Below are 121,517 nucleotides of genomic sequence, written 5' to 3'. Positions count from 1 at the left end.
GCCAAAATGTGAGACTCCAACAGTAATGAAGACCGCTGTCACTATGCGAGTCAGGAGGGAGTGCAGGACAGAAAGACCAAGGCAGACTAGTTCAGATACAAGGAGTTTTCTTTTTTTTATTATGACAAAAACCAGGGAACACAAGGAGCACGAGAAGGACTAGGAAGGCACTTGCAAGTTTCACTTGTAAAAGCACAAGAAGATAGCCTACATGCACCGAATCAAGGAGACTAGATCAAGCACTAAGATACTCACAGACAACTACATACAACAAACAGACTGGCAGTGAAGGGCAAACAGAAACACATTGGCGACACAGGTGCTTATCTATGGACAATCAACACACGATTGGCTAGGGCTAAACAAGACACAGGTGAACAACATTTGCAAATGACAGGGTGAGACAAGACAGGTAGCAGCAAACAGGAAACACTCAGACATCACTACAAAACAAAAGGTACACAATTGTGTAAATTAAAACTAGAACTAAGAAGATATATTTCTAAAATATGTAAAAAAACACAACTGTATTGTAAAACACCAAGTATAACTAAGAAACAAGGAACACAACAAGAAAACACAACAGTTATTGTTAAAAAAAACATCTGTTGGAAAATTTTTCTCTGCACCCAGATTTACTCTTTCATTGAGAGCAAACAGAGGGATGTTTAATGTCATCAAAATACAAATCCGTCATTGTCATATCTTATAGTCATTAAATAGAGTTGCATCTTCCATATCAGTGTGGCTCAGGAGATATACCAGGGATTTATAAGCTGAAGGTTTAGGGTTTGAAACTCCTTCATATAAATTATCACTCTCAATCTAAAATCGAAGAGGTTGGTTAAGTATTGCATTTTTACGTGAGTTTTCCATGTTAGTGTGGCTCGAGGTATTATTCTGGGTTTTATAAATAAAAGGTTCAGGGATCAAACCTCATGAAGAACATTATCATCACTCTATCTAAATTCTAAAAGGTGGGTTAAATATTACATTCTCGGTTGCATCTTCAATGCCAGTGTGGCTCAAACGTTAAATCAGTGGTTTATAAACAGAAAGTTTAAGGGCCAAAACTCCAGAAGAAAAAAAATCACTCTCTGTCTAAATTCTCAAAGGTGGGTGAAGTAATATATTATCTATTGCATCTTCCATGCCAGCTAGCACGTGAGATAAATCAGTGATTTATAAACCAGTTGTTAAAGGTTCAAAACTCCTAAAGAACCTTTTCACTCTCCATCTAAATTGTGAAAGGTGAGTTAAGTATTACATGCCCGATTGCTTCTTCCATGCCAGCATGGCTCATATGATAAATCAGGGGTTTATAATCCGAAGGTTCTGGGTTCAAAGATCCCAAAGAGCATTTTCCACTTTCCATCTAAATTGTAAAAGGTGAGTCAACTATTACATTTCCAATTTCATCTCCTATACCAGCGTGGCTCAATAGATGAATCTGGGGTTAATAAACCAAAGGTTCTTGGTTCAAAACTCCCAAAGAGCATTTTTCACTTTCCATCTAAATTGTAAAAGGTGAGTCAACTATTACATTCCCAATTTCATCTCTTATACCAGTGTGGCTCAATAGATGAATCAGGGGTTAATAAACCAAAGGTTCTGGGTTCAAAACTCCCAAAGAGCATTTTTCACTTTCCATCTAAATTGTAAAAGGTGAGTTAACTATTACATTCCCAATTGCAACTTGTATGCCAGCGTGGCTCAATAGATGAATCAGGGGTTTACAAGCCAAAGATTCAGGGTTCAAAGCTAAACTAATACAAAAGACAACTCCAACAACTAATACAAAATATCTCAAACAACCAAAACAACAATCAATACAAAACTTCAAAGTGCCTCAATAAAAAAACATAAAATAGTGGTCAAAGAAATAACAAATAAGTCAGCTATAACACTAATAATGTCAATGACATACAACAACAATTGCTTTGCTTAGTATGTAAATTTATTAAGCTCCTCCCACTGGAGGTGGGCTTTACCCATGCTCCTCCCCCTCCTACCGGAGCTAAAAGAGGGCGTGAGGAGGGAGGCGGGCTGATTCCACACTCCTCGCCTTAAAAAGAGCAAAGATAGAGATTTACCAGGACCAAGATTCAAACCCCCAACCTTCCACCTGCGAGGCCTCTCCTTTTCTCTTGCGCCACCAGGCTTTTCACACTAATTAGAAACTTGAGGTAATATTTGAAGTTTAAGGGAGAGGTGACAGGTCAAAAGTTGAAAGTCTACAGCAAACACCTCTCCCCCTGACAGAATGACTGAATCTACTAGATTCACTGATGATCAGGGTTCATTATGACACAACTTTTTTGAGTTTTAGGTTATTGTTAAAAACCATCTGTTGAAAAAAAAAATGCAACAGGTGGTTGGAGTGCAAACAGAGGGATGTTTAATGTTAACAAAACACATATTCGTTATTGTCATATCTTAAAGTCATTTATCAATTTCAGAAGACCAAAACTAGCAGTTTTAGTCAAGAGTGTGAACCTGGCTCAGAGTTCAAACAAAATAAGAGCAATACACTTTAAACACAGAATTGATTATGAATATAAAGACAAAGGCTAATTAACTAATTGTTTATGAGTGAGTTAGTCTGCAGAATCTGTAGTGGATGTGTGTAAAGCAGTGGTTTTCAAAGTGGGGTCCAGGGGACCCTCATGGTTTCTTGAGGGGGTTCTAAATGTCCCCTTACATTTCTGTAACTCCCAAGAGTGTACAAAATGGAACCAAATGAACCCCTAATGGTCCATTTGTACACTCAGAGATATGGGGGTCATTGAAATTAAAATGTCTTAGAAGTAAGGAGTTGGATGATGGACGCAAACCAAAAGACAAACAAGCCAAAATGTGAGACTCCAACAGTAATGAAGACCGCTGTCACTATGCGAGTCAGGAGGGAGTGCAGGACAGAAAGACCAAGGCAGACTAGTTCAGATACAAGGAGTTTTCTTTTTTTTATTATGACAAAAACCAGGGAACACAAGGAGCACGAGAAGGACTAGGAAGGCACTTGCAAGTTTCACTTGTAAAAGCACAAGAAGATAGCCTACATGCACCGAATCAAGGAGACTAGATCAAACACTAAGATACTCACAGACAACTACATACAACAAACAGACTGGCAGTGAAGGGCAAACAGAAACACATTGGCGACACAGGTGCTTATCTATGGACAATCAACACACGATTGGCTAGGGCTAAACAAGACACAGGTGAACAACATTTGCAAATGACAGGGTGAGACAAGACAGGTAGCAGCAAACAGGAAACACTCAGACATCACTACAAAACAAAAGGTACACAATTGTGTAAATTAAAACTAGAACTAAGAAGATATATTTCTAAAATATGTAAAGAAACACAACTGTATTGTAAAACACCAAGTATAACTAAGAAACAAGGAACACAACAAGAAAACACAACAGTTATTGTTAAAAAAAACATCTGTTGGAACATTTTTCTCTGCACCCAGATTTACTCTTTCATTGAGAGCAAACAGAGGGATGTTTAATGTCATCAAAATACAAATCCGTCATTGTCATATCTTATAGTCATTAAATAGAGTTGCATCTTCCATATCAGTGTGGCTCAGGAGATATACCAGGGATTTATAAGCTGAAGGTTTAGGGTTTGAAACTCCTTCATATAAATTATCACTCTCAATCTAAAATCGAAGAGGTTGGTTAAGTATTGCATTTTTACGTGAGTTTTCCATGTTAGTGTGGCTCGAGGTATTATTCTGGGTTTTATAAATAAAAGGTTCAGGGATCAAACCTCATGAAGAACATTATCATCACTCTATCTAAATTCTAAAAGGTGGGTTAAATATTACATTCTCGGTTGCATCTTCAATGCCAGTGTGGCTCAAACGTTAAATCAGTGGTTTATAAACAGAAAGTTTAAGGGCCAAAACTCCAGAAGAAAAAAAATCACTCTCTGTCTAAATTCTCAAAGGTGGGTGAAGTAATATATTATCTATTGCATCTTCCATGCCAGCTAGCACGTGAGATAAATCAGTGATTTATAAACCAGTTGTTAAAGGTTCAAAACTCCTAAAGAACCTTTTCACTCTCCATCTAAATTGTGAAAGGTGAGTTAAGTATTACATGCCCGATTGCTTCTTCCATGCCAGCATGGCTCATATGATAAATCAGGGGTTTATAATCCGAAGGTTCTGGGTTCAAAGATCCCAAAGAGCATTTTCCACTTTCCATCTAAATTGTAAAAGGTGAGTCAACTATTACATTTCCAATTTCATCTCCTATACCAGCGTGGCTCAATAGATGAATCTGGGGTTAATAAACCAAAGGTTCTTGGTTCAAAACTCCCAAAGAGCATTTTTCACTTTCCATCTAAATTGTAAAAGGTGAGTCAACTATTACATTCCCAATTTCATCTCTTATACCAGTGTGGCTCAATAGATGAATCAGGGGTTAATAAACCAAAGGTTCTGGGTTCAAAACTCCCAAAGAGCATTTTTCACTTTCCATCTAAATTGTAAAAGGTGAGTTAACTATTACATTCCCAATTGCAACTTGTATGCCAGCGTGGCTCAATAGATGAATCAGGGGTTTACAAGCCAAAGGTTCAGGGTTCAAAGCTAAACTAATACAAAAGACAACTCCAACAACTAATATAAAATATCTCAAACAACCAAAACAACAATCAATACAAAACTTCAAAGTGCCTCAATAAAAAAACATAAAATAGTGGTCAAAGAAATAACAAATAAGTCAGCTATAACACTAATAATGTCAATGACATACAACAACAATTGCTTTGCTTAGTATGTAAATTTATTAAGCTCCTCCCACTGGAGGTGGGCTTTACCCATGCTCCTCCCCCTCCTACCGGAGCTAAAAGAGGGCGTGAGGAGGGAGGCGGGCTGATTCCACACTCCTCGCCTTAAAAAGGGCAAAGATAGAGATTTACCAGGACCAAGATTCAAACCCCCAACCTTCCACCTGCGAGGCCTCTCCTTTTCTCTTGCGCCACCAGGCTTTTCACACTAATTAGAAACTCGAGGTAATATTTGAAGTTTAAGGGAGAGGTGACAGGTCAAAAGTTGAAAGTCTACAGCAAACACCTCTCCCCCTGACAGAATGACTGAATCTACTAGATTCACTGATGATCAGGGTTCATTATGACACAACTTTTTTGAGTTTTAGGTTATTGTTAAAAACCATCTGTTGAAAAAAAAAATGCAACAGGTGGTTGGAGTGCAAACAGAGGGATGTTTAATGTTAACAAAACACATATTCGTTATTGTCATATCTTAAAGTCATTTATCAATTTCAGAAGACCAAAACTAGCAGTTTTAGTCAAGAGTGTGAACCTGGCTCAGAGTTCAAACAAAATAAGAGCAATACACTTTAAACACAGAATTGATTATGAATATAAAGACAAAGGCTAATTAACTAATTGTTTATGAGTGAGTTAGTCTGCAGAATCTGTAGTGGATGTGTGTAAAGCAGTGGTTTTCAAAGTGGGGTCCAGGGGACCCTCATGGTTTCTTGAGGGGGTTCTAAATGTCCCCTTACATTTCTGTAACTCCCAAGAGTGTACAAAATGGAACCAAATGAACCCCTAATGGTCCATTTGTACACTCAGAGATATGGGGGTCATTGAAATTAAAATGTCTTAGAAGTAAGGAGTTGGATGATGGACGCAAACCAAAAGACAAACAAGCCAAAATGTGAGACTCCAACAGTAATGAAGACCGCTGTCACTATGCGAGTCAGGAGGGAGTGCAGGACAGAAAGACCAAGGCAGACTAGTTCAGATACAAGGAGTTTTCTTTTTTTTATTATGACAAAAACCAGGGAACACAAGGAGCACGAGAAGGACTAGGAAGGCACTTGCAAGTTTCACTTGTAAAAGCACAAGAAGATAGCCTACATGCACCGAATCAAGGAGACTAGATCAAGCACTAAGATACTCACAGACAACTACATACAACAAACAGACTGGCAGTGAAGGGCAAACAGAAACACATTGGCGACACAGGTGCTTATCTATGGACAATCAACACACGATTGGCTAGGGCTAAACAAGACACAGGTGAACAACATTTGCAAATGACAGGGTGAGACAAGACAGGTAGCAGCAAACAGGAAACACTCAGACATCACTACAAAACAAAAGGTACACAATTGTGTAAATTAAAACTAGAACTAAGAAGATATATTTCTAAAATATGTAAAGAAACACAACTGTATTGTAAAACACCAAGTATAACTAAGAAACAAGGAACACAACAAGAAAACACAACAGTTATTGTTAAAAAAAACATCTGTTGGAACATTTTTCTCTGCACCCAGATTTACTCTTTCATTGAGAGCAAACAGAGGGATGTTTAATGTCATCAAAATACAAATCCGTCATTGTCATATCTTATAGTCATTAAATAGAGTTGCATCTTCCATATCAGTGTGGCTCAGGAGATATACCAGGGATTTATAAGCTGAAGGTTTAGGGTTTGAAACTCCTTCATATAAATTATCACTCTCAATCTAAAATCGAAGAGGTTGGTTAAGAATTGCATTTTTACGTGAGTTTTCCATGTTAGTGTGGCTCGAGGTATTATTCTGGGTTTTATAAATAAAAGGTTCAGGGATCAAACCTCATGAAGAACATTATCATCACTCTATCTAAATTCTAAAAGGTGGGTTAAATATTACATTCTCGGTTGCATCTTCAATGCCAGTGTGGCTCAAACGTTAAATCAGTGGTTTATAAACAGAAAGTTTAAGGGCCAAAACTCCAGAAGAAAAAAATTCACTCTCTGTCTAAATTCTCAAAGGTGGGTGAAGTAATATATTATCTATTGCATCTTCCATGCCAGCTAGCACGTGAGATAAATCAGTGATTTATAAACCAGTTGTTAAAGGTTCAAAACTCCTAAAGAACCTTTTCACTCTCCATCTAAATTGTGAAAGGTGAGTTAAGTATTACATGCCCGATTGCTTCTTCCATGCCAGCATGGCTCATATGATAAATCAGGGGTTTATAATCCGAAGGTTCTGGGTTCAAAGATCCCAAAGAGCATTTTCCACTTTCCATCTAAATTGTAAAAGGTGAGTCAACTATTACATTTCCAATTTCATCTCCTATACCAGCGTGGCTCAATAGATGAATCTGGGGTTAATAAACCAAAGGTTCTTGGTTCAAAACTCCCAAAGAGCATTTTTCACTTTCCATCTAAATTGTAAAAGGTGAGTCAACTATTACATTCCCAATTTCATCTCTTATACCAGTGTGGCTCAATAGATGAATCAGGAGTTAATAAACCAAAGGTTCTGGGTTCAAAACTCCCAAAGAGCATTTTTCACTTTCCATCTAAATTGTAAAAGGTGAGTTAACTATTACATTCCCAATTGCAACTTGTATGCCAGCGTGGCTCAATAGATGAATCAGGGGTTTACAAGCCAAAGGTTCAGGGTTCAAAGCTAAACTAATACAAAAGACAACTCCAACAACTAATATAAAATATCTCAAACAACCAAAACAACAATCAATACAAAACTTCAAAGTGCCTCAATAAAAAAACATAAAATAGTGGTCAAAGAAATAACAAATAAGTCAGCTATAACACTAATAATGTCAATGACATACAACAACAATTGCTTTGCTTAGTATGTAAATTTATTAAGCTCCTCCCACTGGAGGTGGGCTTTACCCATGCTCCTCCCCCTCCTACCGGAGCTAAAAGAGGGCGTGAGGAGGGAGGCGGGCTGATTCCACACTCCTCGCCTTAAAAAGGGCAAAGATAGAGATTTACCAGGACCAAGATTCAAACCCCCAACCTTCCACCTGCGAGGCCTCTCCTTTTCTCTTGCGCCACCAGGCTTTTCACACTAATTAGAAACTCGAGGTAATATTTGAAGTTTAAGGGAGAGGTGACAGGTCAAAAGTTGAAAGTCTACAGCAAACACCTCTCCCCCTGACAGAATGACTGAATCTACTAGATTCACTGATGATCAGGGTTCATTATGACACAACATTTTTGAGTTTTAGGTTATTGTTAAAAACCATCTGTTGAAAAAAAAAATGCAACAGGTGGTTGGAGTGCAAACAGAGGGATGTTTAATGTTAACAAAACACATATTCGTTATTGTCATATCTTAAAGTCATTTATCAATTTCAGAAGACCAAAACTAGCAGTTTTAGTCAAGAGTGTGAACCTGGCTCAGAGTTCAAACAAAATAAGAGCAATACACTTTAAACACAGAATTGATTATGAATATAAAGACAAAGGCTAATTAACTAATTGTTTATGAGTGAGTTAGTCTGCAGAATCTGTAGTGGATGTGTGTAAAGCAGTGGTTTTCAAAGTGGGGTCCAGGGGACCCTCATGGTTTCTTGAGGGGGTTCTAAATGTCCCCTTACATTTCTGTAACTCCCAAGAGTGTACAAAATGGAACCAAATGAACCCCTAATGGTCCATTTGTACACTCAGAGATATGGGGGTCATTGAAATTAAAATGTCTTAGAAGTAAGGAGTTGGATGATGGACGCAAACCAAAAGACAAACAAGCCAAAATGTGAGACTCCAACAGTAATGAAGACCGCTGTCACTATGCGAGTCAGGAGGGAGTGCAGGACAGAAAGACCAAGGCAGACTAGTTCAGATACAAGGAGTTTTCTTTTTTTTATTATGACAAAAACCAGGGAACACAAGGAGCACGAGAAGGACTAGGAAGGCACTTGCAAGTTTCACTTGTAAAAGCACAAGAAGATAGCCTACATGCACCGAATCAAGGAGACTAGATCAAACACTAAGATACTCACAGACAACTACATACAACAAACAGACTGGCAGTGAAGGGCAAACAGAAACACATTGGCGACACAGGTGCTTATCTATGGACAATCAACACACGATTGGCTAGGGCTAAACAAGACACAGGTGAACAACATTTGCAAATGACAGGGTGAGACAAGACAGGTAGCAGCAAACAGGAAACACTCAGACATCACTACAAAACAAAAGGTACACAATTGTGTAAATTAAAACTAGAACTAAGAAGATATATTTCTAAAATATGTAAAAAACAACTGTATTGTAAAACACCAAGTATAACTAAGAAACAAGGAACACAACAAGAAAACACAACAGTTATTGTTAAAAAAACATCTGTTGGAACATTTTTCTCTGCACCCAGATTTACTCTTTCATTGAGAGCAAACAGAGGGATGTTTAATGTCATCAAAATACAAATCCGTTATTGTCATATCTTATATCTCATTAAATAGAGTTGCATCTTCCATATCAGTGTGGCTCAGGAGATATACCAGGGATTTATAAGCTGAAGGTTTAGGGTTTGAAACTCCTTCATATAAATTATCACTCTCAATCTAAAATCGAAGAGGTTGGTTAAGTATTGCATTTTTACGTGAGTTTTCCATGTTAGTGTGGCTCGAGGTATTATTCTGGTTTTTATAAATAAAAGGTTCAGGGATCAAACCTCATGAAGAACATTATCATCACTATCATCTAAATTCTGAAAGGTGGGTTAAATATTACATTCTCGGTTGCATCTTCAATGCCAGTGTGGCTCAAACGTTAAATCAGTGGTTTATAAACAGAAAGTTTAAGGGCCAAAACTCCAGAAGAAAAAAATTCACTCTCTGTCTAAATTCTCAAAGGTGGGTGAAGTAATACATTACAAGTAGTACTTTGACATTTTCAAGGCCAAAATACAAAAAAGCAAGTCAAAATCACGAAGAGACACCTGTTGAGGGCCCAAAGGTGCGTTGGCGCAGTGGTAGGGTTCGGTTTATCTTGATCTTGATTGGTTGCCTCTGCTACAGACAGTCGCAGGTTCAAGTCCCATGCCATCAATGTACACGGAGGACCATTGGTGGGACTGCGTCCCTCCCCTGTTTCCTGATAGTGAGGGGTTATGTCTGAAAGAACTCTTCCCAGCTGAAGTTTTACAGAAGAAATTTAATACACATCTGTAAGGGGAAGAAGGTACAAACTTTGGCAGGTAAAAGTTGGAAGAATGTTCTAGTTGGATTTGAACCAGGGAACTTCTGGTTACAAGTCCTGTATCCAATCCACTGCACCACACTGTAGTTCTTAATTGCTCTGTTCACTATTGTAGTCTTCAGTGAAAGATTAGATAAAGGTAAAAGAGCCAAGAAAAAGTTGGATAAACATTCTGGCTGGATTTCAACTGGGAACCTTCTGGTTGCAAGCCCTTTGTCTAAACCACTACACCACAGTGCTTCTTCCATGGACTGTTCACTTGTGTGTTCTTCATTGTAGGACTGGTAGCCTGCCAAAGTTTGTACTTTTTCCCCAGTTTAAATAGTCCATGAGCCAGAGCCCCAAAATTGAGCAATGATTATCGAAAGAGTGGGCAAAACCATACCTATATTAAATTGTTTATAGGGTCAATATAAGTAAATAAATATATGATAACCTTTCCACAGGAGCAGCTTTTTCATATTTATCACACATTTTGTTATTTTCCCCATACATACATGACAGGTGAAAAAATGTCAACATTTTAAAAATAGTTATCATAATGAAACTTCCCCAGTTGATTACTTACATGAAGACAATGATTTATCGTATTACAAGTTTTCTGAGATTGTATATTTAAATATGCAAATTAGGCAGTTAGTCCATGAGCCAGAGCCCCAAAATTGAGCCAGATATTGAATATTCCCTCGTTAAAAACCTTTGACTCCAACAATGTTGACTCTGGCTTTGTCCAATGTTCCAATGTTGATTCTGGAAAGTTATGCAAATTTGGTCATATTTTCCTAATGCCTAATTTGCATATTTAAATATACAATTTCAGAAAACTTGTAATACGCTTATCTACAAGCTCACAACGCGACATGTTGTGAGCTTGTAGATCGGCTACTTTCACAGATGGTTTGTCTATTATGACGTGTCCAGAATAGGGACTATAGGGTTCATGTGGCTAAAACTTACCTTGTGCAGTCTTCACTCTTTGCTGTAAAAGAATATGGCCCCAATGTTGAATACAAAATACAGTTTAACACTTTCCAGCTCTAGAGATTGTTAGCCCTGTGCCGTTTTCTTCAAGAGGACCTAGAGCATATTTCGTTTTTGGCCTGATAATGCATGCAAGCACACTAATGAACAAAAACAGTGAACATAAACAATATTTGAATGTCTACATATACAGAGAGATACCGTGTGCTTGTTCTGGCTCTTGATGTGCAGTAGAGAGTACTTTCAAGATCTACTGCAGAAAACACAATGAAATAAATTCAATGTTATGTGGGTTTGGTTTGACATTTATACTTATAGCTGCTGTAAAGATTGACATTACCGTATCAAGCTATTTTGATTGACTGAATACATTTCTGGTGTCAAGCTTAGAAGGCTTGTCTAGTTGCAAATTGCAGACAGGTGCTCTTTATGGCGGTTTTGAAGGAGGATAAGGAGTCACCCACTTTTTGATGGGTGTTGGTAGGGCATTCCACATTTTGGTGGCATAACAGAACAAATTTAACCCCAAGTTGGTGCCGAATCTGGGTTGAACAAGTTCAGTGTAGCTCCTTCTGGTGTTGTAACCTGCGCGTGTCTCTCACGTTGTTGAAGCAGTTAGATAGGTACATGGGCTCACTGATCCCTTGAGTATCTTGAAGACCAGACTCATAATTAGCTACAATGAGGACATGTTGAATAAAAAAGGATACAAATTGAAAACTCACATTTAGGTGTTGGGTGATCACTGACAAGTCTCAGAAGTGTATGGTGTTGGCTGAGCTGCTTAAATCCCCTCATGCCGTGGTCGCCTGCCGCTGGCTGCACATCCTTGGTCTTCTCTGGTCATGTGTCTCGTTCACAGAATCAGTACCAACAGCCAAAAATGGCACCAAGCATGACACACAATAACAGCTAAATGTAAATAAACATTTGTTGTTGTTTATGATTCAATTGGTTCTTTTTTGTCAAGAAAGAAAGAGGTTTTTTGGTTAGACACACACACACACACACACACACACACACACACACACACACACACACACACACACACACACACACACACACACACACACACACACACACACACACACACACACACGTTTATTAAAACGGCTTAGGTGGTAGGGATCATAAGTCAATCAAGATAGCCTTAGTATACCTGGTGTGGAGAGGGGCTGTCAACAGCACAACAGTGACATGCTGGCGTGGCCGGCATGTTACCCAGAGACGAGAGGATTACTATTACAAATGTACAGTGGAAAAGATAGTCTTCAGCTACAAAGAGGACACCATTGAATAAAAAAGCATAAAAATTAAAAAGTCACATTCAGGTTGTTGGGATACAAGTCTCAGAAATGTCTGGTGTTGGCTGAGCTGCTTAAAAAGAAGATGGGAGGCCTCGAGTCCCGTTCCCGACGATCTTTACTGCATGTCTCTCCCCCTTTTCCTGTCCTTCTCTTGCATATAGCAACCTATAAATAAAGTCAGAAAAGCCCCCAAAAAGTATTTATAAAAAGATGGAACAAAAAGAAAAATGGAACACTTGGCAATATAACAAAAGTTTATTATTGAACAAAGTTTACATTTTGATTTTGTGATTTGTGTCAATATAAGTAGTCAGTGTAGTCGCTGGTGAAGTCTAGGGTGGTGAAGTCTGGTGTAATGAAAGACACAAGAATATACAAATATTATCAAGGACAAGAGATACAGTCACTTTGAACGTACCATATGCACAGCATACTTTCTCAGCCTGGTTCCCTCGTGCCCTGTGGTCACCGGTCACTGGCTGCATGTCCGTGGTCTTGTCTGGTCATGTGTCTCATTCGTAGTTCATAGGTCACAGAATCAGTTCCAGCACCCATCAACCAAAAATCTAAAGGCACCAAGCATGACACCCAATAACAGTTTTAACAGATAATACTAGTTGCTGTTTTCTGTACCTGAACCAGTCTTTTTTTGTGGCATTTTTCAATGATATAAAACATGACAACAGTATGGCTCTTGTGTTTAAAAATGTCAGGTTAGTTTACGCACACACACGCACGCACACACGCAAGCACGCACGCACGCAGGCACACGCACGCACGCACGCCTTGACAACAAGGGGGTCCTTGACAACAAGATGTTGTCTACGAATGCACCGAGAGACAGCTGTGGGTGAATGGATAAAGAGACTGATTAATGCGCCGAAGGTCATTCAAGTCGTTCAAGACCACATCACAGCTATTTGTCAGGTTGTACCTGAGCAAGACATTTCTAACTGCTCCTCTGATGGCAGGCATCAACTGGGTGAACCTGAAAGATGCCATTCCCCCATAGTATCTAATAAGGGACAGGTCGATTTTTAAAGAAGGGTACCCCTGGAGAAAATGTATGTGCCCTGATCTAAAATGCCATGACCCTCCATTTGACAAAAAAAAAATCAATGACCCTCCCCAAGTGATTAAAAAAAATGATTAACCCTCCCCGCCTATAGGAGTGTCACGATATATTGTCCCACGATATAGCCTATCGTGGTATTACTATATGACGATAGGTATTGTCAAGATGTCATACTGTATCGTAATATTTTTTTAATTTTTTTTATTTTCTTTAATTTTTTTTGCCGGTGAAAGTTATAGGAGTTCTTACTGTATGGTGCTTGCACAAATGTATTTATTTGTGTGTACAAAGCACTTTGTAATTGTTTTTTTAAAGTGCTTTATAATTGTTATTTTAAAACTAAAGATGATGGCCAATGTTGATGATACATGAGAAAAGAACATTAATAATGTATCATATCGATATCATATGCCCAACATCATGTATGTATCGTGAAATTAGTGTTATCTTGACACCCCTAACCCTCCCCATCAAATACAACAACGTGACATTTAAAACTGATAATGTACAATGTTTTGCTTTCCACATTGATTAGAACATTACTGTAGTCAGTCTTGCTAAATGCACAGTGTAGTGTCTGTAGTGGTAGCAGAATGGACAGTGTTCTAAAGTTTAAACTTACATGTGGGAAACCCATTGAATCCCATAATTATTAACTACAGTGACTACACTGTTACCTACATCATGGGTTTTCAACTAGTGGTCCGTGGAGGTATTACATGTGGTCCCTAACCATGCATTTAGTAATGTAGGAAAGTGAAGATTTGTATTATATTTTATCTTATCGATGGTGGATACTGTTAATGTGCATGACAACAGAAAGGAAATTCAACTCAAGGATGACAGTTTTACACACGCACACAGCGCAAAGTATTTAAGGGAGGTTTAAGTACATCAAGGTAAATACAGGCTTTTATTTGATGTATGATGACGCATCAATGTTGTCAGTTACTTCCACAGAAATGGGAGTCAGAATTTCAAGGGAAACTGAACCGGTTTACCTGGTTGAGTCATCATTAGTAGGAAATGTGCCCATATCCATCGCATATTTGCGATGGATATGTATGCACAAGTACAATTGCTTGTACTTGTGCAATTCGAAAATGGCCCCTGTCTAGGTCTTAACCCACCCCCTCCCTGATTTTTTTCTCTTGTACATAGTTTTCACTCTTCATACCAGTAACCTGTAAGCTGATTGTATGACGTTCTGTATAGTAGTGTGTATATCTGTCTGTCTCTACTGTATGTTAGGTGTTACTGGATTTGAATCCTTTGTATAATTTGAAATAGAGAGGGGTCATTGACCACTGTTCTGCTGTACTAAAAAGGTATATAAAAAACGGACTGTTTTATCAATTCAAAATTGCATGACCCTCCCTTGGATTCAAAGTAAAATTAGCTGACCCTCCCTTGTACTAAAATTATAAAGGCATGACCCTCCCCTATTTTCCTCCAGGGACCCCCTTCTGTAAATTTCGACTGGTCCCTAAGTATTATTATTAGGAGTGAAATGGTTCTGTTTTTTCACCCTAACTGCACAGGACAGCAGTTTTATGTCTGGTATGTTATTTTCAGTGATGGAGACAAACCGCACAGACATTCACTGTACTTTAGTACATTTTGTAAACTTATAGTAGCCTACCGTAATTTCCGGACTATAAGCCGCTACTTTCTTCCCATGCTTTGAACCCTGCGGCCTATACAACGGGCTAATCTATGGATTTTTACAGCTAACGGCCACTAGGGAACCCATAAATCTATGGATTTTACACCTGCGGTTTATAGTCCAGTACACATTTGTTTTTTCCCCTAAATTTGGCTGGTGCGGCTTATATTCAGGTGTATTGTCCGGTACAGTATTGTCTGACTTTAAAAAAAAAACGTAGTATAGTTTGACTTTTAAATTGTTTTTAAACAACTTAGTATAGTCAGACTTCAATTTTTTTGTTTTTTACAACTTACATTTTGTAAAGCTTGACTCTGACTTAGTATAGTCTGCCTTTTGTTTCCTTAAATTCTTTTGACAATATTTTAATCAGAGTGCCTTAGCTGAGTGGTTAGTGGGCCTGCTTGGTAAACCAGAGGCCCTGGATGTCCCAAGACTCGTGGTGTCAAATCCAAAATACTTGATAGTCACATGACGCCATGTACTCCATGTTTTGATTAGAATTATTTTGGGCCTACTGTTATTTATTGCTTTAAATTATGCAACATGTAGCCCTGTTCTTCTATGGTAGTCCAGAGCAATCATATGTTTATATAAATATTGATAGATTTGGAGGGAAGGGAAGGAATGTTTTAACATTCAGTTAAATAATTATATACACTATTCTACAATTTCTTAATTCAGTTTAAGTAATCACCTGGTAACCTCTTTGTTTTACAGGTGTTTAAAAGGGGTATATTATTAAATCACATTCAGACAGGACACATTAAAACATATGTATATACAGTATGTATATTTATGTATTTTTTTTACTATGCACTTCTTTACCACAATGAATTGAATAAAGCTCTAATAAACTCAGATACCTGAATGGCATGTTATCAAGTAATGTATGCCTTTTTCCTGATGTCCTCCAGCTTTCTGCAACTACCACCAGAGGCCACTGCTGAGACAACAGGGTTACCTAGCCTAGTGGTAATGTTTTATAAAAGCATCTTTGCCATTCACCTCTATTATTCTTTATTACTATGTATCATGTAACGTGCAACAATTAGATTATACTACATAACAATGTAGCTTTTAATTGATCTACTGTCAAATACAGAAAATGTTATACTTGTGCCGTTAATACTTTAGTCACTGAACAGGTTCTGGTGAATTTCCGTCATAGTCAATCCATACCAAGAGAGATGTGACAGGCTTGTAAATGACAATCTTTATTTTACATTTTAAAATGTATTCTGTACTGATTGTACTTGATCGTCATCATTTTGTAAATGAGGGAACAATGGGGAAAACAAACAAAACAAAAAAAGCATTCGCAAAATAAAACATTTACAGATACGTTCATACGTAGAGTATAATGTGATAAAAGACAGTAGCCTATCATATGAAATCGGGAAAGGAGAGGGGGGAGGGGTTGGTCAGTGCCAATAGACTCCTCCCCCCCCAAAAAAAAAACCTTGGCCAAAGGACTTTATAGGAGAATCCATTTTCAAAGATATGATAAAGCATTCACACAAATGACTGTAGGGTCATTAAACTTGTATTGTCACTATTGTCGCTATTATTGGAACAGTTTGGACAGTGGACATGAACAGAAAGACTTACAATTCAGTCTTCAAAATAATAAAAACAAGGGTGAAAATAGAGTTGCAGGGGCTCTACCATATCTTTCCCTTGGACTTCTGCTATAAATTCCTAAACAAAGGTTGATCGAACAAGCGTTTGTTGGATATGTGTGTTTGTGATAGAATGTACACAGATGGCATTACCAACAGGGTCAAAAATACATCAGCTTACAACGGATGAACCTCGCATCATCTTTACCACTCTGTTGAAAGTGCAGGGCAAACATCCTAGGTTTGTTGAACTGGAGAAAAAAAAAAGTACTCCATAGGAAAATAGGGTGCAAAAGGAATCAATCGTTCGCCTGTTTGCAATCAAGGAAAAACATCTTTTAAAGATAAAAGAAAGCCCTTTGGAACTGACAGGAGTTAACTGATGTTTTTTTCACTTTCTGATATAAACTGGAATGTTATGATTTCAGGTATGACACTTCAATTGTTGGCAGTCCATATGAATAATTTATTCCGTCCAAAATGCCTCCATATTTTATATAAAGATATCCTGTAATCTATTTTTTAGATTTTGATTTTTCTACAGTGCAACAACCAAACACACATGAGCCTATTATGCAAACAGCAGTGGTAAAAACACAACTGCGCTGTGATGTCCAAACAGGTTTCTTCCATCGTGCGTGTGTATGTACGCATGTGCTTGTGTGTGTGAGTGGTTTTTAGGCTGCGGGGACAATAAATGAATCACTGTAATGCAAACATGTAAACACACCCACATACACGCATTGACCCGAAAATATTGCCATAACCCAATATACTGTAGACTTTCCACATACAATAATGTTTTTCTTTTTTTATTATTGCTTCTTCTTCATGGCACAAATGATAGAAACAATACAATGTTACTCATACTAGTATTATTATGTTTTCTTTTGCCATGCAAGCCTACTACAGTACTGCATCTAGATTAGCTTATATTACACAGAAGGGGGAGGCTGATTACTATCTGTCTGGCTGTCAAATCGCCAGGTCTAGCAACTACAGCTGCTTGTACAAGTGAGATTAGTATGAGGATACAAAAAGGATTATATTATAATCATACAAAATAATGGTTATGATAGTAATTGCAATAGAAAAACAAAAAAAACAAAAACACATTCTCAGGGTGTCTCAGAAACGGTGAAAATAAAAGAGGGAAGCCAAACGTGTCGTTTGAAATAATTTAAATGTTTCTGACATTCATTCCTTCGGAGATTTTATATATATATATATACACATATATATACATACATACATATGTATATATATAGTAGTGCCTTTTTTAGAAATAAAAATGACAAACACACAAGGGCTGCATTCTCTGAATGCTGTGCAAATAACAGGTATATATACCCCACCCCGACCCACCCCCCCACTACCATGCTGACATTGCTCACCTACGCCACCACATACACACGTCTGTGTGCATTATGTATGCACGCACACACATTCACAGAGCCTCTGTTCGCAGGCTCGTTCAGAGCATTTTTCAAAGCCAGAAATGTCATAAGCCACCATACACAAGACAATGGGCTGCTAGGCTCTCAATCTCCATGAAGAGGAAGTGTGTATCAACAAACTATCAAAGTTGTGACACATACTAGCCAGTCCATACCCATCTCCAGGGTTGGCCTGCCTCACATGGGATCATTCTCCCAGACCCTTTCCTGAATGTAATCATCACTGGACAAACAGTAAAAAGCCTTTTTACTTTTAGTGTTACCCTTCCCCAGCCAGGGTAGGAAACTGATGCTTTTTTTTCGTCAACTGACCACAGACACCAGGGTATCCCAAAATTCACAAGCCACTTAAAAATATAATAAGACCTACAAATTAGAACTGGGTACCCGCCAAAGTGCTTGGCAGAGTAAATATACCCGCCACAGCCAAACAATACCAGCATTTGGCTCTAGCTAACAACGGGTGGAATAAACACCAGAATAAAGAAAAAGGAGAAGGCAATATGGAAAAAAAAACGAAACTCTTTCAGACGTTGGGGCAGAACAAATAATATGCGTCTCACCCTCAACAAGTTGAACTTTTTGAGGGCATGAAGTTATCTGCAGTTCTTAACTGTGTTGTACCTCCAATTTGACTGTGTGATCTGCCTCACTCATTCCTCTAACCATCTCCAACCAGGAAATAAAAGCTCACAGGGGTGAGGCGTCTTTACATGGACAGGATAGCCTAAGTTATACTTAGTTGCAACTACTAGCTCACAACACACTGCGACGCCCGTGTGACCTTGTAGGTCTGCTATTTTTGGTGCGTGACACCGAAGTGCAACCAAGTGTAAATTCAGGCATATCTCTCTCTCCACTGATTCCAAAGACTCTTACCAAACCTCCCACCTCCGACATTTCCCGAGCAGACGCTGACATCATTCTAGCCCTGCTATCACGCTGCTGATCATCATCATCCCCCCGGCACTGAATGGGAGTCAGTGTAGGGGCACTGATAGCGGTTTGCAGTATTGACAAGAGAGGGGTAATGGAAAACATTAGGACACCTAGCACTAGAAGATATCAATGTGTCTTTAGTCAAATGGTACTCTTATTGTGTGAGCTGTAATTTTCTGTTCAAACTACCTGCCTTCGTCGACTAATAACAAAGTACAACTCTGCATTGGGAGCATTTGGCAAGATGACTTTAGAAGCTACGATCAAGTACTGAATGATGGATCATCCACGGATGCACTTTAACCATAGCAGTCTTCACTGGCAACCATGTTAGCACCTCTATCTCCGTCCACGGCTGTTGCTAAAAAAACGCTTGAATCTACTCCAGCTAGATTCTAGAATACTGGGAAACACGCAGTGATGATGTCAGGTAAGTCCTTACAAATTGGCACTCATTTAACAATAAGCAGGATGTGGTACAAGTATGCCTTTACATCACATTCTGCATACTGGTAAATAGCTAGGTTTTGTAGCTTTCAAGATAGTGTCCTCTGGTTCAATGTATGGAAAACATATATATATATTGACCGTGGCCAACCATGCTTTAGTTTCAAAACCAGCCAAGTGCACTCAATCTACAGCTATGCGGAACCCACCTATCACCTGCTGACCCACCTATGTACCTACTGACCCCATAAGTCCTCTGCAGATTGACCACACAAACACACACACACACACACACACACACACACACACACACACAGTAAATGAACCAAGGAAGAGAACACAAGTAAAAATGTGTTTAAGGGGGAAAAGAAATCATACTCATGCTAGTGGTAGCAGTTGCACAAGTCTTTGCCCCAACCTGGTTCTATCTTAAATCTCGCACTGCACCAGATTCCAAAAGACTGTACCAGAATGGAACCACATTGAAGCAGCAGAAAGCAGAAAACAAAGCAATGGGACTGCATTTCCCATGACCGCATTCTCTTAGGATATTGTCATAGACAATAGGACTTCACAGAAAAACGCTCCAAATGAGTCCAGACTTATTTTGCAGACAGAATTGGACAGTGAAGAGATGACAGGACACTACTGCATGTGAACCTATGCTATTGTTTTTTTCTTCCTGAGAAAATAAAATCAGTAAAAGAAAAATACGGAAGAATGAGTTGTGAATTGAGTGCCTTCAAATCGGTTTCATGTCAGCATCACTCAAACATAAGACTGTCTTTATCGCAGAGTTACAGAAGTGCTTATCACCTATCCACTCAAATGTAATTTGAGTGAAACTCAAAAGTAATTTTTCATTCAAGAAATGTGGACATTACAGTGTCTCGCATACAAACGTGTGTGTATACAGATTTAACAAGAACACACACACACACACACACACACAAACTCTATCGCTGCGGCCTAGTCATAAAACAAATCAGACGGTCTAACATCCAGGATGTCCCATCCACACCAGTCTCAAAATCTGACAGATAAAAACAACCAATCGTATCGCTCTCGAGGCCCAAAGGCATTGCTTGGAAGGTGGCTCGTTTGACTGGTGCTGTCTCCCAAAAGGAAGGGCAAGCGAATGGAAGGACTTTCCCCCCCCCACTCGCGGCCTCCCCAAAACAAAGAACAATGAGTCTGAGTGAAAAGCGTTTAAAATGCCAGTTCTCAGTATGTCAAAAACAAACAAAAGAACACACATGAAAAAGAACGCAGAAAATAGTTAAAGTTTGTGAAACAGAAATTCTGGGTTCTGAGGTTTTGTTTCTCCTTTCTCTGGTGGAACGAAATGGGAGATGACAACCGACAACAATGATGACAAATATTCCTCTGTAACACGTGAGGGCCTGCGGCTTAGAGAGCAGGTGAGGAAGCGTTGGGATTGTGGGGGGAAAACGGGGGTCACGTAGGATGTGATGTCATATATGGTCAGCGGTGTGACTCGCGCAGCCCTCGCGACGGCTAATCTCGGACGACGAAGGCCATCGGAGGAGGGTGCATTCTCTCAGTGGTGATGATGCTCTCTGATTGGGAGTGCGGGACTAGATGGACTTGGAGGAATCCTGTTTGCTGATGAGGACTTCGAGCAGGCGGAGTTTGGCCTTGATTCTCTTGTACTCCCTGTACTCCTCCAGCATGGGCACACGGTCCTCCTTCTGAACATTCCTAGATCAGGAAGACAAGGAGGAGAGAGAGGTGGGAGTGTTATGGGGAGAGGAAGTGAGAGATTATATTCACATAATGAATGTGTGGAAAATAAGATGCTCTGCCCTTTGAGCAAGGCACTTCATCCCTGACTGATAGGTAACAGTCCTGTGACAAATGTTCTTAGCTAACTCAACGTGTGGGTAATTAAGGGTTTTCCGAAGTGTGTGTTTTGCGTGTGAGTGTGTGTCTATAGTTAGTTACAGTATGGTTTTCAGCAGTTACAGTACACGGCTGAATCAATGATGTTGCAGTGGTACAAACTGTGGTACAGTCTTCTCCACCTACCTGCCGTTGTGCTGGTAGAAATCTTCTTCAAACTCTTTGATGGTTTTCCTTACTTTCTTCTTCTCCGCTCGGGCCTTCCACAGCTGTTCTAGCAGCTCCGGCCTGGGAAAAGATGGAATACAGCAGAATTCAGTCTCATGCGCACACCTAGCCCTATGACAATTCTAACACAACATTCAGTCTAAAGGTGAGTCCACCGAAAAAAAATCAGCTCATTCAACTCATGTGTTTTTTTTTTATTGATTGAATACTTTATTAGCAAGTTTGGCCATTTCTACACTTTCGCTCATTATTGTAAATATATATATACATGATTGATCACGACCATGTGCATGTTCCTGTGTGCTTAAATGTGTATTTGTGCAAGTTAAGTCAACATTTGCGTTTTAAGATCATGCGCAAGTGCATGGATAATGGTTATGCATAAAGAATAATGCATATGTGAGGTGCATGTGTGTCTAAAGCATGTGCGTGTTTGTAGTGTGCATATCTCCTTACATGGACGAGGCGTTGGAACTAGACAGCCTCAGGTCCAAAGCCAGTTTCCCCGAGCCCTCCTCGGGTTTTGCTTTCATTGGACCCTCCGTCTGGCCCTTGTCCCCGATTGGACAATCGCTCTGTCCATCAGGCAGGTTCTGGCTGCTCGCTGGACTGGCATCGGTCAGGGGGGATACGGGGTCAAAGGCCATGACGACCTCTGAGCTGTCTCTGGGCACCTCTCCTTCTCCTTCCTCCTCCTTCTTCTCCTCCTCCACCCCCTGACCTCCTGCCTTCGCCTCCTCCTCCTCTTCTTCCTGGATCTCCTCGCAGAAGTGGGCGGTCTCTCCTTCGATGATTGGCTGGAGGATCTGGCCCCGCCTCTTACTTGTGGGAGACGCCTGGGAGAGAGAGAAGAGAGTGAGGCGAGGCAATTCTATTCTATGTGTGGAAATAAAAGTTCAAGCAGTGATCTGAAGGTGATGTAAAGGGAATTTCTACATTATTTTAATGACAACATATATTGAGGCGAACAAAAATACGATTTTTCAATGTGCAATTTTTGCCAAATGTTCACCACATAATGGGGGTGCTCGGGTTCATGTGGTTAGTGTACATTTGATATACTTCAGGTCTGTATATGGGTGTGTGTGTGTGTGTGTGTGTAATAAACATACTATAACAGGTGTGATGCTGACTCTGGTGAGCATCTGTTTGACCAGTCTGTAACGATCATACAGAGGTTTGACCACCAAACGATCCTCTCTGGTCGCCTGGGAGATGGAGAGAGAGAGAGAGAGAGAGAGAGACAGCGATGGAGAGAGAAACAGAGAGAGAGAGAGACAGCCATGTCGTACGTCAATTTAAGCTGGAGACAAAAACACACCCAAGACGTCTGATCAATACAGTCATGTTTATATGATGCATGATATGAGAGGACAATTAACAGATACAAACACAAGACTGTCAGTCAAGGTCTCTGAAGGCTATCAAGAGAAGGTCTACCCATTCATCTAATTAGGTTTAGGGTTAACAGGGGCTCGTCACTGGCAGGTGAGTCAGTGGGATACAACAGCAGAGATGTGTGTGGGGAGGAATCAATTGGCATAACAACTAAATTGGGGAGGGAAAGAAAAAAGGTGATAACTTACAGGTCTTCCATGCAGGCCTTCATAGTGCAGTAGGTTCTTCTGTAGGACCATCTTCTCACACGACAGCTGTTCCTTGGTCATTGTCTACATGGACAAGATAGATTCTTACAATGAAACACTGTTATACTGTAGTCACTCAGTCCACCCAGCTCTTTATACAAACATACATGTTAACCACTACAGTATATACTTTGACGTATGCAGCAAAAGTAGATATCTACAAGATCACAACATATCGCACTGTGATGCTATATGAGCTTGTAGAGTTGCTATCATATTCAGTCGACTGAATATGGGTCAATGGGTTGAGCAATTGATCTGAACTCGATCGTGGCTATTGACCATTAGCACATGAAGACCGTGAGGAAGCCCGTTTTTCACTTTCCTCAAATTTAAGCCGTTTATTAGTGTTTTAGTGTAAACACCGGAGATTCAGAGTTCGGGTTATGGGATTTGTTGTCACGATTACGCTTGGCTTACACACACAGAGAGAGAGAATGGCAGAACAGGAAGACGCAACACATTTATAAAGGAATATAATTTAGGGCCTGTGTCCACACACAGCGTATTAAGACTGGGATCTCTATAGCACTAGCACGCAGATTGACACGTGCAATGTTCGAATCCACGTTGTGTTATTAGCACACATAGCTTAGCTCAAACAGCGTCAACATGAACTTCTCATGGTTGTGGGTGCCAACGATTCTACGTCGGCTCGTAAATGACCGGGTTGTCATACACACCACACGCCAACAGGATGAAATCACTAGTTTTCTGTATTTTAAAAAGTAAAAAATAAGAATTTGCCAATAATTAATAGGCAATTGGTTTTTCGCCTATAATGAGATGGCCAAAATAATAATGGCAGGTTGATAGTCGTAACAATGTTTTATCTTTCAAATATGGCATGTCTACAATCACACGTCTACAATCATTGCTCGTGGAGCTCAGAACTGTATCGTGGTATGAAAAAAAGTCTGACCCCAGAACAGTGTAATGGCCCACGCAGGGTCACTCTGCTAACCTTGACATCATCGGGCCAGCCGTCCTCCTGTCTCTTCCCTCTGACCCTCCGCTGGATCAGCTCCAGGGTCTCCTCTTTGGTGGGCCGCTGACCTCGGGCCTCCCCCGGTGCATCGTGGGTGGCGTGGTCCAGCGTGGAGCCGAAGCTCTTGGGCAGGGTGTTGCTGCGAGGGCGAGTCAGCGGACCGAGCTCACTCTCTGCACGGTGTTTAGCATCTGGAGAGAGAGAGAGAGAGCGAAAAGGAGAAAAGGTAGAAGAGAAGTGAGGGAGTAAAAGATAGAGATTAAAGAGATCGGTGAAAAGAAAGAAAGAATAGTGCAAGACAGATGGCAGAAAGAGATGGAGGAGAGAGAGAGAATAATTTGAGCCCATCTTTGTCAGAAAGGGTCTCACTTCACAACTGGACGGCTGAGGCATGCAGGAGGTTGATGGACAGCTGCCATGGTGACAATAAGCCAATCACCATGCAGGGATAGAGGGAATCCCGCCCTCAGAGCACGCATGCACACACACGTACGTACACACACACACACACACACACACACACAGTGAATGAAACCACAGCTACCACACAGCCACACAACACCAAACCTCACCACCACAACGCTAACAAATCAACCAAACGAAACAAATCGAAACAAAAACAAGACATTCTCCCCACGGTGGTCGGTAAAACAATCAAAACTACTTCACGGGTCAGTGGAAGCCCTTGAAGTAGCGTGCGTGTCACAGAGTTACCACGTGGTAAGTTGTGGGTGTAGTAACATTGTAAAGTAAGGGTACATATATTTATGGATGTTTTCTACTTACTGAGGGTTGGGTACTTACTGAGGTGGTACGGTTTAGAGCACAGGCCAGAGTAGGGGTGAGGCTGGGGGACAAGCGTGTGATGGGGGGGTGTGTGGGGAGAGGAGAAGGAGGGGAAGGAGGGAGGGTGGTGGCGTCTGTGTGAATGGAGCAACGCCTGGTGCCTCAAGGTGCTTCGGGGTAATAGGTGGTGCTGGCGTCCTGGTTGGCCCAATCAGTCAATCAATCAACCGGCCGGTGGGCGGGAGTAGGAGGGAGGAAGCAGGAGAGCGGGTGTTGCCGTTATTGGTCTGTTTTATTGATTTGTTTGTTTGTTTTAAACAGAGAGAGAAGAGAAATAGAGAGAGAGAAGCGCTTCGGCTCACGGAGTTCTCCTTGCAAGGAGAGCTGCCGCCATCATAAGAAGGACAGACTAACTTGTACACCAGGAGTCTCTGTTGTGAAGGTGAAACCGCATACATTCGATCCCACCAAGTGTAGATCAAGGGTATTAAATTTGCTCACACGTAGCTAAATTACTAGTCTAGGGCGCATACCACATGGGCACAATGCTCTGATCAGCAAGTCCCTGGTTCGATTTCCGTCCGGCCAGACCATTTGCTGAATGTCATCCCCTACTTTCTCTCCGCATTTCCTGTCTCTCTCCACTGTTGCTGTCAATAAACGCGAGGGGAAAAAATGGCCAAAAGGTTTTTTAAGAAATAAATAATCATTTGGTTTCTGGGGTGGGGGGGGTCAGCATCTAATTTTAAAGGTAGCTTCAGATCTACCAGCAGCTAAACATGATGCTAAAATAAAGAATACCCACAATTTCCAAGGTATTGTGTGTTTCGTTTTCAAACTCAGCCCATTCAAATAGTTTATAATACAATAGGTACCATTATGGTTGAGCATGCTGAATGCACGCCTGTGGAAGCAGATGATGGATTCACAAGGAAGCACCGCGATGATGGGTCCACGAAATGGAGCGTGTGTTTGTGTTTGTGTGTGTGTGTGTGTGTGTGTGCGTGTGTGTGAGGCCAGCATGCATGCAGTGTTGTACCGTCACAAAAGTCAAGGGTTAGAAGTGAGGGGGTCAAGCTGCCCGATGAGGAACAGGATGCCACACAGACGATCAACCCAGGACACACACACACACACGCACACATACACACACACTCACACACGCACACACACAGTGCACATACCTTTGATCTGCCTGCGTATCTTGGTGAGGTCAGTCATCCACTTGAGAACTTTGGGGTTAGCTGCCTTGTCTCCATGAGAGGGCTGCGGAAAGACAGAGAGAGACAGAGAGACAGGGGCGAGGAGTGGAGAAGGGGTGAGGAGAAAATGAATGCCATGTTGGAAAAAGAGGCAACAGGTGAGTGTCGTGAACTGTCCAAGACAACAAAAAGTCTCAGACTTAGTTTGTCCAAATGTCAATAAAAAAAGACATTCTGTAAGATCTGAAGACGTATATTGTATAATGACAATATTCTTTGGTCAGCACATCACAGTCAATCTACATGTAAAAAGTTTTCTTTACCTTGTAGTTCCTCTCCTTCTCAAACTGATCTTCAAACTGTTTGATCTTCTTCTTCAGGTGCTGCAGTTTCTTGGTGAGCTGGTGGGACACAGAGTCCCCTCCTCTCATCGCCTCTTTGGAGCCAAATGATGCTCGTCGGGGCCTGGAAGACAAACACACACACACACACATGAATTCTATCTGAGGACATTCAGATGGGCACACTTATGAACAGCAGAGGAAGGGTTTTGCACCAACAGCTGAAATAAGAGCTCAGTCCTACATGTTTTCAACTACTACTACTACTACTACTACTACGTGTGTGTGTGTGTGTGTGTGTGTGTGTGTGTGTGTGTGTGTGTGTGTGTGTGTGTGTGTGTGTGTGTGTGTGTGTGTGTGTAAACCCCTTCTGTCTGCTGTTGATATAAGATTTAGGACTGCGTTTAATGTTACATAATATACCGTAGAATATCTATTAGTATTTAGAGCTGCATTACATTGTATATATAGGACAGTATTAAAGGTAGATATATAAGACTTAGAACAGAACTAAAGGTGATATATACAATATATAAGGTTTAGGACAGTGTTCAGACCCCACTGCTAATATTAGCAGTTTTAAAAAAAAGTGCAACTCCCGTATTTTGTTACAACAACTGCAATATGTAATCATTTACTACAACAAATTGTAAGTGTTGTTATCACATGATGCAGCGTCACACTGCTCACCTCTGTGTCTTGGTGGGCGAGATGAGGTCAGAGTCCTGATGCAGGAACCGCTGGGCGCCATGTGCCCCGAAGTCCAGGAAGCGCCGCGCCAGGAGGTGCTCCTCGTCTTCCTCGTCCAGGGGCAGGGGAGGCAGGGGCACCATGCGCCCGGCCAGGGGAGACAGCTGAGCTTCCCCGCTCTCGCTGTCGTCCTGCCAGGACGCCCTGTAGGCTGGCACTGGGTCTGTGAGGGAGAGAGACAGAGGGAATGACTGACGGGCCGCATTAAGTAGCTTAACGTATACAAATAAACATACACACACCGACAGAGGTTAGGAATAAAAGCCAATTGTCCAGGGAGGGGGATTTGAGTCGGAGCAGACAGTCAAAAACACATGCATGCTCCTGTTCTGACTCACTCTTCAAACTGCACTACTTTTTTTCACTCCACTACAGAGAGGCAGTAGAATACAAAGAGAGGATGAGGAATGGAAGAAAGGGGTGCGAAAAGACGAGAAAGATGGAAAGATTGGAGGAGAGGTTGTGGCCTGAGAGGAACTGCTTTAATGGATAGAGGGATGTTCAGATGGAAGGTTACAGATGACTGAATGGATAGAGGGGCCGATGGATATACAGTATAGATGAACCTGGATGGACAGATCAGTGGGATACAGCGAGGGAAAGAGAGACGGATGGATGTCATCCTACTTACCATGGCCTTCCCTCTGCAGGTGCATACATGAGAAATCTATTAGGTGGAGATGGGAGGGGGGTGATGCTGGTCGGATGGAGGGAGATACAGAGAAGAAAAGAGGAAGAGAGGGACAGGGGTAGAGAGAAACCAAGAAAGAAAAAGAAAGAAAGAAAGAAAGAAAGGACAGAGAGTGGAGAATATTTGCAGTGAGGTGTCAATCATCATTCATTCATGGACATTCACTCACTGTGTGCACAGGCTGTCTTCATCTAAAAACAAACCATCTGCTCCTCCACAAACACACACCAGAACTCTAGATATCTAACAAGGCTTTATCTCTAGATATTTATTTATAAAGCTAAAAGAACGCAATTGAATAGCATCATATCATTTTGTTTTCCTCAATCTCAAAGTCTGGAATTCAAAACACATTAGCCTAAATGACACAAAAATGCCATTTGGCTTCTTCTACCGAGGGCTGGGAATGACCAATATAAAGAGCACTTGTTCTACTGTATCTAGCATTTCTGTGTGTGTAGATAATGTAGTGTTAACCCATTCAATCCAGGAACGCATACTGAGTCATTTTAGATTTTTAGCTATAACCATTATTTTATACTTTGGACTATTCAAAAATAGCAGATGTACAAGCTCATAGCGCAACACCGAGTGCTACGAGCTTGTAGATCTACTATTTTTTTTCAAATCATGAAAACTTGTGCAAATCAGAGATTTGAGCTAAAAATGTATATATATACACACATTCAAAGATTTGCACAAATGCTAGCCTGTATAACTGCTATTTCTGAATAGGCAAATCAATCTTAAAATGACACAGATGCGTTGCCGGTCTAAATGGGTTAAAGGGACATGCCGCCACGTTGGAGGAGAATGAGGCGGAGTTATATCACCTATATATTCAAAGATTTGCCAAAAATGTCACGATTATTCAAAATAGCAGATCTACAAGCTCATAGCGAGCTTGTATATGCGTTTCCGGTCTGCGTTTCTGATCTTAAAGGGTTAATGTACAGACAAATCATCTCTTCTGGGGGTCCTGGGCACAAAACATTTTTCAGATGGGCGCGGCCAAATATATATATATCATTTTGGGGGTCCTTAGCCACAAAAAAGTTTGAGAACTGACTGATCTAGAAGGCATTTGCAGAATCGGCCTCAGGTCTTAATGGGTTAAACTTCTTATCTTACAATGTGAAGTGTCTCCGGCTCAGTTTGCTTCAACAATTGCTAATTGTTACAGACATTCCAAGACAGGATGGAGGAGTTGTATTATCTACCTTCCCACTGATTGTCAGGGAAGAGCTGAAGGTGAGGGGAGTAGCCGATGTTTGGTTGGCATGGTGGCAAATGGTTCCTATTGGCCTCGCTGGTGTTGGCATTCTGGTCACACAGACGAGACTCTGGGTCCTAGAATGGGAGAGAGTGAGAAGGAAGGATATAATGTGAAAATGCTGGATATTCCCGAAAATTTTAAAAGCACTTTTGTTATGATTTGTCATTCTCAAAAACGTTGGAAAAGGGTGTTTGAACAAATAAATCTGCCGGCATAAATGACCGGCAGAAAGATGCTAATGTCGCCGCTGGTCATCAAATTATTGGCTTAGGAATGCGACAAAAACAAAAAAAATCGGAATCCAAGTCTCCATGGAGTGTGTAATCGATAGAAAGAACGTCATTTTGGGGGTGAACTATCCCTTTAACCTTTTACAGTAGAGAGGCTTTCAGATCTGGTTTTGAATGCTAGAATGTTTTCAGTTTTTTTAAAAGTATATTAGTATAATATTTATAGGCCAATATTATACTCAAAGTACTGGCAATGCAGTACATCTAAGCAGCTTCCTCAACCCGTGAAGTTATCACTGTGCAGTTCCATTCTGCTACCTGTAGGGTCATCTTTTTCCATTTTCACATTTCCATGCAATCATATGTAAAAAGAAACTGATATTTTAGATATGGACTAGAATGTGTAAATAATATCAGAAGTTGTCCCTTTCTGCTGTCCTACATTAAAGAATACATCCATGAATATACATGAGTCTGCTTTAATTAATAACAACAACAATAATAATAATAAATAATTATACGTTTCTACTTACACAGCTCATGATATCAGACTGTCCCATGTTATCACAGGGTTGACTGTCCTTCCTACAAACACAGAAGACTTATGTCATCAGCATACAGTACATGCAAGATAATGAGTTCTGAAATGTGTCAAAGTTTTGGGGACCCGTTAAAAACCTTTCTACAATATAGGCATTTCCTGGGACACATTTAATACCAAGAACACATTTCTTGTATTGTGTGAATCCCCCGAGCAATGTCAGGCATCAATACAACAAAAACAATTAGTTGATCATTTTGTTTTCACAAACTGGCATGAAAAGGCATAATAGTGAATGTAATTGCTTATCCCGTTCAATCCGGGAACGCATCATCTGTCATTTTAAGATTTCTTTGGGCCGGTGCCACGCTATGAGCTTGTAGATCTGCTATTTAAAAAGAATCATGAGCATTTGTGCAAATATTTGATTTGATTTTTTTTGTAACTGAAATCTTTGCTTCTGGGGGTCCCTGGAACTAAACATTTTACAAACGCTTAAAAAAAAATACATATTCCAAGATTTGCACATATTTTCACGATAAAAAAAGAAAAAAGCAGATCTACAAGCTCGAGCTTGTGTATCTGTTATTTTTGAATAGCCAAATAAATCTTAAAATAACACAAACGATGCTTTCCCGGTCTTAAAGGGTTAAGCGAACAGCAGAGTGCGTCATGGCTTACCATACTGTCTGTGGCATACTAGCAAGGGCATGGTAGAGTCAGAGAGTGTGTGTGTGTGTGTGTGTGTGTGTGTGTGCACATATGGGTCAATGTTTCATATGATCCAACAGACTATGTTAAATTGATGAGCCAACATGACATTTTGTCAAGTGATCCATGCATACTGTATGGTTAGACCCAAGGCAAAATGTCTGCCTCATGTTTGTGCTCGTTTTTGTGAGAGATTCTAAGATTATGCGTGCGTCTGGCAACTCTGACGCTGACTGAAGACAGAACCTCCTCCTGTCACCTCTACAAGAGTAAAGCTGTCTGCATCACTCACTGCCCTTAACGACAGAAAAAAATATAAATCAATAAACATGGTGCCCCAGGCTGTTCCTTTGACCTTTAAGACTTGTGCACAAATAATACTAAATTGTCTGTATTTGTCTGTAGGAAAAAGAAGAAAAGGCATATGTACTGTATATGTTCTTTCTATATTTGCCCTATCACCTGTTCTGAATAAAAAATCTAAACAAAACAAAAAAAAGACCTGTGCACATGTAACCCAACCTGTGAATTGTGTCTTCTCTTGTTTCACCTGAAGTGAAACGACCACAGCCCCTGAAGCTAAAGATGATACTCTGGCCACCTATCCTTACAATCAAATAATACATCATATCCACTCACCTGGCAGTGTTGATGTTGTTCTCAGCGTCGATGAGGGCCTCTGTGTCCATATCCATCCCTGAGCTGTCCTCTAGGGCGGCGCTAGAGCCCTCCACAGCCTGCCAGAAAAGAAAAGTCATTGATTTATTGTAATGACAGACCAGATCAGTTTAGTGACACACACAGATATGAGATACAATAAGCATACAAAGGAGAAGTAAAACAAACAATCCCTCAGAGGATTGTATAAACTTCTCATCTAAAAGCAAACAAAAGACAAGACAGGGAAAGAAGAAAGAACTAGACGAGTTTAAGAACGGCGTCGCCTCCCTGTCCACTCCTCGCCTATACGTGTGTGTGAACAAATCACATTGCAGTGTTCAGTGACGAAGCCACAATATACAGACTGGCAGCTTGTCAGTGTGGTGAAGGTTTACGTCTTGTTTGGCCAAAAGTGCTTCACAAAAAGGATATTGGTGCAACTAATAGATTTGATGAAAATGTGTTAGTTCACTTTCCCATCACTTCATCAGGCAGTTCATGGCCAGAGGTGGCTTTGTTTCATGACATCATGCATGAAGTGACATAAGTTGTACTTTTGAGGGCACAGACCTACATACAGACAGACAGACAAAGAGAGGCCATCTGTTCTAGATGGCTTGGCCTTTGGCCACGTCGTAAAACACCCACACACCAGAAGTCACGCCAATAAATGTAATTTTCAAATTTCCCTGCTTGTTTGGAGTGAAAATGAGAAAGCTCTTTCTGTTGCTGCTTGGCAGAGGGTATTTTAACTATACGTACTTTCACATGTCCTAACAATTCTGTGACAGACCTCTATTAGTCTATTCCTGCTGACATGACAACAAAAAGGTAATCTATGGTGGCCCAGTAGAACAAGGGCATACTGTGTTTATCAAATAGCCGTGGAATGGGCCGACAGACTGACAATACAGACTGGGAAATATGCAGCTAAACTACACATTATGAGTGACTGTGTTAGAGATGCATCTGTCCTGGATGCATCTTCGACTGATTTAACATTGAACTTTTTGCCCTTAACTCTGTGGGTGAGTGAGGAAGTATCTGTATGTTATTCACTGACTTTGAGTGTTTGAATGAAAGACTACATGCTTTCAGCATGCCTCAGTTTCTTTCTGCCTGTGTTTGTATGCATGTGTGTATATCCTGTATGCATGCGTGTATATCCTGTATTCATGTGTGTATATCCTGACCTGTGTGTCTTGCTGGCTGTGCTCTGCATGCTGTTCAGTCTGTGTGACTGGGGTCTCCTCATCTGTGCAGCAGGGGCTGTCCTCAGGGTCTGTCTGCTGTTCATTATCTTCATGGCTACTTTGGGGCGGAGGATCATCGGGGGCCGTCCTAGGAGACACACAGATAAAACAAATCAATGAAAAGATTAAATGAAATACGGGACAAAAAAGTACAAACAAATGTAAGTATTCAAAAAAAGTATAAAAATGCATGTTTGTGTGTGTGGTTGGGGGGGGAAGTGTTCTTACTCCTGGTTTTCATAGCTGCTGAGGTCTTGGTCGATGGAGGTCTTCAGGTCCAACAAGTGCTGCTCCACTGCCGCCCTGAGGGTCCGCTCAATGATGCTGAAACAGGAACGAACACACACACACACACACACACACACACACACACACATTAACATACTGGCAACTAGAATAAAATGCATTAGGCACCAATGATCAGGACACTAAATGCCTACCTCACTCACTATAACACAACAGGGACACCAAGGATTTTAACATACTGTATGTAAAATGCTGTTACTTTCCACTTTCATGGCAGCACCATCTGTTTAAGTCCATTCATCTCGTGGTTTGGCTCTTAAAGCTCTTATCTCTGCTGAAGCTGCTGGTTTAAGTTGTACTTGTTATCTGTAGGTGTTTGCTGGCCACAGCAGCGAGAAGTTACGTTTTGATGGATTTGTCCGGGCCATGCAAACAAATACTACAGGAGCGCGCGCGCGCACACACACACACACACACACACACACACACACACACACACACACACACACACACACACACACACACACACACACACACACACACACACACACACACACACAGAGTGCTTGAGCCACTTGCCCATTTAGGACAGCAGCAGCTGTTTGGGCTCCTGCTGTTCAATGCGCAACAATTAATCATTATTATGCACTCAACACACTCATAGTGCATGCATTGCACGCACACACCGACTCTAAACCACCAAGCTGTGGAGAGTTTTTGAACACAGCCTAGTAGAAAGTGCAGACATTAATCACACACACACACACACACACACACACACACACACACACACACAGACACATTCATGCAGGGACCCGCGTGAACACATAATGCACCAAACGGTCTCCTACAGTCAGCTGGGAAATCAAGCCCTGCTTTTAATTTATTTATGAATAAACATCACTTATGTTCCATGCTTACCTCCAGGCTAATTAATTTCTAGCTGCAAACTAGCCAGCAGATCTACGTAGCTCCCACCACCACAAACTCATGTTGAACTGACATACCGTATGGTAGTTCAATCATTTTTTAAATGGCATTATTTTAGTGCAACACCTTGTGTATTAACCAATGGACAGTATTCTAAGTACACAATAATAATGTGTATACCGTATACCGTAATATAATATAGTACTGAATATAAATTCCTTAATACATAAAGCATACCACAAAAACATGAAACGGATCTGCTACTTTTGTGTGACGCTGCAGTATGATCAAGTAGGGTATTTATTTACGAAAAAGCACAAAAAGTTAGAATATGGAGAGGTTTCTGCCCGACAGCAACGATATACTAGTTATTTGAGAGGTTTTCATCAGTCATTTCTGTGTACTATTTGTACTATTATGACGTAAGAACAAAACGGCTGCCGCGTGAATATGGTCAGTTCAACTTAACACACAGGGATAAGGCCATTGTAAACAGACTGTTACCTTTAGTTTAACTACAACCATTGACTTCTATGAAGGGCTGTCAGGAGAGGGGAACCATGTGATGCTGAGCTCATGTCCTTGGGGTTATGAAAAAACAGCCAGCTGTGCAAAAACGTTGCATTTTAGCGACGTCATCAAATTACCAAGAGCATGCATGCTCGCTTCCCTTGTTCCCTGCTTCTGTGTGTTTCCTGATTCCTTTAACTCTCCCTCTCTCTCTCTCTCTCTCTCCTTCACTGTATGTCCTCAATGTGTCTCGTTTCCCTCCATGTCCCTGTTAGACGTATTTCGCATCCTTTGGTGTTGTGTAATAACTGAGTGTGTGCGTGGAACTTTTCCACTTAGTGTGTGTGTGTGTGTGTGTGTGTGTGTGTGTGTGTGTGTGTGTGTGTGTGTGTGTGTGTGTGTGTGTGTGTGTGTGTGTGTGTGTACTTACTTAGCAGAGCCAGCAGGCAGGATGGAGATGGGTGGAAGGTGGGAGCTAAAGGAACAGAAGAAAAGAGAGAAACAAGAAATGTGGTTAGAACATCACCAACTACTATCCACCAATTGCTGGCACACTATGACCTTGGGATCAGGTGTGTGTGTGAGTGAGAGAAATGAGGACAATTGTAATTGTATACGTGCATATGTACTGTAAGTGTGTGTGTGTGTGTGTATAAAGTATATCAGGTTGAGTCACGAGTTCTCTGGACTCCTAGGCACGTGCACGCACACACTTTGTGCACTGTGGACAGATGAGCTACAAAACCCTGTGTACTCCAATAATCACAAGTGTGTGTCTTGACATATGCTTTTTAACTTTAATGTGCAACAATGTGTATATACTATGAGCATACATACATGCCTGCATACGTGTGAGCGGCTGTGTGTGTCCAATCCACTTTATTTATAGAGCACATTTAAAACCACAGCATTGAACCAAAGTGCTGTACACTCAGTTAACACAGTAAGTACTAAGAGTAAAACAATAAACAACAAACAGGGGAAAGGGGGTCTGAATCATCGAAAGCCAACATTTGTAACTCAAATCTTTGCTTCTGGGGGGGTCCCTGGAATAACATATTTTGAGATGGGGTCCACGGCCAGTAATTGTTTTGTGTGGTCCTTGACATGAAACCTTTTGAGAACCACTGATATTATAGCAATATTAAAAAAAAAATCAAAAAACTGTTAGGATTTAGATGACATTTGTAGAATCCCCAGTTTGAATTTAAGATTAAAAATACATAAAAAAAAAAATATATATATATATATATATATATATACCGTATATATATATATATATATATATATACACCCCACTCCGACATGGGGTGGAAGATCGTTCCACGGTTTGGGCGCTACAGCGGAAAATGATCTGTCTCCCCTGGTCTTCAGCCTCGTTTGTGGGACCAAGAAATGGTTGGTAGACCTCAAGACCCTTGAAGGGTTATTGGGAGGTAGAAGCTCAGATATGTACATTGGTGCCATGCCATGCATGTGTATGTATGCATAGTGCATACAGGTATGCGTTTGAATTTGTGGTGTGCCGCTGGCCTCATAAACACACACTCCAGGGCCCTCCAGGGACCTAGCCTTATGAAACAGTCACTTTCTCAAACTCTCTCTCGCACACACACACACACACACACACACACACAGTATGTGAGCACACCAACACAAACAAATATACAAAGAATGTGTTTGTGAGTGTAAATGTGTGACTCTCCCTTGGACGGAAGTAGGTGGAACTGTTCAACTACTGTATGTAACTGCAGACACGGAGTCAAACTCATCCCCACAATTGGCAGCTAAAGTTATGCACTGTGTGTGTGTGTGTGTGTGTGTGTGTGTGTGTGTGTGTGTGTGTGTGTGTGTGTTTTTGAGTGGGCAGCAACAAGGGCAACAAAGGTGCTCTTTTTCCATGCACACCCACATGCACATAAGGAGAGACGCCATCATCAGGTAGGTCGATAAAGACTGCATTATTAATGCCCGATAGCAAACCACGCTGCCTCCCTCATACCTCTCTCCTTATGACTGTTTTCTCCTCTCTCATTCTGACTTGTAATATTCTGTCTCTCTCTCTAAATACCAGTAGTCCTTCTTTCATTGTGTGCAAAACAGTGCTTTGAAATGTAGTCTTTTTTGGGTGGGACGCACCTACTGTATAGTCCTGAGCCCAGCGTTTCCAGCTGATATTGTTTACATACGTTAATCTCATGCGATCTCAGATTCCCTTGTGCCACTGTGATCTTGAGACGTTTCTGTGCGTATGAGGGTGTGCGTGTTTTGTAGAGATCAAACACTGAGCCTTGGACTATCTAGAATAAAAAGACACACACACACACACCCCTACACGTTGAGAAATGCCCACGCCTGAGATATATGTTCATAAACTCACGTGGGCACCCTCCCTTTGCCTCTATAGGCTGACCATAAATCCAGAGAAAGTGAGAGTAAAGGTTAGTCAAGCATGAGAATAAAAAAAAGTAGAGGTCACTGAGGTCCCAGAGGGGCCCCCCCCCTCCTCCCTCCAATGTGCTCTCCGTGTCCTTCTCTCTCGTTTCCTTTGAGATTACATAACAGCTGGGTCATTTCAGACTCTATCGTTTAATTTATACTCCATCGGGAAAAAAATAACAGATTTTCAGGCTAACAATCGATGGGACGCTGTTTGGGGGTCTTTAAAAAAAAAACGACATCATTATATCACATAGTATACATTAGAGCATTGGTTCTCAAAGTGGGGTCCGGGGACCCCCGGGGGTCCTTGGGGGGGCTCCAGGGGGTTCCGGGGAAAAGCAGTTAATATAGCGTCACAATCACAAACCACTTTATCCATTTATACCTTGGCTATTCAAAAATAGCAGATCCTATGGTGACTAGTGTCCCTCAGTAGCACAGATAATATCTGTGGCAGGGCCTTCATAAGACATTTTGTGGACTGTTTTTATAGGTCCCTTTAGAGTTGGTGGCTACAATACCTTAACCTAGCTAAATGGAGCCTAACCAAAGAGAAAAGTAGGTAGCTGATATATTGCACTTTTACCTTAGCGCTAGGTATACTCTTGGTTGCTTGTTTTTGCAGGAAATGCACTTAAGACTTCTGGTGATTAGTAGTTTCGTTCCCTACCTATGTTGAATGCACTTATTGTAAGTCGCTTTGGATAAAAGCGTCTGCTAAATGACTGTAATGTAATGTAATGTAACCACACCCACATTCAGCCGGCTGGTCTGAGGATTTGCCCTGGCAAAAGGCCTTATTCATGAACCTCAAATCTACCACATGTAGCTATGTTATATTTACCATAAGGTTATTTTTTATGTGTAACCCATCATGTGGTTAAACAGCATCAACCATCTTCATCATAGAGGCAATAATATTGCCTCCGGCTACAAATACATCTTCCAAATATGCTGTTGTTGTACTCTCTTTCATGGAGAAGTCTGCATCTAAAGGAGTCATTCCTGGTGGAGGCCTAAAGCGGCACAAGGTGGCGGGTAGAGTATATAAGCCTTTGACATTACTCTAAGCAGGCCAGGTAACATCACACCGTTTTCCTACAGTAGCAGTGGCTAAGGGAGATAAGACCTTAATAACGACTTACTGAGTCACACCTTTAGCTAGCTGTTAACTGGCAGACACAGATTAAGTTCTCAGAGGTAGGTAGAGATTGTATTAATCTATAGGAATCTAGAGGACATTTGTGTTATATTATTGGTCTTATTATTATTGTCTGACACGTCATGGCAGACCAATAATTTACGAGGCAATGTACCAATTTTGTCAATAAGACAATATTGTTACAGCCAGTGTTGGGCTTGTAACTTTACAAAAGCAATACACAATACTTTTTTACTACGTTGATAACAATAAGTAACTCATCAGATCGATCAGAAGTTACAATACTTTTGTGTTAACCGTAAACGATCCTTGATAAACGGACAGGAACCCACAAATAATAGTATTAGAACAACATTACATTCATGATTATTTGACAGTATTCAGTCATCAGAATGAGCAGGTCCTATTGAGCCAAGGTGGGCAGTAGAGTTAATCTAGTGCTTGATGCCCTCATGAGTAATTCCCTCATGGCTAATTCTATCAGATCACAGTAAGCTAATCTGATGTGTGCTTAATGCTTACCAGATCCCTGAGATCACAACAGGAAGAGCTCTCTTGCACAGTTTATTGTGGGAAGCCCGAGTTATCAAATGTAATAATAAAAAAAGAAATCCTTCCCGTTACCGATTCTGATTCCCATAACTTGTGTATCGGTCGATACCGAGTACCGATCCGATAACAGTGTGTAATTTAAACAAATCTAGGACAGTGGTTCTTAAAGTGGGGGTCCAGGGACCATCTGGGTTCCTTGAGGGGTTTCCAAATGGACCCTTACAGGTCTGTAACTCTGAGAGTTATGGGGCTCCTTGAAATTAAGGTTTGAGAACCACTGATCTAGGAGTAAGTAAGAATCCCATTAATAATTGTTAATGTGCATCTACAAGTTCGTAAAATTATAATGTAAACAGTCGCGCAACTTCAATTGAAGCAATCTCCTAGGGTAGGGTACCCTCACAAAAACATGCAGTAATCCTGGTCACTATACTGCCTCCCCCTGGTCAGCCGGGGCGCCTGATGGAGGGGAAAGGAACTGGTTGGAATAACGTGTTCCTTCCACGCGCTACGTCCAACCAGGGAAACTCTCCCCTGTCAGGTGACAAGAAGGTCAGTTGGCTCTCATGCATTGAAAAAAAAATTTTAAAAAAAATGAAGCAATCAAAATATGACTGTAGATGAAATATCATCATGTGATAAATTACGTGGTTTCGGACTGGCATACCCACCGATACCAGCATTTTAGGCAGTATCGGTACCTTTTCCGATACTAGTATCGGTATCGGAACAACTCTAAAAGAACTGTAGAAAAAGTTATCCCGTACAAGCTCAGTCAAGTGTGAAGTTCAATTTCTTTCTTTGACATAGCATTCATTTGTGAATGCCTATTTCTAGTGCTTGTAATGTTGCATAATATCAACGTATATATACACAGGTCCCACACACCAGCATGGATGGTAGTAATATATCACATATATAGGTCAGACATATCACTGCCACATAGCTAAGGCAGAGTGAAACAGAATCCATAACAGAGACTGAGAGTGAAGTATCAGTGTGAGTGAGCTGACCCGTATTCACGGCAGTGGTGTAAAGTAACTAAGTACATTTACTCAAGTACTGTACTCCAGTACAATTTTGAGTTACTTTTACTGGAGTATTTTCAATTGTCTATACTTTTACTTCTACTCCACTACATCTCAGAAGCAAATGTTGTACTTTTACTCCACAAAAATTATTTGAAAACTTTAGTTACTAGTTACTTTGCAGATATAAATGATTAAAATGATTAAAACATACATTAACCACTTTAGCCCTATTCTATACCTAGCCTACTTGAAAATAGTCGATCTACAAGCTCACAACGCATTGTGAGCTTGCAGTATTGGTACTTTTAATTAAGTAAAACATTTGTGTACTTTTTCCACCACTAATTCACGGTATACGTTATCATCATGCTCCTAGTCAGCTGACTCACAAGCCAGTACCAAATAGCAATGACTGAGCATTTTCTCTCTGCACTGAGAAAAGGGCACAAGTACAAACGGCAGCTTTGATCTCAAATGAGGTCAGATGGTCATGAGGAACATAAAAATGGATCCCATGTACTCCAATATTAGCTGATGGTATTATTATTATAAAATTTGTGTAAATATTTGAATTTAAAGACAACAATTGTAAAATATTTCGATCCCAGCTCCAGCTGGCATCATATATCGTTGCTGTCGGGCAGACACCTCCCATCTCCATATCGCATTGGTTAAATGCAGAAGACAATATGTACTTGGCCAATGAAGGTTTGCCACTAGATAAAGGCCCAAGGCCTTCACTAACTGGCAATACTTACTAAATCTCACTCATAGAAGATAGCTGGCATTTAAACCTCCATCTAGACTAGATACACATACAAACACTCCCTTTCTGTAACACAGAGACGTACAGTATAAGGTCAGTGTGTGTGTGTGTGTGTGTGTGTGTGTGTGTGTGTGTGTGTGCGTCTGTGTCTGTGTCTGTGTGTGTGTGTGTGTGTGTGTACATGACAAGCCATGATTTGACACAGGTGCTGTAGTCAGCAATCCTTACTCTGGTACTATAGGCATTACACACACACACATTTTAACAATGTATTTGTCCATATAAAAGGAGAGCACACACACACACACACACACACACACACACACACACACACACACACACACACACACACACATATACACACACACACACACACACACACACACACACACAAATCAATGTTTCAGCAGGTAATCTATTTTACACATCGTCCCGCTCCCTGACACACATACACGATGTATATATATATAAATATCACTGGTTGAGTATGTACCACCCCCGGAGTTCCACTACCAAACACATACTGACACTCTCCTGAGTATCATCTTACATCTTGTAAACAGCCGTTCTGAACTCCTTTAAGACAGTAAACATTTATAAACACTATCCTTCAGGCTTAAAAGTGGCTATCACACTGTTGACGTGCATTTCAGTTAATTGTTGTTGGCTTTATCATTGTCTACACACAGACAACAATGGTTAGGATTCAACACGTAATGGCAGAAAACATTCCAATGTCTGTACGTTTTGGCCTTTCTCAGGGTTCCTATAATCCCCCATGATGCATTGATCCATGGGCACGCATTGACGTTCATTACATCAGCATGATTAACGTTTTCTGAAGTCAAGTTCGCTATGTCCGTAAGCACAATAAACAAGGACAATGTCACGGCCACTGTTAAAAAACAAAGTAAAGGACAAGGACAAGGTTGTAGTTGACATTCAGTCAACTTCAATGGAGATTCAGGCAACACACTAGTAGGGTGCAACAGTCAAACTAATCGATTATTTAAAAACAACCGATAATCAATAATCGATTCCTATTTTGGGCATGTCATTTTAGTTGAAGTGAAAACAAAATAAATCTAAAATCTAAGTGAAAACAGCCAAGACTACAAGCTCACGCAAAGTGTTGAGTGTTATGAAATAACGCTTAAAATGGTTCATCGATTTGTTGATATAAAAAATGGCCTTCTCGATTATTCGAATGATCAAAAAAGTAATTGATAGAATAATTGCTGTGAAATCCATTCAGGTCATCCATTCCCTAATGCCTCTGTCCAATCCATCTACCAACTCATCCACTTTTCCATTCATACATTAATAGATGCACATATTTTTTCTCATCCATACATTAATTCTTAACACAAAAACGGTCCAGGCCCTTTTTCATAATCTAAACGAGGTGTGCCAAAAACGGTTATAACCGGTTTTTTTTCTTCCTTCACAGCACCAGGAGATATCATTTTTCAAAGATTTAGACTTTAATCCACTTCCTGGTTAACTTATGACTTCAAAAGCCTGTATCTCGTCTCCTGTGTACTTTTTTTTTTACTATGTATTTTTGACTATTTTTGACTATTTTCAACTGGCTGCAACTATGGAACGGATTACCGAATGTTTTTAATTTTTTTCCCCCGATTGTACGAGACCTCTATGTGTGTAATGAGGGGATCACCGTGAGGACGGTGATCACTGAAAATATTTTGTGACTTGAAAAAGGTTCAAAAATGGTTAAAAATCCAGGCACTGACTGTACCCTGTTTCAAAAAAACCCTGGCACTCAATGTGTTAAGATTTCATTCACTAATTTTGTCACATCAATCAAATTTGTATTCCATTCATTCATCATCCTTCATTCATCCCCGGCAGCGTGGAGAGATTGCATAACTCTGCGAAATCCTGAGTGTTAACTTAATCCATTAAGAATGGACCCAGCAAGGCTCCATTTTGATACTCTTGAGAGTTTCATTCACACACACAGGCTTATATAGTGTACCTCTGGCCCCCCCAGCCCTCCCTGGTGCTGTTTACCTCTGCAGCAGAACGTCGCAATACATCCTCATCTTAGGCTTGATTCAGTCAGCTGTGCTGCTTGGCGGGGTGGATCACTCGGTCCTCCGTAGCTATGTCAGTGCCGTCAGCAGGGCTTAATGTTAACTTCTTTCCACTGGTTTCTCTGTAGGTTATTACAGTTCTGTAAGTCTTTCAAGTTGTTTTTGTTGTCCTGTAGGATGTGTGTGTGCCAGTTCTGCAGTTCTTTTCCCTACTCTCTCCGTCTTGTGGCCAGTGAGCTTTTATTTCAGTGGCGTAGGGGTCTTGTGGTCCGTACGCGTCCAGCAGGTAGGTAGCCTGTCTGTCTGTCTCTCTTCTTTCTGTTGCTAGGCCACAGTACGACATAGAGCCTATAGGCTGCAGTAATCAGAATCAGATCCAGCTGGTAGATTACAGATGTAGGTCTTCAGGTGATAGGCTTATCCACAGCAGTAGGTTATCCTAGTTGAGCGTTTAAGTCTGTACCAGAAGGTCTAGCAGCAGAGCCAGGGTATTGTTGGGGTATGTCTGTGTGTAAGAGTGCATATGTGTGTGTATGTATGTGTGTGGGGGGGTGGATGTGTGTGTGTGTGTGTGTGTGTGTGTGTGCGTGTGTGTGAGAGAGTGAGTGAGACAGCAATCTCACTCCTGCACTCTCTGTAAAAGTGCTGCAGTAAACATCCAGAGCTCTGCTCAAATATACCAGCCCCAGACAATTCCAGGCAACCACCCCCGGAGGGCCAATCGGATTGAAGGGGTTGAAGATGACAGCCAATCATATGCAGGGGCTGAGTTCTGAGAGCCAATCACGGGGCAGCAAGTGGGAGGGGGTTTGTGCTCAGCACTGACTATAACTCAGCAGTTATCCAGCCAGCCAGTCGGCCAGACAAACACACACGGCTGCAGATATACACTAAGGGGCACAAGCACAAAGGCATTCACAGGCAATACACGGACACGTGCACGCACACATAGACCTGTCTCTTTTATGTATGACCATAAGCCCTCTGGTATGACAGTCAGAACAGAACAGAATCTCACTCTTATTAGTGTGAAAGACCGACTGGAGCCCTCAGCCACGGAGGGAAGGAGAGAGGACAGAGGAAGCCAACGCAGCGAGAAAGTGAGAGAAGAGAAGATTAGGGAAACAAGAAATTAGGGCTAGAGGCAGAGATCGGGCCAAAAAGGGAAAGGCAAAACTGACAAAGAGATACGAAGACAGAAGAAGGGGAGAGAAACGGGGAGCAAATGGATATCATATTATGATGAATCTCACTGTCTGTTCCGTTTGATAACCTTGGTCTCCGTTTGTAGATCTGTGATGAGGTTTTTATGCACACTGATAAACATGGCCGTGCATCTAATGACTCACTAAATATAATAATGACTCAATGAGTCAAGCAGCGTGTTCTTCAGTGGATCAACATCACTACAACCCGAGTTAAAAAGTTACACAAGAGCTTATGAGATCATAGCGGAGGTTCTGTGGTATAATCTGGGTTCTTTGGGAGGGACATTAAATCTGCCATGCTACTGTTGGCTTAACAATAACATATTTGTTCGATAATGGACTGGACTGACCAGTACTGACCACTCGCCAGTATATCCTCTGGCGAGTGTTATAGGGGATGACTGTTGGTGCTTTCAGAAATTATTGACACAAAAGAACGATTTCAGGTAGTGGTGGAAAGCAGTACATTTACTCAAGTATTGTACTTTTGAGATATATTTTACTTTCTTTGTATTTAAAATGTTCTATACTTTTACTTCTACTCCACTACATCTCAGAGGAAAATATTGTACTTTTACTCAACTACAATTATATGAAAACTTTAGTTACTAGTTACTTTGTAAATTTTGATTATTATTACAACACGCACTAAACACTTCAGACCTATATATATTTCGGCCATTTGAAAACAGAAAATCATCCAAGATGATATCTAATCACAATGTGAGTGTCAACACAAGGAGAGACTGTGACGCTATTTCTGCACATACTGTATGCATACTTCCTTTTCTTCTGCTATGTTAATCACATCTGCTACAGAAGTAATCCGTCTTATTATTTGCATTTTATCATGGTTATCACTTTCCTTGTACATCATATACCACTTTTAGAAATAAAACAAGATAATAATAAGATAGCAAGTCAGAGAGAGAGAGAGAGAGAGGGGGGGGGGTAGCCCAGGGATCCATCTGAGAGATGTTTGTCTGTTATCTACAGTTCAAAAGTCTTCATCAAAGTGTTCAAGTTTGTCTATTCTTCCAATTTTAGTAGTTGGTCAGAAAACCTTTTATTTTTTATTTCTTTTACTATTTAGGATAGTGTCAGTCAACAACTGGTGATCTCTCCCTTTACAAACTAGATCATATTTCAAATAGAAACAAATTCCCAAACAATTATTGATTGCGCTTAACATTTTGATTACTATACTGTCACTATTTTCAGGCTTTTGCTAGGCCTACATAATGACAGCAACAGCTCCACAAACTCCTCAGTGACAGTCAAAGGTGCGTCAGTAAACAAATAAATAGTCTGGAACAAAGCCACCATTTATACTTTGCCAGATGAATAATTGCCATCAGACGCAAAACCAGGGCAAATTACACTCAGCTGCAAAACGTTATGGGAGTGTTATCATTAGCGCAATAGTTTTGGGAATCAGACCTTAAAACACGGCAGATAGCAGTTGCAAGTGATGTGCAATTCATGGTGCAATCAGCAGACGCAATACGTTCTTTAAGAATTTGGCCCTCAATCTTTTCCTTAACCGACTTGAGAACAAACATTTGGGTACGCCTTCCATATTCAAGGTAAAGTGCCAGTACTGTGGGTGACAACTGATAAGGCGTGTGTGTGTATGTGTGTTATCTAGACTGGCTGGTATATCATATTCTGTAACTGTACCAGGTATCAGAGCCTTGGCATAATCTGAAGCCAGGGGGATGAGAGATGGGAGAGGGAAGAAGAAACATTGAAAGAAGAGGTCTGTCTACTGCTAGTGAGGAGTTATTGACACTCGTAATCTGATGGGAGTCAACTAGCGCACTTGGTCAATCCCCACTCAGTGTACTAACTCCACTGCTGTGGCAAACTACTGAACTCACTAGTGATGCACAGGCCGACCCATAAACGGTGGGTTTATAAAACAAAATAGGATATAATAATACATGAGCGCTCCAATTCTACATCACGCCAAGCTTGAATCTGGATGTTTAATATAGGACACACATACACGTCACTCACAAACACACAAACATACACATCTGCCAGTTTGGTAGGTCTGTCACGATTATGAAGTTTTACTTGACGATTAATGGTCACACAAATAATTGCGATTAATGATTTAAATGTGTTTGTCGTTGAACATTATTGGGAACATTATGAATAAATTCATATTGTAATTATGTCATGTATCTCCTATCCAACAACTAGCGTTATTATTTTAGTATGCAATAAAAAATGACATAATGATTTTATAATGGGGGTGTTTGGGGGGGGGGGCCAACCCAAAAAATCTTGCTTAGGGCCACAAATATCCTAGGGCCGGCCCTGAGGGCAGACATGACAAATAACACATATTTAATGACTTTATACTTGAAGATCGGCTATTTCCACATTTAAAAAAAAAGAACATTTTTAACATGGAAATTATTATGACGATTATGAAACAAATTGTCACGATTATCTCTTATAACTGCGTTTAGGCGATTATGTAATAATTGTGGCAGGCCTACCAGTTTGGCGCCCAAACTGGCTGTGTATACTTATAGGCATCTGAGCTGCAGTAAACAAGCAGGTGGGCTCAATGTAGACGGAAGAATTTGAGGGTCAGGACACTGCTATCTATAAACTGTACATAAGCAGATGCACACAGGTGATAGATGTGTACCCTGTAGGTCAGGACACGGCTATCTATAGGCCTGGGTACAATTCCCAGTACATGAATGTTTGCCCATGAACACACATTACAAGGAGGGCTGACCCAATTACATCTAACCTTCAGAGCTTCGTTCGATGCCATGGGAAGGTATTTCAACCATGCACCTCCCTCTCCTTTCGTACAGGCTTGCGCCATATGGACGGAGAAGAGAGATGCGGTTGCACTACTTGAGTTTTGTACTCAATTTTTCAGGTATTTTTTTACTTTACTGGAGAATTTCCAATTTTCAGCAGCGTCGTAACGCAGCTCACTTTAACCCATTCAATCCGGGAACACATCTGTCATTTTAGATTACTTTGGCTTATTCAAAAATAGCAGATCTACAAGCTCATAGCGCGGCACCGAGTGCTGTGCTATGAGCTTTGCTTTAAAAATATATATAATCAAAGATTTGAGTTACAAATGTATATATATATATTATATATATATATATATATATATATATAATATATAATATATAATATATAATATATATATATATATATATATATATATATATATATATATATATATATATATATATATATATATTCAAAGATTTGAGTTACAAATTTTCGCTTTAAAAATATATATATTCAAAGATTTGAGTTACAAATATATATATATATATATATAAATATACAAATATATATATATATATATATATATATATATATATATTATTATTATTATTATGTTATTAATTTTTTTCAAAGATTTGCACACATTTTCACGATAAAAAAAAAATAGCAGATCTACAAGCTCGGTGCCGCACTATGAGCTTGTAGATCTGCCATTTTTGAATAGCCCAAAGAAAGAAGAAAATGACAGAGATGCGTCCCCGGATTTAACGAGTTATAAGCTTTGTCGTCTAATGCATAAAATGTATATATTTTGTGCTTTACAGTCTGAGGCTGCGACTCATGTTTTATTTAACTTCTGCACTTTCAAGCAGTTTAGAGCAGCAGACAAGCAAAGTGAGCTGGGACTCATTAATTCCTAGACTTATTAAGTTATTAGAATTAGAATTTTGGGCCAATAGCTTAAACACCCCTAAAAAGCTATGAAGGTCAGCCCTACACTACAGATATAACACATACATGCATGCATAGTCACTGTCGGGCAGAAACCTTGCATCTCCATGTCAACATTAGTTTTTTTGTTCATAAATGAAGGCCCCACACTTCATCATACAAGAGTGTTGCACTAAAGTAGTAGCGATGCGTTGTGAGCTTGTAGATCTGCTATTTTCACCATTAAAAAATAGATTTTTTTTTTATAATAACAAAAGGAACGGTTTAGGACATACAAGGTTTCCACCCGGCAACTATAACACTATATATATATAGCGCATGCATGCATGCATGCAAACTAGACATGCATAGGACGGGGAATGTACCGAGGTGTGAAAACAAGTGGGTGTGACCATGTCGAGGTCAAGTCTGACACATTAGACGTAGATCTGCTGTCATGGAATGTTTAGAGTGACCCATGGTTACCCACGGTTACAAGGAGCATGGCACCATGTTGTAGAAGTGAGTGACAAAAATGAGTTATAGTGACAAGGAAGTCTTTTTTTGCATGGTGGCAAAAACATGCAAATTACACTGTAAAATCATGGCGAAAGATCACCCAGGAAAGAGGAACTGCAGTATGTCCAGGGTGTTTTACTAAGTGTATTCAATGTGTCAAGCTGCTGAGTGGAAACATACATACAGTTTACATGCATTACTGTTATGTAATCTGACTTGACCCGCACCTCCTCCCACACTTGGGTCTGGATGTGCACATGTTTTTTTCTCTTACAGTATATTATTTGGTGTGTGTGTGTGTGCTTTAGTGAGTGACTGATGGATGGATCAGGTTGTGTCACAATAGGCCTATTATGTGTAAGACTTACTGTAGATTTTAAATAATCATATATAATTGTGTTTTTCTTAAACTAATGCCGTACTTCATCGTGGGTCTTGCAAAAGAAGCGAAAATAGCTGATCAAAAAGCTCACAACGCAGACATAATTAGTTAGATAATTAGATAGATAAATAGATACGATAGATGGATAGATAGTTAGTTGCCTTTATTGATCCCGCAGAGGAAATTCAGGCACCAGAGTCAGCACAGCGGTAAGAGTTACAGATACAGGGCATTGTCAGCTTGTAGATCTGCTATTTTTGCAAGATTTTGAAAGTGAAAAGTGGTTACGTCTGCCTGTGGGTTTTCTAAATATTGAACCAATGAAAAATGATTAACAAGAGCTTGTGACTGAGTAATAAGTCAATTGGATCCTTTGGAACACAGCTTTTTATATATTTCCTGAAAAGTAACAGTTTGGACATACAGTACATAAGGTTTCAGCCAGACAGCAACGATATTCTACACAGCTGGGGCTCTTAGCTTTTTGAATACAAGGGGAGCACCAACATAGTTGGACAAATGTGTCTGATAAGCGCACATAACTAGCAGTGAATTATTTCGTTTTTGTGATATCGATGGGATGATCAGTCAATGTAGTTTTTGTGTTCGGCCATCCAGCCGGTGGCCGGCACTTGTGGGACACCCTGAATGTCACAACAACCCTTTTCTCTCTCTCTCATTGGTAACAACTCCCCAAACATTCCATGTCCCTCTCGCTAACCCCCCTTCCTCCCATACACAACCCCATCTGACCCCCCCATCCCCAAAACAAACACACAAACACCTATTTATGTGCCCTCATGAGAAATAGTTTCCATGGAGAGAGACTACAGTCAATAGCCACAGACAGAGATGGATGGAGAATGGCAGAGAGAGCGAGACTAGAAAAAGTTGGGAATCCAGTGCCATGGTATTATATAAAGAACTGAGGTGAGCAATGACTGTCGAAATCTATGGTGGGTGTGTGTGTGTGTGTGTGTGTGTGTGTGTGTGTGTGTGTGTGTGTGTGTGTGTGTGTGTGTGTGCGCTCACGCCCGTGCATGCGGCGGCTGTCAGAGTCTATTAAAGGAGCACTGCAATGGCCGTCAAGGGCACACTCCCCTGTCTGTCAAACACTGGACAAACAACATGAGCAGTTACTGCTGAGTGACTGAATGAGGTTTCTCTCCCGCTCTCACAGAGCTGTCACAACCAGCTAAGCATAAAAAAACAAACAAACAAACAAACAGCTGAGATGTTCAAAGAACCACTTCACTTCCCCAACACATGCCTTTTGGTAGAGACAGACAAATTAAACACTAACTGGTTTTAAACACCCATACCAGCTGAGAGTGAATTAAAGAAAGTGCAGTTTTATAGGTTCATGTCCATTCAATACAGATGAGCGCGCGTGCGCACACGGCTCTGGGCAGGGATTGGCATCTCAGTGACGCAGAGTGGGTGGGAAATATTGCCAGGAAATATTGTGGTGAGTAATAATGCAACAAATACGACGTCTCTGTCTGGCACATAGTGAGCTAGGCTCACTGCTATATGAAATCTGTGGGGCTGCATGTAATACGGGGAGAGGGGTCACCATTAATAATCACAGTCTTTAATCAGGATTATTCCAGAACCCATCTCTCCACTGTTATTGTTAAAAAAATAGCAAGAATGGGTCAATCTATGTGTCATACATATGTAACGCATTGTGACCTTGTAGATTTTTTTTTTAGTTTTTTTTAACATCCTTGAAAGTATAAAATAGGGCTTAAGTGAACTGAAAGGTTTCAATATTGCCAATAAAATATGACTAATAGTGGACGAAAGATTATGCACAATAATCACACTGCATGTGTCAATCAGCATTCAAATTATACAATGGGCTTTAACACGATAACATTTTTAAATTGCAAATAAAAGAGGCTTCATTCACAAAACCATAGCAGCATTAGTAATACAGTATACGTCAGTTGTAGAGGTGAGGTGTAGGCATAAGGTGGTTTCTGATACGTAAACATGGATTGCCACCTGGGGTTTTCCCCACCCACCTGTGTGTTTGAGTGCATATTCCAATGTGACTTGTGATGTGGGCAGACGGTTAAGTTTTAAGGCACCGAGTAGTGCTCGAGTGGCGCAGGGGTAAAGTCCCTGCCCACCACCACGGCGGTTGTGGGTTCGAATCCACCGTGGTGCATCCGGCTTCGTCAAGCATCTACAACACGAACACAATTGGCCCGTGTTCGGAGGAGGGAAGCCGGGCAGGGAGGGTGATTATTGGTCATTGCACATAATCCTACGGGCTGGAGCGGCACCTGTCAGCAGGGAGTGTTGGGCGGGAGGAGTAAGACGAAGGTTCTACGTTCTCACTGGCCGGTGAGTCAGTAGGATACGACAGCAGTGACAACACAGAAAATGTGTGTGGGGAGGAATCACTTGGCATAACTGACTAAATTGGGGAGAAAAAGGGTCCTCCCAAACTAGACAGTGCGGTACGGACTACTTTTACTGTAGATACCACATTAATAATACTGAATGATACTACATACAATTACCCACATGGGACCTCGCATGACAATTAATTGCTACAACACTTCTCCACTTCTATATACAACAATAAAAGTGTGTGTGTGTGTGTATGTGTTTTATCTACGCCCCAACTGGGCAGCAGCTACCTAAAGCTCACACACAAATGTACACATTCCATAACAGAAGTTGTTAAACCCAGGCATGGTTTGGCAAATAAACATGTTCAGTGTTGTCTTATAAATAAGAAGCATGCATGAGGTTTGTGTGGATGTATGTTTGGGAGCTTTAGTGAGTGACTACAGTACATGGATCCAAGAGGTTTGGGCGTATGCGTGTGTATGCAGTGATGCACGTGTCAACCCACAACCTGTGTTATTATAGACAACTAAAACTAACGAAAACTAAAATTGAATTAAATATTTGGTTAATTGAAATAAAAATAAAAATGAGGCTTTACAAAAAATCTTAACTAACAGAAATATCAAAAATAGGCAATGTACAAGCATGCTTTTAGCTCAGCTGGCCATGTACTTGGAGAGCCACTAAATGAGTGAGTGAGTGAGAGTGTCTATGTGAGACCCCGACGTTTATGGGGGCCAAAAGTATCTTTCATGCAAGCAGTGTTCTGCCAACTGTGCCAAGGCAAGCCTACGTGACTCTTGTGTGTATGTACGTGTATGCGCCTGTGGATTATGGATTAGTGCATGTAATCATCTTAAGGCCAGTGGAACATGGCTGGCAGCATGACCCTGACCTAATAAACCCCACAGTGAAGCGCACGCGCGCACACACACACACACACACACACACACACAGTCACAGTCACAGTCACAGTCACACACACACACACACACGGCTGTGATCAGACTCCTGCTCTAAAACAGACCCAATATTGCGCTATAGAAAAACCACAGAGCAGTTCTAACTTCAAAGTGCTGCGTTAATAACTGTGTTTATCTTACAGGTAACTAGGTACTGAGTAACTAGAAATCAATGGCCATGTCAATGTGATTAATATGTATACTGTGCATGGTAAAAACAATACAGTTCTTCATTTCTAATAGTTCTGTTTCTTCAGCTATGAGTAATATATGTATTTACTTATTTATTCATGTATATATCAATGAATCGATTAACCACTTGAGGTCTATTTTATACTTTGTTGCATAACGGTGTCGTGCAAAAACTGTGCAAATAGCAGATCTAAATGCTCACAATGCGTGGCAGTGAGCTTCATCAGGTATGATGAAGACCCGAAGGGGTCGAAACGTTGTGTGCTGTGAGCCTTAAATAAAATTGTGGTCGCTGGAGCGTCAACAGTGTGCGGACTTCCTCTTCTTTCTAAATGTAATCTATGCCATGCCATTCTTTGAAACAAGACAACCCACTTGTTACTGTCATTCAATCCAAATTAAGCACATAAAACCATCACCCTTGAGGTCAAAGTGGCAATAATAAAGTCGTTTTCATGATGGCATGTTTGTAATGAAAAGCCAACGCAGCTGTGAAGCCTGAAAGGATCTGTTTGGAATTTTGGGGAGGGAGGTAGTGACCATGCGCACTAGCTACAACGATGGTACCCTCACTTTGTCCATAGATGTCGGGTGGAGGATTGGTGTAACATGCTAGAGCAGGGGTTTTCAAAAACTGCGACGAGTTGACATATTGCAGGGGAGGCGTATGGAGAAGTGAGGGTGAAAGAGACAGCCGGTTGGAATGATGGTAAATGGACTGCAGCGCCTTTTTCCAAAGTATGTTACAATGTATTTCACATTCACACACCATGAAATGTCATTCTGGATGTGGTGTGGTGGTCTGTAGCCATTTAAAGCAGATCATCGAGGTCAGGAGAGCAGAGAGGATCAGCATATTTTTCCTGGGAGATTGAACCATGACCCTAGGACCCTCAGTCTGGAAGAATATACTCTTTATCCTATGTATGAGTCTGGGTAAGTTGTCAGACTAGACAGTAGCCGTATGTCAACAGTTCGCAGCTCAGGTTTTCAGAATGTCTGCTTAACCCTAGCGTCCCTATTGTTGGCATGTTAAAGTAGGCATACATTTTGGCACAAATTGCCGGGCAAACATTCAGAACTAAAACGTCACAACGCATTGCAACGTTGTGTTGTTGTGAGGTTGTAGATTGGCTATTTTCAGTATCTGCCTGGCAGACAATGAAGTATAAAGGGATTAAGTGGTGAACTAGGAAGATATTAAAAGAAGCTGCAGCCTTTTTCTGGAATAAAAAGCTGTCCTAAGTGTGTGTAGTTAGGGTGGTAATGATACAAAACAAATTTCAAGTATTACACCAAAAATAAGTTTTTAATGCATATTTCTCTCCATTTGGTTACATTTGAACTCTCTCTGAATAAACCCTGAGGATTTTACTGTGTGCACGTGGGTGTCTGAGATGACCTGTCAAGTCAGTGGCCAAATTCTCAAACCAAGTCTGCCACTGGTTAACGATGCCAGAACATTATGTTGTCGGATTCTCTGGTGTTCTCAACTGTGCTTGACTTGCACATAATGAAACTGAGAAAACTAAAAAAACTTTTAAGGTGATGGGTAAGGGTGCAACAGTTAATTGAACTTAAAAGCTTTACAAATAATCAATTTAAATAAAATGATCAATTTAGAAAAAATATCGAAAATTGACGACTTACAAGCAAAAAATGCATTGTGTTGTGAGCTTGTAGATTGGCTATATCTGCGCGACACCGTTGTACGAGAAAGTATAAAATAGGGATATACAAAAGATATATCAATAGATTAATCAAAAAAATTGATTAAGTCAATTATAAACAATCCATTATATTTTGTGTTGATTTGTTGATATATAAAAATACACAATAAAAAAAGCACGCTTCTCGATTAAATGGATAAGTAAGCGAAAGAATCATTGCTAAGAAGATAGTCCATAGTTGCATCCCTAGTGGTGGGTTCTGGATCCGGAACATGAAATAGCAATTTACTAGGTGTTGAATAGATTTATTATAGTTGTTCCAATTAAACAGTCCCATCAACTCCAACAGTACCAAGAAGTTTGCCTGTACAGTATGTAACTCTACCTCTTTACCTGACCCTGAGCCAAAGAACTGTGGTGGAAGCACCCAGTAAAACACAGGCCTGTTTTATTTTTGTTGTTCCGTTACTTGACTGACAGTAACATGTGTTCACTCCTCAAGGTTAAGAAAATGTTTTTACAGCTATGCACGAAAGCAAAAGCTTGTCACACCTACATAATACTGTATGCATCTTAAGCTTGTAAGCTTGCATATAAAAATGTGGTAAACTATTCCCACACTTGCTGACAAATTAAATCAATGAAAATGTCCTCGCCTCAGATGCCCACCATAGCCCCAAAGACAGCAGTTGTAGCCCCTTTACACTTGTTCTCAACAGAATACAATGGTTGCATAACTAAATTAGTGGCTGCCCTTGACAGAGGGGACTTAACCTAGAGTAAATTGAGAGCAACGTAACGTACGTGTATGTGAATCAGAGTGTTATGAACATGAATGCCTGGCCTGACAGGGCCTTGTCTAACAGGATTTAACTAATAATTGACAGCATAAATTACTACAGCGGATGGTTTACATTGCTTTGATGCTAATCGGAACGGTGGATGAGCACTGAGACCCAGAGGTGTTTGATAGTGTGTGTGTGTGTGTGTGTGTGTGTGTGTGTGTGTGTGTGTGTGTGTGTGTGTGTGTGTGTGTGTGTGTGTGTGTGTGTGTGTGCGAGCGTGTGCGCTACCTGTCTGATGTGCTGCCGGTATCATGTGATTGGGAAGGGGCAGGGCCCTCCTCTCCGTCCTGAGGCAGCTCCTCGCACTCTGTCTCACCCTTCTCATCATCCAGCTCTGTGATCTACAGAGAGAGAGAGAAAGAAACACCCTGGAGGTTAGCATCAAAAGGCATTATAATATTCATTACACTTAAATACACTTGTGTCTCACTTTGGCTATGCAAGTTTAGAAATGTACAATTTCATGCACCAGTCAATTTATACCACTGATCTGTTGCTGGTTATTTAAAAAACAATGATTTACCACTACTTCCACTTGCATAAGGTTTAACATATACCGTAGTTAAATTGTCTAGGACAAAGAAACAAAGTCACAAGCTGCGCCTGCCCGTACTGTATGTGCACACCTGTATGCTAACCTACAGAATAAAAATTAAGCCCAAAGTTGTCTCCAGAAATGGTACAGCGCTTAAGAGCCCAATCTGTGGAGCTACATGTAGCATTGATTGCTTGCCTGAGATCGATTCCCGCCAGGACCATCTAATTTCCTGGTCTCCATTTTTATGGCCCATCTCAGCTGGCTTGTAGAAACTAAAAGAGAAAATGGAGTGACCACTTCACCTTTAATAGAAGCACTGAAAGGTGCTTTCCATTCAGAATGTCAGGGACTTCCAAAACTACGGTTATTAACTGTATGGTGTGTGTGTGTATAATTACAGTTTTTCACGGAAGTGCATTCCTGTTTTAATCCCTTTCCGGGGATTTATACAGTTTTAAAACAGGATTTAATAAGCTTTGTTGTTGAGGGGAAAATTCAGCACAAGCCAAACCGCTTATTGACACAGTTATTTAATAGTCTCAACATAAGTGTTGCCCAGTGGAGATGGTTTCATTTCCTGCTCGAGGACATTAGTTCCCTGAATTGGCAGCAAAATATCACAAGACCTCTGAAAACTAACTGGGCTCCATTGTTGCCAACCATAACAAAATCCAAATCCTTAAGATATTATCTGATAATAATTGAGAAAGAAATGGACACAGTGGTGATCATTTTGTTTTCACCCAACTCTCATGAACAACAAAAAGCGTTCATCTTGGACGTGAAGTAATTGAGTGGTACGGAGGTGATGGGAGAGGATAATGTTTCCAGTTGGGGGATTTCTGCTCCCCTGAATTCATGAGTTGAAGGTGTTGATACACCCAAGAATACTGATAGCTGGTAGAAGCTGTGCGTGTGCGCGTGTGCGTGTGTGGTAAGCGTTTTTGCATACGTGTTGGTCTAGGGATGTCTAAATATAGAAAAGCTAATGGCCAACACATTCACAACATAAGACAGGCAGACCTAGGATACATAGATAAGATAGACGTGAAATAAAATAGATAAGACCGTCAAGATACATAAGGTAGACATACGATAAAATAGACATGAGATAAGTTAGACTAGATAGTTAGATAGACAGACAGACAGACAGACAAAGAGGCAGACATTTAGACAGCTAGATAACAGACAAGATAGTTCAATAAGATAGATCAGGTAGACAGAAGACAGATAAGATAGACATACGATAGGTCAGAGAGAAAAGAGACAGAGGGGTGGTCGAGGATGACAGTGACCAGAAAGGACAAGACAGAAAGCAAAGGTGGCAGAAGGAGCGAGCGAGGAAAGGAGGCAAGAAGGAAAGAGAAGGAGGAGGGAGGACAGAAGGGTAAAGCAGGGAGTGGCTGGGCTGGGATGGGGAAGGGAGGGACGGAAAGGAAGGTGGGACACAGTGAGTGATAGAGTGGAAGGGAAGGAGGGATAGGAACAGTGAGAAACAAATGGAGATGAAAAGTGGTACGTCCTTTTGTTTTGTGTTAGCGTTTCACAACAGGGCTCACACACACACACCCCCCCACACACACACGTAATATTTTTGTATGGAAACCCTTTTACAGTCTGGGTATGGGACAAGTTCTTTTTCAGAGTGTGAACACCACCCACCATGCTCCTTTGTTTTATATATCGTCTCTGTCGGGTGGAAACCTCATACAGTATAGGTCCAAAACTGTTAAAAATATCAAAAATATCAGATCTACAAGTTCAAAACGTGGTGCGAAGCAACGCTTTTTGAGCTTGTAGATCTGCTATGTTTGATGGTATTGTGTGATGCTCTAGTATGATACTACTAGATAGTTTATGAAACAAATATGAAGATAAGAGGTTTCTGTCTGACAGCAACGGTATTTTAGTTTAGTCAACATTAGAGAGATGATTAGGAAATAAATGAAAAGAGAGTGAGAGAGAGAGACAGACAGAGAGGGAGAGAGAGAGAGTGGATGCGAGTGGGCTGAGGCAGAGAGAAACAGAGAGAGAACCCACAACACTAAAAATATAAGGGTCACCCAACAGATTTATCTCCATCTAACTCCTCTACTCTGGTCTAGTTCTGTCCTTCTTCCTTCTCTCAATGCCAACCCCAGCTGCTGCCCGCCACTGCCCCCGTTGCTACGGCAACATCTTCATTCCCATTGGCTGATGGAGAATTCTTCTCGCACCGTGGCGCATGCAGATCTGTGGATGACTCATACTTCTGTGTGTGTGTGTGTGTGTGTGTGTGTGTGTGTGTGTGTGTGTGTGTGTGTGTGTGTGTGTGTGTGTGTGTGTGTGTGTGTGTGTGTGTGTGTGTGTGTGGTACAGAGAGAGGGCAAATGAACAAGCAGAATGTTGAGCATTTATGTGTTCATGGAATACAACCAAAATGACTCTTTTAATGGTTTACAAAATTAACAGCCCACAAAGCAGGCACTTATAGGCCAAATATGTATATCCATCCATGTGTAGCTAACACACACACACATAGCTTACTTGAAGCTACTTATTCAACAACATTAATATGACCTTAAATTATTCAATGACCGCCTCGTTGTTGCCAAAACTGCTACTCGGGCGTAGTAAAAACTGGCTATAAATATCACTTTGAAATACATAATAGTCCCCTAGAGTGCATTTATTCTTCTTCTTATAAGTGATTCATATTGACACAATGAATATCACCTTGAGTACATAAACATCTGCTGGACCAGAGGGACTTTTTTCTTTGCAAATTGAGTGTCAGTCACATGGAGTGAATAGATAATCACATTCACAGAGCCTTTCAGATGATGTAAAGATAAGAGAGCTTATGAGCAGGTGAACGATGTAAATTCCTATTTAGGATATTATATTATAATATTATTATATTATTATCATATTAGGAATGCCTGATGCCATGACAGAAAGAGAGAGAGGGGGGGACTAAAGAGAGAAAATGTTAAGATTCACATTTGTAAACAAGCAGACCTGACCAGAAAAATCTAACACAATGAGAGTTTTATTAAGTGTGAGTGAGTGAGTGTGTGAGGCACGGATGCGGGTAGTATGAGCATGCAAGTATGTTTTATCCGTGTGCACACTTGTGTGCGAGCACAACCCTATTTTAATTAAGCAAATGAGTGTGGTGCAAATGAGTGTGCATTTGTTTGTGTTTGTGTGCATTTGTGCGCCCACAGTGCAGTCACATGAGAGGGCAGGGAATGTAGTGTAGGAACAGAAGGTCGTAGCCTTGGCGCCAGTACTGTGGTCCAGTTTCAGTGGTTCAGAGTTAAGGAAGATGAAAACAACATCCCCTGCTGATGCAAACCAGCTTGCCTATTGCCTACTGTCAGAGGTGGAAGTACTATAATGCCACAAGGTAGAAATACTTTGTTACAAGTAAAAGTCCTGTTTTTTAAATTAACTATAAACATTTTACCCAGCCTGCATTTCATCATGAGGACATGGGCAAGCTATTTGGATCTCAATCAGTCAGTCCTCCTCCACCGCCAACAAAAACAAAAACAAACAAAAAACTCCTCAGTGTTGCCTCATTCCAGCCCTCATGGGTGTGCCGTTTATTTCCTCAATAGCGATCAACCTGCTAGCCTTACGCTCCAGCAGGTTGTACACTGGGTGACTGGTCGGAAAAATGTTGTTCTACCTCTTTCGTCGCTCGCTCTGTGTGAGCCAGGCTCTCCGTTGGACACGTGACCAAGTTGCAAGACTTTAATCAACAGTTACACCTGGTTAAGTTCATCACAGGGTATAATACTGTCTCTGACCCAAAAGATGCAGGTGTGACACGTTATCTGGACACGTTATAAAGTGCATAACAGATTACAGTGTGACTGCAGCTCGTGACCTGACACTGAACTATAGCATTCATATGGTCCCTTTACCTCCCTGGATCCAGTCCAACTAGGCCGTCACACAGCCTTCAGCAAATGCCTGCACGTTCTCATTCTAAATTGATATACAATGCTGCTGCATAGTATTACACTGTGTTCCAGCAGTATGTAGTTCATTGCGTTCCAGCCTAGAATAGATATAGGACCTCAACACCTTGCTTTACAACAGTGATTATACAAAAATAACTATGATTTTAATGATCATAAGAGAATTATGTAAAAAGAATATATATGTAAAAGGAAAACTACAATGGTTTCTTTCTTTCTTGAAAAGTATGTTTTCATTGTGATTGTGATACAGATAAATAATAACGTAAATTGATCCAACACGGAACACAATTGATTGATTGATTATTAAAATAAAATGCATCTGGCCACCCATCTGATCACTTAACACGGCTCAGATGGATGGGCCGGCAAGCAACGCTTTTGAGATTTTCAAGTGGGGTCTGATCCAGAAAAGGTTGAGAACCACTGCTTTACAATGTGTTGTGATATTATGGAACTGTCCTAGTTCAAACCTAGCCGTGTAGGCCATGCCTGGTTTTGGATAACTGCTGTGGTAAAAGTAGCAGACGTACAGTAGTTTAATTCAAGGTTGTTTTTTTGTTACTATTAATGCACAGACCGAGTATAATAATTTTCCATTAACTCCAGCAACACATGATCTTGGCCAGCGCAGTCCAACTCAGCTCAAGCCAAATAGCCAAACCAAGATTAGCAGTCACCCTGGATACAGAGAGGCAGGGTATTATTTCAATGGCACAGACAGAGCAAGCTTTCCACATTGGTTGCCATACTGGTGGCACACTGCCAAGAGGCGTGGTTCAGCGGGTCCCTCAGCCCATTTAGACCTGAGGCCGACTCTAAAAACAGTGGTTGTAATGGGGCCGACTCACAGGTGTGAATGTGGTTGATGGTGGAAAAACAATACATTTTCGGTCAACTTTACCTGATTAAACATACTTTTACAATGTATTTTTTTAATGTATTTTGATGCATCCACTTCACAGAGTAAGTAAAAAGAAAAATAACATGCTCAAAACAAATCCACTGATGTTACTGCTCTTACAAGCGTAGCCTCAGCCACACACACGAACCTTGGCAGCAATACAGCTAACCCATTTTGTCAAACATAAACAAAACAAAAGCTCACTTCGTCATGTCAGTTAATACCAAAGCCTTTTGGAGTTTATAAAGCTTTCTTAACTACTCAACCCGTATATACTTAATTGACCAGAGTCCCCCAAAGGTCTATAACAGGCCCCTTTTTCCATTAACATCAAATCTCTTGGCTGACATTGCATCGCAACGTGATGCGTTGTGATCTTGTAGATCAACTATTTTCGCAGGACGCTTGTCCCAGAACAGGGACAAATAGGGTTCATCTGGATGTATCGACCTGTAGCAAAAGCATGGGAAATCACTGTCCAATCACAGTTATGCAACAATGACTCCATCTACCTCCTCTTTCCTAGCAAGTTGTGGTTCTTTGTGCTGCATAACTTATTTACAGATTGCCTCATGCGTGTTAATCTCCTTCTCAAGGGTCTGTTCTGACAGGGTGCTGATCCCAGTGGAAAAGCTGGAGGTGTCAGTTCCATGGTTACATCATCATCACCTCAAAGACCCCCCTCTCTTTCTCCTTCTCACATCGTTGCTGTCTGGCAGAAACCTTGTATATTCATATTTCAACTTTATATGTTTTGTTTTGTCAATAAATGCCCCCCCTTTCGTCATACTACAGTCTCACACAATAGTAGCAAAAATAGCCGATCTACAAGGCTAAATAATAACCACATTGGATGCATCGGAACACAGGTTCCTTTTTCCATTTCCTGAAAAGTAACAGGTTTTTTAGAACATACAAGGTTTCCACCCGACAGCGACGATATCGTTCTCCATCTCCCTCCCTCCTCCTGGTTTCCCTGCCCCCCCCCCTCTCTCCTTCCCCTCCATTACTCTCTCTGCCTCTCTCTTATGTAACACACATGGAGGCATTTTCTTTCCGAATGACTGCTCTCATTCACATTGTCTGCTTTCTTCTTCAACTCTCTCCCTCTCTGTTAACATTAAGTGAAAGACAGAAAAAGGAGTACCGAACCTGGATGGACTTTGTAATGGATTACTATATTATACTGGGCTCTATTTGAGCTCAACTGTCTTTTCCCCACTGAAATAACACACAGCAAAGCCGCCCTCCACAGGGGAGAATAAAATAAAAACTCAGTTAATTAAAATATAATGTCAATGTATGATTTACAATTACCATTCAAGCAGAAAGAAAGACAGGAAGAGAGGGACAGAGAGAGAAAAAGAGAGAGAAAAATAGAGAGAGAAAGAGAGAGAGAAGATGAATGCAATTTATGGAAGCGAGTGTCAATGACGGGGAACAGCCAAAATGAGCCAGGGCCCCATAGGCTTGTACTCCGCACAGTACATCACATAGGCTGGAGGGATGATTGATCTGCATCCAGCTAGTTACTGTAGTTGTTAGGCCAAATGAGGAAAGACTACATCCCAAAGTCTGGAAGTATGATTGCTCTGCTATTCTGCTATTGGCTAGTCTGTTGTTGAGCCAACTGGACGACCAATATTCTAACTCCATCACTCTTTGACTAAGTCAGTCAGTAAAAGACATGCTTGTCTCTAGTGCTGGCCTGGGACTAATGGGGAAGGACGGAAGACATCCATAATTTTTCACTATACTCTCTCTACATATACACATACAGTATAGTGTATATACAGTATGTACTGCATGTGTATTAAACATAAGTGTACATACATACACCATATTGTTAAAACATATTATATATTCTTGCTTTGTTATGGCCTTTGTGCATTAAGTTAAAAAGGGTGTATGCATGATTTAATTGACAGTTGGACATACAAACTGTACTTTATTATTTTTATCTTTTCAGGAATTCAGGGGACACTTAAAGTCACTTAATGTGTCTTTATAATTATATCACATATAAGCAAATAATATTGCGTGAACAGAGACGTTATGTTTCTAATGATTATAATAACTTAAGAGTTCTAAGGACATAATGCAACTTCAGCTTAGTGTACAATAGAGTCACTTGCACTTACAAATCGTGAGGGGGATTTCCATTAGGTAATTCCATAGTATTACTGTGTACGTACCATAGTGCCCCAAAAGGTTAATACACTGATTAATACACAGCGATAATAATGTATTTTATTTTATGAGTAGCCCACAGTATGGATTTCAAAGCCTATGGCAGACATGGATTTCAAAGGCTATGGCAGATGAGGCTTTCGTGTGATGCCCACAAAAACATGTCATCAACTAATGGTTTTCTAATGGTTGTGCTAGTGCTCATTAACTCTTTAACTGCCATCTACCCCCTTCCCTGCCATAGAAAATACATTGCAAAAATAGGTAAAATGTGAATTTTGTCTCCGTTTATTTTTTAACATTGAAGTGAATGGAGCAGAAAATCTTCGAATCGCGTTATCTCCTGCTTCCTTTGTGATAAACGAAAAATGTAAAAAGCAACAAAAAAAAAGTAAAACAATAAAAATAAAAAAAGAATAAAATAAATAAATAATCAAAATCTCGTTTTTCTCGTCGATGGCTGGCTGAGCCATGCAGAGAAAAACGAGAAATCTCGTCAATGGCAGGTAAAGAGTTAAAAGGCAAGGAGTGTCACTTTGCCAGCCTCCCACCATCTATATCAATGGTCTTCAATTGCCATTGTTGCTGCTCTTTACGGTATGCAGAGAAACCAGTCATTAACCCGTTCAATCCGGGAACGCATTTCTGTCATTTTAGATTTCTTTGGCTTTTCAAAAATAGCAGATCTACAAGCTCGCGCTGTGAGCTTGTAGATCAGCTATTTTCGAAAAATCATGAAAATGTGTGCAAATCTTGGAATACGTTTTTTAAGCAAACATTTGTAACTGTCAAATGTCTCAACAAATGTCTTCATTTTTCTTAAAAACTATTGTTGCTATATGATATATCAGCGGTGCTCAAACTTTTTCTTGTCAAGGACCACCCAAAATCATATGTTTTTGGCCGCCGATCCCCATCAAAATATGTTGTTCCAGGGACCCCCCAGAAGCAAAGATTTGAGTTAAAATGTTAAAAAAAACGTATTCAAAGATTTGCACAAATGTTCCAAGATTTTTCAAAAATAGCAGATCTACAAGCTCGTAGTGCTATGAGCTTGTAGATCTGCTACTTTTCAATAGCCAAAGTATACAAATAATGGTTATAGCTAAATATGCGTTCCCGGATTGAACGGGTTAAACTGTATAGACACAACACTAGGTGGGGAATCACATCACTCAGCACTAAGTGAATGCTTTTGTATTTGTTTAGTCTGGCACTTACATTCCTTAGACACAATGTAGATTTCTAGAACAATGCACAGACCTAAATGCATATGGAAACAACTGTAACCTGTAACGAAAGACGTGTGTCAGCAAAAGGGTTTGGGAAAATAATCATGTCACCACATGTTCATCATTTACCTGGCAACGCATTAGGCTATATCTTCATCTAAAAATCAGTGGTTCTCAACTTTTGCTGGATCTAGGGCCCACTTGAACATCATGAAAGCGTTCGCAGGCCCACCCATCTGGGCCACTTAACACGGCAGCCGTTAAGTGGTCAGATGGGTGCAATTTTAGAGTTCAGTTTATTTTAATGTTCAATCAAATCGATTGTGTTTCGGGCTTGGAGTATACTTTACGTTTCTTATTTATTGGTACCACTTCTTAATATTAATGTTATATTATTGTTAAAATCTTAAGTGTTTTGCCATTTATTTGGGGGCCCACTTGCAATACCCTCGCGGCCCACCAGGTTGAGAGCCACTGAAGTAAAGTCCCTGTGTGCCGTCATATAGAGCAGGGGTCTTCAGCGTTTTTCAGCCCAAGGACCCCCCTAGCTGAAAGAGAGATGAAGCAGGGACCCCCCACTACATACTGTATAAAATTGTATTTTCATAGATTTCATAAACCAACACCAAACCTCTTTGCCGAAAATAGCAGAGGCGTTGTGAGCTTGTAGATCTGCTGTTTTTGGTGTAAGTTCTCTTCAGAATAGGGATAATAGGGTTCAAGTGATTAATGTAAAAAAAAAGAAAAATCCAATCACACAAAGATTTGGCGAACCCCCTGTGGTAACTCTAAGGACCCCCTAGGGGTCCCGGACCCCCTGCTGAAGACCCCCGATATGGAGCCCTCTCCATCCAGCAGGAGCGAGTGTTACCGGGGGAACTGCATGTGTTTACTTAGTTGAGCCACCACATTCCACACATAGCGTGTGCGTACGTACCACACGCCGTAGCACAATGCAGGGATCACGCATGATGATTGTGCACATACTGGGACACGCTGAACTATGTGTCAGAGGCACCGTTACATAATTTCAGGTTATTTTCAGGCTCTCCGCTTTTTTTTCGGTGGGAAGGTCAACTTCAGAGAAATGGGCCCCAGGCGTAGCAAAGTCACACAGTTACCTCGCAAATGTCACGCAAAGCACTGTACGATTATATAAGGGCAGCACAGGAAATCCCAATGACCTGCTGGCACCAAGTAACACGAAATGTTAACCCTTGATAGGAAGGTCCTTTCAACCCACTTGAACCTGGCATTGCGAGCTTGTAGATTTTCCGATATTGCCGAATGATCGTCTCCAAACGTATATATATGTCGTGTAAAGCTGTTACTTTTCAAGTTTTCAGGATTCACACGCAATGTTTGACCGCAAATTATTAGCATCTTATCTCATCTCATCACTGTGAGTAATGCTAACACAGAGTGCAACTAGACACGGTCACATCCTCCAACCAGTATACAGGATGTGATGTAACATTCAATGTCCTTATACTATCAAAGTCTCTAATGTCCCCTGCTTGAATGTTGGACAAATGGTGTGTACGTGTGTGAATTGGTGTGTAGATCAATCACTGGAACGAAGGATGAACGGAGGAGAGAAAGATGGTTGATTCATCAAACGACTTTTGCCATTTTTGCATGACACCGTTCTACATAAGTATAAAATAGGGCTTAAGTGGTTAATCAATCTATTTAGTCGATTATATTGTACTGCATATTTGCGTCAATTTGTTGATGTATAGAACCCCCCCCAAAAAGATCTAAAAGTTGTACCTGTTCGTTGATGGAGCTGTAGTCGTTGGTGGTGGAGACGTCGTCCTCCTCGGAGTCAAACAGCTCCTCCTGGTTGTCCAGCAGCTCGGCCAGCACCCTGCTCACCGCCTCCTCCCGCAGGTCCTCGCCCTCCAGCGACAGACTGGTGGACACACACATACACACACACACACGGACACACACTTTAAACCAGGTGTTCTCAACCTGTGGGCTGGGGCCCACTGGTGGGCCGCAAGGGTATTGCAAGTGGCCCCCAAATAAATGGCAACTAATTAACCAACTATTTTAACGATAATATAACGGTGGTTAGGCCTGTCACAATTATTACATAATCGTCTGATCGCAATCATTTGAGATAATCGCAATTATTTTTGCATAATCATTATAATCGTTTCTATGTAGAAAAATGTTTTCAAACATTTTCAAACATTAAAAATAGCAGAAATAGCAGATCTACAAGCTTATGACGCTTGTAAGCTTGTATATCTGCTATTTCTGCAATTTTTACATGTATACATTTATTAAATATGTCAATAATGTCTTTGCATATTTAAGTAATTTGTCATATCTGCCCTGTGGATTTTTTTATTATGAAGCCTAAAAGACAAACAGAAATGTAATTTCTATTCATAATGTTCAACGCCAAACACACAATTAAATCATTAATCGCAATTATTTGAGTGACAATTAACACATTCCCCGGCATTGACGCAGATCCCCGTCATAAAAAAAAAAGAAAAAAAAAAGAAAAAAGTTTTTCACACAGAACCAGGAGATAACGCGATCCAAAGATTTACTGCTCCATTCACTTCCTGGTTAAAGTATTTGGGAAATATTCTGTATCTTGGCTCCTGTGTTTTTACTATGCATTTTTGGCGAAACATGCTATTTTCAACTGGGTATAACAAGCGAACATGGGAGGTCAGGATGAAATTTTTGTCTTGTTCATGGAAGCACAGTGAAACCCTCCGTGATAAGCAACCATCAGGGGATCGATCATACTGGAGATAAATATTCTGTGGTTCTTGAAAGATTAGTCAGAATGCTTAAAAATGCTGGCAGAAGCTACAGCCTGTTTTAGAAAAACCCCTGGCAGTGAATGTGTCAACTTAAATTTGTAATCGTGACAGCCCTAACAGTGGTACAAATAAATAAGAACTCCACCCCCCCCCCACGCCCCACCGCTCTGGTGGCAGCGTGAGAACGGGCGAAGGGGAGGACGGGGTGTGCCCCGTGCGCGTGCGTGTCAACTCACTGGAATATGTCTGGTCCGAAGACGGCGGCCAGCGCCCCGACGGTCCAGCTGTCGGGCTGCGAAGACGCCACACTGGCCAGGAAGCGACAGAGGAAGCGCAGCAGGCCGTAGTTCTGCTGGGGCAGCTGCTGCAGCACGTAGCGCATGCTCCTCTTCACCTCCTCCTCGCCGCTGTCTTCTGCAAGCGTACAAAGCATTAGGGATGGGACGATAGTCGTTATCGTTTATCGTGAAGAAGGAGAAAAAAAATTACACTCCACGATTATTGGCCCTTCCCACACCCACACTTTCTGACATGAATGGTAAAGCCAGCACACGCTTAGCACTAACACAAATGAAAATGATCATCGCCTCAAACTTCACTTTAGAATCATGCCATCAGGACAGAGATACAGAACTTTTGAGATGGGAAAACGTTCGTTTCGGTAGGAATTCTGTCCACTCAGCCATTGCAGGGCTAAACATTTCGCTGCTTGTACCTGTATCAGTGGTGACAAATAAACCTTCTTGTTTATTTTCCAATATTGGAAGTACCTTGCCGTGCATCATCGCTTATTTATGCTCAGCAATAAATTATAAACAGAGGGGCGTTGGCAGCAAAATTATCAATTCTGCACGTACAACTTTTTTTGGCTCCCACACAGCTCCTTTCTTGTTATGTAGACAGAGATTAAGAGACACACATAAGATCCATGAGACTATGACGTGATGTGAATTAGGGAACAGAGGAGGAGTTAAAGAGAGACAACACGTCAGGTGACAGATTACCAGATAGATTAGAGACGTGAGCTGTTTACCAAGACAGACAGACACACAAACAAACAGTCCAATCCTCCGTCACTCTTAATCAAGGTGTCAGACAACAGGGAAAACCATCATGCTGGAAAGGAGATCATTAGAGATGATCAACAATAGATGAGTGTGAGGGAGACGTGTAGAGGAGTAATCTACACTTTTCACATGTAGTAAATTAATACATACAATACTCTTGATAGTATATTAAACCATCACAAAATAATAGGTATTGAAAAATATGAAATCGAGCTTTTTCCCAAATGGAGACATGGCAAAGTGAATGGCACCGCAACACTATAAATGTACCTTTTGTTAATTTAAAGTCTGCTCTCCATTAAAAAGGAGGCAGTGGGAAAACAGGGAGAGACATCGCAAGGACCAGGTAACAACACGGTTTAACCCATTAAAGGGACACTTCACCCCAAAAAAACTTTGTTTCAATGGATTAGTCACCCCATGGAGACTTGAATTCATGGATATTTTTTTAGTTTTTTGTCTCATTTCAATTCACTCTCAATTCAACTCTCCATGGGGTGACTAATCCATTGAAACAAAGTTTTTTTGGGGTGAAGTGTCCCTTTAAGACCGGGAACGCATCTGTGTCATTTTAAGATTTTTTGGCTATTCAAAAAATAGCAGATCCACAAGCTCATAGCACTATGAGCTTGTATATCTGCTATTTTTTGAAAAATCGTGGAAAATCTGTGCAAATCTTTGAATATATATATATTTTTAAAGCAAATATTTTAAAAATATTTTGTTCCATGGACCTCCAGAAGCAAAGATTTGAGTTCAAAATCTTTGCTTGCAATATAATACTCAAAACACGATTTTTCAAAAATAGCAGATCTACAAGCGCGGCACTATGAGCTTGTAGATCTGTGAAGATCCGGTTCCGGAAACGGTTCCAAATGTGACGGAACCGATTCCGTCTCCTTAATGTTGGATCCGGTTCGTTCATGTTCCGGATCCCAACCCTACACAGGAGAGAGAGAGGACACTCAGTCACTCACCCTGGAGGAGCTGCAGTATGTGTCCCTGGATGGCCGTGGGGACGACGGGTTCAGGGAGCTCCTGCAGGAAGAGGCGGAGCAAACTGACGGCAGAGGCCAGGTCCGCCTCCTTCTGTAGCTCCACCTCCTCGCCGCTGTCATAGCGCTGCCGCAGCCAATCAACACGCTCCGCATTGCCGTTGACCAGGAAGAGGCCCTCCAGGTCCAGGCCGCCTGTCAGAACACACACACACACACAATCAATAAAAACTTCTGATCAATAAAGTTCACCAAGTTCAGACATGGGTTACGGTTAATAAGCAAACATCCGCGGTTTACACAACCCAGCATCCTGTCCTCCACTGCCAATTAATTGTTTAAGAGTGACTTGAGAATTACTGATTTTTAATAACTCTTCAGTATTGGCTTGATATTAAAATTACTATACCATTCATCTCTCAACAGAGATGCTGCGCCAGCTATTGTACTGTACTTGTGGTTATAAGGTTGCCCTACAAATCCTGAATGTAAACATCCACTTATTTTTACAGAGCACACTCAAAAAGAGCAGACTCTCAAATAATAGCTAAAACTCACAGCAACCTATTGTTGCTGTGAGGTATTAAGGAACAACTAAGAACATGGCAGTAGTGGCCTGATGGCGTAGTGAATAAGACTTTTACAAAACCCTGTCTCTCTATTGGCGTGGGATGGAATTCTACCAAGAGTCTTCCCCTACATGGTCTCCTTCTCTCCTCTTAATAAGGAATAAATCACTGTCCACGGTTTGCTTTTAAGGAGAAAAGAACATGCCTGTGTTGACGTGTTCTGTAGTTCAAGCTAATGTACCCACCCGGTACACACCGGCTGTGGGGCTGGAAACCAACATCAACCAAACACTGGCAAACCTTGGCTGTCTGTTAAGGATGCCAATTCCTAATTAGAGTGGCATGGTCCCAAACTGAGTATAATCAATCCTTATTTGTTTAAAGCAGACTTTAGCTGCAAAAAAAAAATCAAAATCTGAACTGGCACATAAATATTGAGACTTCAAAAGGCATCCCGGCAGCTCAGCCAGTAAGCATGCATGGCACAGACCGAATCACCACGTTGTGGATTCAAATCCGGCTCATGACCTGTGCAGGAAGTCATCTCTTTGTTCTACCGTGACTTTGTTATTTTATTCAAAACAAAGCTGAAATGCTTCAAAGCCGGCCAGTGGCGGCCACTTAACATCTCTGCGTGTGCCGTGTGCCTGGTGGCTCAGCCAGCCGGTGTAAGGACCACATTATGATCCCTGTGAGTGCGAAGACCCAAGTCCGAACATGACCGTCTTGTCTCCTGCATCTCTCCTCTCTCTACCCTTGGTTTCCTGTCTTTATACACTGACCTACGTGTATCTGAAATAAAAATAAAATACAAAATAAGAAAACTCAAAATAAACCTCTTATCTCCATACTTTTTTGTAAATTAATGTCCGACATCAAACAAAAATGTCACACAAAAGTAGTGAAAATAGGCCCGGATTGCTGGTGTAGCGGTCTGGGCACCCAGGCTTCAAAGTAGCCTGACAGCGCATCACAGGTTCAAGTCCCGATCCCGATCTTTGCTGCATGTCTCTTCCCATCTCTCTCTCCCTGTTTCATGTCAGTCTCTACTGAAAACTATAAATAAAGGCCAAAAAGCCCCCAAAAATGAATTTTTCTTTTTTTTTATGTAGTGAAAATAGCAGTTCTACAAGCTCAAGGCTGTAGATTGGCTATTTTCACTATTTCATAAATACAATTTAAAAAGAAGCATACAAGGTTTCCACCCAACACGATATACTGTATTATATACTACTATATGCATGTGTGTGTGTGTATTGCCATGGATGTTTTCTACAGCAGCCTAATCCGTGGGAAGCATTGGAAGCCAAGCATGCCTTTATTGATAATCATCATCATTCCTAACTTCGCTTACATCACTACCATGTGATGATAAGATACATAGATAACATACCGATTGAATCAGCCAACTAGTAAGGGTTCGACAACAACATGCCTTCATGTTAATGACATAACCATGTTCTCTATAATGTTTTTTTATTGTTATTGTACTCATTGTCAGTTGCTCAGGAAAAGGGCGTTGTTGTATAGAAGGTCATGCTTGTGCCATGTATTGTATTGTGTGTCATATAATAAAAAAGCAATTTCTCCCACAATAATGTAATCATTAGCCTTTACTTATATTGAGTAGGTTGAGAACAAATGCTCTTTTACAGTAATGACTTGTATTGTCCCTGTAATGTATTTTTGGTAGGGTTGAGATCCTTTAGGATTTTAACGTCTGATTCCTTAACGGTTCCCCTTAACACATTGAATGCCAATCGCGTAGATCTACGCGAACCTATTTAAAGCCGCAGCGTGCCAGTCGCGTAGATCTACGCGAACCGCCGATTCCCATTGATTTTGCCCCAGGTGCACTTTCCGATTTTTTTTGATCCATTTCCGTTTCCGGTCGGAAACAGAATTATTCGGGTTCCGTTTTTTTCGATCGTATCCGCTTCCTGTCTGGGATCCTGTTTAAAACTCGATTTTCTCGGTTGTTGTTTTTCTCCTCGCTGATCACTGTTTATGGTTGATCGGCTGTAGCTTCAAGATGGCGGCACGGATTTGGAAACTATTTTCGCTGGCCGTTTCTCACGGATCCGCCGTGTGTTTAGAACCAAATGAACGCGCACTTTTAACTTATTTAGCGAGGTCTGTGGCGACATGAAAAAAACTAAAAAACAACAATAAAACGCTGGCACTGGTGAGTACATTATGAGATTAAACTCTGGAATGGAATGTGTTAAAGATTACTATATTAAAAAAATATATATAAATGTTTGCCTAAAATGTGTGATAAACACAAATTCAACCATACAGTATTGCATACATAGTATTGCAGTGGTTCTCAAAGTGAGGTCCAGGGACCTCTGGGTTACTGGAGGGGAGCACCCGGAGGAAACACACATGAACAGGGGGAGAACATTGGATACACATAACCTTCTTGCTGTGAGAATGAGGCAAAAGTGCTAACCACTGAGCCACCAGGTTATCAAAATATAATAAAGACCGCAACAACTGCTGCTGTAATGTGACTGACTGCTGGTAGACAGTATGACCACTGCTACTGTTGGACAGCAATGCTCACAGTTGTGAACATGAAAGATGCTTTAATTATACACAGAGGCAGAGCACTCTCCAAGTGCCTTCAGTACCAGGGTGTGGGTGAGCTTGCACTAGACAATTTCCTATTGATCCTGGAATGTGATAAACATCTAGAATCTCAACAGTGGGAGTGCAATTACATAACACTCTACAGTAGACCCCCACCCTCTACCCTCAGAAGAGACGACGATTCAAAGCAGGGTTTCCTCTGTATACAGTTGACAGTGGTCAGTGGAGGGGTAAAACGTTGTTGTTGGGGAAACTGGATATACTGTAGCATTATTTAGCCTAACGGTAAAGCCTTGCTGAGCCCATAGGGCAGGAGCATATCTCCCGTTTCAACAGTGTGACAAGTACATCTACCAGCCATGATGTACAAGTACACCCCCTGGACATAATGCTAGTATGTCGCAGGGAATTACCCACAATCCAACCATTGAAGCCTCTTGAAGCAGCCTACCACAGTGCTCTAGGATGCATTACTGGCGATGGTTTTCACACCCATCATTGTATTTTATATGAAAACGTGGATTGGCCATCTCTTGCAGTTCGTAGAGAGCAACATTGTATTTTATTTATTTAGAAGGCGCTTTTAAAACCAAATGTTACTGGACTTTCTTTTTTTTTTTTTTTTTTTTTATCCCGCGATTTTTGTAACCCATTTTTTTCACCCGGTGCCAATTTCCTAAGTGATCCTGGGCGCTACACCTGCCCTACACCAGCGCTACACCAGTCCCCTTCAGCCTAGGGAGGCCAGGGCCGAGCTCATGCTTCCTTTAATGCATGAGAGCCAACTGACCTTCTTGTCACCTGACAGGGGGGAGTTTCCCTGGTAGGACGTAGCGCGTGGAAGGAACACGTTATTCCAACCAGTTCCCTTCCCCTCCATCAGGCGCCCCGGCTGTCATGGGGGAGGCGGTATAGCGACCAGGATTACTACATGTTTTTGTGAGGGTATTAACTACCCTAGGAGACACGGGGAGAACATGCAAACTCCACACAGAGTAGGCCCATGTTACTGGACTTTCAACACGTTCACAGACACACATTAGATATACCAGTCCACGTATGAACAGTGAACAAGGAAAGACTGCTTTCGTTTATTATGCTCCACACACTTCAGGACTCTCTGAAACTGGTTTGATTGGTCTCAATAGAGACATTTAGGGCGCTTCTTGAGGACACACTACGTAGTGACTGCACCTGTTTCATGTATCACTATGTTTATTTGCATTTATGGCGTTGTAATGCCCGGCCGGGGAATGCCTAACTGAGGACAGACATAATATCTATTAAAAAAATAATTATATAGTTTATATCTCTGAACACCAAATGCCAATGAACACCTGCCTAGTAGTATTAAGTACTACAGACCGATGCTGTTTTTAGCTCCAGTATGCAAGTGTACTGTCATGTACGGCTCTGAATTTACAGGCCTGGTATGTTATGCAACAGGCTAACGGATGGCTGACCACATTTCTAGACAAGCACATTAACAGTCATTAAGTGTGTGATGTTGACACACACTTGTAATTATAGCCCTATTTACTTTGACAAAAACACCCAATCTACAAGCTCACAATGCATCGCAGCATGATGCACTGAAAGCTTGTAGATCTGCCATCTTCAAAAGAAAAAAAAAAAAAAATGGAAATGTTTTGAAAGTTTTCCCAAAATAGAGATGCCAGGGTTAAAGTCATACTGTGTAATATTTTCAATTAAAGAAAAGTTTTCCACCACTGGCATGTTATCCACAATAACTATTTCACATACAGTAAATGTGTATTTTGAAAACCTCTCTAAAGACTATTTTTAGTAGTGAGTGTCTACCCCCGAAATATTTTTTGTATTTCAAAGTTAATACTATCGTTTCTGACAATGTTGTTGTTTTTGCTTTCTAAAATATCCCTAGCACTAGGATCCTGCAGCATTAGTTTTGGAGCAGTACTTCTGTTTCGAACTGAATTCAGTTCTACCAGACCATAGACAGACGCTGTAATGACATTGGAGCTACCAGAGGTGTCGTCAAAAACACTACTAAAATGAGTGTTCCACAGTATAACTTTAATGTGAATAGAAACAGCTAGAACAGTCATGTAAGTCATTACTTTACTGTAATACAGCATTTCAAAACAGGAAATGACAACACTTTATGCAAACACATGGATATTATGATATCCAAAATCCCAAGCGATATCAAGTCTCATATCATGATATCGATTCTATAAAATATAGATATATTGCCAGATTTGCCACGCCCCGAGAACAATCATCATTAATAACTCAGTAGAGGCCCTGGAGGGATAAAGTGATGGGTGTTACATGACCTTGTGTGGTGTGCCACAGTACACAAACTCAAACGTTGAAAGCCTAATTCATACTTTGTTGTCTGCATCATGTTTTTGGCTGCGACCATGCAGTTAGTACTGTAGAAGCCACTCTGTTGATCGGCCGGTGAAAGCCAAAAGCTGGTCACAGCTAAGCATGGATTACATGCTGGTTGAAAAAGGTATTTTCAGCAAGTGACACGGTCGTACAACAAAGTATAAATTAGCTACGCTATCTTAATGTCTAATTCTGAGTGCTGTGGCTTGACCTATTGTAGTCTTTACTACTGGTCAATACTTGTCATGTTGGTATATAATGTAGTGTGTGTTGGCTGCGTCCAAGTCAGACAGACTGTTTCACTGGCCAGCTGAGTTGCCCTGGAGTAAAAAACAAACAAACAAAAAAGAAACCTGACTCAGCAGGTTTTTCCACAAAGCTTCCCTCCTTTGGGTTCATCCGCAGAAATGTTTAATTGAAAATGCTGTAGTAGAAAGCATACTAAAGATATTAACACCGAGTCTGATGCAATTTTATATTGGTCAATCCGTTTTGAAACGAGTTTACAGCCACTCTTCATACAGCAATTTAAGAGTGTCCAAGAGGTCACAATAAACATGTGTCTGATTTAAATGTTCGTTTAGAGGGATTCAAAAGCCAGGGGCCCATGAAACGTGTTTGTAGAAATCCCCTTGGTATCATTTCAAACCAAATTTCCTCAATTCTAGAAAAGATGATTTTGGGGGAATTTAATCTAAAATGACACTAAGGTGTGGCTACTGACTAAGCACCATAGTGACAGAGACGGACTTACCATGGCTTTGCTGCAGCCTGTCCACCATGCCTATGTTCTAGTACAACTATTCAAAACCATTTTAATTTCAAGGACCCCCAGTTTATTAATTTTTTACAATCTACACTGTAAAATCGTTTATTTAACTCTGAGAGTGTAAATTTCTTTGTACTTTTTCAGAGTTTCAGACCTGTAAAGGTCCAATTTGACACCTGGTCGTCCCCGGAGTAGCTCTGGTCCATAGCGTTAGAAGGAGTTCTCCTTAACGCTATGTGACTTTTCGGGCATTGCCCGCATAGCCCCGGTAGCACAGCCTCTCGACTGTAGTAAAAAAAATTAAGATCTTGTCAATAGAAATATTCCATTGACCAGATCTGTAGGGGGCGCAGTGGAGTAACATTAATTTTTTCTCCATCCGGTGAAATATTCTCTTTTCTGGCCAAAAAGTGTATTTTAGACAGGAGGTGGGGGGCTCAGAGTGTTCCCACTACGTAAAGTAGGCTTTCAACATATTAAAACAGTCTTTGTTTTGGTGAGTAGCGAAAGTGTATTTTTTATTTTCAATACAGTCAAGAGGCTGCTCTACCAGGGGTTTGCGGGCAATGCCCGAAAAGTCACATAGCGTTAAGGAGAACTCCTTCTAACGCTATGGAACAGAGCTATCCCCAGACCTACAATAATGTTGAGAACCAGTGTCTTTTTTTTGGTCGTTCTTAAGGTACTGTTCAATAAAACTTCACGAGAACACATGACATCATGACATACTGGATTTGAACATCTGTGTCACCACTCATTGCCCTAAAGATGTTTTGGGAACGTGCTATGTTGTTTTTCAAACACTAAACCAGTAAAGACATCACGATATGTTCTACATGTGGTGGCTGAACAGAAGGATAAATGTTCTTGAAAAAATATGATACATTTGACCAATATGTTTTCGTCCAGAGTATCAGTTTATTGCTGATGGTGTGCAACTTGATCGAGTAGAAACGGTTAAACTATAATGCACTTGGACCTTTTTTCTTTAAATGCATTTTTTATGCATTTAAATGTTGAATAGCCTTTGTGTGAGAAGACAAGGTATAGTTCATTTCATAAACCTCTCTTTGTCATCTTTCTCCACTGTAATGAAACACATAAAAAAAAACTAAAGATGCCAGAACGGTTTCACAAATGTTTGCATGACACCGGTGTCTTTTCAAAAAATGTTTGACTTTTTTTAATCTCTGAATGAAAAAAAAAAAATATATATATATATATATATACGAAACATAAAAGGGCATATATGCTTGTGTTAAAAATGGGTGCTGCATGACCCATAGCTTGGGAACCACTGGTTTAAAGACAAAGAGTACCTGAAGCCCATAGGAGAAATCTGTCTTAAAGTAAAAGACTAAGACACATTCATTACTTGAATGGCACAGGATCAAGTCCTGAATTTAGCTGCATTTTCCCAGTCTGTCTCTTCTGATGTGCAATCTGAATGTCTGAAATATCACCACGGCTCACAATGTTTCGGTTGAATGAATACAATCTTACCAAATACAACACCATGTGGGCTGCGATCCATGTGATACAACCTGACATACACAGACCAGACCAAAAATGGAAATAGCCTAACATTAAACAACACAGGACCAAATACACAAAAACACAATGGAGAACTCACTCCCGAAAGTCTAACCCAGAGGCATCACCCTGAGGATGCACAGTAAAATCCTCACTGTGTTACGTTGTGAGCTTTTAGATCGGTACACTGTTTTGTGGTTAAGTGGTTAAGTGGTTAAAGTCCAGTTGAGTTTCCCCGCTGACCTGACATTTGGTTAAGTCATTCTGAACGCAAACAAAACATCTCTTTTGTATAAGCAGTCCCATTTCCACAAATATTTGAAGAAGTACAGCATTAGAACACTCATCAGTACAGGAATGTCATTCTTCCAAATCTATTCCTGTTCTACAATTTGAACCACTGACAGAGTGAAAAGGTTAATGGTGGATAACCTTAACAAACACTGTGGGTAATCTGTCGTTAACATGACCCGAAATTATAAAAGGTTTAAGGCCTGTTGCCTCAGAGAACTGCACTGTTTTTTTATTTGTGCACTGGATGTCTTCAGAAACTCTTGACCATTATTTACCAGGACACATTTCTTGACAATTTAGCCAGATTCAGCAAGGATGTTTCTTGAAACTTTGAGAATATGTCTGGAATGACACAGTTAAGTGGAAGCAGGTAGACTCAGGGCCCTACCCAGTGCAAGCGGCACTTGGTGCAGTGCAACGGTGAGTTTACAACCGACGAAGTTGTCATTTTTACAGCCAGCGCCCACGTTGTCGAAAATACCAAATGATCTTGTGCCTATTCAACACCCACGGGCATGTTGATCTTAAAATGAGCTGTGGTCTGGTGCAATCAGGACACACCGCTATCTTACTTTTTAACCGGTCACCGTCAAATTTGGGGCTCCTGATGCATGGATCGCACAGCCGTCCATCCTGATTTAAGTGCGACAGTGAGCATATGTGTATTAAGTTTATATGTGAAGAATGAAGATAACACTGATCTCTCTTGGATATGAGGAGATACTAGACCACCAGTAGGAAGACGTGAATTTTGACAAGCAACATGGCATCTGGTCCGTTTCAACCAAAATCTGAATTCAACACAGTAACACTGATGTTCAACATGGTAGATTACATTTCTGAGGGACTCCACATTGAGCTTCAAAAAATAATGAATGACCTGGGCCTATTAACAATATATTGCATTAGGTACTGTAAGTGGCAGTTTTCTTTGCACCGAGACGAGCGGTGAGGAGAGAGGGAGGGAGAGAGAAGGGATAAAACGTACCCATGACTAATTCAGAGGTTTAATAGATCCCCAACCTCAGCGGCCAGATAACGCACTAACTAGCGTTATCTGGCAAAATTGGCCTAGATCGTCTAAATAGGGCCCTCAGTGTCACTGGTTGTTTTTACAGAAATCCTTAGACAGGAATTTGTTTTAAGTACAGAAACATTTGTCTACATGTGTCAGCGCTGGATTGATACAATCAGAAACTCATCATTGGCCACGATATTTGTCCACTTTGTCATAGTAGTCCAATATCGGTCCACAGTTTATTATAAATGCGAGTCCCCCCCGCAAAAGAAAACGTTTTGCCATGATAAATGATTCTTAAACGATATTGTTCAAATGCCAACACAGCAGAGTCACTCTGTCATAATCTTAAAATAAACTAACCATGACTGAGTTAAGCGGCTAGCATAAGAACTTCTAGACTGTAATATCACTGTTTAAGACACTTCATTAGTGTGTGTGTGTGTGTGTGTGTGTGTGTGTGTGTGTGTGTGTGTGTGTGTGTGTGTGTGTGTGTGTGTGTGTGTGTGTGCATGAGACGTACCGTGCTCGTCAATGTAGTCGACGATGTGTTTGACCAGCACAGGGACCTCGTGCCCACTCAGGGTGTGCGCGTGGGTCACCTCCTCCAACGGAACGCCAAACACCCGTGTGCTGCCGGCTGAGCTCCTGCCCTCGTTGCCTGGCAATGGAGACACGCTCTTCCTCATGGCCTCCTCCTCCTCCTCCTCACCACAGCCCCACCAAGACCTCACGTCTACAGGGAGCGAAAGAGAGGGGGAGAGAGAGAGAGGGGCGAGGAATAAAGAGAGAAGGAAAAAAAAAAAAAGTTGACAAGATTAACATCATAAGCAAAAGAGACAGATGGCGAGTGTGACGGAGTGAAGAGAGAAAAACAATAGTGACGGTTAGTATTGTTGCGAGTGGAGAAAAGGACAGACTGTGCCCGAGTCTATAACTAACAACAACATCCCATTCCCCTTCGGTCATACTCACACTGCAAGTCACACAACCTCATCCCTGAGCTCAGAGTCACACTGAAGACAACACAGAGAGAAGCATGTAACTAATGGCACACTGGCAGAGAGAGAGAGAGAGAGATAAGAGCGAGTCCCCTCCTCTTATGTCCACAAACAAAAACAACCACAACCACACACACACACACTCTCATAACATCAAGGAAGGGCGGATCTAACAATTGACCGCCCCCTGCAGTCATGTGACACAGAGATTGTGGGAGGAGGAGAGGGGGAGAAGAGAGAGAAGCTGCTAAAAGCTTACAGGTGAGCAGCACCTGACCAGGCTAGGAGGCGGATGAAAGGCAGAACGAGGAATTGGCAACTAGCCCACTGGATCTCAACGTTGGGTCTGTTACTCTGAGAGCGTACAAATGGAACCCAAATTGCACTGTAAAATGTTCTGGGTTTTTTTTTTACTCTAAGAGTGTACAAATGGAATACAAATCTACACTTTTTTGTTGTTGTTTACTCTAAAGCTTGAAACACACCAGAGGCGCAAGCACAAGTGCACGGACACAGATTTTCTGCCGCTCCATGTTAACGAATGCAACCGTTCTCACTGGCCGTGCACGCTCGCTCTACCCGCAGACCTGAAGATTTTTATTTTATTTTTTCGTCTCTAGGCAGGGGAAAAAAAGTTTTTCCACGCGAACACTCAGTGAAATGCATTGACCAGAAGTCCCGCTGTGGCCAGGTTTGGCGAGAACAGTCGCGCACAAACCTCCGCAAACAAAGCTTTTTTCGGTGGGTACCCAGCGCAAGAGTGTACAAATGGACCATTTGTTACACCGTGTGAGTTACAGACCCATAAGGGTCTATTTGGACCCCTGGTGGTCCCCGTAACCGACGTGCAACTTCTGTCATGTGTAGTTGGTCATGATCAACAGGTGCACAGTCAGACCCCTAACCTCTGTGTTTGTTAACCACATGAATCTGGTGTCACTATTTTGACCATGTCATTAGACGAACAGTCTAAAAAATAGCATAGCTTATAAGTATTATAGAAAAAAACAGATTCATGTGTGTCATATATATACTACTGTATGTCAAAAAGCTCTCTAGTCTAGGCAAATTGACACATTCATGCAACATATCTGCATTGAACTGGCAGAACTGTGCTTACATTATGAGACTTTTCTACTGAGTTTTACCTGGCTCTCCTCTCCCCCACAGTAAAGATACAGAGTTATACATTTAACCACTTAAAACTCTTTAGCGTTGCTGTCGGGCAGAAACCTCTTATCTCCATATTATAACTTTGTGTTTTTTCGTAAATTAACACCCTATTTGATCATACTACGGCATCACACAAAAGTATCAAAAGTAGCAGATCCACAAGCTCGAAACGCGGCTCGAAGCGACGCGCTTTGAGCTTGTAGATCTGCTGCTTTTGCCATTTTTTTATTTGAATCCTGAAAAGTAATAGTTTTGGACATATGAGGTTTCCACCCGACAGACAGATATACTTCGTTCACCAGGGTCCTATACTTGGCCCCCCTCCCTTTTATCCCACTACAACAAATCTCGTTGGCGAAAATAGCAGATCTACAAGCTCACAATGCAGAATGCATCATGGCGGGTAGTGAGCTTGTAGACCTTCCAATTTCACTGAATATACTGTATGCCTATTATTATGACATGCCCAGAACAGGATGCTAGGATTTATAATATGGTCAACTCTGAGAGTGTTAAAAGTGACACCTGCGGATCCATTTTGACACTTTAAAAGTTAAAGGTGTAAAAGAGCTGCATCAGTCCGTAAATAACAACAAAAGACACATTCAGAGCTCCGCAGCTGAATCTGTCGGCAACTCCAATTACAACGTGTAGAGTTGTTGTTATTAGGAATGAAAACAAAGGAGCACCACCAGAAGAGGGCTGAAGCAGTGTTAATATGTTGACTAAGACTAGATTAAGACTTTCAGATGACTAAATTTAAAAGTTAAAATGCTGTAACACTCTGGTCTCACTCTCAATGGTCATCAGTCACACTTGATGGTATGCGGTATGACAGGACTGTAACTTCTCTGCTCTCGTCACGTGAAAAGTGTCACCTTCTTCACAGCGGCGCAAACCAGTTTAAACCGGTTGAGTTTGTCCAACTGCAGCCGGACAGAATACACTTTTAAAACATGGATGTCAGACAGTCATGTACTTACTTACTAAGTACTGATTTAGAAGGCATTTAGAAGGCCTCAGGTCTTAATGGGTTACGGTGATGAAAGAAAGTGCAGTGAGCTCATGGATCGGCTATTTTTGTGCAAAAACAGCATAAAACAGGGCTGTGGTTACGCTGTTCTGCATGAAGATGAGTGACCCAACAGGACTGATCTCTCCCTATTTGTGTGTGTGTGTGTGTGTGTGTGTGTGTGTGTGTGTGTGTGTGTGTGTGTGTGTGTGTGTGTGTGTGTGTGTGTGTGTGTGTGTGTGTGTGTGAGTGAGCAGTTGTTGGCAATCATGTACATTTGTGAGAATGAATAATGTTTTGTTTCATGACAACGTCCAGTGTTGAGTGCACCTGTCTGTTTCATAATGCACAGTGGCTCAACAGGATCTTCTGTTCTTTTACTAGTGCACTGAACTTGTGTCATTTTTAGAGCTGTACAAAATAATTCAAAGTTTAAAAGTTTCATTCATAATGTTGATGTTGCGAGTGGGTCCGCGGGACCGGCCGGTGAGCCGGGTCCCAACGCGTCTATTAATGTTTAACCCATTTAGACCTGAGGCTGATTCTAAAATTGCCTTCTAAATCCTGACCTAAGTTTTCTGAAAAACAAAAACCCCAAAAGGGGTTCCCGTCTTGAAAGGTATAGTTACAAATAGGGGTTCCCGCCCTAAATGGGTTAAAGTAATATTACTTCATCTCAGGCTGATGGTAGGATTGGCAGATTCTAGCCCACATCTACTCCACGACGTGTGACGCCTGTGGGAGTGTCACAGATGAGCTTAGTGGGTGTGTCACAAACTCGCAAATAAGATACATAGAAATTAAAATGACTACTGTATGGAAACAGTAGAAAATATTAATGACGTTTGTAGGTTGTAGGTGTGAAATGAAGAATGACTTGTTCTGTAAAAAGTCAACATTTTCAAGTGTTAGGCCTGTAGGGCTGCAACTATCGATTAGTAACACAATCGATTCGTAACACATTCGATTCGTAACACATTCGATTGGATGTGTTACCATGGTTATATATGTTACAGTATGATTGGAAAACCAGTCAAATTGAAAAAGGAGTGCTCGTTCTCTTCGAGTTCACCACCCGGGGGGCGGGGCCTGTGACCGCGTGCGAGGCGGTGTTGACGTCTCGGAGGTACCGAGACTAGGGGGGGGGGAGACGATGATTCTGTCCCTATCGGGGCATTAAGTCCGGCGGTGCTTCGCTCTGCGGTGCCTCTCGTGGCTCAAGTTGCCTTCAGACAGCACGCCTCCGTCGGTGAAAGCGAGTGCACCTTTTTCAATCGAACTGGTTTTCCAATCGTACTGTAGCATATACACTGTATAGCAGCGACAGTTAGTGTGTGTGTGTGTGTGTGTGTGTGTGTGTGTGTTTGCATGTGCACGTCATCATGGTCATACTCTTACTCACCGTGTAGCAGTGAAAGTGTGTCCTATCCTCTCCTCCCCTAGCCAGTGAACCAGTCAGTCATCTATGGCTGCTTCAGGTTGTGGCAGAAGATGAGCCTATAATTCCTCATTGACGGACTGCTAATCCCTCGAGCAGGATCCTTCACCAGGCTACACTGGAAAAAAATGTAGAGAAACAGAGAGAGGGGAGGGGGGGGGGACAGGAAGGTAAAAATTAGCCTCACACAATTTATTGACGTGACAAAACGACGACACAGCAACTCAATACAAAAGTTTACCAAATGAAGGAAACAGACAGACTAGGGTGCATTGGACAGTATGTACACATGACACCCCAACAACAGTGCAGCGAAGCAGCAGGTAACCATCGGGCATACAAATTAACAAGTCCTCTTGAAAAGGACTGTGTGTGTCCTTTAGAAGAATAGTACAAAGGGGAGCTGGAGCCAGGTTTATACTGTAGCCCGGCCTCTCTGGCCTCCTCGCTTCACTTCGTTTTAGTGCCAAGAACTACAAAAAAGGACAAGGGTAACTTTCTCCTCTCCATCCTAACCTCCCTCCATCTCCTCCAGTCTCTACTTTGCTCCTCCTCTACCTCCCTCCCTCTACTTCTCCCCTTTCTTCCTTCCCTCTTCCCCTTTCTTTACCTCCTTCACCCTCTGCTCAGCCACACTCTTCAGTCCATTACTGCTCTCTGGTACGTTTCACCTCCGTCTTCCACTCTACCCTCCTCGTCTCTCCTCAATTTCCCCCTCCTCCTCTACACTCAAATCCCTCCCTTCTTGCCCCCCTCGCCATGATACTTGAGCCATTCAGGCTGTCCTGGAGTCAGCTGGAGGTGAGGGCACGATACAATAATTAAACTGACAGAGTGAGCTGAGAAACTATGTGTGCGCACGTTGCATGTGGCCTCCCTGTGTGCGTGTGTTGTGTGTGCCCCCACACTGTCACTTCGAATCTGTATTCTGTATCCCGCCTTCGGTGCGTACGTGCATCAGTTTGAGACAGTGTGTTCTGCGGCTTGTCAGTGCAGTTATGTCATCCTTTCCAGACACGAGCCTAAGGCAACATATCTTTCTATAGAGATCGAAGGAGAAAGTCAATGATTCAAAGAAGTCAAAGAGAAGAGGTGGTCCAATTGACATACTTCAAACAAATGTAATCTGTGTAATCAAACCAAAAATAATATAGGATAAGGATAGTCTGTCTAATAAATGGTGAGGTGTATTGGATTCAACCTGGACTGGAGACAGTAGACACTAGTATGGGTCCACACACACACACACACACACACACACACACACACACACACTTACTTTAGCCCCCCAAGGCTACGGAAGCAGTGCAAATCTGATGTGTTTGTTGTGCTCTCCCGCCTGTGGACTCGGATCTCTGCTTCCTCAATGCCCAAGGATGGTTTATTATTTATCATCACCATGGAAATAGACCTTTTAAAAACATCACTATAACCTTGTTTCCTCTCTCTGCTTCAGTTTTACCCTCGCTTCTCTGCCACATTCTCCCTTTCCTTTTAATTGAATGGAAGTCGCGAAGATGTTCCATTCATGCATGTGTATACCACGAATGCAAATAGATGCAAACACCAATCTCCTAAGTCAATTTGGGTCAATTTGTTTCACTCCCAGAGTTAATTGAGGACTTATGTGCTCATATGCATGTGGATCTGCTTGTGTGTTTTTCATTGCCTGGACAGTGGCGTCTATTTGATGCTGCCCTTCCATTGCACCCTTAGTATCAGTAGTCTAGATGTTAATAATTAGTGTGCGACTCTATTCTGCTCTTCCGTTCTCCTTTTTGAGCCTCTTCTCTTCCTTCCTGCCGCTGGTTCATCATTCTTGCATGCATTACGTAAGTCACCTGACCTAGTTCGGCAGTGTCTGTCTGCATCACCTCCACCATGTCAAAGAGGAGAGACAGACTGGCCTCGAGCTTTTGAGGACAGAAAAAAAATCTTTCCATTTTCTATCCAACTTTCTCGCTCTCCTTTTATGTCTCTGTCTGCCCGCCTCTCTACTAGTTCATCCCTCTCGCTCGCTCTCTCTCGCTCTCACACTATTCTTTTTCTTCTAACAAAGGGTGCTTTCTAACTCCTAATCAGGAGTCAAGAGGCTGTTGTGTTGTCCAGCTAACTGCTAATTAAGCACTCACTACCAATGATACAATAAGGCAGATTGTCTACGTCCCAGACATCTTCAATGACCCGTCATTTTTGTTATAATCAGAGGCCTGAGGGAGAGCAGCATGAATGCCACCTTGCTGCTGGAGTGCCAACAAATGAAGTGACTAGAATAAAACAATTCAACCGTGGTCGTGATCAGTTGTGGAACTGTATCCTGTAATAATATTATCATTTTAGCATCCATAGTCTTACAAATGCAGCCAGTCAGGCTTTTACAGAGGCAATTTAATTTTTTAATTTTAAATAAAATAAATAAATATCTGCAGCCTTTTATGATTCATACTTGCTTACTGCAGACAATACTTAACTGAAGCAAATCTAAACTACTAATGCTGAAAGATAAGGTAAACTCCACACACACACACACACACACACACACACACACACACACACACACACACACACACACACACACACACACACACACACACACACACACACACACACACACCCCTTTTAAGGACTAATGCATTAATCCTCGTCTGTGAACTCAAGGGGAAGCTCAGTATATTATCTGTATATGGCCTTTTAGGGACAGGATTAATTCTTCAGTGAAGTAAGGATATTATGTCCAAATCCACCAGACAACTTTCTCATTGCTCAGGACAACTAGGCAGATAGAATGTGGTATATCTTTAGTTGTATTGTGAATCACTAATAGAAGCATCTGTTAAGGCTTGCAGACCTCTTAGGGATCCCACCAAGGAGTCTTTCAGAATAACACTAAAGGGAATATTCCCACTGTATTTTGGATCTTCAAATAAACTTTACATACAGGTTATTGAAAAGGTATTTTTTTCGGTTGCGTAATCTTTAAGACAAAACCCTGGCAAAACCTGTTAACGGTCAAGGCTTGTGCATAAGCCTCTTTGAAAGGCAAATCCTGATATTGGAACTCAAATTCTGCTAAACAAATCCAAAGCACAACATTGACTTGCAATTAAAAAAAATCACAGGACGCTGCACTTTTTCCCAAGAGGTAAAGGTGTACTAAACTCCTCAAACCTGGTTCAGAGTCAGACCAAGGATTCACCGCTTTAAGCCCGATTAATACTTCATTGTACGAGGCTGTTGTGCACCTAGAAGCTGACCTACAACCTCACAACAACGTCGATTGTGAGCTAATACAGGTATGCTAGATCGCAGCGGTCTGAATTACCCTTAACTCTTTGACTGCCAGAGTATTTTCATAAAGTACTCCCCCAGTGCCAGCAATTTTCGTGTTTTTTTATTTTTATATTTTGAATTTTTCTCATGAAAATAATTTAAGGACACATAATGTAAAGACCCAGCACAAATCCGCCACTAGAGCGCAGCACATGACAGCTTGATCCATGTCGTTGGGTCTCTCTCACCCTTCTTCATAGATTAGACAAGGAAAAACATGAAAACGGATGTGACGTCCCCCCCATTGTTTTGATCGGCGAAAATTACGTTGTGATATACGACGGCGATGACTGATCGTCACCCAGACCATAGATTATAGAAGAGAACCGTTCCGTTTGTCCGTTATACCGTGTGAAAACCCGTTTATTTACCTATTTTGGACGAAAATGACTGGGGAAAAGAATCAAAAACCGGAAACGGAATCCAGGTCATGGAACCGGATGCAGATGTCCGTGAAGTAAGTGGAACTCGAGAATAACATTGAATATTAAGCAGCATAGCGCAATCAGAGATTAAACAATGAACGCGCGTCCAGCGCGTCGACGGCCAACTGGACAAAGTAGCACTTGACGCGTTATCGCGTCGTCCGCAGTCAAAGAGTTAATTAGCATGTACTGTGCAGTTCTGAACAGAAACTCATCTATGAATTTCAACTATGAAAATAGTTGAAATGGTTACGAGTTGTATTTGCTAATATTTGCATTTAATGTGCTATAAAAAAAGATTCTGCCAATGCAACACAGCCCTAAATATTGTCCCTCAAATGCCGCCCTGTGCTGGATGAAAACTGACCCTTAAATGTCTCAGAATCAGTCTCAGAACGAAACGTTTTAGAATGGCTGTCTAGGCGGTGCCTTAATCCCACATATCATGCGCGACAACCTTCTGCTACACAATGAGAAGCACTGTTAGAGAGAGACTAAAGAGAAGAAGCTGGGAAGAGAAACAAGAGGAGAAAGAAAAGGAAAAGAGAGAGGGGAGGGGGGAGAGAAATGAGCCATTGGCAGATAAAAAGGGAAAACCAAAATAAGAGTGTGGGGAGCGAACAGAGAACTAGAGTGTGAAAACCATTTCGTTATTATCGTTTTGATGTTTTCCTTCCTGTTCTTCGTAGTAGGTCCACTTTGCCCTTTATGTGTTGCGAATGTGAAGAACAACCACCATGTGTGTCCATCCAAATGCATCACAAATCAGACTTTATTTCCCTGTGTGATAGCAGACACCTGTGCATCTGCTCTCTCGTTGCACACTGAATAATTCCTGTGTGCAAAGAATCACATTATTTTAAGGACTTGCATCGTTCCCGACTTGCATGGCCCCAAGCAGGCAATATGTATAGTATGTAGTTATTTATCAGTTAGTTATGAGTCATTAACGGATAGTGAATTACAAATTACTTTTGTGTACCCACCAACATCCCTAATGATGGGGGGAAATGGCAGGAAACGCATAGGAATGAAATGAAAGAAGATCTCGCTCCTCAGAGCGAGATTTCCACCTGGCCTGCTTAGTGCTCACCTACCAGTGTCAGTTGTGGGTGCAGCTGCCAGGACACAAGAAAGCTGCGGTGAGAAATACTAGTTTGAACGACAAACATTAACCATGCATGCTACAGTACATGGGTAGCTTGACGCTATGCATCGCATGTAAACAGATGGACAGACACACCCTTTTGTGTTGATGTGTGACTGTGACTGTGACATAGCCACATAACCTAGGTCAAGCTATAGATATGTAGCTTTTGTACTATGTGATAATGAACGGCTGAAGCAGAACCACAGAATGTTGAATGAGTTGGTTAATTTAACCAAGTAATTTTTTAAGGCAATTAATTAATAGCCGGTTCCTTTTTAACATCCATACAATGTACATTACACTCATTCACACACCGACGGCAGGGGTACCTAAGTAAGGCTTCATTGGACGTGGCTTTAAGTGTCTTGCTGAAGGATACGGTCTTAAACACAAAGCCAGGTGGAGTCAGAGATCAAACCGGGAACCTTCCAATTAAAGCCGCTGTCTCTGGACATACGTGGCCCTGTTGGACTGAGAACAAACGTCTTCCTCTCAGCTTTCCAACTCTGTCTCAAAATTGAAAACATGCTCTGAATATGAGCACAGTCCACTGGCATCTGTGTCTGTCCAAATCTGTAATCCTGCACCATTTTATCTTTACTTCTTTTTAAAAAGGGGATATGGTGGTGAGCCAGCAAAATGGTAAAGCACGATTAAGTCTAATAATTCAAAAGATGGAAATCCTTCCTACTTTGATGAGCAAATCTCTGGGGTGATGAATGTGCACAGGCAAATGCTGATGCCAATGGCTAAACCCTCTACAGTCAACTGGCCTGTGCCACAAGTCTCTGACCCAGAAACAAACAAGCCCTGTGAACTTTAACCTCCTGGCTAAGCAAACCAACAGGAAGGGAATTAATGCCTGGCATTTGTGTGTTTTTGTGTGTGAGAGGGGTCATTATCTCGAGAGGTACAAACATGTGCATGACCTCACACAAAAACATGTGTGCGTGCGACCGTGCGTGTGTGTGTGTGCGGTCCAAAAGAATTAAGTTACCACTGATTTCCAAAATATACATGCAAAATGCAGGATCTTTCCATTTCCAACGACAAGATCCTGGTGGCTCCTGTTCCAACTGGAACTGTTACTTAGATAACATGGTGTCTAGATGTTAGGCTTCATGTTTACCTGGTATCCTAGTTACTTTTTAGCACTCAGGAGTAATTGTTTTCTTTGCACTCTACCTGACCATTTACCCTGTCATTTGTGACGACTTTGTAAATGGCCAGTCTAACAGTCTAATAATTGCCTAATTTGTAATTGTACACACACGCACACGCACGTTTACACACACACACACAGCAAATGCTCAGGTGTTTAATTAACCACTTGAACCACAGCGTCTATATCCTGGGTGGAACACAAGCCAAAAATAGCAGCTCTACAAGCTCACAACGCGTCGCGACGTGTTGTGAGCTTGTAGATCAGCTAGTTTTGGCACTGACATTTGGTGAATGCTGAAAGAAGCGGTCCGAGTACAGTTGCAACTCTGGTCCGTTTTACTAGTAATAGAGGGTTTAAGTGGTTAAAGCTTGTTGTCCAAGAACTAGTTTGTGCACATATCCCACTGTCTGTCACTGCCTCTCTCATACCAGCTACATAGTAGAATAATAACGTACCTACAGCAGCTAGGGGTCAAGAGTCAACGAACAGATGTGGTAGGGACTAAAGCTCACTACATACTTCCAACCGACATCCAACGTTTGTTCGGCTGGGTAGGCAATAAATACAAAATTACGTCATTCAGAACATCGGCAGTGACAGACTATCAGAGCTTTGTTTGGCTGTTCTTGCGCCTTCAAGATGTTCAGACTAGCTGAGGAAAGTTCAGCTACTGTGATTGGTCAGAACTTGGCCAGCACAGCAGCAGTGATAGTTTTGAAGAGAAGGTTAGGAGGTACTAGTCTCATGAGGCAACCTCCAGGAGGTACAAAGACCTCTGTAATCCCTCTCTGAGTGACAATGCATAAACACAACCTGTCGCAAGAAATGGCAGAAACTCTGTACATTTGTGACAGAATTTCCACAGCATGTAGGAGGGAGATCCAGCGCTGGCTGTAGTGTACACTGCTTCACTGGCTCGAGACGTGCTGTGGTGTTGCTAGGCAGATTCATTGAGCTATATGTGCCTCAGAGCTGAGTTCTGAGGCCTCTCCGAACATAATTTGGTATGGCAAACTGAAAAAGGTTCTTGTTCAGTTGGACTCTTGCCGCTTTAGCCCTGACACTAGCTGAGGTCAACATCAAAGAAATCCAGCAAAGCTTTCACTATTACCCAAATAGTAATAGTATTACACAAATCCAAAGATTGTGCAAAGCTCGACATGCGTCTGCTTGTTTTGTCCATCTATCTGCCAATCCAGTTGTCTATATTTGTGTTTCTGTCTCATCTACACATACTAGCAATGTCTATTTTTCCACCACTCTTGTTTGCAAGCGTTGGAGAAGTCTTAACATCTCTTAAGGTGACTCTCCATCAAACAGACTCGTTCAGGCTATTTCAGACTACTTCAGACTGCAACAGACTGGTATTTGGTTGGCAAAAGTTGGCATTTAGTCTGTCAGCCGACGTTCCCATTGAAATGCTAATGCCAGCCCAATGTGGGAACCAATCGACAAATAAAAAGGAAAAACAGCGCCCTCTGCTGTTCTTGAGAGATTACTTTCAGCCTAGCCTGGCTAGCGTTGCCAGGTCTGCTTATTATAAGCAACTTTGGGCTTGTTTCCCTGCAAAGTCACTTGTAAATATAGGGATGTTCCCAGCGTTTTTTCTTTACTGACGTGCAGTGGTGTAAAGTAACTAGTACATTTACTCAAGTACTGTACTTAAGTACAATTTTGAGGTACTTTTACTTTACTGGAGTATTTCCAATTGTCTATACTTTTACTCCACAACAATTATTTGAAATGTTTAGTTACTAGTTACTTTGCAGATATAAATCATTATAAAACATACATTAACCACTTTAGCCCTATTTTATATTTGAAAATAGCAGATCTACAAGCTCACAACGTGTTGCGATGCACCCGTTCTGAGCTTCTGGATATTTTCAAACATTTTAGTACTTTTACTTTTGGTACTTTAAGTACATTTTTATACCAATACTTTTGTACTTTTACTCAAGTAAATGTTGAATTCCGGACTTTTACTTGTAACAGACTCAGAGTACATCTATTGCATTGATACTTTTTCTCAAGTAAAACATTTGAGTACTTTTTCCACCACTGCTGACGTGTACACAACATTTTTGAAAACGGTTATTCGAATAATCAAAAATAAATACATTCATTAATTTATTGAAATTAACACCCAGAAAATAGCCAAAACTGAGCACATTTCGATCTATAAGGCCAAATCTAATTTGAAAAAAATATATTAAGAGTATATGAAAGCCAATTAAAATGTTTATACTATTGGAATCTTACACACCTGCTCCCAATAAATTACATCACCACAGCGCAAAAGTAGATCAAATCAATCAATCTCTCTCTCTGGGAGCGACAACGAGAAACAGTGAATGTAGGTTTTCATAGACATGGTCGCTTGTTTCTCTCACATAATCAGGCAACACCGACAGCCCTCGCTGCAGTGTTGTTGTCACTTCTTCTCTGCAACATGGCTACTCCCAGTCGGGCCCCAGTCGGCCAAAGAACTGAACATGTTCGGTCGGCTCTGGGTCGGCCGAAAAGGTCCCGACGGACCACCCGACGGACCCCTAACCGACTGGACGACTATATCGAACGCTTCCCGACGCCAAGTTGGCTCAAAGTCGGTCTGGTGGAGAGTGGGCTTTAGGAGAACAATTATAGGACAGGGCAGTTGACTTTTCTCACCAGCATATTCTAATACCACATAATCTTTATTTTTACCAATCTTGACCTTGCTGCACAGTAGCCTCAACAGAATCTAGTGCTCTCCTACATGCACACAAGATAAAGACAGAACACCACACAAACGCTTGTTAAATTTCAACATTTAGCATAGCAAAAGTATACAATCCTTTTGTGTCTGTCTACTCGTTTATCTACCAGTCAACCTATTTTTGCATATAACCTTTTGTCTGTCTGCATGGTCAAAAATCTCATTACTGCTCTTATTTGTATTTAATCGGCTGCCTCTGCTATCTGTTGCAAACAAAGCTACCTCTGATAGGGGCTTACGAACACATAATCGGAGCACAAAGACTACCAGACAGACTAATGGCTCAAGGTTTATTTACAGTGCAGAGGGGGGGAAGAGAGAGAGAGAGAGAGAGAGAGAGAGAGAGAGAGAGAGAGAGAGAGAGAGAGAGAGAGAGAGAGAGAGAGAGAGAGAGAGAGAGAGAGAGAGAGAGAGAGAGAGAGAGAGAGAGAGAGAGAGAGAGAGAGAGAGAGAGAGAGAGAGAGAGAGAGAGAGAGAGAGAATGAGAGAGAGAGAATGAGAGAGAGAGAGAGAGAGAGAGAGAATGAGAGAGAGAATGAGAGAGAGAATGAGAGGGGAGAAACCTGTGGTATTTATCTGATCGAGAGAAGCCAATAGAGGTAAAAGAAGAGGCCACAAGGTGAGAGGCATGCAGCCATGTAAAGAAAAGAGTTGTAGGGGTGGAGATAGATAATGCAACGGGGGAATCCATAGCACACATGCATGTTGTAATACAATATCAATATTTTGCCATCGTTGTATTGATTATTTACCGCGAGGGAGCACGGTCGATTTTGAAATGGTTTTGAGTTGTATTTTTTTGTACCACCCTTAGATGACAGAATGACTAACAGGGTGCCCGGTGTCCTCCAGTGAGGGCATGGTGTTCTTCCAAACCCAGGTTAACACCTTGATGACTTACCACTGCAGGGGAGAAGCCTCTGGCAGGATGCCAGAGGCTTCTCTCCTGAAGCCCTTGGTGTCCCTTTCGCCTTTCCTTTGTTCTATTTCAATAAAGACAAAATACAAAAGGGGAGTGGACTGCCCACTCTGCAGAAGAGAGGAAAAAAGACTAATACGGCAAGATACTAAAGTGTATTTTGTCCTTGACTAGCAGCAGCAGCAGCATCAGCATCCTGCCCTAGCCTAGTTTGGCTGCTGCACCCAGCCTCTCCCGTCAGTGATAAATTAATAAGCACATGTCTTCAGGGGATGGGAACTTTACGAGGCCGCCTTATCTCCAGCCCTCGCCTGGCAACCACACTACCTTCCTTTCTTGTACTTTAAAAAAAAAAAACAATTATGAGAGAATCCAATCAAAGAAAGGGATATTCCTGTGTCATCACAAAGTACAGTTAGTATAGCGCAAAAAGACTGATGGGTGGAAAAGAGAAGTCAAAAACAGGTGGGAGGGGCCTTGTGTGCTGGCGGAGCACATTTCAAACACACAGCTTCTTCGGGATGTTACAGAATTGAGAATTCCCATTATTTATATATAGAAGCATAGTAGCAAAGGCTATTCTAATCTAGCCATAGTAGCTCAGCATGCTAGAGCCTCACATCCTGGCCAGGTTTCCCCCAGGAACAGTATGTACTGGTTGGTGCCGGTGCTAAGAGAGATTCTGAGAGGAAAGCCTGACCCTGTCCAATGTGGCTCACATGCCCCGTCACATGACTTCACGTCTCTCTCATAGTTCTGGTCTCACATATTCCATATATCTACTATGCAAATGTGGCACACAACTAATCTTTGATGCACTGAAATAAATAAATGCTGTCGTTTTGCCTACTCTGGTGGTGCGTCACACGCTGGACGTGGCACCTGCAAATGTGGGAGTGGAATAGTGCATTTTGAATTTGACGTTTGCGTACAATTTGCCTGTCTTCCTGTTCTTGCTATCTGGGTGAAGGGTCACATACGCTGCTGCGCCGCCTGAGGGTTGATTTGCAATCAAAGATTTCTTCATCTTTCCCGAGCACCACAAGGAAATCCATCATGTGTGCTCCTATGTTTACACCTAAGGCACAATATTTTATTTATTTTGTGTCAAGGACACATTTTATAACCAGGGTTCGCTTTTGGCCCTATTCGCAGCCTTATTTGTATTTATATTGTAGTTTAAACACGACTGAATTTGGATAGTACATTGTGATATTACTGACCAGCTTGTTTGTTTATTTTGGATGAAATTACATAGGGTGGTGTGGTTCCACTGCTGCTAAAATAATGAAGACAAATTCTTTGAGTTGATTACCCTTAGCAGAGCTCAGCCACCCTGTCTGAGACAATGACATTCAACCTTATTGATTCAGTATTGACGCCATCTCTCGCTCTCTCTCATACGAATGGAAATTTCCACACACCCGGTAAGCTCAATACCAGCCAATACCCTTTGCCGGGCTGCAGGAGCTATTGCTCTGTCTCGCTTGTTTTATTTCAGATGCAAAGCAGCATAATGAGGTGACACAATGATGAAATAAGACTATAATACAGGCACATCAATTGTCATGTCTGTAATTGAAAAAGAAGAAAAAAGACTTACTTCAATACACAGAAAAATACCTTGGACTATGGGAGCAAATAGCTTACACAGGACAGAACGTGTCTTGTCACATCCATGTGTGTGTGTGTGTGTGTGTGTGTGTGTGTGTGTGTGTGTGTGTGTGTGTGTGTGTGTGTGTGTGTGTGTGTGTGTGTGTGTGTGTGTGTGTGTAAACAATAGATTCAAACAGCAGCTGTGAGACAATAAGCTGACAACTGAGCGCAGCAAGCTCCATGTAAACAGTGACAAAGCAAACAGTGACAGTGCACATCCAGGGCTTGGCTGACAGCACATACAGGAAGTATAAGCGGCTTAACAAGAGAACACCCAAGCCTCAAGACCACGCTACATGATCTACACTAAGTTACAGAAGGTGCAGCTTCTGGTGTAGGCCTATGCTCAGCATGATGCCAATTTCCACTACTACTTATGTGCTGGCTGTACTCTGACCTGGTTGGTTTCAGAGCCAACTTATTGGAGACAGGCAACTGTGCCTGTAAAGTAATATATAGTTCGCTGTTGGGTGGAAACCTCATATGTCCAAAACGGTTACATTTCAGGGTTCAAGTTCATAAATAGCAAAAATAGAAGTTGACAAGCTCAAAACGCGTCACATTGAGACGTGTTTTTGAGCTTGTAGATCGGCTATTTTTTGCTACATTTGTGTGACACTGTCACATCATCAAAGTAGGGCATTAAATGACAAGGTAGGGCATTAAATAACTAAAAAACATAAAAAGTTTAAATATGGAGATGTTTCTGCCCAACAGCAACGATAAGTGACAGGTCAGGGCATAGAAAAATAGTCAGAAATCTATATGAAAAACAGACAGGGGTAATAGTGGATCCTACTAAATTGAGCCATCATCCAATGTATGTAATGCATGCAACCCCAAGCTGCTTAAATGGAGCTGTGCTGTTGCCAGGGAGAGGACTGAATGTGGTTGTACAGGGCAGACACCTTGTGTGAATGGTTTTAACAATATAACCGGCAGGTCATGTTTTTTTTCCCCACATCATTTGCTCAACCAATACCCAAATCCAGAAATAGAGGTAAAAATAAATAATCATAATAAACTTGACCTGACACATTACACAGTAACAACACAAAAAATGGTATTCAAAGTAAGTGTAAACAGTAAACAGCCATTACCAAGCGTGTGATCTGATGTGTTCAGTGGTTCTCTCAACTTGGGAGGCTGGGAGTGGGTTCCACCCACATCTCATGGTAGTGTAGGCTTTTTTTTGGTGATTTAAATCGATTGAAGGGAAGGTCGCAGATTGTTTTTTCCTACGCCAAGAAAAATGTCTGACTGGCTCCTGCATAGCATATCTGTCCCTTTGTGTGTGTCCATCTCTCTCTATCTTTGGTCTTTGGATAGTTTTCAGCAGATGCTAGCAGGTTGCAGGCCAGCCATTTAAAACCTGCTGAGTCTTCTGTTCAGATTTCCGCCAACTACAGTAACCAACCAACCAGCTGCCCCAGCAGGACACTTTTCAATCTGCTCTAGATCCTCGACCTGACAACATGTAAGTTGGTGCAACAGCCTGAAAAGGTACATTTTTAAAAAGCTTTTCACCCAAGTGGAACTTCAACGCACTAGCTAGGTATTCTGCACGACACAAAGCTACTTTTTCTTTTTTAAGAGGCCAAAAACACCATTCCCTCAAAAAGGAGAGAAAAAAAGTGCAGTCTCTTGCTATATGGAAATTGCAGTAGTCAATACTGTAACATCAATATTTTTTCAATTAACTGTGCAGCCCAACACCAATAAATAAGAGTCTTCCTAGCATTCTCGATTATTTCAGCTGCCACATCTCCATTTACTGAACCTTTGGGCTGGGTCAGCACCATACCGCTGTGAAACTCTGCAGCTTCCAGGGCCCCTTTGTGCCCCCTTATTCAGTCCTATCTGGCTTAACACACACTGTAAGTTGAAGTTCATGCTCTAGGTTTAAACAGCAAACATATTGATAAAGCACTATCAGTATCCACCTCTAGTCTTCAGCACATAACTGCCCCATGCCTTGCACTTAAATTATATTAAAGATCCTGGAGGGTATTGTGCTCAAAACACCCTGACAAGAGGTGCGGCCTAAAACAACTTGAGTAAGAGAGGTGCAGGCTAAAACAACATGCCAAGATGTGCTTCCTAAAACAACTTGACAAGATGTGCTGCCTAAAATAAAAGTAGAAGAACAAGACGCTACACAGTCAGAGTAGCATGAAATATGCATGTTAGGGCTGCATGATTATGGCATCCAGATTATTTTGCTTAGTATTGTAATCATGATTATTAATCATGATTATTGGTGATGATTTTGGGTGTCATAATTTTCTTAATTTATTTGTTGCACATCGTTATTGTACATACCACATTGCTGTCCAAGAAACATTGTTGTTGGACAGGGAAGAACTAATAAGCAGGGGATAAATTCGATACAAATCTGGTAGTGTGGGTCTAGCCATAAGAGATGTTTGGACAACATTTGATTTAGCTTGGCCCCTGTTCTGCACAGTGTACAGCCACACACTGGCCTAACAAAAACAATCCCACACAGCAGGAGCCTGGTTAGTTATGACACTGCTCTCTCTCTCTCTCTATGTGCCCGTGCGTGCGTGCATGCGTGTGTGTGTCAAAAGTCATTGCAATGCATGTTCATTCAGTTGAAAAACTATAGATTTGTCTTAGTCTCACTGCAGGACAAGTGGATACTAATGAAACTGCCTTGGCTCTTGATTAATATTCTTGCTGATCAAGCCAACTTCCCACTGACCTAAACTTAGGTCTTGAAATACCCAAATAGGGGGATTCCGTTCTGTTGACTGGTTTTACCTTGCTCATATTTCTCTTTAACAGTATTTTTTAACCAATGGAACAGGGCCCAGTACGGAAATAATAAAATCATTAGCTTCTATTAGTCAGTTCATTTGGCTTATAGGAGAACAAATATTACATTTGAGTCCCAGGCTGAAAATGCTAGAGAAATGAGAACCTGAACAGTTTTACTCTACGCTGCTATCCACAAGGTTAACTTCATGTCCTACCCGGGATTTGAACCCTAGTCCCCCAAGTAACTTTTACTGTGTACCTATAGAGAGCAACCAGTAGTGGTACCCCAACAAAATAACATCATTCACCTAAATGTTATGTGAATTGCAGCTTTAAGGCCGAGTGACACAGAGTAGTCTTTCAGGCGTCTGTGATGGGCGTGCGTCTGTGATGGGTGACAATATAAAAAAGCAACTACTATCTTGTATATTTAAATCACATCAAACCTCCTTTCTAGACTATGACAGGAATAATCAGAATAGATTCTTAAATCTTACTTTAATCATTTGTTTCTGGGAAGGTTGTCCATTTCAGCCTAATTCAGTTGAATAAAATAACTGATTTTCAACCAATTGCGTCACGTTTTATGTGTTGAAAATCAGTTATTCTCACCCGATAACATGTCTGTACCACACAGTATAAATCAGCCGTCAAATGGGCCCAATAATTGCCTAATTTATCACCACCTTAATGCAGGCTCCCAGCACTACAAGGTTATTACACCTTATTACATCAGATTCAAAGCCAGTTGACAACAAACAACATATAACATGTTTTCCAACATCAGCACCGCAGCTACAGCTGACCTTTGCTACAAGTACCTTGACTCTCTTTTTGTTGTGTCTTACACAACAACCAAGTCAACCAATCTAGTTAACCTTTATTGAGCTGTGGGCATGATTTAGACCTTAAAACATGCCTCAGACTTTATATCATCTTCACGAAATCCAGCACGTTTCATCACTGGTTTTGCCGCTGTTGTAGCCATATTGTTGTAACCATATATACTACAGCATACAGTAGCCTAGTATTACAATGGCCCTAGTACACCATATGAACAGACCCTCTAATCATGTCCCCGGATCCGATTATACAACGAGCGGTCAGAACTCAGTCAGAACGGAGTCAGATTAATAATTGACATCACCAGTCACTTCCCACTTGTTACATGTAATGCTCAAACACACATTTTTGTTAACAAACCGGGCCGGGCTCCATTTCATACAAAATGCCTACATTTTGACCTCGGCTACATATGTTGTGTGTCATCAAGACAGCAAAACTGTCAACAGCACACTAGAACATTCCAAAGCACCCCGCCTGGAGACTCCCAGGCAGCAAAGCAGAGCAAATGGTACCAAGAAGCATCATCGCATCAAAACTGCCAGGACAGAAAATGAAACTATGGAAACACGTCTACTCCAAAGAAACGAAACCATTGCCGTTTCTGAATCATATCCAAAAACGGTGATTAAAAGGGTTTTGTTTTGCTTATATAAATTACCCCCCCCCCCCCCATTTCAAGCCTTCAAGACCTTGGAGTATAAATACAAAAGTACTAATGTGAACATACATTATGCAACATATTCATCATGTTGGATGGAAACGTTGAACGTCTGCAGCATTTTTTTTAAATAGTCGCTTCAAAAAATTACAATAATAATCCCCCCCCCCCCCATCTCTGTCTCTAGGTAAACCCTCTGTCAGTACAGGGAAGGAGCACAGATGTGAAGGATTCTCTAAGCTAGCTAGTAGCCACCGTTAGCTCCAAGTTGAAAACAATGAACCCTTCTCGAGGACCTTCACTCGATAAAGAAGGGGGAGAAAAGCAATTAAGTTGGTTAGGGTCTGCAAATTAGCGGCGTAAACTCCACAATTACACTCATAAACACAGTTTAAACACAAGTCAAAATAAATAAAAAAAAACACACGCTCATTGGCGTTAGCCTAGCTGGCTAACAGACAGTAGCTGGTCAGTTGAAGCCGTTACTTGTTATGTCGCCGCACGACGGTGTCGCTCACCCACCCCCAGAAAAATAGCAGACGTTCTGAGCTTGTACATCTGCTATTTTCGGGGCTGCTAGCAAAGAGAGCACACAGGCTAGACGAGGTACTGTAACCTACCAGGGTTCAACGGAACAGCGACGGACGGGGCAGCGAGCAGCACAAGATGCAGGAATTCTCCTGCTTGAGTTCTTATGGCTGACCGTTGAGACGTCTCTGCAGGCGGACGACGGTTAACTTCGGTGAAGATCAATCAATGTAGACGCCGTGGGCAGAATACCGTTGAAAGCATAATCACACACGGAGGGTTGGAAATAGAAAGAAAGTGGTCGATGTGTGTGTGTGTGTGGTTCCTGTTATTTTCGATCGGATGCCGTTCGTTTCGTTTGCTTTGCTTTGCACCAGGTCGCTCCTCTCGCTCTACTCTCACACACACACACCCACTAGAGATGGAGCTGCCAAAGTCTGTCTGTCCCCGCCTCCCCGTGGAAACACACACGCGCTCACTGACACTGCGCGCGCGCGCGCACACACACACGCAAGAGCCAGGCATTCATTTCATTATGTATGTGTGTTGTGTAGGCTATCCTGCACGCGCGCGCACACAATTTGACATTTTCTTTCTGTCAGATATACAATGCAACCCATTGACCATATTACATGATGTAATATGGTCAAAAAAGTACACTGCATTCATAATGTAGGCTATGTAATTTACACTTTTTATTTACTGGGCAGTGTCGTATTTGTCTTAATATGACACATTTCAGATATCTTCGTCAAACTCATAGACCAACATTGACAGTCACTATTAATATTATAAGTCGAAAGTTTAACTCAAAACTTTTATTCACTATAGTGTAGCGTTTTGGTTTGAATCCTCTTCTGAGATATTTATGGCGTGTGTGTGCTTGTGAAGGCTAACTAGGCCTGATAGAACGTTGGAAGTAATTGCTGAAAACCTTACAAGATGGCGCCACCTGCCCATTGAATTCAATGGACGGGGCGGGGCGGTCACTCATGTCAGGGTTTTTTGTGATTTTAGGAACCTATTTTGTCTGTACAGGTTTATAAACAAATTTGACTTGATAGTACGTTAAAAAGTAGGCTTAATGTTTAAGCTGCATGTGTTTTTTGTTTTTTTTACTTATCCTAGAGAGAACGTGACGTCACACCACTGTGATGGTGGACATGTCATGACATGTCCACAATTGTCTGAAATCGAAATCAATTTATTTGTAATGACTGGAATAGTGGCTTTTTGTAGCTTAGATTCTGTGCTGATTGTGTTTTGTTGATACGCCATACTTAGGCTGCTTGGCCTCAATGTACAAACTATTTTTAGCTGCCTTATTATTTAATATGATTTGAATTATTGATCTGATAGTGTACTACACTATATCAGATCAATAATGGTGTACTGCACTATCAGATCAATAATTCAAATCATATTAAATAATAAAGCAGCATAGTTTGTACATTGAGGCCAAGCAGCCTACAAAGGAGTAATGAGTATCAACAAAACACAGAATATGCTACAACAAACCACTATTCAAGTCACTACAAATACATTGATTTAGAGTTCAGACAATTGTATCCTGGTGTAGCCTAGGGTGTAGATAATTTACTAAATTGATATTTATTAGAATGAGCTGATCCATTATGTAACATGAAAATGGCAATGAGTGTGGCCTTACCTTCTCTTTCCTGGCTTGGTATGGGGGGCTCTCACAGACCAACAAGGCTAAGCTGCAGAGGGTGACCACCTATGTTCTCTCTCTCTCTTTGCACACACACTGCCTGGATGCCAATTCCGAACCTCTGCCCCAATTTTTTCAAAATGTTCACATGGGCCTGTTATAGCGCCACCAGGTGGCCGATTCTACCTGACCTGTGCTCAGTGGAGCACTTTTTCTAGTTTTATCTTAATCTTATAATATTGCATCTTAATTTATTTGTTGATTATAGTTTAGATATTGTTAATCTCAATCGGCAACCATAGGTATATCCAATAAATGTAGAGTAAACTTGAGTACTTATTACCAGTGGTGGAAAGTAACTGTCTACATTTACTCAAGTAGCCTACTACTATAGGCTAAGTAGCCTACAATTTAGAGGTAGGCTACTTTTACTTTACTGGAGTATTTCCACATTTCTGTACTTTTACTTCTACTCCATACATCTCAGAGACAAATATTGTAATTTTATTCCACTACAATTATTTGAAACTTTAGTTACTAGTTACTTTGTAGATTTTGATTATTATTACAAAACTTCAGCCCAATTTAAACGTTGGCTGTTTGAAATTAGCCGATCTACAAGCTCACAACCCGTCACAATGCGACATGTTGTGAGCTTGTAGATATGCTATTTTCAAAAGATTTTGTACAATTTTTAGACATAATGATAACTTGTGAAACGGGGCATTCAGCACAGAGCCATTTGATTCAGCATAATGAGTACTTTTACTTTTGGTACCTACATTTTTATGCCAATTCTTGGCATACCAAAGCATATACTACCACCTAGTGGCAAACCTCAGAATAAGGCGGATCACTTGTCTCTCACTGCTCTCACACAAAGTATTCACATTTTTACTTAAGTAAAAGTATCAATACTGCAATGTAGAAATACTCTTTTACAAGTAAAAGTCTGGAATTCATGCATAATGCCAAATGTCCAATTTCACAAGTTTTCAAAATGTATAAAAATCTCTGAAAATAGCTGATCTACAAGCTCACAATGCTTGCATTGCGACGCATTGTGAGCTTGTAGATCGGCTTGTAGATCCCCCAATCAGGAGAGAGTACCCATTTATCAGCAAATATTATTTATTTGTGTCATCACTTCCAAATGCAGTTGTTTATCCTGTATAAGTTCTCTCTCCTGATTTGATCGAATTGGTATCCCTACCTGAAGATTAGTTTTCTGTTTACCAAAGAGCTGAAGAGACAAGGAGACTCCTGTTACTGAACAAACACTCTATAGTATATACAGCAATGAGTACTATATAGAGCTAATTAACACTTTTTTTTAAACAAAAGAATATCACTTAGCCTACCTTTAAGTTAAGGTTATTAAATGTCTTATCTTACATTGACAAAGCCTGTAAAGGAATGGAAGGAACTTGGAAGTGATGTAGGCTGAGCTGTTCTAGACAGTTTATTGCTTGTTTATGGTTTACACTCAGTGGAATGTTTTACTGCGTGCTGATGGTGGGTCCATCCAAACAACTATACCCTCCAAATACAGTATTTGTTACCAAATCCAAATTTAAATAGCAAAACAACTCTAACCCAGTAATACAATATACATTACACTAGAAAGTCATAAGATGAATCCATCCTCACTAACATATAGGCTATATTGGTCTATTTACAAAAAAAAATGTTTATTTATATATTTATATAAGATATAAAACAAGAGTAATGCACATTCTTGGAAAGAAAAGTAAAGAAAATGTGGTATGGATTCTGTTTGGTGACAACAAAACAATCAGAACTGTCATGATTACAATGTTTATGCATAGTGTACAAAATAACACATTTGAAAATATTGTTGATTCGATATACAACAGGATAAGTAATATTATAAAACTCGTCAACCACTTAGTTTCCATACAACACAACTCAGTCAGGAGGACAGATAGACTTGCCAATCATATTCACTACACCTGAATTGACATGATAGTCAATTCAGGTGGAGTGAATATGATTGGCAAGTCTATCGTGTGAGCTAAAATGGTGCACAGCAATGTGCATTGTTTTGTACAGTGCCATACAGTAGGGACAGCAAGTAAGGCTTAATTTATACTTAATCGCACAACAGTGATGTTTGACAAAGTGTGACACCATCGTACTATGGAGTATAAATTAGGCTTAAGATTGATTTATTTTTTTACACAACAAATGTTGGAATGCTTAGCCATAACGGTTCCATTTGCCAAGGTACAAAAGCTTTCTGAGCTTCACATATTGAACTTAACACTTGTTTTGGGGTCAACGGTAGTTCCATTTCTATCCCTTCCATTTCTGTGGTTTCTGCCATTTCATCAGTGATCATATAGGCATTATTATTATAACAAAATAATAATAATAATAATAATAATTCTCATGTCTAAACTATGCTAAGATGGTTGCTGAAGACTGATAAACCTGGCTGAATAGTATAGTTTGTTTGACACATCTGCCTAACACACGCACGCATGCACGCACAGACATCATATAACCCCTGGATTATATGTAACAAGACGCTGACTGACTAAAATAGAATGTTGCCCCCAATTCACAAGGCCCTTTTATCACTGTGTTCACCTCCTGCCTCTCTAAAACCAGCAAACAGATGTGTGGCTGTTCAAATTGCTGTGGCTGTTGGCGATGAACAAATATCATAACTGTCATCATTATCATATTTAACAGACTTACAATATCAACAGAGCATTTTAAAGGGATAGTTTGTTTGTTCCTTCAAACATTAAAGATTTACCTTGAGAAAAGTACAAAAGACCAGATGAAACGGCAAATTTGAACACAGAGGCTATGTCGTGTCTCCATCTGCTATTTGACAGGTAACTACAGTACAGTTGAAAAGAGTGGAGTGGTGAGTGACAGGAACTAGTGTGGCGTGATGGCCACCTATAGTACAATAATCCCACTGGCTATTATGAGTTACAGATATCTCTTAAATTGTGTGATAGATCTCAGACAGAAGAGATAGAAGAACGGCTTCTTGTAGGTTATGTCTTGTACGTCACCAATAAAAAACAAAACAAAAACACAGTCCCGGGGATGGTGTGACTTTTCTCAGTCAGTCCGCATGTGCTGGAAAGCCAAGATTTTAGGCTTCGTAAACCCTGCAAAAAAAGTGTGTTAATTTCTCTGTGACTGCAAATATTGCATGCTCTGGTAATCAAAACAGAAACATTGTAGCTCCATTTAGGTAGTTCAAGATTATTAATGCAGGACAGCCAATACAGTATAGGACTGAACATGACAAATCCTGTATCGTGCAACAGGAGTAGGTAGAACTAACATTCAGACAGCATACAATACTGTAACTGGGAGTAAGTTCTTTACATATTGGAGTTCATTGTTATCTGTTTTTGTCATCATTTAATCATAAAACATTATTTTCTCCCCATATACCCCACATCCATCTGCTGTATAATTCAGATTAGCTTTCCTTAGCATCGCTGTGATCTGCTGTATATATATATATTTTTTTTTTGTACCTGTATTAATACAGATGAATCCCATTGGGATACAAGAAATTAAATGACATTAAAAGTATACTGTTGTATTTTGGATTACCTATGTTTGTCCTTCCAGATGCGAAACCATTTGACCAGGTTCTTGGTGCTCTGAAGCTTGGGGTGAAGACAGTACTCCTGACCTTTGAACCGTGACACATTCTCCATTGTTACGCTGGGGAAATGAGAGAGAACAGACAGAAAGAGGTATTAATAAAGTAATGCCAGTCAATGTTACATAAAAACAAAAAAACAAAAAATAAACTAAAACACTTAAAATACTGTTAAACAAAACCAACATTCTTTGACTTTCATTATAAAACAATGTGGTTTAATATTTTTATTTAAAAATATATTTTTGGTTTTGGTCCTACAGAGCCGCCTGTAAAAATGCCGCATAGCATCACACCATGTTTTTGGCTTGACACTTGAACGTTTGAAATGTGAAGCCAAAATTAGACTTCAACGTCCAAGCTCTATGAGTCTTTTGAGTCTGGCTGTAGACAACCTGGCTGTATGGGATTGTTGGGTGCACAGGGCAGCAGAAGAGACAGGCTGCCTGCATGTGGCATATTCAGGCAGAGCAACAGAAATGTGGGAAAAACACCAGCCACTCCACGGTGCCTTGACATTTAGAGAAACAGTCAATGGCTGGCCAAAACATAAGATATGAGTTGAGAGAAGGCCTGACTCCTGTTAAAAGATGCATTCAATACTAGCGAGTAGCGAGTAGATTTGATTGAAGGGGCTTTTGCACTTGTTTTGCTGCCCATTCAACTGTCATTTCATCTGGTTATTGAGCTTTTATTTACCCACTTCTGTGTGCTTTCTAGTGAAGAATTATTCCATGCTGTGTAAGTGGGGGTGTTCTGAGAAAAAGAGCGATTGGGAATGTCATTGTGTGTGTGTGTATAAAGTGAGTGTGTGTATGTGGGCACGCATTATTGTGATGTGATTGCGCTAAACGCTCACTGAATTTGTGTGTGAATTTGAGTTTGCCCATAGCCGCATGTGAATCTGGGTGAAATCTAACCTAATTAGTGTGTTCATTCACGCTTTAGTTTCTCCTCATTATTATTCACCTGTTGCAGTGAGTTTCAATTTAAGAGTTAAATAATCGCCACGATTTTACTGTGTAGGGACAGAGAGAAAAGGATGAAGTAAATTATTAGTGAGAAGAAAGAAAGAAAACATTAAAAAGTGGAACAGAGAGAGAAAAAGAAAAGGGAGAAGAGAAAGATGGTGCATGATGAGAAAGAGGACGAAAGTGAAGTAAACGAAGTAGTGACAGCTAGAAAAAAGAAAGAAAGAAAGAGTGAGCGAGTGAGAAACAAAAGATGGAGACAAAGAGAGAGGTTTGGGGGCTCCCAGTGTGTGTGTAGGAGTGGCCCCTCTGAATGTTAAACTGAGTGCCATAAGCCAGTGGCTTCAACTAAAGAGAGAGAGAGAGAGAGAGAGAGAGAGAGAGAGAGAGAGAGAGAGAGAGAGAGAGAGAGAGAGAGAGGGGGGGAGGGTGGCTCTCTCATCTCTCTCTCTCTCTCTCTCTCTCTCTCCTTTTCTTTCTGTCTTTCCGGAGCCTGCTGGGGCTCATTTTTCATTGGGGGCCAGTGGCTGGTGGCCACCATCTAATGCTAATGGCCAGTCTTAAATAAGAGTTGTGTGGCGAATGCTGTGTGTGTGTCCACACAGTAAAATCCTCAGTGTTCATTTAACTCAAACTTGGTGCAAAAATGAAACCAAGTGAGTCCATTTTGACACTCTCTTAGAGTTGTGTGAGTGTGTGTGTGTGTGTGTGTGTGTGTGTGTGTGTGTGTGTGTGTGTGTGTGTGTGTGTGTGTGTGTGTGTGTGCTTGCACACGTACGTGCCTGTGTGTATACACGTGCATGTATGCGTGCATGTGTGTGTTGTCCATCACAGGGAAGTGTGTGTGTACAAACTGACCCAAATTGAATGTTAATTCAACTCTCAGAGTTGAATTAACACTGAGGGTTTTACAGTGTGTGTGTGTGTGTGTGTGTGTGTGTGTGTGTGTGTGTGTGTGTGTGTGTGTGTGTGTGTGTGTGTGTGTGTGTGTGTGTTTGCGTGCAGTTTGTTGAAGAATGGTGTATTTCATCAGGGTTTTTAATATGATTTGATACGTAATTGCTAATATGTTAGTATTATTGGTATCATAAATATGTATAAGTGTACACGTATAAGTTATTACTTTGTTCATTCATTTGTATTTAATATTTTTAATTGGGAAGGTAGTCAAGGTACCAAAATGACCAAAATCTATTCTGGGGCCTTCCATGTCTCAGCCCAGGTTACTCTGTACTGGGTACAGAAGCTGAAATTCATTTTAGGAATTCTGAAAGTACATTTGCATTCAAACATTGCACAGAAAATCTTTGCCCACTGGGTTCTCTGTGTAAGTACTCTGGGATACCAGTAGGAGGCAGCATAGTTTATTAATAATTACAAAAGAAAAGAGCTGACTTGAACACCAAAAATAACTCCAGATTAGATGACATAACCCTAACATCTGCTGTACAGTGATCTAGGCTTAAAAGGAAAACCAACCTAAAAGCACATTCATCTACATCTATATAGACCTGGTCGATTTCTCTTTCACAGTTAAATTAAGACGGAGGGTTTTATGGTGCAAACTAGAAACTGATCTTCAAACAGAATACATTAGGAATAGAGGTGTCAAATGAAAATACTTGTTTTTGTTTTATTACTCAGGCTTTTATATGACGTAGCAACAATGATTCATATATAATGTATGTGCGACATGTGTACTGTCCTGTATTATATGTAAATATATGATCATGTAATTAATGTGGCATTAGTAATGCATTAATCATTAAGTCAAGACAGAGAATCTGCCCTAAACATGTAATGTTGTTGTAGTAGGAATAAACACACAAGCACCCAGGAGAAATTGGACTAAGAAAGGGGAGGAGACAAATTGAGTTCCTGTTTCTACACATAAAAGGCGGGGGTGCCCCAAAACACAGCAAAAGGTAAAAAACATTACCGAATGGGTTCCCAGATTGGTAATGCATTGATGCATCAATAAACACCCCCTAGCACCCTCCCGAATGGCAGGAACAACATTAAACAACAGTACCCAGACTGAGCAGAACCCCCCCCTCCTCCCCAGCTGCCCCTAAACAAAGCCAACCTCTGATTGAGGCATATAATTATGTGTGATACTATGAATCATCTTAAGTGTTGACAGTAGGATGTTTGGCTCCTCTGTAGCAGCAAATGGTTCAATGGGTGGGGGTGTTACAAACACAACTGGTTGAAAAGAAAACCTGTTACTGATATGATGACTTGGTCACACGCATGCATGCACACACACACCACATGCACAAGGAGATGGAGTAGGACAGAAGGAGCAGTGACGAATGAGGAGAGAGAGAGAACTGAAAAAACAAGAAAAAACTGAAAGAGAGGCAGAGAGACAGAAAGAGAGTGATACAAAGAGAGAGAGGGTGGATAATGATAGAGAATGAAGAGCAATTAACAATAATTACTCACAATATCATCTTCTCCTGACAGAACGGGTGTTTGGGTTTGATCTCCAGCTTCTGAACATCCTTGTACCTGATCTTTGGTCCTTTTCTGGTGCACCTGCACTTGTAGGCTGCTGACAAATCAAATGCATCCGTTAGACCGACTTTCACAATCACACAAGTAAATTGCATTGACCTAAAGGTTCATGAGCATGCTATGACAATAAATCGGTCTTTGCCAAAACACCACAAAAGAGTCTAAAACTTACATTGACATGTGATGATGGTGATAACTATTGTCAGAACTGAAGTTGGGCAAGTCATTGACAAAACATCAAATACAAAGTTTATCTGCTCATCAGCTTTGCATTCCGATCTTATGACTACCTGCCATAAGGGACACAAATCCAGAATGTCAATTTACTCTAAGAGATAGTAACACTCCAGATTTGACTGCAGGAGCCAGGAGGAAATCCATTACATTAAAAAAGTCAGCCAAAGGCATTTGATATCATAAGTGAATTGAAGGAACTGTAATTTAATGACGACAATTACTGTTCTAAACTAACAATTTCAATTTTCTCTTAAAACATTTTTTTTCCTGCAATGTCGAAAAACAGAAACAGAAAATGTATTTTTACCATTTTGAAATGTGTAACCAGTAGAATACAGGTAATAGATTTTGATATAAACTATACAACTTTGGTTGAATTTATATTCAACCAGTGGAGCAAGTGAGAAACTGTAACTTTTAATGTAATGCAGACATGTTTCAATTCCCAACAAGGAGTCTTTACTCCACCCTCATGAGGACTGTGGTTTTGGCAGCAGTTATACCCACTTCTTTTTGTGGGTATTTCATTCAGAGAATACACACCCTTTTCTCAGGTGGATTGCACTTGCATGTCAAGTGTGGAGCTATTTTGAAATAGCTTGGCTATATACAGGTATGCGACTCCCTTACCTTCAGTCACAGAGGAATTCTGTAATGGCTACAACAAGGCTTCGATTGGATTTTACAGAACGAGTTCTGCCCTTTGTTTACATTGAAAAGAAAAGCCAAGGCAACATGCTTATGTATGTATTAATGTTCTATGTATGTATATTCCCTGGGGTCTGTTCTCTTTCTGTGGCATGGGTCCTACTGCTTGCTGCCTGAGTTGCAAGGGTGATTGACTTGCTTGTGCTGCATGTGAGCAGTGGTGGAAAGTAACTAAGTACATTTACTTAAGTATTGTACTTAAGTACAATTTTGAGGTATTTGTACTTTACTTGAGTATTTCCAATACTTTTACTTCTACTACTACTACTTCTACATCTCAGAGGCAAATATTGTACTTTTACTCCACTACATTTATTTGACAACTTTAGTTACTAGTTACTTTTCAGATATAAATTATGATATAATGAAACATACATCAACCACTTTAACCCTATTTTATACATACGCTATTTGAAAATAGCTGATCTACAAGCTCACAACGATCGGCTATTTTCAAATATTTAGTACTTTTACTTTTGGTACTTCAAGTACATTTTGGTGCCAATACTTTTGTACTTTTACTTAAGTAAATTTTGAATTCTGGACTTTTATTTGTAACAGAGTATTTTTATATTGCAGTATTGGTACTTTTACTTAAGTAAAGAATTTGAGTACCTTTTCCACCACTGCGTGAGTCAGTTTATGTACTGTATGTGAACCAGTTTATGTACTGTAGGCCTATGTGAACCAGTTTATGTACTGTTGGTGATAGAAGATCAAAGACTTCCTTCATTCAGCACCTGCTACCTCATCTCAGCATGCTCATCAGTGGGGGAAACTAAGTAACTAAGTACATTTGCTCAAGCATTGTACTTAAGTACAATTTTGAGGTACCTTTACTTTACTGGAGCATTTCCAATTTTCAATACTTGTACTACATCTCAGAGGCAAATATTGTACTTTTTACTCCACTGCAATTATTTGAAAACGTTAGTTAGCAGTTACTTTGTAGATTTGGATTATTACAAAACATACATTAACCACTCCAGCCCTATATGTAGGCCTACTTTGGCTATTTTCAAAATATTTGTATACATTTGAAAACTTGTGAAATGGGGACATTCTGCATGTTGAGTTTTACTTTTGGTAGCCTACTTTAAGTATATTTTAATGCCAATACTTTTGTACTTTTACCCAAGAAAAAAATTGAATACCGAACTTTTATCTAAAGATGCTAAACAATAACCAATAACATTGGGACAACAATGTCATAGTATAGCCTATAAAATGTATGGACTCTTTTTAGTTTTAAGGGTCTGGGATAGCCTTAGCCTATGTGTATTTTATCGAGTCTTATAGATATGCAAATGTCAAAATCGATAAAAATACATCTATGATAGTCTTGATCTTAAGGCTAGGTCTGGGGAGGGTGTTGTTGAGAAAACAAAAAGCGGTTTCATAATGTTGTGATCAGGCCTACTGAATATTCAAACATTCCCCCCCCCCCCCACCTTACCCCTATTGCAGAGTTTGCCCAAGAAGCGCTGTAGGCTACTGCAATGTAAGCCAAAATGGAAGATTATGGCTGCCAAGTGCCAAACTGACAATAATATTATTAATCAATTATTATCAACTATTTAAGTTCAGTGGGAGGTGTAAACTGAATAGATTTAATCTCAATTAAGTACTAAACTGACCTATTCAAAGTAGATAACCAAAGTGCCAGATGAATAAAACTATTATTTTTTACATCCATTACATACATTTTTTTAGGCTACATGTGATAAATTGTGGAAAAGCATAGCCACCAGCCCTAGTGCCACTTTGCATTTTCTTAACTTAAAAGTTAAAGTTGAAGTTAAAATAACAACCTGCGGATTTACCTTCTGCGCTCAGGAAAAACACAGCAACACTTAACAGCAGTAAGGCTACTGTACACCGGTGCATCTCTGACGATTGGTAGAAAAACAACAAAAAAAAAAAAAACTTCTTCAAACGTTGACCACCCAACCGCACTCTCCGAGGAAAATGTCACAAAATGTTAATATATCCACTTGCAAAAGTAAGCGAACAACTTGGATTTTCTTTTTTTTTTCTGCCTTCGAATTCCGCTGGAGATCGTTGAGCGACGCGTCCTGTTCAGAGATCTTAGAATGGAAACGTTTCTCGCTTCTCTGTGTGTGTGTGTGTGTGTGTGTCTCTCTCTCTCTCCTCTTCACTCCGTGCTATTTGGATGTCTCTCTCTCTCTCCTCTTCACTCTGTGCTGTGTGGAGAGACTCTGGAGAGGCAGGCCAGGCAGCAGCTTTTTAAAAGCAGCTCGCTGTCCCCCTCCTCATTAATATGCACGGCCAGGCAGCGAATCAAACACTTTAGCCTGGCTGCGAGAGAGAAAGTAGGAGAATATGAAAAAGGAAGGAGGGGTGGATGGAAATATACAAAACACAGAGAGAGAGAGAGAATGGGGGGGGGGGGGCGAGCGAGCGAGAGAGAGAGAGAGAGAGAGAGAGAGAGAGAGAGAGAGAGAGAGAGAGAGAGAGAACAAGCATGTGTGTGTGTGTGTGTGTGTGTGTGTGTGTGTTTGTTCATTTCATCTTTATTTATTTCATTATGGTTTACATGATTACATTAATTTAATTATCTTTTTTTGCTTTTTACACATTTTATAAATCAAAAGGAGCAGGAAGAAGATACGTCTTATTTATACCTGCCCTTATCTACAATTAAAAGTAATCAAATAATAGATGCTCTGTCCAATGGCTACTAACCAGTTACCAGTACATCACCATGATTCATCAAAAAATAAAAAGGAGAAAAAACTAAACAGAAACAAAGAAATGAGAGAACAAAGAACAAGAGTACAAGGAAATAAAACAAAATTCAAATGTGTGTGTGTGTGTGTGTGTGTGTGTGTGTGTGTGTGTGTGTGTGTGTGTGTGTGCCCACATGCGTGCGTGCGCACATGTGCACACGTGCATGTGTGTGTTTTCTTGCTATCCGTTTTAGTGATGTGACCAGAGAGACAAATCTCTTGAAATCTTGGCTGGGCTGGACAATAAAGTTCAAATCTAATCTGATCTAATCTTTTTGCACTGCCACTCTTGGGTCTTTTTTTGTTCATGGTTTGAGCTGTGGCAGTGGGCAGGTGCTAAACCGGCGCTTAGTGTGCCAGCCTAAGGGCAAGTGACTCATGTTAAACATGAGTTCCTCCTTGATTGGCCCTTAGAGTAAGGACCAATCAAGGCATCATCAGCATTGTTTTTTAATCTGCACTGGGCATCGTTGTGGGAAGGGGAGAGAGGGGAGACTTGTGTTATTCCGGTGTGGGAAGTTCCGTTTCAGCTTCACCTAGCTGATGGTTCACATGGTCATGATGAGCACAGGGGGAGGGGAGGAGGGGCGATAGGGGTTAAGTGCCTTGCTCCGGGACAAGTAGACATGGGTGGGCCAGGAGGCGTCAGGCGACCTTCTCATTATGAGACGGCCTCTCTACCCGCTCAGCTATGGCCACCCCCACACTTCAAAACCTCAAGACCTGGAAAGGTCCAGAGGTTCTATAAAGTATTGCTTTGCATTGGTCACAAATTAAAAGGGTGGAAAACTACAAGTTAAAGGGACAACATCTGCATTCTACTTTATTCTATTTTGTCATGCCATGCAAAATGCAATCCATGCAACCTTTGCTTCTGTTCATTTATTCTGTTCTTCGATTCCATCCTTTTTTCCACTGTGTTCTATCAAATTCATGAATAAAAGCCATTGTTGTTCAGAGGATGCCAACAGACTGAACCTTTGGCCTGTAAAAGATAGCCCTGAGAAGAGGGCCTGACCCTTCCCACCTGGGACGCACTGATCACAGGATCAAGCAACATTCATCACCATCTTGCATCATCAGGGCGTTCTGTGTGTGTGTGTGTGTGTGTGTGTGTGTGTGTGTGTGTGTGTGTGTGTGTGTGTGTGTGTGTGTGTGTGTGTGTGTGTGTGTGTGTGTGTGTGTGTGTGTGTGTGTTTGTTTGTGTATTCAACTCTCTGCCCTGGACACTGAGGCAATCAGCTCCTGTCATCAGTCAAGCCAGTGGCCATGAAATGTCTCTCACACCCACTGTGTGTGTGTGTGTGTGTGTGTGTGTGTGTGTGTGTGTGTGTGTGTGTGTGTGTGTGTGTGTGTGTGTGTGTGTGTGTGGACCTCAGTGACCAAATCAACTGTGACGTTCACTTTACGTCACATACATTTTTTAACCCCCCCCCCCACCAAAAAACGTTTTCTTATTTTTGTATTATTCTGAAGAAGGCGTGAATGCAACAATGTAAACATCATAAAGTTAACCACTTTACATTACAGTGAACAAAACTGTATTTCCATTTCCATCTCAGGTTGCAGGTTTCATTTGCTAATCCAAAAATCCCAAATCTGGACCGTTAAATAGAATTGATTCCTAACAGCTGTGTGGGACCTGACGCGGTATGTTTTATGAGTAACTTCCTTTTTCCTGATCATTACCGCCCTGTGGGAACCTTGTATCTCCTAAATCATAAATTAAATTGCCGATAGCGATACAGGCCCGCCATGGAATGCTAAGAGCGCCGTTACCAGTAGTTACCGGGGAAACACCACCGTGCAGGATGAGGGACAACAAAGGTACAGAGGGAAAGACTTCAGTCTTATCGGCTGGTCCTACCATTCTTTATTTTGTCAGGGCGGAAGAATTGATAGCATTACAATCTGTCTTTCTGCTGTCCCTCCTCCAACAACAACAACATATACTGTAGGTGCGTGTCTCCCTTAAGAATTGGAAATGTCTCTCCAAGCATTTAATCAGGAGGCGTCTATTACCAAGAATAGTAAATTCAATAGATTTTGCCTTTAAGATATTTGTACCAGAGAGAGACATAGTGATGTAGTGCTCAGGACAGCAGATGAAAACACACATGATACAAGAGTCACAGGAACTCACATAGTGAAAATTTACAATGAAACATGCACACAGTGCACCAATGGAGAGCCAATCATTGTTAAATAATTGGTTATTGGTCCAAAGCCCATAGATTTTTTTTTCTTCCCAAAGACGTGTGGGTGGTCCACTTTGCTTGGTAGACTTAGCAACAACTTGGGGCATTTAGAGAAAGACAATGTACTGTAGGCGCAACAGCGACAAGAGCTTTCGTGGGACTAATGCATTCCATTTTTACCTTCAATCTCCAAAAGGATTTGAAAACTCGATTTGAAAAAATATATAGTGGTTTTAAAATAGTAAATTGAGCTGATCCTGATTTGATTTGAACTACCGTTCAATTCACGAATTCCTGACTGCCAGAACCCAGGTTGTTAATGTGGGCAGACACACCTTCTACACCGGAGCCCCACCTGGGTTGCATGATGAGCCTCCTGCTGTGCTCACAGTGTGGCCAGGAATAGTGCCAACACCATTATCAGGTTTCTGACGACACAGTGGTGGTGGGCCCACTCACGAACAGCAACGAGGGCACCTATCTGGAGGAGGTGGCAGACCTATGACTGTGGTGCCAGGACAACAGCCTCTTCTTGAATGTCAGTAAAACCAAGGAGATGATGATAGTTCTCCGTTCTCTGCACTGGTTCCCCGTAGCGGCTCGCATTCAGTTTAAAACCCTGGTGCTAGCCTATAGGGCAATGAAAGGAACAGCTCCTTCTTACCTCCGGGCTATGGTCGATGCCTACACCCCTGCCCGACCACTTCGGTCTGCCACCTCGGGGCGACTGATTGCCTCGTCACTCAAGGGTCCTTCTGGTCGATCAACACGGTCACAACTTTTTTCTGTTCTGGCCCCACAGTGGTGGAATGAACTTCCCACTGATGTCAGGACAGCAGAGTCACTGCCCATCTTTCGCCGCAGGCTGAATACCCACCTCTTCAGGAAACACTAACCTTCCTCTTTGCCTGGCCTACTTGTTGTTAAGTAGTTGTACGAACTCTTGTTTTATTGTTGTATTGTTTTATTGGATCTTGTTTAGTCGATACACTTTTTGTATTAGCTCGTGCTCATTTGATTTTGCTATTTTGTCTCATCTGTTTAAGAAAGTAGGTAGCTGATATATTGCACTTTTACCTTAGCGCTGGGTATACTCTTGGTTGCTTGTTTTAGCAGGAAATGCATTTAAGACTTCTGGTGATTAGTAGTTTCGTTCCCTACCTATGTTGAATGCACTTATTGTAAGTCGCTTTGGATAAAAGCGTCTGACTGTAATGTAATGTAATGTAATGTAATGTAATAGTTGATTTCTGTACACACTGGCAGAGGTCCATGATCAATAGGTTACCAATGGCCAGTGGGCATTTTCAATTGCCTTGGTGTGTACTTCACTGAGGACTTGTCATGGACATTGCACACAGACACTGGCGAGGACATAGGCAGTGCCTGTACCACCTCAGACAGTTGAAAAATGACATCCTTCTACTCGGCTACCACTCAGACCATTCAGACGGGGCTATCTTCATTCGCATGGGAATAGCTCCTCCCGGGACCAGCAAGCTCTGCAGATGGTGATGCATTTGACCGAGCGCACCATGTGGACTTCCCTCAGGACTCATACTCCAAAAGGTGTTTGAGAAGAGCTAAAAGGATTTTGAAGTCACATTAATTTAATTATTTCTCAGTCAAATAGACATGAGTCATCTGCACCTCTTTTTATTAAATATTCATTATTGTCCATAGATAAGGTAAATGTTTTTCAATCCTGTTTAATTATGTTCAAATAAAAAAAAATGCAAACAAGACATTCCCTAGGAACCCAGGGAAGATGCAATTCCAAGTAATTTGTCTGTATATATTTGTTTTTTTGCACACATATAAGGTTATTTTAGAATTTGTCTACACTTACAGTAATACTGCTACATTATTTATGTTTTTACTTGTATTATACCTTGTTTTTATTTTGTCTTGTTTTGTTTTCATTACGTATGGACTTGGCACAGTCTGTGGAGCATGTCACAGTCACCAATATTTAATTGCATTTACTTATATGAGTGAGTGACACACAAACCTTGAATCATGAATCAGTATCACGTAAAGCGGGATAGAAACAGAAGAGAGTCTGCAGACCAATGATTTCCAAGTAATCCTTTTCATCTTAGGATAAAAGACACCATCTGCCACACTCACCTTCTTACCAATTTTGGTCTTGAACTTAAATTGCACAGAATGAGTTGAACCTTTGCTGTCTTAGTTCGTTAGGTCTGATGCTTTACTGAATGACAAGAGGAGAACAATGAAAGGAGAAAATTAATTGACTGGACAGGAAATAGAGAGAATGAAAGAGAAATACTTGTGGTTTCAGTTAAAAACTTAAAAGGCAATTTCAGCTGAAATGATGTTTGATGAGATAATTTCCCCATCTATTAAAACAGATGGTTTGAAGGAGGGCCTTTTGTCCTTCTGAACACAAATCAAAGAAGGTAAAACATATGAATGTTGCTCACTTCACATACAAATACAGGTACATGTTGTAGGCCTACTGTGAAGGCAGTGTTCCTCCAACTTTCTCCACACAGCAGCACCCACACACACAGACAGGCACTCTGGCCAGCTCTCACATTCTCTCCACTCCACTGAGTTCGGCTGCAAGGAAAAGACTTTGAACGGCGAACCAGACACGTAACATTCGCTGCTTGCACAAACCTGGACGTCTGGCCAGATTGTAAAACTTCACTTGTTTCAGAGAGCCAACCTGCTCTGTGTCTAATGGCTTTTAATGGACTTGGCAACTGTGCAACTACAGTGGAAATTCATAGAGGACTGGACAGTTTATTACTGAGTCAAACACAGTGCATATGTTGTGGAGATGTGTGTGTCTGTGTCTGTGTCTGTGTCTGTGTGTGTGTGTGTGTGTGTGTGTGTGTGTGTGTGTGTGTGTGTGTGTGTGTGTGTGTGTGTGTGTGTGTGTGTGTGTGTGTGTGTGATGCAAAAAGAGACAGGGGTGCAGGGGGAATACTGTGTGGAAGACAAAGAAAGGTAGAGAAAGGGCCAGACAGGGTGCAATAACGAAAAGAAAGACCATGTGAGGGATGATGTGGGTTGGCAGGCGGGCAGACTGGGTGTCTGGGTATCTATATACAGGCTGCAGTGTGAAACCAAAACACTGTGAAAATTAGCATCCACTTATCATTAAGGCTTCAACTTTATGCATCTAAAAGTTGAGAACTTTATTTCCTGCCTGTATGAGGTCATTTGCATGTTCTGGATCGTATTTTTACTTTTTTGATTTTTTTACTCAAGCCCTATACTTAATTGACCAGATTCCCAAGGGCTCTAGATTGGCCTGCACTAATTATCTTAGCTGAAAATATCCGATCTACTCAAGCACACTATGCCTCAAGCTTGCAGATATGCTATTTTCGCCAAATGTTATAGCCCCAGAATAAGGATGCTAGGGTTCAAGTGGTTAAAGAAACAAAAGTTGTTTGACACCAGCTGGACAAACAAAATATAATCTTTAATTAAAGCTGCACTATGTAACTTTCCTCTTCTACCCTGGATTTGAACCCGGTTTGCTGACATTTTTACCATTGAGCTAATAGAACCTACTTGCTTGCTCAGGGGATAAATTGAACCTTGACCATCAGGTCAAAATTCTTATTATTTGTAAGACAAGCAGACCAATGTAGATTGCTACAACCACAGGTAATCAGATAGAGGCAGGTGAAACAGATAGATACTGTAATCAAATCAGCAACAAAAAACATCTGGGATCATAGTTAACAGACTCTTTGGCAGGGAGGTTTGGGATCTGAAGAGACATGGTGGTAATAATGATGGAATTCCGGACATGAAAGTACACACACACACACACACACACACACACACACACACACAAGTGTGTGGGTGATTGGGGTACTTACTTTGTGTGCATGTTGATTATACTCCCGCAGTGACTAATCAAGTCAGGCAGCCAGACTAAGAAGCCAAATAATTTTCCTCTGTTCTATAATTTGTTTCTAATGTTTTGTTTGTATGTGGTGTCTTTTCCGACACACACACACAGTGCCAGAGATTAGTTGTCGGGGACGGACGGACGGACGGACGGACGGACGGACAGACAGACAGACAGACAGACAGACAGACAGACAGACAGACAGACAGACAGACAGACAGACAGACAGACAGACAGACAGACAGACAGACAGACAGACAGACAGACAGACAGACAGACAGACAATAGCAGGAAGGCTTTGATGTGAGGGGAGTCTGAGATAAGTCTGAAAGGGTTGACAGCATTTATTTTCCTAAATAAAATGTGTGCATGTATTAAGTCCCTTGAAAAAGGGGGATACATTTATGGCAGAGGCTTAATTTACACTAGCTGAAAAGATCAGATTTTCTATTTCAGTGTCTGTGGCATATCTGAACTTTTCACAGCTGCGGTAACAGGCACAAACCACATGAGATAGGATTATTCTGCCTTGTTTATACAACCATAAGAAAGATTAGATCTCTGTGTTGCAAAAGCTCAAGAATTGTTGTGTGCGTGTGTGTGTGTGTGTGTATGAGTGCTGGTTTTTTAACCTGAACCTTTGGAACTATTTCTTAGCATAGTATCCCGGTCGTAGCCAATAGCCTCTCCTCTGAATTCAAAGTGCGTATATGGAATGCATGTTTTACTATTAACTGCATGTGAACTTGAGCATAACAAATGAGTGATTGATGATTTAACTTTTGAGTTTCATCTTTACACTGGTACTGTATTATTACTGGCTCTACTTTGGTTACAAAGCAAGCTTTGGTTTTCCGCTGGTATAGTTATGGTCTTTTTTTGTGTAAGAGAAGAGTGTGCATATACTGTACATGAGACCGCTTCAAGTAACTTACCTGGAAGCATACTAGCAAACCATATTGGGCATAAATATAATGGATCAGTATGAGTAGAGCAGGGACACTAAACTTATTTTGCTTGATTACAGTATATGTTAAGGTAAATTTTCTAGCGTTATTTTCAATATCTATATTCATTATTATTGTTACTGTATGTGTCTATTTTATTTATGTAACTTATTTACCTACTCATGACTACTTTCAATATTTTTGTTGACAATATTGCGTACATTTTAATTGGGTTGTGTTAACTAGGTTTGGTGATGGAATGAAGTGACGCGCACATGGCTTAACACCTACACTACAGGTCACACAATGGACAATTGATATGCATCTAGGCTCATTCCTATGTTAATCCACCTGGTGTGAGTCGGGAGCCTTTGTAAACTTTGTTGAGGTGTGAATTTAAAGTCGTTTGAAATCTATGCGTGTGCCTGCGCGTGCTCCTGGTCAAATAGGTTCCTACACGGCATGCAAGGCCGTCCCATGAGCAATGCAACCTTGGGTCTGGCTGGCACCTAGCCACCTACACCCTATGAGAGGTGTTGCCAATAAATATTTGGAGGTCATAATTGTGCTTTCGATGTTGGTCCTGATGCAGATCTAAGGAGCACAGCATTGTTCTTGAAGTATCTTTTTGCAAGTTCCAGACAGTTTGCAGGATCAGTCTTTTTTACGCTTGAACCTTCCTATATTATCCTATGGACCTGTTGGGAAATATTTTACGGTGCGCATCGGCCTTTAGTCAAGTTACAAACAACGGTTAAAAATATATATATTTTCGGGCAAATTAATAAAATGGAGAAAAAGAAAACAGCGACATTTAATATTATACCTGAACCTGTGTTTCATTCTTACTGCTGTTGCTGCCACTGTATAACACCCGCAATTCCCTCCAGGGATGACTAAAGGTTTATCTTATCTTATCTTATCTCATCTTATCATTACGGTATTGTTTCCGATTTTATACTTGAATATATTTAGCCAAAAAGTAATTTAATCAATGAAACCAAATGTTAAACAACACTGGTGGTATTTTTATGCAAGCATCTTATGACTGCGTCACAGCCAAAAAAACTGCTTGTTGGAATTCCTGTTAAATGTCAAATGTAATTCATGCCTGTTGTTTCTTCACACACTCCAGAGCCTCTGCATTGCCTTTGATGGGGATAATGGTTTGGAGTGGGTGGCACTTACAGCTAACATTGACTGACAGGCAGATCAAAGCATTACTGTGTCTTTGTCAATTTCAGGTGGTGTGTGTGCCTTAACCATGAGTACATACGTCAATGCATTGTTACGTGTGTGTGTGTGTGTGTGTGTGTGTGTGTGTGTGTGTGTGTGTGTGTGTGTGTGTGTGTGTGTGTGTGTGTGTGTGTGTGTGCGACTGAGTGTACAGTATATGTACAATATGCCCTCTCTATGCACTCTGCTAACAATCACTAACAACCAATCACTCATCACAAACAACATGTCCTCTCTATCAGCCAGCATCGACCAACACACATAGTAAATTCCAGTGTATTAATTTAAGTCAGAGTCAAATGACAACAACAATTATACCAGAAATACTTCTAAACAATAGACCATGCACTCATGTTCAGTTCCAGTAACACTTTTGGCATGACAGGAGATGAACTGAAGTAATTTCTCTCAGATGCAGCACTTAGATCTGCTCTTTGTCAGACAGAGCTGCTGTTGTGACAGCTGAAGAGATGATGAGACCCCCATTTTGGCTGTTGATTCTAGAAAGAGAGAAAATGAAAACGTTTTCCAACCAGTTAATGTCGCCTCAGTGAGATTAGTTTCTAATCAGGAATAATTACTTTGTTATGGTGAATCATAGCTTAAACAAACTCGGTGCCAACCAGAAACCGGGACAGAAAAATAATAACGCACATTAAGGAAGGGGGTCGGGAGAAAGTGAATTGGTCACAACGGCCGTTGAGAATGAGAGGTATAATTGAGATGATGGCTAAAATGAGAAACGTAAATTTGAATGTTGAGGGATGTCGAATTTCTTTGGCTGACAGTCTATTTATCAATTCGTCAAACCAAGCAGTTGGAAAGGAAAGAAGAGGAGAGAGAAGAGCGGCTTAGGCCAAGAATGGAAATGGAATGGAGCTAATAATATGCCATTGTTTGATGCAGCTGTTTGTCGTACAACAGTGTCACATAAGTAAGTAAGTAAGTGTGAAGAACCAATGAAAATAATCAACAAGAGCTTGTGTTCTAAGAACCATTGGAACAGGTTCCTTTTTTCCATTCCCTGAAAAGTTTTGGACATACAAAGTTTCCACACTACAGCGACGATATGCACAACCATTTCTCCAGCTACCATTTGAAAATGTTTTTGAGCTAACCAAGCCCAGGACAGAAGATAAGTTAAGGACCTAATAACTCCAGGATCTGCAGCTCAATCAAGGGCCGTTTGTTTTAGATCCAATCCAAGCAGAGCGCTTTTTCAATGTTTAGATTCTGTCATTCTAGGGGACATTAGTGTAATTGCAGCTAGCTCTGTTACAGTGGCCACTATCGTTAGGCTCCAGCTGCTGTTTATTTCGAAAGGAGCTGGGCTGTGATGTCCTGGCCTGCATCAGGCACACTCTGACAGATGTTAGCGTGCATGCTTGCGTCTGTGCGTGTGTGCGTGTGCGTGTGTGTGCGTGTGTGTGTGTGTGTGTGCATTTGTGCGTGAGAGTCCTTATTTTCCCACGGGCGGCCATGTTAATCTCATCATGCACATGCAATCTGGATTACTGCTGGCCACTTCTACTTTTGCTTCATCCAGTACATTCTTACATTCTAGCATGCATCACGTTTTCTCCTCCTGTCTTCCTGTTTTTCTGGCTCATTCTCTCTCTCTCAGCCTCTCTTGACCTCTCCTCCTCTTACTTTCTCCGTCCTCATCACCCAACTGGATCCCTTTTTTTCTCTCTCTCACCCGCTCTGTCTCTTCTGTCACTTTATCTCTCTCATCTCTGCTGCCCTTATCGGTCGCTCTCTTTCTCTCCCTCCTGTTCTCCGTCTCTCTTTCTCTCGCACTCACTCTCTCTTTCAGGCACTGCACTTCATCTTTCCTCCTGTGGATAGCAGAGCTGTCCGAAGGTAGTAGTACAAACACCTTTAAATATTTGGACAAGCTTACGTGCACTCAGTTTCTCTTGCCAGATGTTTTACTAGCTTTAAATGTGGAAACCTGACTTACAGGGTGAAATAAATCAAGCCGTCCATTTTTTTCTTTTTTCATTTAGCTTTTGTAACAGAGTACCAGTGCCTGCCTGAGGACCAAAACCTAATACTGTGTAATCTCTTGGTCAAAGGAGGTGGACCCCCCTATGGCTAGATGAATCCAGGAGGTTAAACTTGTACAACAATGTAAGGCCTATACAGGAAAATCTATATATTAATATAATGTTAATATATAACTGAAAGTCACTTTCAGGATTTTACTGTGTATTCAACTGTGTAGTCTTATCGTGTGGCATTTTGGATAGGTTTGGATATCAGTTTGGTTCTTCATCTTTCACGTTTGCATTTTCTGCGCGTTTTGTAAGAGCACCTACTGTACACTTTCCTACCAACCAACCAACAAAGCAATGGGAGCAGGGGGAATACTGTGTGGAAGACAAAGAAAGGTAGAGAAGGGGCAAGACAGGGAGCAATAACGAAAAGGAGATGGAAGGAAGGAAGGAAAGAAAGAAAGAAAGAAAGAAAGAAAGAAAGAAAGAAAGAAAGACGTTTTCTGACTCGCATCTTTTTTTTTATAGGGACAGCGAACAGTGAGTCTTGTCTCTCTCCCACATTGGATAGCTTAAGCCCCTTTCTTTGACTTGGCAAAAACAGACATGGATTAGGAGAAGGAAGAGAGAGAGTAGAGGGGCAAAAAGGGAGACCGAGAGGAAAGAGGAACACGAAGAAGAGCGATGGTGTGTGTGTGTGTGTGTCTGTGTGTGTCTGTGTGTGTGTGTGTGTGTGTGTGTGTGTGTGTGTGTGTGTGTGTGTGTGTGTGTGTGTGTGTGTGTGTGTGTGTGTGTGTGTGTGTGTGTGTGTGTGTGTTTGTGTGTGT

General features: G+C 41.1%; 2 protein-coding genes across 8 annotated transcripts; both read right to left on the bottom strand.

The window, feature by feature from the left end:
- Positions 1-18,026: 18,026 nt before the first annotated feature.
- Positions 18,027-98,291, bottom strand: fam13b (family with sequence similarity 13 member B). 4 transcript variants are annotated; one of them, XM_080416767.1, is made up of 23 exons: positions 97,988-98,291; positions 81,644-81,797; positions 77,579-77,791; positions 67,884-68,096; positions 66,076-66,253; positions 64,821-64,962; positions 54,441-54,553; positions 34,780-34,824; positions 32,892-32,987; positions 32,604-32,751; positions 31,390-31,487; positions 30,032-30,083; positions 29,213-29,342; positions 27,242-27,464; positions 26,534-26,675; positions 26,193-26,274; positions 25,027-25,206; positions 24,199-24,413; positions 23,175-23,258; positions 22,701-22,796; positions 22,045-22,424; positions 21,547-21,648; positions 18,027-21,219 (listed from the first exon to the last, which is right to left on the bottom strand). In XM_080416767.1, exons 3-23 carry the CDS (start codon positions 77,742-77,744, stop codon positions 21,096-21,098), a joined length of 3,009 nt encoding a protein of 1,002 aa, XP_080272893.1. In that variant the 5' UTR covers positions 77,745-77,791; positions 81,644-81,797; positions 97,988-98,291; the 3' UTR covers positions 18,027-21,095. The 4 variants fall into 4 exon arrangements, with proteins under 4 accessions (XP_080272893.1, XP_080272894.1, XP_080272892.1 ...); XM_080416768.1 differs by having other exon boundaries at positions 81,644-81,792; XM_080416766.1 differs by lacking the exons at positions 81,644-81,797; positions 97,988-98,291 and adding an exon at positions 78,031-78,076.
- A 2,725-nt stretch (positions 98,292-101,016) lies between these two features.
- cxcl14 (chemokine (C-X-C motif) ligand 14) lies at positions 101,017-109,870 on the bottom strand. 4 transcript variants are annotated; one of them, XM_080416145.1, is made up of 4 exons: positions 109,476-109,870; positions 106,648-106,756; positions 103,177-103,290; positions 101,017-102,719 (listed from the first exon to the last, which is right to left on the bottom strand). In XM_080416145.1, exons 1-4 carry the CDS (start codon positions 109,549-109,551, stop codon positions 102,704-102,706), a joined length of 315 nt encoding a protein of 104 aa, XP_080272271.1. In that variant the 5' UTR covers positions 109,552-109,870; the 3' UTR covers positions 101,017-102,703. The 4 variants fall into 4 exon arrangements, with proteins under 4 accessions (XP_080272271.1, XP_080272272.1, XP_080272273.1 ...); XM_080416146.1 differs by having other exon boundaries at positions 106,648-106,753; XM_080416147.1 differs by having other exon boundaries at positions 109,488-109,870.
- Between the last annotated feature and the right edge of the window lie 11,647 nt (positions 109,871-121,517).

Source organism: Gymnoscopelus braueri (assembly GCF_963280865.1).
Source record: "Gymnoscopelus braueri genome assembly, chromosome: 20".
Taxonomy (NCBI): domain Eukaryota; kingdom Metazoa; phylum Chordata; class Actinopteri; order Myctophiformes; family Myctophidae; genus Gymnoscopelus; species Gymnoscopelus braueri.
The sequence above is the reverse complement of the archived record's forward strand: the minus strand, read 5'-3'. Positions and strand labels throughout refer to the sequence as shown.

Bases quoted from the DNA above. Each gene is read 5' to 3' on its own strand.
- fam13b (XM_080416766.1), bottom strand. From the start codon at position 78,052: ATGAGGTTGTGTGACTTGCAGT. The intron at 34,825-54,440 runs GTAGCGCACACG...CTGTTCCTTTAG, and splicing joins ACCGGCAGCACATCAGACAG to CTCCCACCTTCCACCCATCT. The intron at 26,676-27,241 runs GTGAGCAGTGTG...TTTGTCTTCCAG, and splicing joins TCGCCCACCAAGACACAGAG to GCCCCGACGAGCATCATTTG.
- cxcl14 (XM_080416145.1), bottom strand. From the start codon at position 109,551: ATGCACCGGTGTACAGTAGCCTTACTGCTGTTAAGTGTTGCTGTGTTT. The intron at 106,757-109,475 runs GTTGTTATTTTA...TTGATTTGTCAG, and splicing joins CGCAGAAGGTAAATCCGCAG to CAGCCTACAAGTGCAGGTGC. The intron at 103,291-106,647 runs GTGAGTAATTAT...TCATTTCCCCAG, and splicing joins TGTCAGGAGAAGATGATATT to CGTAACAATGGAGAATGTGT.